The sequence below is a fragment of the Tiliqua scincoides genome, chromosome 8 (genome assembly GCF_035046505.1).
Source record: "Tiliqua scincoides isolate rTilSci1 chromosome 8, rTilSci1.hap2, whole genome shotgun sequence".
In the NCBI taxonomy this organism is placed as follows: domain Eukaryota; kingdom Metazoa; phylum Chordata; class Lepidosauria; order Squamata; family Scincidae; genus Tiliqua; species Tiliqua scincoides.
Window position 1 is genome coordinate 59,362,457 of NC_089828.1, and position 119,178 is coordinate 59,481,634.

At 50.4% G+C, this 119,178-nt stretch overlaps 7 protein-coding genes and 2 pseudogenes across 11 annotated transcripts; 5 read left to right on the forward strand and 4 right to left on the reverse strand.

Moving 5' to 3' along the window:
• Positions 1-7,031: 7,031 nt before the first annotated feature.
• On the reverse strand, positions 7,032-10,926 carry MRPS17 (mitochondrial ribosomal protein S17). Of its 3 annotated transcripts, none has more exons than XM_066635970.1 (3): positions 10,850-10,926; positions 7,939-8,086; positions 7,032-7,447 (listed from the first exon to the last, which is right to left on the reverse strand). In XM_066635970.1, the coding sequence occupies exons 2-3, from the start codon at positions 8,059-8,061 to the stop codon at positions 7,157-7,159; spliced, it is 414 nt and encodes a 137-aa protein (XP_066492067.1). In that variant the 5' UTR covers positions 8,062-8,086; positions 10,850-10,926; the 3' UTR covers positions 7,032-7,156. The 3 variants fall into 3 exon arrangements, with proteins under 3 accessions (XP_066492067.1, XP_066492065.1, XP_066492066.1); XM_066635968.1 differs by having other exon boundaries at positions 10,877-10,908; XM_066635969.1 differs by having other exon boundaries at positions 10,873-10,907.
• Positions 10,927-10,978: 52 nt separating this feature from the next.
• NF2 (NF2, moesin-ezrin-radixin like (MERLIN) tumor suppressor) lies at positions 10,979-33,607 on the forward strand (the record flags this gene model as incomplete). Its single annotated transcript, XM_066636484.1, has 17 exons — positions 10,979-11,012; positions 19,984-20,081; positions 20,721-20,846; positions 21,973-22,095; positions 23,902-23,985; positions 24,641-24,709; positions 25,648-25,730; positions 26,048-26,123; positions 28,199-28,336; positions 29,188-29,262; positions 30,056-30,169; positions 30,724-30,846; positions 30,931-31,148; positions 31,727-31,832; positions 32,568-32,686; positions 33,145-33,304; positions 33,599-33,607. Coding segments are annotated over exons 2-17 (1,713 nt in total), but the record flags the coding sequence as incomplete, so codon positions are not given.
• Positions 33,608-35,373: 1,766 nt separating this feature from the next.
• On the reverse strand, positions 35,374-40,651 carry SBDS (SBDS ribosome maturation factor). Its single transcript, XM_066634901.1, has 5 exons — positions 40,474-40,651; positions 39,958-40,087; positions 38,439-38,639; positions 37,413-37,577; positions 35,374-37,087 (listed from the first exon to the last, which is right to left on the reverse strand). The coding sequence occupies exons 1-5, from the start codon at positions 40,599-40,601 to the stop codon at positions 36,959-36,961; spliced, it is 753 nt and encodes a 250-aa protein (XP_066490998.1). The 5' UTR covers positions 40,602-40,651; the 3' UTR covers positions 35,374-36,958.
• Positions 40,652-40,767: 116 nt separating this feature from the next.
• On the forward strand, positions 40,768-57,385 carry LOC136658539 (S-adenosyl-L-methionine-dependent tRNA 4-demethylwyosine synthase TYW1-like). 3 transcript variants are annotated; one of them, XM_066635213.1, is made up of 17 exons: positions 40,776-40,857; positions 41,241-41,418; positions 42,291-42,430; positions 42,578-42,718; positions 44,077-44,178; positions 44,423-44,617; positions 45,581-45,862; positions 47,219-47,341; positions 48,400-48,517; positions 49,180-49,232; positions 49,493-49,611; positions 50,630-50,739; positions 52,236-52,413; positions 52,813-52,948; positions 53,444-53,554; positions 54,953-55,120; positions 55,631-57,385. In XM_066635213.1, the coding sequence occupies exons 3-17, from the start codon at positions 42,332-42,334 to the stop codon at positions 55,850-55,852; spliced, it is 2,157 nt and encodes a 718-aa protein (XP_066491310.1). In that variant the 5' UTR covers positions 40,776-40,857; positions 41,241-41,418; positions 42,291-42,331; the 3' UTR covers positions 55,853-57,385. The 3 variants fall into 3 exon arrangements, with proteins under 3 accessions (XP_066491309.1, XP_066491311.1, XP_066491310.1); XM_066635212.1 differs by lacking the exon at positions 41,241-41,418 and having other exon boundaries at positions 40,768-40,857; XM_066635214.1 differs by lacking the exons at positions 41,241-41,418; positions 45,581-45,862 and having other exon boundaries at positions 40,768-40,857.
• A 6,505-nt stretch (positions 57,386-63,890) lies between these two features.
• On the forward strand, positions 63,891-71,332 carry PIMREG (PICALM interacting mitotic regulator). Its single transcript, XM_066636357.1, has 5 exons — positions 63,891-63,953; positions 65,900-66,224; positions 66,720-67,031; positions 68,188-68,279; positions 71,000-71,332. The coding sequence occupies exons 2-5, from the start codon at positions 65,943-65,945 to the stop codon at positions 71,157-71,159; spliced, it is 846 nt and encodes a 281-aa protein (XP_066492454.1). The 5' UTR covers positions 63,891-63,953; positions 65,900-65,942; the 3' UTR covers positions 71,160-71,332.
• LOC136659555 (5S ribosomal RNA) lies at positions 70,795-70,911 on the reverse strand (annotated as a pseudogene).
• Positions 71,333-78,735: 7,403 nt separating the features above from the next.
• LOC136659629 (5S ribosomal RNA) lies at positions 78,736-78,862 on the forward strand (annotated as a pseudogene).
• A 3,686-nt stretch (positions 78,863-82,548) lies between these two features.
• Positions 82,549-93,310, forward strand: LOC136659348 (eosinophil peroxidase-like). Its single transcript, XM_066636485.1, has 12 exons — positions 82,549-82,624; positions 83,850-83,946; positions 84,275-84,450; positions 85,888-86,011; positions 86,569-86,698; positions 87,723-87,926; positions 88,519-88,837; positions 89,836-89,996; positions 90,704-90,962; positions 91,846-92,016; positions 92,215-92,452; positions 93,112-93,310. Exons 1-12 carry the CDS (start codon positions 82,549-82,551, stop codon positions 93,308-93,310), a joined length of 2,154 nt encoding a protein of 717 aa, XP_066492582.1.
• Positions 93,311-98,047: 4,737 nt separating this feature from the next.
• Positions 98,048-110,942, reverse strand: LOC136659349 (eosinophil peroxidase-like). The gene is made up of 12 exons (XM_066636486.1): positions 110,876-110,942; positions 110,644-110,737; positions 108,494-108,669; positions 107,539-107,665; positions 106,024-106,153; positions 105,682-105,888; positions 104,102-104,420; positions 103,014-103,174; positions 100,928-101,177; positions 99,530-99,706; positions 98,980-99,217; positions 98,048-98,411 (listed from the first exon to the last, which is right to left on the reverse strand). The coding sequence occupies exons 1-12, from the start codon at positions 110,940-110,942 to the stop codon at positions 98,048-98,050; spliced, it is 2,310 nt and encodes a 769-aa protein (XP_066492583.1).
• Between the last annotated feature and the right edge of the window lie 8,236 nt (positions 110,943-119,178).

Below are 119,178 nucleotides of genomic sequence, written 5' to 3' on the forward strand. Positions count from 1 at the left end.
CGTGGGGGCGGGGGGGAGTGAGCCTCAGCCAGCAGAAGAGCTGGGGGTGCAAAGCACTGTTTCGCACGGCACCTCACTACAGCGTGTGACTGGGGTGCAAAGCACAAGTGTTGCATGGCGCTTCACCATAGCCTGCAACACAGGTGCAAAGCACTGTTTTGCACGGCACCTCACTACAGCGTGTGACTGGGGTGCAAAGCACAAGTGTTGCATGGCGCTTCACCACAGCCTGCAACACGGGTGCAAAGCACTGTTTTGCACGGCACCTCACTACAGCGTGTGACTGGGGTGCAAAGCACAAGTGTTGCATGGCGCTTCACCACAGCCTGCAACACGGGTGCAAAGCACTGTTTTGCACGGCACCTCACTACAGCGTGTGACTGGGGTGCAAAGCACAAGTGTTGCAATCGTGCTTCACCACAGCCTGCAACACAGGTGCAAAGCACTGTTTTGCACGGCACCTCACTACAGCGTGTGACTGGGGTGCAAAGCACAAGTGTTGCAATCGTGCTTCACCACAGCCTGCAACACAGGTGCAAAGCACTGTTTTGCACGGCACCTCACTACAGCGTGTGACTGGGGTGCAAAGCACAAGTGTTGCATGGCGCTTCACCATAGCCTGCAACACAGGTGCAAAGCACTGTTTTGCACGGCACCTCACTACAGCGTGTGACTGGGGTGCAAAGCACAAGTGTTGCATGGCGCTTCACCACAGCCTGCAACACGGGTGCAAAGCACTGTTTTGCACGGCACCTCACTACAGCGTGTGACTGGGGTGCAAAGCACAAGTGTTGCATGGCGCTTCACCACAGCCTGCAACACGGGTGCAAAGCACTGTTTTGCACGGCACCTCACTACAGCGTGTGACTGGGGTGCAAAGCACAAGTGTTGCAATCGTGCTTCACCACAGCCTGCAACACAGGTGCAAAGCACTGTTTTGCACGGCACCTCACTACAGCGTGTGACTGGGGTGCAAAGCACAAGTGTTGCAATCGTGCTTCACCACAGCCTGCAACACAGGTGCAAAGCACTGTTTTGCACGGCACCTCACTACAGCGTGTGACTGGGGTGCAAAGCACAAGTGTTGCATGGCGCTTCACCACAGCCTGCAACACGGGTGCAAAGCACTGTTTTGCACGGCACCTCACTACAGCGTGTGACTGGGGTGCAAAGCACAAGTGTTGCATGGTGCTTCACCACAGCCTGCAACACAGGTGCAAAGCACTGTTTTGCACAGCACCTCAGTACAGCGTGTGACTGGGGTGCAAAGCACAAGTGTTGCATGGCGCTTCACCACAGCCTGCAACACAGGTGCAAAGCACTGTTTTGCACAGCACCTCACTACAGCGTGTGACTGGGGTGCAAAGCACAAGTGTTGCATGGCGCTTCACCACAGCCTGCAACACAGGTGCAAAGCACTGTTTTGCACAGCACCTCACTACAGCGTGTGACTGGGGTGCAAAGCACAAGTGTTGCATGGCGCTTCACCACAGCCTGCAACACAGGTGCAAAGCACTGTTTTGCACGGCACCTCACTACAGCGTGTGACTGGGGTGCCAAGCACAAGTGTTGCATGGTGCTTCACCACAGCCTGCAACACGGGTGCAAAGCACTGTTTCGCACAGCACCTCACTACAGCGTGTGACTGGGGTGCAAAGCACAAGTGTTGCAATGGTGCTTCACCACAGCCTGCAACACAGGTGCAAAGCACTGTTTTGCACGGCACCTCACTACAGCGTGTGACTGGGGTGCAAAGCACAAGTGTTGCATGGTGTTTCACCACAGCCTGCAACACAGGTGCAAAGCACTGTTTTGCACGGCACCTCACTACAGCGTGTGACTGGGGTGCAAAGCACAAGTGTTGCAATGGTGCTTCACCGCAGCATGCAAGCAGCCCTTCCCTTCAGAGCTGTTCTGGGCCACTAAGTGCAGCAGTGAGGCACCACCCTAAACTTAGTGCTTTGAACCCCCTCCAGCTATGCTACTGCCTTGGGGGCCTTGGTAGGGTGGGTGAGGTGCCCTGCAAAACTTCCTGCTTCACCCCCTCTACCTACGCTACTGCTGCCACCCCTTTATTAATTTGTTAGACATACAGGTTGTCTCCCTTTCCTATAGAATATCACCCCCTCAATACGAAATATATCTATTAGGAAGTGAGTCTGAAGAACTCCAAAACCAAATGCGTTTTCTTGCCCGGGGGAGGGGGGGGGTTACAGTTCTTGGTCCTGGGAAGGGGCCAAATGAATGAAATCCTGCCCAGGCCAAGTTGAGTGCAGGCAGTTGGCAGTCCTGTTCTAGAGAAGGGCAGCCAAGGCCCTGCCCATGAAAGTGGCCGCTGGAACTTTTTTCCACACGTGGATCCCATGTGGTCTACAGGCAGCTGTTGTTTTTTTTAAATTATTATTTTATTTTTCCATAAACACACATACAAAACACATACATACAAACACTGAGGTTGCAGAATCCCATATACCAATTAATTAATAATTCATTCTACCAATAATTTCTTATATCTCTTAATATAATCAAAAAAAGAAAAAAGGAAAGAAAAAAACAATTATAAAAAGAAGAAAAAAGATATACAAAAAATACATATCCATTTCTAAAAACCCTGTTTTATATTCTATATACACCATTTCATCATCATAATCATCTCTTCCCTTCTTTTCCCATCATTCTTTATGTTCCTTCTTTCAATAAACTCTTAAACTCTCATTAATACAGCTTATTCTAATACAAATTTAGTACTAAATACTTATCATAAATCTAATTATAAACAAATCTACCAAACCACTCATATATTGTATATCCATTGCTTTCTGAACTTTACTTTCTACCTTCATATCATTTCTCCATCTATAAATTCCAAAACAATATCAAACAAATTTAAATCTAATTAATCAAAATTCATCTAAATCAAAATACATAAAAATTAACCTATAAAATACAAAATCTTAAACTCTTTTATTAATACAACTTATTCTAATACAAAATTACTAGTAAATACTTATCATAAATCTAACTGTAAACAAATCTACCAACCACTCATATATTACATATCCATTACTTTCTAAATTTAAGTTTCTACGTTCATATCATTCCCCCATATATAGATTCCAAAACAATAACAAATTTAAACCTAGTTCATCAAAATTAACCTATAAAATACCTAGATATATTTATTCTTTTCTCAAATCAAAGATTACGCTACTACCAAATCGTGTCATTATCTTGAATAGCAATTCAAATCTTGCATATCATCTCTAAACTTTTTTTCCCTCTCTTTTCCATCTTTTTTTCCTGATAAACTTCACAAGAATGAACTCTTAAGAGTTCGTGCTTTGATATACATCCTCTTCTTAGTCTTCTTATTCCTGCCAATAAATCCAGATCCTGGCAGGTCATCTCCTTCTCTTGGTCAACTATGCTTGTTGGTTGACATGTCTCTTCCCCGTTCTGGTCCAATACCTTTTGGGTACTTATCCTCCAGTCTGCCCCATCTTTCTGTATTTCCATTAAAATTGTCATTTCAACTTGTTGGTCATTATTCTTCATTGTTGTAGCTTTAACTTCCATTTCATTAAGCTTATTTATCTGTTGGCTTAAGGTTTCCACGCTAATTTAGATTTGTAAAATTTGGATCACTTGTTGTCGACTCATATCAAGCAAATATTCCAGGTTTTGTGGTAATAATTTTCCCAATTTGTTCCTGATGAATCAATGATTTTTCCTTTACAGTTTTCTTTTAGTCCACTAGATGTCCTGGGCAATCTCTTTGCTATGGAATGCAAACATTTAGTTTCCCACAAACTCCGACCAAACAATGTTCAACTCACCACTCAGTGATAGGAAATCCTTCACTCAAATAATCCAGAATTCAACATTCAATAAAATTTATGTCTCATACAGGGTTGCAGATTTGTAAACTTGTATTGATAAAGTTATAGTCCATATAGTGCCAAAAACTCAAATGTCTCTTCTCAGATTTAAAAACAACAATGAGGTGCAGGAATCCTCCCCCCTTCTCTTTTTTCCAAAGTCAGTTGTTTAAAGCTGGGATTTACATAACACAAACAGCACTTACTTTGTTCTTCCAAGTATCTTCTTTCAATAGATGAAATCTGTTTCAGTAGATGGTATCTCCACAGGGGTTTTGCAGTTAGTTGTGATTTCACCTTCTCCTCCCCCACTGCCTTGAAAGGCCAACTCCTGAGAAGCAAGCCCCCCCCCCCCAACCTAACTCAGGTATCACCATCAGGATGACTAACTGGACCTGCAGAAATAGAGGTGAGAAACAGGCTGAAATCCGGAGCCCCGGAGATCGTGCCTGTTCAGCTTACTGCGGAGCTGTTGAATGGGGTGACTTCGTTGAAGTCCACTTTGTTATACTCAACACACTCCAAACTTTTTCACAGGCTTACTCAGAAGCAAGTTCCTTGGAGGGTCAACAAGACAATGGCCTCTCTGTTAGGAAGCATAAGAACATAAGAAGAGCCCCACTGGATCAGGCCAAAGGCCCATCTAGTCCAGCTTCCTGTATCTTACCGTGGCCCACAAATGTCCCAGGGGGCACACAAGACAACAGACACAACCTGTGTCCTGGTGCCCTCCCCTGCATCTGGCAATCAGAGGCAGCCTGTCTCTAAAACCAAGAGCTTGCACATACCTACTATCCCACTGAACTCCATGATGCACTACTGTACTTCAGGGTAAGCATGCAAAGGCCAGAGAGAAAAGTCAGGTGGCTGCTTTTCTCACGTACTGGAGCTGTGTCTTGTGTTTACATACATACACATGCAACTGGGTGCCCACAGGAGGCTTGTTCCTCATTAGACTTCTGAAATGCAGGATGTCAAACCTACATCAGAACAGCACTGGCCCAAAAGAAAGAAAACCATCTACAACTGCGCAGGTCTCCACTTGTGTGATTCACACACTACATTTTCCTTGCTGTGTAGTCTCCAGTACAGCTTTTCCTCTGACAAAAATTAAAGGCAACATCTGTAGCAGCTCTGATCTGCCTCTTTTACGAAGTACAATCAAAAACCCTGATGTGGAAACTGTTGCTAAGTTCACTAAAAAGATTGTTGCCCTTTGTTCAGTTTGCCCCATGTTGTTCCTTCCCTGCTATTCTTCTAAATGTGATGGAATGAGTTAAATCCTTCAGCAAACCAATCCAGCTTTTGTTCCAATGGCACTGCAAAGCACCTCCCCAGAGCAGCAACTCACAGGCCATGTGTGTATCCAGATGTTTGGCCTCCGCTTCACTGCCACAAGTGATTCCAAAGCAGCTTGCTTGTGCCAGTCACCAATCGACACTGAGCGCTGACAGCCCAACAGTCTGACTGGTTATAAGACAGCTTCCTATATAACCTACATTGCTGCCAAGGAAAGCTAAAGCATCATGTGTGGACTCCATACATTTGCACTCAAGCCATTACGCTTAATTTCCTCTCCCCATAGATTTCCCAAAAAAACACAGATTACTCAATGATTATTGACAATGTTCTGTACAAATACAAAGGTCAGTTGGACACCACTGAGGGACCATCTGTTCCCTATATGATAGCTAGGTACATAAGCCTGCTTCATACATCTGAAGTGTCTGGGTACATCAATACACTTCTGCAGGATGGATGCACCACAGGCTGGCCACCTGTGAATTAACTTCCGCCCCAAACTGACCCGCCATCTTGAAACATCCAGATATGTTTTGCTTGGGTTTTGAGAAGGGAAGAAATTCCTATGGACCCCTTTTCAATTCCTGCTGCTACTTTTACATTATACTGTAACCGCTCACATTTCAGTCTGCTCTTGTATCATTAATTTTTAACATTTAATTGTTTTATTTTTAATATTTTTTATTCAGTTGTTTTACTCTTTTGTATGTTTTATTTCTATGTTGTACACTGCTTTGAGTAACAAAAATGTGGTACACTGCAGTGGTTCTCACACATTTAGCACCAGGACCCACTTTTTAGAATGAGAATCTGTCAGGAAGTGATGTCATGACCAGCAGTGACATCATCAAGCAGGAAAATTTTTAACAATCTTAGGCTGCAATCCTACACACACACATCTACCAAGGAGCAAGTCCAATTTACTATCATTGTTAAAAGACTATACCTAGTAGTTTGTTAAAAGTACAGGTCTGTAACATTTCCCCAAAGGCAGTCACATATCATGGTAGAATCAAGTCTAGTATACTAAAAATATTGAAATGAATGGGGACCCACCTGAAATTGGTTTACGGCCCACCTAGTGGGTCCCGACCCACAGTTTAAGCAACACTATACTGTATAAATCTTTTAAATAAATATGACATCACGGGCCTGATCTGCTCCCCATTCCATCCTCACCCTTCCCCACTTCTGTTCCACCGTCACCCAGCCCCTGCACCCCTCGGTGGCGTACTCACCTCTACCAGCAGCTGAAGATTCGGATGCAGCGCTCGCAGGCTGGTGCAGGACTTTCCACCAGCGCTGCTTGCTATAGGGTAGTCGCAAACGTGCTTTATGGCATGTTAGCAACATTCTAGGCAGATGCAGTGGCTGCTGTACTGGCAGACTGCTCCATCAGGATTGCACTGTCAGTTACTCTGTGTTTCCAGAACATCTCCATTATGTTTTACTGGCTTCCTCAGAGCAGAGAGCAAAGCTGGTTCTGTGAACTAGGAATATTGTGCACTGTACCATGCAGGATGTATAGTATATCCCTGTCTGAGCTGGCCATTGCTGAGCAATTTCATGGACTGTGACTTTTATATTCCATGACTCCTGACAATTTTATGGTCTGCTTCTGATGTGTCTGTTTTGTTTATGAAATTAGCCAGTTCTGATTATAGCATTTCAGATATTTTACTAAATTCCATTATTGGCTTTAAAGTTTTAAATGTTCTGCATTGCCTCAGATTGCTTCATGTAGATATGTAAATACTATAGATATCATGTAAATACTATAAAAAAATATGGAAACATATATTCTCTGCCATTTACAACATTTTAAAAATAAATTCAATGCATCTATTCATATCACTGTACATACACTTCAACTCCAGTTTATTAGTTGTGACTATTTCAGACATAAACATTGTGTCACACATAACCCCATTCACAGAAACAATGGAAAAGTCCTGGGTAATCAGACTGCCCACTCCTCATTTGTCTGGAGAAGAAACAGTCAGCTCTTGGAGTTTTTCACTAAGATAACTGGTATCTCTGTCAGTGAGGTTTTCTGAGTCCGTGATGCTGTCCAGAAACCTTTGCCCTGCACAGGGTTTCCCTGTCACTGGATCAATGACTTTCCCAACCTTGTACACAATCTCAGCAAGTTCATGCTTCACATGCTTGCTCCTTCTCTCAGGTAAAGCTTTCAGGAGAACGATGTCTCCCTCAATGCACTGCTGCAGGGGATCGTGAGCGAAGTATGTTTTCCGCTTATTAAAGAACTGTAGGAGAAGAAAAAGAAAATAAACCTAAGAATGAGAATTTTGTGGCAAGGCTGGTATTTCGTTAAATAGCAGCTGCTTTCAGTGCCTTTGGAAGAAAAGTGGGATAAAAATTGAAGAGATAAATTCTCTTTAATCTTCCCCTTATTCCCTTGTTGTCTAACAGTTCAAGCACTTCCTTGGCAGGTTTCCTGCTTCTGATGTATTGTCTGCCTTGCTGTTTTAGCCATGTGCTCCTCATAATCTCTTTTGGAATGCTTCACTGTCTGCTTACATTTCTTTTGCCAGAGTGTGTGTTCCTTTTTGTTCTCATATGAGCAAGACTGCCCATTTTCTGAAGGAAGCTTTCTTGCCTTTCATAGCTGCTTTGACTCTACTTGTTAGCCATGGTGGCATCTTCCTACTAACTGGTGGTGCCTTCCCTACTTCCTATGTCCAAGGACCACCATATCACACCACACCACACCACCTCTCACTCCTTGGAAGTTTACCTTTAGTAAGTAAGGGTCCAGCACCAGCCTTGTCACTCTTACTTTTGCAGTCTTATGCATTTTGGTCCCAATGACTTTCCCTATGATCCATTTGGCATGGACAGCTCCGCGCGACACAGACATGGCTCAGTTACAATGATCCAGGGCCCTAGGAAATACACACAAGTGTCATTTTCACAGTAAACGGGTTATCTGTGGTCAAAATCAACATGTCTAAAAAGTATTCAGTTGAAACAATGAAGAGGAACTGTCTCTTCCCACATTTTAGGTACAATTTGGGCAAAAATTAAAAACCTCAGGTAATTGGCCAGACTCCTAAAAGAAACTGTTCCTGGCTATTAGGAAAAGGAAATACTTATCTAGCCCTTATCCAGTTTCTGGGGCACATCAACACAGCTCAAGGCAGCAAACAAAACAGGTGCCATGGAAGTGTCTCCTGTACCAATGGTAAGCATCACTGGTGATGAGAATGGGGAAGATTTGCATTTGCTGACAAAGCTGTCTTCAGTTTCCTGGTGCTGTCAGAGGCTGGGATAACCAAAAGACCCCCCTTCCCTTGATTCTGTATGACTCCAGTAACACTGCAGTGGTGCACTCCCTTCAGAAGGTTCCTTTCTCCACTCAAGAGAGAGTGGTGCTAACCTATCATACCATGGATATTCCTTGTAAGAGCTTCATTAGTTGCTGGGACTTCACCAAGACTCAGGCCCTCTCTCTTAATTATTGTACTATAAAATACTTTACAGTTTCTGTCTTGTATAAAACCACTCAGCTGGCCACCTATAGTAAGGAAGAATTTCCTCCAGGTGACTAGGCAGATAATCTTTGTAAAACTTGGATTTTCTTCTCTTTCAGCCCACTAATAACTAACATGGGCAGGTGTTCACACACATTCCTGCTGGTTAGTATGTTTTTGTGGCTTTCTTGGCAAGACTGCAGCAAATGCAATAACTTATGTGATGAGGATTTCACATTTTCCCCACTGCTCAAAACAGCAACCTATTAGCTGATACAATGGAGAACACTTCTGCTGTGGTAAATTAGTCATAGGAGAGCTCCACCTTTAAATGTGCTGTTCCACTGGAAGAACAAGCTTTCTGGATGCATGCAGAAGATGGAAATGCTTGTCATCCTTATCATTTTCTATCCAATGTCCCCCCAGAAGACAGAGTAAGACACAGCACAAATAATATAACTCTTGTATTTGCAGAAAAACATAATGTTTTGCCCAATAGATTTTGGGCAAAATGGACTTGCCCAAAAGGTCCATCTAATCAAGTATGCTGTTTTGTCTGGGAGCAAAGGCCTCAAGGAAGATCACAAGTACATCAGGAAAGCAACAACCCTTCTCAGTTGCATATACACAGAATCTGTACTCTGAGGCAGTTTGATTCTGAAATGGAGCTTTGCTCACAAACACATAAGAAGAGCTTTGCTGGATCACACCAAAAATTCATCTAGGCCAGCATATCTTTGTCATAGTGGCCAGCCAGATGTTTTAAAGAAGCTCACAAGTGGGCTTGATGGCAAGAACCCTTTCTTCACGTAACTCCCCAGCAACTGGGAATCAGGGCCTACTGCCTTTGAACATGGAGGTACCATACAGCCACCATGACTGATATTGTATATTACAATTTCCAACAGTACTTGGCCTGAATTACTGGGGGTAAGTAAGAATCAAATCCCTTGATGAATAGCACTAACGGCAAGAAGGTTGTTGCTTTGTCATCAACAAGGGAGCAATTAAGGAAGTCCATTCAAATTCACTATGAGTAAAAAAGTCAACATAAATGCCCAACTCTTTTTCTAAAAGTCATAACACCGGTCCTGTACCATAACTGTCATTGACTCCTATCAGCAGTGTGGATGTGATCATGCACAACAACAGGCTACAACACAACTTCTGTCATTAGCTGTTAAGAGAGATCACTACAAAAGGCAGCTTGCTGAACTACCCAGAGTTTTGGCCTGATCTAGCAAGGCTCTTAGAACCGTGACAGCTAAATGGAGCCTCCATGTTCACAGGCAGTCTACCTCTGAGTATGTGCTGATACAGACAAACGTGGAAATGATGCTGTGCTGCTGCTTGTGGGCTTCCTGGAAATATGTGGCTGGCCATCATGGAAACAGGGTGCTGGACTAGCCTGGGATAGCCAACCTCTCAACTTTAGGGCTCCTGGACCTTTAGAAATTGTGTAGAGCAGCGGCGCTCAAACTAGTGATCGCAGTGTGCCTGGGCACCGCACAGGGTCACCCTTGTTTGGAGGACAGGGACACTCTGGGCAGTCGCATCTGCTGCCCAGTGTCCAAGAAGACCATGCATTAGGACGTCTAGTCAGATGCGACTGCCCAGAGCGTCCCTGTCCCCCAATTGAGGAGGGCTTAGCACAGTGCCCGGGCAGAACTGAAAGGTCTGCTCACTGGGTGGACAGAGCAGCCCGAATGCTGGATCCTGTCCCATGGCTGCAGCGTGAACAGCCCTGGTGCAGAGGAGGGAATTTCAGCGGGTGCAGCTTCTCCCCTCACAGGTGGCAGGCTGAAATTCCTTCCTCTCCAGGCCTGAGAAGGTCCAGGAGCCCCGCAGTGGAAAGGCTGCCCCCCCCCCGGCCAGATGGACCCGTTTGGGCCCCATCCAGCAGCCAGGCTCACCCGAGAGCCCTGAGACCCCCACCCTTACAAACGACCCCAGTCCTGGGAGACGCCTTTCAGGAGCTGGATGGGGCCTGCAGGGCGGGGAGGGGGCGCCCCAAGACATCGGGGGAGGGAACTGAGAGTCTGGGGAGAAACGCGAGAGAGGGTGGGGGGCAGGCGCAGCCCCCTGCCCCACACATCCCCCTGGAGGCCGCAGCGGCCCTTCCCAGCCGCCCCTCCAGGGAGGGCCCAGCCCGCCCTGCGCCCCCTCCAAGCCCACCCGGCTTCCTCGGAGGCTCTTACTGACTCTCGGGTCCAGGCTGGGAACCGGGGCGGGGCCAAAGAAGGAAAGGGCGGGGCCGGTAACGGAAGGAACCAAGGGACCAGACGCGAGGGGGCGTGGCTTAGAAGGCCCTGCGGGACTTGCCTGAGTGGCTCAGCGGGTAAGAGCGTAGGCGTGGAGTGCTGAGGCTCGGAGTTCGAGGCTGGGGGTGGGAATGACTGGCTCTGAACAGCAGATGAGTGCGGGCTGGCAGAAATGCGTCCGGTGCATCACCTGCTGCTGCTGACTCGCCTTTGTGGTTGGAAACCTGGGCTGCATGGCTGGAAACAGGCATTCCCTGCGTGCTTGACTGGTTGTATTTCTGCCTGTCCAACTGTTTTAAAGCTCAGAAGATACTCTTCCTAGGGCTCATTTGCCTCAACAGGCAGCTACTCACAGGGTGCAGTGCTGTGTTGGAAAAGGCAGCCTGCCTGCATTTCTGTTTGCTGCCCAGAAATGCAGTGATGGGAGCTGCTGAATTTCTGCCTGTTGTGCAGGTACTGTGGAAAGGAGCTCTTTGAGAAGAACAAGAAGGCAAATTGAAGCAAGATATTCCCCCCTCAAGTAAGTTGGTGGAGAAATGTTTGTGCTCCTGCTCACTTCCCCACTTCCTTTCTTAGAATCAGAGGAATGATGCACTCTTGCTCCAGAAAGGGGAGTACAGTACATGGCTCTTATTGCATTTTTTAAAAAGTAAACCATTGCTGCTGCCATCTGCGCTGCCACTGTCAAAGGTAGTGGTTCTCAAATTTTTTAGGACCTACTTTTTAGAATGACAGTCTGTCGGTAGCTGCAAGAAGTGATGTGATGGCTGGAAATGGGAGGAAAATTTTTGACACCCCCATATGACAAAATCAAATTAAAAGTTTACAACTTTAAAAATTAATTTAAAATAAAGAAAAACCTTCCTAATCCTTTCAAGCTGTTGCTGATCTCTTAAAAAAAAATCCCCAAACATCCCAAAGGCTCCAGTCCTATTCATCAAGTAATTCCCATCAACTATCTTTGTTAAAAGCATATACCATACATGGTAGCTGTTAAAAGTACAGATCTATAACAGTTCCCCAAATGCTGTCACATACCATGGTAGCATTGAGTTTATTTTTTTAAAAGTACACATTAAAATGAATGGGGCCCCATCTGAAATCGGGATCTAGCGGGTCCGATCCACAGTTTGAGAAACATTGGTCCAAGAGATAGGGTTACTGAGTTTCCACAGTTTTTTGTTTGTTTTTTTAAAAAGATTTTCTTGGATGATTTTGCAATTCGGTAATCCAAGAAGGTAGTGCTTGTCCTCTGATGCAGTTGCTTTGAATCTTTAGGGGAAGCTCACTTCCTGCATTGATTTGTTGTATCCTTGATCCACAGTTTGCCCCTGTGTTCTGCAAAGGATTCTGGGAGATGCTTGCAAGGAGAGCTGGTCAGGCCTTTGAGGCATCACTGTTGCCTCACATGAGCTGAGAAGGTGACCAGGTCCAGTGTATACCCGGCGCTCCCCTTAAGGCTGGGTCTTCCTGGATAATTTTGTCCGCCTTTCTCACTGAATTATTTGTGATCAGTTTCCAGGCCTCAGGGTTCCCTTGAAAACCAGTGCTTTGAAGAATTGATAAGGAAGGTGGGGTGGGGAGAGACAAAGCACTTGCTCACATACTTGCTCTTATCTCCCTTCCTTCTCCTCTCCTCCTCTGGCTGTTGGGCTGCCATTCTTGTCCTCTTACCTCACAGTAAACCTTGTTGAACACAGTGGGACCTACTTATATTCTTGGACTTTTTATACTTTTCCCAAATACACAGTGCACTCAAACAAGACAACAAAAGCACTCAATTGAATAAAATCAAAACACAAAAGTGACCAGAGAGTGAGGGCCCAATCCTATCCTATTTTCCAGTGCTGGTGTTGCTCTGCCAATGGGGCAGGCGCTGCATCATGTGGTGAGGAGGCAGTCACAGAGGCCGCCTCAAGGTATGGGAACATTTGTTCCCTTACCTTGGGGCTGCATTGAGGTTGCACCAAGTTGAATAAGATTGGGTCCTGAGAGGGCACAGCTCAAAACTTCCTCTTGTTTGTACTTAGACAGAGAAAACAGTTGTGGAATGAGAGACAAAGATCTTGTGGACTTGCTTTTGAGTAAGCATGCATATGTGCAGTAGCATAGCTAGAGGGGGTGCAAAGCACTAAATTTTGCAGGGAGCCTCAGTGTGGCATGCAAGGGGCCCCTCCCCCTCAGAGCCATTCCAAGCAATAGGAGCAAAATGGAGGCAATGAGGGGAATGCCTCAGTTTGCTCCCCCCCCCATGGCTCCAAAGGGGAGGGGGAGGGACTGCATGTACACTGCAGTGAGGCTTCCTGCAAAACCTAGTGCTTTGCACCCCTCCAGCTATACCACTGCATACGTATGTGCTGCACAACCCTGAATCTTTCTTGCATTACCCTAAAAAGCCTTCTGTGTGTTGCTGACTCCATGTGAATAACAAGCAATAAATTTCTCTGTGTTAATGATGTTTTTAAGAACATAAGAACAGCCCCACTGGATCAGGCCATAGGCCCATCTAGTCCAGCTTCCTGTATCTCGCAGTGGCCCACCAATGCCCCAGGGAGCACACCAGATAACAAGAGACCTCATTCTGGTGCCCTCCCCTGCATCTGGCATTCTGACACAGCCCATTTCTATAATCAGGAGATTGCAGAAACACATCTTGGCTTGTAACCCATAATGGATTTTTCCTCCAGAAACTTGTCCAATCCCCTTTTAAAGTCGTCCAGGCCAGACGCCATCACCACCATCCTGTGGCAAGGAGTTCCACAGACCAACCACACGTTGAGTAAAGAAATATTTTCTTTTGTCTGTCCTAACTCTCCCAACACTCAATTTTAGTGGATGTCCCCTGGTTCTGGTGTTATGTGAGAGTGTAAAGAGCATCTCTCTATCCACTCTGTCCGTCCCCTGCATAATTTTGTATGTCTCAATCATGTCCCCCGAGGCGCCTCCTTTCTAGGCTGAAGAGGCCCAAATGCCGTAGCCTTTCCTCATAAGGAAGGTGCCCCAGCCTAGTAATCATCTTAGTCGCTCTCTTTTTATGACACTTTTTATCTCTTTTTATGACACTGTTCTTCTAAGGAACTCAGGGCTACAAAGATAGTTCTCTGTCTACTTTTTTTCTGCAAGATAGTGAAACCAACAAAGAATCTTATGCATCTTAAAGCCTATTGGGGTCATTTTATTTATTTAAAAGATTTGTAGACTGCTTTTACAGGAGCTGAAAGCTGTGAATAATAAAAATAGCTTAAAGCATATAAACAGACAACAAAATAAGAACAATTAGCTACACAGAAGCAAATAAAGACATCTACTAACAGCAAAAATAAAACCATAAAAACGGCTCAGAGAAACAAAACCCATACACAGATTTTAAAAAGGGGGGGGGTCACCCTGGCTGCCAGCCTGCATCTCTGTGCTGTGCGACATGATTCCTGGCCAACCCTTGTGCTGTTGAGGCCCTCCTTGCAGCTCATCCCAGTCCCTCCCCACAGCAGCAAGTTTCCTTCCAACTGATGAATTCCCCATGCACTGCTGTTAGCTCTTGCAAAAGGAAGGGGTAGCCAGGCAAGCAGTTCGTAGCAGACTGACACTACTAGAGGGTCAGCATGGGGGGTGCAGATAGAGAGACACATGAGACTCGATGTTCAGCATCAGTGTTTTGAGGCATGGGATTCTGCCCCCCCCCATGTTTACCTGTGTTGGACACAATGTTGGGGTGCCTGGGTGGAAGTTCTACGTGGATTTCTCTCTGTCTGTGGCGTCCTCCTGAGGCAGAGTCCCTGCAAGGAGGATTCTGTGAAGATGGGTGTGAGCACTCAGCCTGCCATCCATGCCGTGAGGGCGACAAGCTCGTTCTGCAAAGTGTTGTTTCTCCAGAGTTCCCATTCCCGCAGGTCCTGTGGGCATGTGCTCTGAGTGTGTGCAGCATGAGGCCAGAGAGGTCTAGCACCTTGCCACGCACCCTGTCTTCTGGTCTCCATGGCAGGGGCTGTAGTACTGGGGTTGGTGTGTGGTGATTGGCCTCAAGTATAGTCCTTATCCTCTGCTCTGCAGTAGGGAAGTGCGGGGTGGGGTGGGGTGGCGGCAGTGGCAGGGTTTTGGGTGTTTTCCCCCCATTGTTTCCTGTGGCCTTTTAAACTCTGTGTTCCCAGTTCAGTATTGACATTGCACTTTGCTGATGTTTGGGTCATGTGCACAGGGTGTCCTGTATATTGACGGCTCCTCTTTCCACCCACCATCTTCCCGTTTCCACACTGTCTGGGGATTTGCACCGGCATTACTTGTGCCAGCATTGTGCAGGTCTCTGTAGCAGGACTGGGGCTGTGGGGTTTGTGTGGTCACTGTCCCAATGTCTGAGGGATCTGCCACATCCTCTGCTGCTCAAATTGGTGTTTCAGGAGTATAGCACTGGATCATAACAAATTTATTGTGGCAAAAAACTTTGTGCACTAGAATCCATCCACTCAGTGGACAGGTTTACATCTCATGAGTCCACAGAAATGAATGGCACTCTGGTGGGATGAGGGTCATATATTTACAAACGGCAAGTATGACGCAAGAAACTGCTATGTAGGGCGTACCTGAAAATGAATATTGTTCAAAATACCAGTCAAATTATTGTTATTTCTTTATAGTAATAAATACACCGATTCATTCAGTTCAGTCCCAACACAGAACCCCCTGCACCTTATCTTTGATTGACCTTTATAACTCACACAGTGCTTTACAAACTAATGTAAGAAGGACAGGTGCTATTAATAGTCATCTTGACAATAGTTAATGAGGGAGACGGATTATTCTGTTCATTGCACTGAGATTTTCACCACTGAGAGGATCTTCTGTTTTCTATCCAGTTTCCCCCTGCTCTTTTGAAATCCACAAGGAGGGCAACAGGGGAGGAGTCTCTGGAAAACACCCAGGCAGGAAGCAGTTACTGGTTCTCCCATCACCTGGTAAAGTGAATTCTTTGATCTCTGGGAGGGCAGCTGAGCTGACAGGCTGCCATTTACCAGCAAACAAAGAGAGGGGAGTGCTGCTGCCCAGATTGAGCCCTGGCTGTTATTCCCCCCCCCCACCCCGCATGGTGGTGTGACTGAATGTGGGCTTCGCAGGGCAATTTTTAGGATTCCATGCTTCCTTTTTTCTTACTTACTTCCTTGAGTCAAAGAAAAATTAGGAAGGTAATCAGATTTCTGCTACGGAATTGACGTGTCCAGGAAACCTAGCGGTAAGAAAGCAATTAGATCATGTCCTTCGTTCAAGCTGATTAATTCCTTATACTGTATCCCTGTTATCTTAATTAAAGCAGTTCAAGGTTAAACAAATAATATGATGAAACAAGTAAGGAAAGACCTAGCATTTAGCATGCAGTTTCTGCTCTCTAATTGATTGTGTTACTTCTGAACTGGAACCCAGCAATTCAGGAGACAGAGAAAGCCGGCCAGGATGGTGGATTTGGTTGCAAGATATATTCAGTTGATGCCAGAGCTCCAAACTGCACATTTTCTGTCTTTTTAAAATTTGCTTCATTCTACTCTTGACATGGGGTGTTTGCTGCTGAGGTGAGTCTGTTGCTGTGAGGTTTGGATTTGCTTAGCAGTAGTGTGATGTTGAAACTACCTCTGGAAGATCCGTTCCTGCCATTTTCCCCTGAGATGCTTGAAAGGGATTTTACAGCCAGCTCTGCAGGGACGTGCAATTAATGTGCTAGTACTTCTGACTCCTGGGCAGCAATTTTGGACTGAAGCATCTCCTTAGCAGCCAGCACCCTCCCTTGCTTAGCGCAAAGCAATGCGGGGGAAGCTCTACTTTTTAAGGACACAGCATAAGAGCAAAACCTGCAGGGAGCAGTCAGGCTGGATCAGATCAAAGGTCCGTCTAGAGCACCAGCTTTCTGTTTCCTACAGTGGCTGGAGGTTTTGTCACCAGGAGACCCACAAACAGGACACGGCAGAGCAAGCACTGGCTCTGTTGTTGATCCCCAGGATTGGATATTTCTAGGATATCTGCTGTGGGGGACAGGATGCTAGACTAGCTGGATCTTTTGTTCTGGTCTACCTGGGCTCATTAACCAGGAAGCAAAGAATTGAGCCTCCATTTTCTCAGGCAGTCTACCTTTGAATACAAGTTGGGGTAAACTATGGTGGAGGGCTGTTTCTTTCATGCCCAACTTCTTGTGGTCTTCCTGGAAGTGTCTGGCCGCTGTGAAAAATAGGATCCTGGAGAAGATGGACCCTCAGCTTAGTCTTGCATGGCTCTTCTAGTGTCCATGGAATGCAGCAAAGCCAACTTGATCTCTTTAATTCTGTGTGTTTGATGAACATTGTAATATCTTGAACCATGAAAAAAGGTGTGAGTTTTTTAAGAGGAGGGATTTGATGATGAAATGCTGCCATGAAGTCTGCTGATGCTCCTGTTAGAATAAAATAATATGAATTATTGTAGGGTGGTAAAGAATTTCCTCTGCAAAGAACTAGATAGGTATGGGTGTATTTTGTGGGGATTGGTGTATTCTGTGCTTAAGAGAACAAAACCTGCAGGGAGAGAAGCTGAGTTCCTCAGTCTTGTATAAGTTATGTATATTTGCATGCTTATTTGTTCTGATGGGGAGGGGCAAGGAACTCTGCACAATCTCTCCCGTCTTCTGAAACTGCTGGAAATCTTATTTAATCATTCCTCTGACTTTGGAGATCTTTCCAGATGTTGCCTCTCCCTCCCAAGACTTTTCTGAGTATATAAAAAGATGAAGATAGAAATGCCAAAAGCAAATAACAAAATGAGTTGTTGGAACCCTGAGGGCTAGAAACTTGCTTTTTAAAATATATAAGCATCATCAAGTAATAAAAGGTGTAATTGCATACAGCAAGGTACAACTCACCCCAAATGCACCCATACATATGGGGGGGGGAATCACCATGACACAAGAAGTTTCAAAAGAAACAGTCTTGAGTAAGTACAGAATGGAGACTGTAAACCTGGAACTATCATTGTTGACAGTGTGTTCTTCCAGAATGACTTGTGAAAAAAAAGCGAAGCATATGCCAACTGACCCGCTTTGGCATGGTCAGGATAGAAAGGACAAAATGAAATATTTATTTACTCAGTGTGTAAATAAGAGGTGTAAATAAGAGGTGCTTTTCAACCTCTTCATAAATGACCTGGAGACAGGGTTGAGCAGTGAAGTGGCTAAGTTTGCAGACGACACCAAACTTTTCCAAGTGGTGAAGACCAGAAGTGATTGTGAGGAGCTCCAGAAGGATCTCTCCAGACTGGCAGAATGGGCAGCAAAATGGCAGATGCGCTTCAATGTCAGTAAGTGTAAAGTCATGCACATTGGGGCAAAAAATCAAAACTTTAGATATAGGCTGATGGGTTCTGAGCTGTCTGTGACAGATCAGGAGAGAGATCACCACCATGGGGTGGTGGTGGATAGGTCGATGAAAGTGTCGACCCAATGTGCGGCGGCAGTGAAGAAGGCCAATTCTATGCTTGGGATCATTAGGAAGGGTATTGAGAACAAAACGGCTAGTATTATAATGCCGTTGTACAAATTGATGGTAAGGTCACACCTGGAGTATTGTGTCCAGTTCTGGTCGCCGCATCTCAAAAAAGACATAGTGGAAATGGAAAAGGTGCAAAAGAGAGCGACTAAGATGATTACGGGGCTGGGGCACCTTCCTTATGAGGAAAGGCTACTGTGTTTGGGCCTCTTCAGCCTAGAAAAGAGACGCCTGAGGAGGGACATGATTGAGACATACAAAATTATGCAGGGAATGGACAGAGTGGATAGGGAGATGCTCTTTACACTCTCACATAATACCAGAACCAGGGGACATCCACTAAAATTGAGTGTTGGGCGGGTTAGGACAGACAAAAGAAAATATTTCTTTACTCAGCATGTGGTCGGTCTGTGGAACTCCTTACCACAGGATGTGGTGCTGGCGTCTAGCCTAGACGCCTTTAAAAGGGGATTGGACGAGTTTCTGGAGGAAAAATCCATTATGGGGTACAAGCCATGATGTGTATGCGCAACCTTCTGATTTTAGAAATGGGTTAAGTCAGAATGCCAGATGTAGGGGAGGGCACCAGGATGAGGTCTCTTGTTATCTGGTGTGCTCCCTGGGGCATTTGGTGGGCCGCTGTGAGATACAGGAAGCTGGACTAGATGGGCCTATGGCCTGATCCAGTGGGGCTGTTCTTATGTTCTTATGTGTAATTAATCTGTGGAACTCCTTGCCATAGGATGTTGTGATGGCAGCTGACCTAGATGCCTCTAAAATGGGATTCGGCAGATTTATGAAGGAAAGTATCATAGGTTACAAGCCATGCTGGGTACATGCAAGTTCTCTGTTTTAGAGGTAGCCTATCTCTGAAAGCCAGGTGCAAGGCAGTGGCAAGAGGATGCAGGTATCCTATTGCTCCCTGAGGCATCTGATGGGCCACTGTGAAATGTAGGAAGCTGGACTAGATGGGCCCTTGGCCTGATCCAGCAGAACTCTTCTTATGTTCTTATGAAATGATACAGACTATGTAGAAAGAATCTAATTTTGCCTCCCTCCCAAAGACTGAATTTGTGTGTCCATTTTTCTCAACAGAGCCTGGTTCAAGGTACCAATACTAGACAGAAAAAGTGTTCTGGATGTGCAATTCCCCAGCAAAGCTGCCATATGCCAAGTCAGGCAATTGGTCCAACTAAGTCAGTATGGTCTGCCGGCTGGTGGGGGTGCTCCAGGCTAAGGGTCCTTCCCGGCAGAGATGGCAAGGACTGAAGCTGGGCACTCCTGTGTGCAAAGGGATGCTTTGCCACTGCCCCACAGCCCTTCCCCTAGATACCTCACCACTAGAGATTCCTGGGAAGCTGTTACAGCCAGGACTGTGCCCTGCAGCTCACCTGTGCTTCCAGGACACATCTACAGCCCCAACTGTTCATAGAGGTTGCAGTCCCAAACAGGCTTCCCTGGCAGTTAGTCCCACTGAATGTACCTGCAAGTAAACATGTGCAGGATTGTGCTGTGAATTATGCTGTTTTGTGTTCATGCGGTTGTTGTGCAGGTCAGAACATGTCCATGACCGGTCTGAAGAGGAAGCAGCCAAAAACATTCAAAGTGAAAGTTATAACGATGGATGCTGAAATGGAGTTTAACTGTGAGGTCAGTTTATTTGGGAATCAAAGGGTACAGGTGGTTCCTCCCCCTCCTCCTCTCTGGTTTCAGCCACTGAGGGGGAGAGATGAGAATTGGTGGGCTTGCATATTTCAATATTTCCTCACTCCAAAAGTCTTCTTGCACATAAAAAGCTAGCATATCTGAAGAAGACTGGGGTGAATTCTTCTTCCATATACAATCGAAGAAGCGTTCAGGTGTCTGGTCTCTCCCCTGCCATAGTCTTGTGCGTTACAGTCAAGAGGAACAAAACACCTCAGTTCTGCTGAATATAGTAATTTCCAAGCTGTTTGTTGGAAATTGCTGGTGTGCCATGAGAGGAACAGATAGTGTTTTGTGAGGGGAAGAAAAAGTTAGTAAAATGAGGCTGCAATCCTGTGCATGGATATAAATGTCAATGGGACTTACTTCTGAGTAAACATGCATAGAGGGGGCAGCACAAAAAAGTGAGTATCTGCTCAAAGATGAGGCTGTCATGTCTTGGCTGGGCCATTGCTGGGTCCTGGCCGCCATCAATGAGCCTGTGCACATGTGTGTATTGAGAATTCCTCGTTGGGGGCATCTAGTGAGGGAAGTTCCTTTCTAAAATCAGACCATACAATCCATGTTCTGTCTTGCTATCTGCAGGTGAAGTGGAAAGGAAAAGACCTGTTTGACCAGGTGTGTCGTGCGATCGGTCTGCGGGAAACATGGTTCTTTGGCTTGCAGTACTCAATCAAGGGGATGAGCACCTGGCTGAAGATGGAGAAAAAGGTCTGGATGCTCAAGCTTGCAGAGTTACTTGTTGCATGACAGTCTAAGAGCCCCAAGCACATTTGAAGGCTCATTGGTGAATAGACAAAGAGAGCCCTTGGAATGCCATGTCTGTGACTGTGAACAAAGAAAGGCCAAAAGCACAGCTGCTTTTGTGACCATTTGGTGTCATACCCCTTTAACTGAATGCAAATTGCTACTTCCTTCCACTTAAAATATCCCCACATCCACTAGTGCACCAATGATGCTTCCTTACCTGTCTCCCCTGGATACTGCCCCAAGACTAGACATGGATGCAGTTCTACAGCTATCTTTCTAGCCCACCTGGCCATCATGTCTTTTAATATTCTTCTGGCCAGCGAAACCAATGTGGTCATAAAGCTGCCTGATATATACATATTTACCCCACTTTATCTCCTCCCAGGCATTAGCACATAGATGGCACTGGACAAGGAAAAAAACCAGCATCAGTATCATTGACAAAGGCTTTCCTGTTAAATTGATAAGTACAGATTCAATTTCACAGGCAAGAGGAGATATTTGAGAAAGAAAGGATTTTACTGGTGAAACTGACCAAGTTTTCCTATCAAGGCTACCTACTGGGAGGAGAGGTTAGAAAGTAAAAAAGCCATCCCTCAAACCTGTAAATTTCTGTAGGAAAAATGGTGTCAGGGGGACCAAAAATAGTCTGGTGACACAATGCATCTTTTCACAGGTGACTACTCCTGCATGACTATTAGTCTGTTTTAAATATCGGATACAGAATGCATTTCAGTCTTTCTGACTTTCTCCCATGTACACCAATGCTGAGAGAGAGACTTAAGCTGTCCTTAAGTGGCGTGTGTGAAATCTGTCAACTCCCTAGTTTATGTTTCATCTTGGTGGCTTTACAAAAACCATTTTTCTCTCAGTCCTGACAAAAGCCCTATAAGGTAGGCCAGTGTTGTCCTCATCTTCATATTACAGATGGGGAAACTGAACTTGGGTGGCTTGCTGAAGGTCAACCAATCAGTTAGTGGAGGAGGCAACCCTTGAAGGTGACTTCCCAGCTCACTCCTTTAGGCACACTGGTTCTGAGCCATGAGCAGCGCAAGGATGCTCAACTGACCCCCTTTCTTTCAAACAGGTTCTGGATCAGGAAATTCCCAAAGAAAATCCTGTAAGTTTTTATTTTTTGGCAAAATTTTACCCTGAGAAAGTTGAGGAGGAGCTTCTGCAGGAGATTACCCAGCACCTCTTCTTCCTGCAGGTCAGAAGGTATTCCTTTTCTTTATAAAATGGGTTTTGAGATGTTGTGTTGACCTCTTGCGTATCATCCTTTGCCACGAAGGAGTTCCGACTATGAGGATGTATGTGGGCATCTCCTGTTGTGCAACCAGTTCCCCCCAAAACACCTTGGGTCTAGATGCTGCATCTTCTCCTCCAGCGATTCCCTTACTAGGTGCTGAGGCTCTCTAGTATGCTGTGAAAAATAGTTTTGAAAAAGAAGTAATGCCTCTTGTGAGCTGCTTTAGAGGCTGAGCAGCATCAACATGACAGGAATGAAGCCAGCAGAGAGGTCATCCTGTTTCATTTGCTAGACTCTGAAGAATGGAACTGGCTGGTTCTTGATGGCAGATTTTTACTTTCTGAAATAACCTTGACAATTAATTTTGTCAAGTTGGGAGGAGGAGGGGAGATCAAAGCCACCTCCTTTGCCTCGTGTTCTTTTCATCTGCCAAATTGCGCTCTGCTTTCTCCCCTCTCCGTTGCGCCTGTCTTGGCTTGTTTTGAGTTTGAGGTATGCAATTGGGGGAATTTTTTTCAGTTCCAAGGCAGGAAAGACAAAAGGGGAGTTGAAGCAACACATCTAAACTTGCAGCATTCGCTGGCATTCAGATTCAGAGGTCACACCTGCATTGTGCTGTGGACAAGACATGTGCAGGCATCTTGGGTGCTGAGAGGTTTCAGATTAATGGGCTCTATTAAAGCATTAACGTGAACATCAATCTGCATGTTGTTATGCTCAAGGAAGTTCCACTGATGGCAGTGGGATCTGCGGATGTGAGTTCCAGCCTTTGCTTACTGGAGCAGAACAGACTCTGTTAATGAAGGAGCTGAGCTGTGCACTAGGAGCAGTCACGTGGATCCACTTTGTACCACTTCAGACTGTGGGTGCAGATCCATGTTCTATGCTTCTGCATGTTGGGTGGCTCCACAATGAAACAGGCATGGCAGGAAGAAAGCTAGTTTATTGTTCTTTGGCTTGACAAATGAGGTATCCTAAGGGTGGCTAACAGACATGAGTGGCTGGAAAAGGGTTCTGAGGTTTAGAAGAATCATGACTTTGGGGAGAGATGCAATGCAGGTTTCTGGCATCAGGATTAATGTGGATGAAGAGGGATTTTTTCTTCTTCTGGTATTGCAGAATTTAAGGTCACCTTCCCTGTTTGTGGGCTTCCTAGATGGTTGGCTAGGATGGGAAACAGGATGCTGGGCTGAGGAGACCTTTGCATGGATGCCAGCAATGTTTTTCTTATGTTGTATGTGTTTATGGCAGCTAAAACGGAACCTTCTTGGACAGTGGCAGTCTACCTCAGGATGTTAAAGATGTGTAATTGGGAACAGCCAACAGCAATATGCCCAGTGCCTGTGGGTTTATTAGATGCTCCCAAATGGACACTGCTGGAATCCAGATCCTAATCTAAATGAATCCTGGGTGTGATCCTGCAAGGCAGTTCTGAGGTTCTAATTTTGAAGGGCCTAGAGTTTTAAGCTCACTTGCTTGGGAGTAAGTCCCACTGGACTACATGGGACTTCCTTCTGAGTAAACAAGCATGGGTTTGTGTGCTTTTGGCCATTCTGTGATTACACAGGCTGCTCAGAGTGTTTGTGGGTAACTGTTAATGTCCTTGGGTAGATATCCTGGTTCCCCTGTTGTCAAAGGTTCTTTTCTTTTGGCTTGCAACTTGGCTGACAGTGCCAAGGCGAAGTCTGGGCATGTGTTGTTTTGTCTTCAGGCTTTGGCCAAGTCTTGAAACCTGGCATTTTCCCCCCTCCCACCCTGTGCCTGCAGGTTAAGAAACAAATACTGGATGAAGAAATCTACTGTTCTCCCGAGATGACGGTTTTGCTGGCTTCTTATGCTGTTCAAGCCAAGGTGGGGCTTGACGATTGCAGGGGTGTTGCCTTTGTTGCTTGCTCTCAGAAAAGACCAAAAAGCCTCTCTACATAATGACAAGTGTTAATGAATGCAGAAAAACACTCCTGGAAGTGTTGCTGGGCTGAGCTGTGCAGGGCAAGGAAGCCGGATCTGGAGATTTTTGCATCTGGTGCTGCTTTTCTTCCTATTTGGGGTCTTTGCAAGTCTTTTCATGTGACATAGCTGTGCATGCACCCCTTGTGTGAGGATCCTGGAAGCAACATAAGTGATATGTCGCTTGTGGGCCTGTCCCAGAGGATTTTGGCCCCAACTCACGAGGTGGGACACATAGTGGACCTGATTTTTGCTGCCAGACAAATGGGTGGTGATTTGGATATGGGGGAGATAAAGATCTCTCCATTGTCACAGACACATCACTTCTTGGTAAGGCTTTGGCTGCTCATTCCTGCTTGCCCTCACAGAAGTGCTGTATTTTATGGGGCAATGCTGATCAGAGAAGTGGTGTGGTTGGGGGAAGGGTTTAAAGGCACCAGCACTGCATTTGAAATTAGGCCTCTGTAACTGTTTTAAAGTCAATAAGAACACAGATAGACAAAAGATCATTGGGAGATCTGATGACTACAGTCCTGTGTCTCGTCTCTTTCTCTGACAGTACGGTGACTATGACCCCAGCCTGCACAAGCCAGGCTTCTTGGTTCCAGAAGAGCTCCTGCCAAAGAGAGTAAGTCTTCTCTCCTGAGACTGGGGGCATCACCCTGGACTCAGCTCTCTGGCCACCCCTTCCACAGATTGGCAGGGAGCAGAGACGGACCCTTTTCTGTGACGGACTCTGATTGTGGAAGGCGTGGCTGGAAGAGGGCCTGCAGGTGTCCACGTGTGCTGCCTTGTCTTGCTGCACACTTTTTGACTGATGTTTTATTCAAGGCTGTTGGGGTTTCATTTGTTTTCTTGCTTGCCTGTGGATGTTTGTATGTTTTTTATTCTGTACACCACTCTGTGGAACATTTTGTTTTTAAAAAGGGTTTGTCAAGACATATATTAAGTTGAGTAAATAAGCAGCTCTGTCTCTTAAGTGACTTTTAGAATCCTCTGAGGTGACTTAGGAACTGTCCAGGTCTCTGGTCTGAATCGACCAGGCTGGAGGCCCTTGGCTGGAGGCAAGCATGGCTGGATCTGGCCAGTTATTATTATTATTTATTATTTTATCCATTTATACCCCGCCTTTTTGCCCAACAGGCACACAAGGCGGCTCACAACACTTTAAAAATACAACATTAAAAACAATTATTAAAAACAATTTACAATAATTAAAAAATCTAAAAACAAACAAACAAACCCTGTGGATTTTCATATAAAAAGAAAGAACGCCACCCAGCCTGTCAACAATTAAAAGCTTTTTGAAATAAAAAGGTCTTCAGTCCACGCCGAAACATTGGCAACGAGGGAGCAGTTCGCAGTTCTAAGGGGAGGGTATTCCACAGTTCAGGGGCCACCACCGAGAAGGCCCTGGAAGGGAGCCCATCTGGGCACCCTCTGCTGCTTAAGCTTTGTGGTTTGAAGGAGGGGAGTAGTTTCAGGGTGGGGGGGGACCCAGGTTCAGTTGTGGGCTCCTGCAAAGACTGTTTTGGGGGAAGAAAGACCTCTCCCCTTTCTTTTCAGGTCCTCCGCCAATACCAGATGACCCCGGACATGTGGGAAGAGCAGCTCACCGCTTGGTACTCGGAACACCAGGGCATAGCCAGGTATCGAAGCAGGTTTCGCTGGGATCTTGGAGCAGGAGGTAGTGGGGAGGGGGGAAACTCACACACAAAGTATCTTATATCTCCTTGATTGTTCCATAGACCCTAACAGGAACCACTAAGAACTGTTCCTTAGGTCTGGAGCTCCACCTTTTAGTGGTTTGACAAACAGCCAAGCGCTCAGGAGCTGCTTTATGACTTGATCATAAAAGGGTCATGAAAATGGAACAAAAACTTCTTTTCCCAATGGCACTATGAACTCCTAAGTTGACAGGCCTGGAATATACCTCAAAGTACCAATTCTGTCCTTGTCCTCTTAGGTATGAAGCCGAGATGACCTATCTTAAAATTGCACAAGACTTGGAGATGTATGGGGTCAATTATTTCCCTATTGCTGTAAGTACCATTGGCTTTAAAATGTGTTTATGCCTCTTGGTTACATTAAAAACCTGCCCTGTTACGTGAGAAGGACCACTACTATTCAACATTGAATTGCTTGATGGAAATGCAGTCAGGTGGCAGGTGAAGTTGTTGCCCAATATATTTATTTAAAATATTTTTATTCCTCTTTTCTCCACTACCGTGGCTGACATCAAATGTACATAAGAACAATTTAAAACACTCATACCACATTCTAAAACCAAATCAAGGAACAGCAGATGATATTAAAACAATGCATAAGCATAAAACCCAAAGAGAATATAGCAGAAGTGAACTGCAGCAACAGAGGCAGTGGTAAAAGCAATCAATCAATAAGAAAAGTATGAACATCTCTCCAGAGAACAATGAGAAAGCAGGAAACGCACCATAAGCAGTAAGAACCGCCACACAACAGTGGGAAGCAAAGGACATCGTAATGGAAATGCCACTTGAGAAAGGAAAGTGTCAAGCCAGCCAGAGCAATGGATTGAGAAATCTGTGGATCAGAAAAGGTTTGATGGAGTTTGCATACAGTTTGAAGGGGGGGAAAGTATTTACACAGCCTAGTAGTAGTAGTGAGGCTGCTTTCTTGCTACCTGACATTAGGATTCATCATCCTTGACTGCCTCTCCTCTGTCTAACCTGGTCTAAGAGAAATCTTCTGACCAAGAAGACAGAGTTGCTTCTGTGCTCTATTAGGATCTTGCACAGGTTCTAATTTTTCAGCTGGGTGGGGTGGGGGGGGTTGTAGTAGTAGTAAGTTTATTGTCATTGTGCTACAGCACAACGAAATTTATGCACCTTTGAGATACAAGCATAAATATATACTACAATTCCAACAATCACACTCTACACACTCACCCACACATTCTATACAACATGCATCATAATATAGAAACGGTGTAACAGACCATAATGCCCAGGAGCAGGGTAACAACTATATTGCCTTGTTCAACGTAATTATGGCTGTGGGAGAGAAACTGTTCAGGAGTCGTGTGGTGCTGCTCTAATAGTTCTGTATCGTCTACCCGAAGGCAACAGTTCAAAGGACTTATGAGCTGGATGGAAGGGGTCTCTCAGAATACTATGTGACTTCTGCAGACAGCGAGATGTATAGAGGTCCTCCAAAGCTGGTAGATGAAGGTTGATGATGTGCTGCGCGATCTTAATTCTCTGCAGAGCTTTTTTATCCCCTGCACAGCAATTTCCGTACCACACCAAGATATCATAGGTTAGGACACTCTCAATGGTGCAACAATAGGAAGACACAAGCAGCTGCTGTGACAAATTTAACCTCCAAACTTCCTCAGAAAATAGAACCGCTTTTGTGCCTTTTTTATCAACATGCTGGTGTTACTAGTCCATGAGAGGTCCTCTGTGATGTAAATACCTAGGAATTTGAAACTAGCAACCCTCTCCACCTCCTCACCATTTATATATAATGGTGTGTGTACATCCCTCTTTTTCCAGAAGTCAGTTATAAGTTCTTTAGTTTTTTTATGTTAAGTGAGAGATTATTTTCTTTGCACCACAATAACAACTCCTGTACCTCCTTCCTATAAGCAGACTCATCATTCCCGCTAACAAGCCCCACCACTGTAGTATCGACTGCAAATTTATACAAGGAAGTTTTATACAAGAAAGTAGTTATACAAGGAAGGCCAGTCCAGTTACGTATTTTAGTCGGCTCTTCAGAAGTTGCATTTGGTTGACCTTCAAGGATATACCAGATCATGCAGGGCTGGTCCCTCCATGAGGCCAACTGAGACAGTCGCCTCAGGCGACAGACTGGTGGGGGCATCAATTGGGAAAAGAAGGGGGTTGAGGTGAAAGAGGAAGTGTGGAGGAGAGTGGTGGGTGTCTAGCCTAGTGCTCTCTGCTCCTCCACACTTCCACTCCACCCCCCTTCCCCTTCCCACCTAGGCAGCAGGGGGACCAGAAGCTGTCACGTCACCAGGGAGGGGAGCAACATTGGATATCCCACCTTGGGCTGGCCCTGACATCCTGCCATCAGTTCTCACCCCCAAATTCCACCCCCAACTGTTTTGCAGCAAAAGAAGAACCACACCGACTTCCTGCTGGGGGTGGACGCCAAAGGGATCCATGTCTACAGCATCAACAACCGCTTCTCCCCAAACAAGTCTTTTGAGTGGAGCAGCATCAGGAATATCTCCTACAGTGAGAAGGAGGTAGGCGTGTGTGCCCAGGAGGTCTCGCAATGAGCTTGAAGATCTCCCTGGTCGGATGCTGGTCTCTTCAGTTTGGGATTGCTTGCTCTGGCCGGCAGTGGCTCTCCAGGTTTTCAGACAGAGGCTGTGTCTGAGCCCTGCCTGGAGGTATCTGGGACTGCAGTCAGTCCTTTGGCCTTCAGTCTCCTAGGAATGGTCTGTCTCTGAAGCTCTGCACAAGGCCTGGGAATCTCCTAGCCATTTCCTGATGCAGGAGCAGAGTGGGGGCTCTTTCCAGGACAACAAAGAGAGGAGCTGATGCTCAGGTTGAGGTCCTGTCTCATGGTTGTGGAAAATCTCACATGCAATTTTTTCCCTCTAAAAGTCAAAACCTTTTACTCTGCTCTGTACACAATAGAAAGAAATGTCCATTTAACTCATGACAACATTCATGAGACGGAGGTAGCCCAGGTGTTCAGTTTCCCACCTTGTCAGTGGAACTCAGGCAGCTGCACCTCCAGAGGATTTGACTGCATCAGGGACATGCGGTGGGTGGGGAGGCAGGTGAGGAAGAGCCTCCCCACAAGAGTCCTTCGAAAAGGGCTGCCACCACGTGAGGTGTGCAAGCACACACCACACTTGGGTTGTGAGTGCTTGCACACCTCACATGGTGGTGGCGTTTTTTGAAGGACTCCAGGGGGGAGGCTCTGCCTCACCTGCCTCCCCCCCCCACTGCACATCCCTGGACTGCATACCTGGAGGCAGGCAGTGGCAGCAGCTGGTGCTTTGGTGGGCCCTGATGGATTTGTCTGTGTCTGTGAGTGGTGAGGCTCTCTAACATCTCCCCCCTGCCCACCTCTCTCCCTTTCCAGCTGACAATTAAGCCCATTGACAAGAAGGCCGAAGTCTTCAAGTTCTTCTCCTCGCAACCCAAAGTCAACAAGCTGGTGAGGGCTGTTTCTGCGCTGCTGCTCTGGGGCTTTCTTCTCTTGTGCTGCGGGGAAGGCCAAAGGCAGGCGCCTGGACACAGCTCAGGGTTGAGATCACAAACTGGGATGGGGTGAGGCAGGACTGGTGGCTCTTCCGGGGGGGGGAGGGGGCTGCACGAACATACCTTGTGCACTTAGGAAAGGCACTGACCTCAGCCTCAGTTTCCCTGTCTGTGCCAGGGAGAGGGAAAGCATCACCTCCACCCTAACGCAAGAACAATTGTTGTGATGAAATCTGAATGCTCCCCTCCAGGTGCCCTAAGAGTAAGGAATGAAGCTGCAACACGCTGAGGCAGGACACCTTTATTTTCGTTTTGCTTTTTTATTGGGCTTAATTTAGAGCCCGCTAAGGAGGCTTACATGTGGCTAATGACCACATTCTGGGGTTTTTCCATCAGGGAGGAGGGTGTCCTGGACTGCGTTGCTTTTCCCCCTCACTCTGGAAGGCAAACAGGACATCTTTAGCCCTTCCAGCTAGAGGAGCCCACTCCCATCCGTTCCAGTCCCACTTAGTCCACAGTGGGGGCCCCCTCCCGTCCAGGAATGCCTCCCCCTCCTGACCCTGAAGGAACTAGTTGGGCAAGGAGGAGAACTCGCTCTGCACCTGTAATGGACCGTCCTGTTAGGCTGGTAGGAGCAGCAGCCAAATAGGGCCTGCACCTGGCCGACTGTGCTGGCAGGAAGCCAGAGGATGGGCTGCCAGAGCCTGCCTAGCCCAGTTCAGTCTCCAGCTCTGACCCCCCTCCTGCAGATCATGCAGCTGTTCATTGGGAACCATGATTTGTTCATGAGGAGGAGGCGTGTGGACCCCATCGAGATCCAGCAGATGAAGGCGCAAGCCAGGGAGGAGAAAGCTCGGAAGAAGGTGCCTTTTGGGGGTGGCAGGGGAACAAGCACCTGCTGCACAGCTATTGAAAATGCCTTCAGGCACAGCAGTGGCCAGCTTGCTTGCTTGGCAGGCAAGGAGCAGCGTGTGCAGGGGTGCTTAGAGGGAAGGCAGGCAGGGCCTTCTCCAGGAGGCTGTGAATCGCCCTTCCTGGAGAGAAGCTTTTGGTGCCAGCAAAGAGCTTTTTGCCGTGTGTCCTTGATCAGCACTTGTGGCTGTGCTCTGCTCCTTGTTCTGCTTTGTGAACCCACCCAAGAAACAGCCTTGCACTGAGCAAGACTGGGGTCCCTCTAGTTCAGCACAGCCTGCACTGACAGGCAGCGGCCCTCCCCAAGCCTGCCGGCAGTGCCTCTCATGGGCTGAAGCCAAGACCTTCTGCGTGCCAAGAAAGGGCTCGCCCCCTGACCTCTTCCCCACCCCTTTCTGGGCAGCAGAAACAACTCTGTGCCTTGCCAGTGGTGGCCCATGAGGTGAGCTGCCAGGGAGGGCTCTGCTGCGGGGGCAGGACAGAACGCTCTCCCCGACCCTTGCAGCTGGAGTACCAGCGGCTGGCCAGGGAGAAGCAGCTGCGCGAAGAGGCCGAGCGAGCCAAGCAGGAGCTGGAGAGGCGTCTCTTTGAGGTGGAGGACGAAGCCAGGCAGGCCAGCGAGGCGCTGGTGAGTGGGTTGGGGGGCTGCCAGTCACTGAGCAGCGGCCCCTCCCGTGTCCAGACTGGCCTCTTACACGCAATGTCTCTCCAGCGGCGTTCAGAGGCAGCAGCAGAGATGCTGGCCGAGAAGGCCCAGATCGCTGAGGAGGAGGCCAAGCTCCTGGCCCAGAACGCCGCCGAAGCAGAGCAAGAGTGTCACAGGCTGGAGCTGGCAGCGCTGAAGACCAAGGAGGAGAAGCGCCTGATGGAGCACAAGGTGCGGGAGGCAGAGCTCATTGCCCGGAAGCTGGCTCAGGAGTCGGACCGCAGGTGAGAGGCTGGCTGCGCGTCCCTGCCCCAGAGGCTGCGGTTTCTGCTTCTCAAGCACCGACACTGATGGGGGGGAGTATGTTTGTGTGTGTGCACTGCCCTTCTCAGTAGGGGGGCTGCTTGTTTAAACCAGCAAGTCCAAGGTTAGAAACGGCTGCAGCTTGATCCTCATGATTAATGGCTCGTGTAGTAGCCAGTTCCTGGGTTCTGCCTCTTGCTGTCACACTTCAGTGTGGCCAAGAAAAGGAATCTCAGATGATGCTACCAGGATCAACTCCAACTCCCACCAAGGGGAAAAAAACCCATCTGTTGTAGCTAGATGGTGCCCTCCCTCCCGTCACACGCTCCTCATTCTGACTGCTAGTCTGTGTTTTAAAAACACAATCTCCCCAAGTGGCGGAAGGGGTAATAGAAGAGATTATTTAGCGGTAGAAATAAATATTCGTCTCAGTGAAAGAAGAATTGGGAGTGATCGGAATGCGTGTGAGAGCCCCAGACCTCTCCTCAACCTGCCCTACTGGTGAATTGTTATCGGTGTGGAATTGAGGGTGTTCTTGGTGGTGGGTCTTGTTGGACAGGGCCAAGGAGGCAGAGTTGTTGAAGCAGGACCTGCAGGAGGCCAGAGCGGCTGAGGAAAAAACCAAGCAGAAGCTGCAGGACGTAAACCAGTTGAATCCTCTTCCTGTGAGTTTCCCTTTCCCGTTGGTTAAGCACGCACAGTGGTGGTGCCCCCTGGGAAGCAGCCATTCCCAGGCCCACCACAAGACTTTGCCCCAAGGCAGCCTAGGAAGCAGCCATTCCCAGGACCATCGCAGGACCTCCCACCCCAAGGTAGCTTGCCACATGGTGCCCCCCTTCACCCAGCAGCATGCCAGCCACTGGCTCCACCACCACTTCTCCTCCCTGGCTTTGAGAAAGAAGACGGGGTCAGAGGAGAGGAGGAAGTCTCCGAAGCTCAAGCCCTCCATCTTCCTCTCCTGCTGTGCTCCTTTTCCACACTGTTCCCATCTCCCTTTTCAGGAAGATCCAGGAAACAGCGGGGTGGGGGGCAAATCAACGGTGAGTGGTATAGGGCAGCCGCCGCCCCCCCATCACTCTGCTGCCTGAGGGCACTGCCTCAGGTGCCCCGTGCACAGGGCATCCCTTCCAATCTCCAGGGCAATCTGGTTCCCAAGCAGTCACCACCTCAGACCCGGTTTCAAGTCAGCCTCTGCCTGCCTGCAAGGTCTTGTAGCTCCCCAGTTCTCCAAACCTGGAGTCCATCCCTAAAAAGGAGGACAAGTCACCAAGCCTGAAGCACCCGAAGGCCAGCTCAGATCTCCAAGTCTGAATGGGGCTATCCAGCAGCAGATGGGGGGGGGGTTCCCAGGAAGAAGCGCTCCTTGCCTTAACTGTGTCTCTTTCTAAAAATATGCTCAGCCTGCTGTCAGGTGTTCTCTCTCCCCTCCTGCTGATGGCAGTGCTGACAAAGAATCTGCAAAGCTGGACTTCAGAGACACCGACTTGAAGAGACTCTCCCTGGAGATAGAACGAGAGAGGTAAGCCTTTCCCCACCATAACAGGAGTGGGATAATGCCTGGGGTTGATGTTCCTCCACCCTGGAATTCTTCATCAAACAGAACTGAATTCAGCCTCTCAGTCGTGGTGGGAGACGCAGTGTGCTCGTGACATCTCAGCTGGGCTGCTGCAATGTGCTCCAGGTGGGCTGCCCCTGAAAACTTTGGAAACAGCTACTGTGAATGTCCAGAATGTGGTGGCTGGACTACTGACCTGAGCAGACCATCCCCTCCTCCCACAACTTCACCGGCTTCTTGCCCAGTGCGGATGCTGATCTTTAAAGCACTGGTTTGGGAGGCACCAGTGTCCCCAGGATTCTGTCCCCAGATACCAGTTTCTGTGTGTGCAGCTCAGATGTGGAAAGGCACAATAGCTGTGGCCCTGGCCGTTTTTAATGTGCTCACTCTGTTCCTTGGTTTCTTTTGTGTGTGTCCCGCAGATTAGATTACCTGGATAAGAGCAGGAAGTTTGAAGATCGGCTGAAAGAGCTCAAGTCTGAGTTCCGTGCTCTGCAACTTGAAGAGAAACAGGCTGGGTTCCTGTCGCACTGGAGTGAAGTCCTGGGGGCCCTGGGCGGTTCCCGAGGAAGTACTTGCAAGGTCTGAATGCAGCCAATTAAGAGGTTTCTTCAGCCTTTTTAAGCTACAAGGGCAGTCTATGCTAGATCAGATCAAGGGCCACTCTAGTCTCCAACAACCAGCAGAATGCTGCTTCTTTGACACTTGCCAGGTGATAGGGTAGCCATCCCTTTATCCCCAGCATCTGTCCAGAGACTGCCATATCATCACAAAACTACATTCCCCAGGATTCTTTAAGGATGGCTGAAGCCCTGAAAATTGAACTGGCTTCGGCTGGTTCTCATCTAATTTCTGGCTGTCATGTTCCTTTTCAAGGCTCCGTGGTGGATGAAAGCCTTGGAGGCAGATCTGCTGGAGAGTTTGCAGTGCCCCTTTTTGGCATGTCCACCACATGCGGCTGACGGTTCCCTCTCCAGAAATTCAGAAAACTCTCCTCTTCAGAACAGTCCTGGAAATGGGGGGACAGGAGCCAGGAAGCACATTAAGGTAACTGGGCCCGACAGTCACCTGCACCCCCAGTTTCAAGCCCTTGTCTTGGGCCGTATTTGCAATATCTGGGTGGGAAGATTTGCCTAAGAACTGCTGTCGTGCCCAGAATAGTTGGTGCCCACAATGGGAAGGCAGCAGCCTTCTGAAGCTCTTTGCTGCCAGCGTCCAGAGTGCACTGACTCTTCTGGGCACGACCATCCACAGCTCTGTCCTCCACAAACTTGTGTAAGCCAATCAGAAGCCATTTAGTCACCATCCGCTGGGGAGAGTGCAATGGAAGACCTTTCTGCCTCTCCCCCACGGCTCTCGGATTGTGGGGTGGACGCCTGGGGGTGAGCACTTGCCTGCCCCACCAGTCAAGATCTGGGCAGGTGAGTGCTCTGGCTGTGGATCTGCAGGGATCTGCACTTGATTGGGTGGCATGACTTGCTGCCCCGTTCTCTGGGAATCCAGAAAGACCAACTGCTTGGTCTCTCACAATGTGGCCTGATGAGGGAGTTGGGAGACCTAGTCCTCCTTTCAGGCCAAAGCAGAATTACTCCCAGCATCTACAAACAACCACAGGACCTCAACCCTGTTGCCACTCCTCGCAGGGAAGGTGCTTCAACCTCTTGAAGTTTTCAAGCCAGCCAGTTCTGTTTGTTTGGTTTTGTTTCCTACACAGGTTCAACAGCACAAAACAGACGTGATCTACATCTGAAGCAGCAGCACCTTGTGGCCCTAACCATCTGAACCAACAACAAAGGTTGCTGACAGATTAGAGATTTGCTGCTGCCCCATCTGATTTTGGAACGCTCCTCTCTGGCACCCAGAATGCTCTGCAGCTGCTGCTGACCTACCGCGCTCCACTGTGAACCAACAGTGCTCTTTTGTGATGGAGCCACTTGCAGCATCTCTGGTCTTCGGCTAACTGGAGATTTTGTCATCAAATATGACTCTCTTGTCATGCAATTTTCAAAACCAGTTTTGTGGCACCTGTGAAGAGTAATGGCTGAAGGTGCTGCCATAGAGCAGCAGTCCCTCTCGGAATTACTGGGGAGGGAAGCCTCAAACTGGGGCCCTGATTCAGCCAACCGAAGTTGTGACTGACTCTAGTCCAAGGGTCAGCAGTGGGGCTGAAGTTGCCACTAGTTTGAGAAGCAGCAGGTTGTGCAGCTTCAGGAATGTGACACCCAGACAGAGGCCTGAGCTCTGCCTGGCTCTGGACGGCGAAGTTTGGAAATAAGGCTGCACCCTCAGCAACTGCAACCGTATGTGAAAGCAGCATGTTTGCGACTCACATTCCTCCTCAGGGACAACTTGAAATGCCAAAAAAACAAGGACTAGCGACACCTGTGCTGCAACCATGACCAGCTGCAGCTTTGGGAAGCTCCTGGGCTACGCTTAGATCTTGCACGTGTTTATTCAGAAGTGATTTCCATTGAATTCAATGAGACTCCCTTCAGTGAAAATCAGTCTTATGGAACACAGAAGCAATTACTTTTCAGTAAACACGCAAAGACTTGCACTGCCAGGGAGGAAGTCGTGTCCTGTCCTGTCCTGTCCTGTCCGTTGAGGGTTTGGCAGAGGATGACACCCACAAGCAAAGAGGTTTGCAACCATAGGGTTAGAAGCCGCAGCAGGTTTATTTTGACGCCAGTCCCTCAGTACAAGGCGCTCCCATTTCCCCTCCGGAGACTGAAAAGAACACAGGCTCTTGGCAGGGCTGTTTTGTACCTGTAAATAGTGAAGGCTGGGGGGGGGGGGGAGGAGGGAAGAGATCAGGCACCAAGCATGGAAGGTCCAGCTGGTGCTTCATCCCTCAAGGGCTTGTTATACCTCTCCTTCCGTCTGCCCCGTGGCCATGTTTCCTTGCAGTATTGAGCATACATGGCAAGCAGTGGCCAGGGAGTGCAAATGGCCACCTGAGAGGTGCACCGGCTTGTCCTGCCTGCCAGGCTGGAAACAAAAGCCTGGCTGCCCCAGTCAGCCACACAGCAGATTCCAGGTCTCCAGTGTGCCTTCTGCCACCAGATTTCAGCTAGCAGCATTTGACAGAGGAAGGTTGTTCTGTCCTGCGCTCCAAAGCTTGACTGTTACTGAAAGGGCATCATGTACTGGAATTGCCTCCAACTGTTTCCCGGGCAGCTCCATTTAAGATCTGAGAACTCCAGGCCAGGGAAAAGTCACCCTGCAGTGATTTTTTTTTGCCCTGAGCATCTGTAACTCCTGGCTTTGTGATACCAAGGCAGTCACAATCGGAAGTCACACTCATGGCACCTGGCACAAGGAGGCTTTCTCTTCCTGCTGTTCAGTATGCACAGTAGCAGCAGCCCTTGAAACAGTTGGCGTTTTGCACTCCAGGGTAGTCGGATGAGAAGCGGGACCTTCAGGCAGGCCTGCCAGAAGGAGGCAGTGCTGCTGCTGCTGCTACTGCTGCTCAGTGACCAACTGCTCCTTGTTGTGGGGGGGGGGGGGGTTAATCCTCAAGCCCCACATTTGCAAAACGCAAACAACCTAAGGAAGCCTGGAACATGCCTGGAGCTTAAGGCCACCTGTGTCGTAAATACCAACTTCTATGTTAAACTAGTGTTTGTTTTCCCCACCAAATAAAGTATTCAGGAGACTTTTCCTGTGTCAGGTTAGTGCTTTTGCTCTGGGGTTGGGATTTCTGACACCAGCCCTGGAAGAAAGGGTGTGCAGCTCCTTCCCAGGGCCCTGCAGGCCTCAGTTACATGGTTCTGAAGGGCAGATGCAGCCACAAAAGCCCCAGAGGTTTCCTCTTGAAGGGTGGTACGTATCTGTCAGCACAGCGCACTGTCCTTCACACCAACCAGCGTGAACGCCTGTTGCAGGAGGGAGTGGGTTGCACATGCAGGCTTCTGCCAGGATCTGGGAAGGCCACGCTCCAAGCCAGTGCCTGCCAGTGACTGGTGGCTTACACACCTCACCGACTGCCACAGCCTTTTGTCTGCAGCTTGGCACTTACTGTACGAGTCACACACTGCCACTCAGCCCTGGGCAGCCCCAGCAGGACTCAGTGAGCTGGGAAGGTCTTAAAGCCAAGCAACTGCCTAGAAGCGTTTTAAGGTGCATCCACATTCCCTGTCCCCCCATGAGAGGCACAACACCCAAATAAACTGGAAAGTGGCAAAAGGTTGAGCTGCGCAGAAGCAGCCAGAGGCAGTCTTTAATGCCGTGCGAGGCTCATTCCAGCCGCTCGTCTCCTTCCTCCACGTCTTTCAGGCTCAGCACTTCAAGGGTCCCTCTGCCTCTGGTCTCGCACCGGATCAGCTCGTCAATCTCCCGGAAGCAGCCTGGGTCCACAAGGCACACCTGCAAGGTTTGAACACCTGTCAGACTGCAGAGAACTGCCCTCTTGGCTTCCGCCAAGTGGAGCATCCCAGTCCAGTGGTGAGTGCCTCCCCTGCTCCCTTGGAGGTCTGTTGGCTCTGAAGTGGAGCTTCCATGGTGCCACTACAGCCAGCAGTTCTTGGCAGGCGACCCTCCAGGAGCCAGTTGGATCCTCCTTTCAGAGCCATTCAAGTCACCTTGGTGTAAGCAGCTAGTGCCACCAGTTTGTAATCTGCTAGAGGGCCCAGCAACCCCCCCAAATCTATTGCCCCCCCACGAGATGAACAGTGCCCTCCCAGCTACGCACCATCTCCAACTGCTCGTCAAAGTCTTCGCTCTCCACGACTTTGAGGAGCGGCTTCAGCTTCTCCTTCAGCCGCTTGCCCTCTTTGGGGGGGAGGATGAAGCGCAGCCTCATGTGTGCCCTCTCAATCTGCATTGTCTCCTTCAGCTGCTTGATGACTTCTAGGGCCTGTGGAGGAAGAGAGCCCCAGGAGGCTGGCTGACCCAGCTGCGGAAGCCACCAGCACTCCCCTTCAGAAGCCTTCTCGTCCTCACTTTTTAATCCTGCTCTTCCTTCCAGGACCCCAGCTGGCCCCTTCCCCTTCATTTTGTCACAACATTCTTGCAAGACAGGTCAGGCTGAGAGGAAGGGAGTGGCCTCCCAGTGAGCTGGGCAGATTCCAACCTGGGCCTCTGTGGTCCTATTGCATCCCCACACTGCTCATGCTAAGCTAAATTAATACTCTAATTAGCCCTTGTTTCCAGGAGAGCCACCTGGGCACAGGAATGTCAGAAGAACCCCGCAGGATGAGGTGAAAAAGGTTCCTTCCATCCAGTTCAGCCCTCAACTTCCCACAGTGACCTACCTGTTGCCTCTGGGTAGCCTACAAACAGGAGAAGGCACAACCCCCCTCATCCGCCTTCCCCCCACTGCACACTGCCTCTGATAGCCGTTGAGACTGGTAACCAGCAACAGAGCTATCCTCCATGAATCTGTCAATTCCTTTCAGAGCCAGTGACCACTGCTGCTAGTCTCTACCCTTTTCAGCATACTCAATGACAACCTTCTCAATCTCTGAACTGCCTACACCAGAACGTTCCTGTACGTGCTCTTTGCAACCTAAGAAAAAAAGAAGAGAAGCAGCTCCCTAGTCACCTGGAGACAATTCTTGACTCGCCCCTGGCTGGCAGCTACTGACAAGAGGAGCATTTTGCAAACTACTTAGAACTGAATGAGAGCAACAATAGCAAAAGGAAGCCACAGCAGGGCAAGGAGCATGGCCACAGCACTCCTCCAAGTGCAAGCCAGTCTCCTGTGGCGGGGGTTCACCTGCTGCTTGGTGCTCTTCCCTGGCTTGACTGAGTAGTGAATGTCCTTCATGGCCCTCTCGATGAGGATGACTGTGTACGGCCTCTTCGTTTCCGGGTTGACGCATTTGTCGGCCACGATGGTGGCAATGTCACGGAACATCTGCTCCAGCTGCGACTGGCGCTCCTTGTCCGACACCTGCAACTCCCCCTTTGTGAGGATCTGAAACGTAGGCCAAGGCAGAAGGGCGCTATCAGCATTTGGATCCGTGCATGCCCTCTTATAGCGCAAGGGATGCAGACGTCAGTCTGAGCCTTCAAGGACGTGTGGGTTCGCCCCCCCCAACCTTGTGCATCACTGGAAGAGCGGCAGCCCTCAAACAGCACAGCTTGATTCTCTTGAGCAATAAGGAAAATCTGGATGTTCTGCTACATTGTGTGTGTGTATTTCATTATGACCCACAGTGAAGCCTGTAAACTCTTGATCCAGCCATCAAATCAGAGTTGGATATCATCAGATCAGAGCATCCTAGCCACACAGTCTATATTTACAAAGGGCCAGTCTATATTTACAAATGACCTCTTGAGCTTGAGGAGGCAGGTAAAGTTTACTTGGTGCAGGGAAATGTAGTACTTCATTTTAAAAACAAAATTTTTGGCTCCCAGCATGAACTATAGTCAACTGTTTCCCACAGGCCAATCCTATGCATATCCACTCAGAAATAAGGTCTATTAGCCAAAGGGGCTTATTCTCAAGTAAGGGTGGATAGGACTGCAGCCTAAGTTGTTCAATATATACATTTTAGGCAAAGGGTGACAGAAGGAAAGAAATTCTGCTGGACTAACCCTGGCCTCCAAACAACTTATAAAAAAATACTTTGCTCTGGACACCTTTGCTGGAAGCAGAGCTCTGTATAACTCAAAAGCTGGCATTTAAAAGTGAGTATGATACCTTCTGTGTAAGACACTGAAGAGGAAATGGACACAAAGAAGATATATACACACTTATCCACCACATTTACATGCATGCAAAATTAATACACAGCCAGGCAAATGCAACAGTATTGCTGTCTGCGCTCGGTACAGTTCCTTCTGTCCTAAGCCTCAGTGTGCCAACAGTTCTTTTAAATCTTGCAGCCCTTGAAACGATCCTAACACTCTGGAACCTTTCAGGCACCTATGTCAGTGGCAAGGGAGGGCTCCTTTCAATCCACTGAAGCCAGAGCTCCTCCCAGAAACAGTTACGCACGTTTCAAAGACTGTCTCTGGTATCTCTTCCCCACCCTTCTGTCAAGTTTATTTGAACAGGGGGCATTAAATCAAACCCATTCTTTTTCTATCCTGTGCTACAATCCAGTATCTCATTAGCCTCATGTGCCCAAAAATGATACCCACAACCGGCCTTAACTCTGAAAACGGAGCTATAGATGAGTTTCTATTATCCCTTCTCCCTCATGTACTGCATAGTCAGGGTCGTGGTTATGGAAAAACAAAGGGCATTTTCACAAGAAAAAATCCCAAGAATGCCACCCCCCCCTTACCATTTTGCAGATTTCCGTCTGGTTGTCTGTGCCAAAAGCCTTGACCAGGTCTTCCTTCTTTGCCACCTGGCCTTTAGAGACGTTCACAAATACTGTGTGGGTCTGCAGAACTTCATCCAGGTCCTTCTCACTGGCAAATAAGTACATTGAATTCTGGGTAAGTTCTAGGTGACACTTTTGTTCCTTTACTGAAATAAATATCGCTAATATCTTTAACGTGTAACTATTAAAACGTACAATCGGCATAGAACGTTTTCATTTTTATTATAAAAAAATTAAAAATCATTCCCAGATCTTTATGGGATTTGTTAGAACAGCCTGCACTCTGCGTATGCTCAGAAACACTCTCCCCGGCTGTCGGCTGGGTGCAGCCACTCCCTTCCCCTTCCCGGCTGCACTCTGCGTATGCTCAGAAACACTCTCCCCCAGCTGTCGGTTGGGTGCAGCCGCTCCCCTCCCGGCTGCACTCTGCGTACGCTCAGAAACACTCTCCCCCGTCCGCCGGCTGGCACTCACGCGCCGCTCCGCCAGCCCACGACCTTGTTGCGGTAGCAGGCGATCTCGAAGCGCTTCCCGGCCCGGCGCGCGCGCACCACGGCCACGTTCGTCAGGCGGATCTGGTTCGTCGGCGTGAAGATCGACATGGCGGCGGCGAACTGGCGGCGGGGAGTCCGCGGTGCGTCAAGCGGCTCTGAAGTCTCGCGAGAGCGCCTGTCGCGCAGCCCCTCCCCGGTCCCTCCGGGCGGGAAACGCAGCCGCGCACGAAGGTTCCGGGCTGAAGGCCGGACCGGGTTTCCCAGCGCACCCTGCGCGGCAAGATGGCCGCCCTCGCGTGCGGGGCTGGGGGCAGAGTCGCCCGCGGGTAGCCCTTGTCCAGGCGGCTCGGGCGCGCAGGCATGGGTAAGGGGGCAGGGCCCGGCCCGGCCGCAGGAGGCGGGGCGGCAGCTGGCCTGGGCGCCTTCGGAGGGGGTGAGCGAGGACAGGCCGTCACGGCTGCCAAGCCGGCGTGTCGCTGATCTGTGGAACTCCCTGCCACTGGATGTGGTGGCAGCACTTGGCCCAGGCGCCTTTAAAGGGGCTGGGACAGGCCGAGGGAGGGAAAGGCCATCGCGGGTGACAAGCCGTGGCGGGTGCGTGCAGCCTCCGGGGCCTTGTTGCCCAGCAGTGGCGTAGCCGGAGGGGGGCAGAGCAGCCACTCTGGCGGGGAGGCTGGGCGGGGCGGGCAAGCGGCCCCTCCCTTCGGAGCCATTCCCCCATATGGCTCCATTTTGCTCCCCCCACAGGGAATGACTCCAAAGGGAGGGGCCGCTTGCCCGTCCCGCCCAGCCTCCCCACCAGAGTGGCTGCTCTGTCCCCCTCCGGCTATGCCACCGTTACCCAGAAAGTTGTTGCTCTGTGGAACTCCTTGCCACTAGATGTAGTGATGACGTCTTGGAAAGAGGCTTGGACTGACGGAGGATGGTAAGGTCCATCGCAGGGACAGGCCGTGACAGAAGCAAGGCCTCTGCATGCAGCGGGGCTTTTCCTTTAAGCAGGTCTTCAAAGAATGCCTGCTGGCGAGTTTGCGTTCCTGTAACGTTTTTTGAACAGAGACCTGGAGACCCCTCAGTGTGCAAGGTGACCCTGGTTCCACATTGCATAAGCGCAGGACTTAAAATTCAAGGGCGCGTTGATAGAACCTTTCATCTGGCCGTGGATTTGGTTCTGCCTCTAGAACAGTGTTCCCTTACCAGTGATACTGGAGGTGGCGTCTGGCGGTACTTGTGGAACCCCTGGACACCTGCTGCACAGAAATGCTGTGACACAACAGGCATTGGTAGGAGCTCTGGCTTGTCCACCCTGAGCCTCTTTCTTGTATTTTTCGTGTTGCCTCTGGCCTCTCAACCCAGAAGTAACTGGCAATGACATCATCACCACTTGCTTCCAGTGGTGCTTCCGTTAGGTGGATCATGTGAAGTGGTACGGTGGGGGATAAACATTGAGAAATGCTGCTCCAGACACACGCAGCATCTGATGGACACTCTCCAAGAGTTTTACTATGTTAAAATTTGTGTTTGAGGTGCCATCTCTTTTACTGGCCCTGATCCTGTGTCCAGCAACAGCTTGAGCCAAAGACATTAAGCGGGCAAATCTTGTCCCATCTCTCAGTTGCTCAGTTTTCCTGGTATGAAAAGCTCAGTCTGTGGTTAAAGGAACAGGCCGCTAAACGTTGTTGCCACTCCTGCTTGGACCCCTGTGCATGCTTGTCCAGAAGTAGGAACTACTGAAGCAGAACTGGGGAGGAACTCTTGTTGAGATCTGTAAGGGCTGCTCACAGTTTCACTTTGTTCCAGATGCTCCTGTGGAGACATGGAGCAGCCTCTGCGCTTATGTGATGTCCTTGTGGCTGAACAGGTTCTACATTTACTCCTGTGCCGCTCTTGGTGTTGGCCTTTGGATTTGCATCCAATTCCTCAGTAAAGCCAAGAAGCAGGTACTTTGGGCCATGGCTGGTTTGTTGAGACATGGTTTCTCTCTTACACAGCACCTGGTGCTGGGAGGGCTAAAGGAGGGTTTAGTGACAGCAAGTGAAACTTGATCCTAGGATTACGTAACTTTATGATTATTTTCAACTTTGCAGAATGGAGATCATCTCCCAAAATCAAACCTTCCTCAAATCATGCTGGATGTACCTGCAGGGGAGCATAAAAACTCACAAATCAACAAAGTCCATGTAGTCGGGGTGAAGATTTTCTATGGTTCTCAGACTGGGACAGCAAAGGTGAGCAGTGAGAGCAAAAGTAACTTTCCTTGTGGCCAGGTTGGATGCATGAGTGTGGTTGGCTCTTCTTGTTTAGGGCATGATTCTTTGCAGATGCTCAGGTACACTTTCCTTCATTCATATGTTCATAGTTGAGCTCTGGGAGTGAAGACAAGTTCGGCTACTGGGCCTTGGTAAATCCTGCCCAAATTAAACCCTGTATACATAGTGAGGGATTTCTGAGGAAATTGTTGCATGTGAAACTGCTTTATACTGAGTCTGACCCTTGTTTCACCCAGCCCAGTACTGCCTGCCCTGACAGCTGACAGGTCTTTCCCAGCTTGATGGACTGATGTTTGCCTTCTCAAACAGTCTCCCAGTACAGTCTGTCACATTTCTAAAACAAAGGAGAAAGGCTTGAGCTCTTGGAACAGGTTGTTCTGCAGTTTGAGATCTATTACACAGCTGGGAATGTACTGCTCTCTTAATTTCCTGCATGGAATATCCATTAACCTGCAAGGCTAGTTTTGCATGCTCCAGGTAACCTTGTAGGTGTTGCAGCTCCGAAACTGCAGCTCTCTCGATGGCAGGAGTGTATCGGGAGTACATCGGGTCTCATGCAGTTGTGGACAAATATTCATCAGCCCCACCATAACGTGTAAAAACACAAGGACAGCAGAAGATGAGAGGTGCAACAAACTGAAAAATTGGCCATTGTGGAGCATGTAGTTGAGATAATAATCTCAAGCACATAATGGATTTTAAGTGAATACTGGCACTGTCCACTGCCAGTCATTGTCACTCTCAATTTTGTAGAGAGATCATAGAGATTTATAAACATCAGAACAATCTGAACAGGAGAGAGGAGACGCTGAGTGTGAATGACGCTTGGTTACCAGTGCTCAAAAATACAGGTATCTGGGGCTTGAAGAACTGAGGTAGAACAACAGGTACTTGGGGCTTTGTAATCAGAACATCAGTTACATCAGTTATACTACGTAGTCTGAAGAGCTACTTGCTGTAGCTTCATCCTTTGAAAATGTCTTCCGCAGTAGTAGGCGAAACGTTAGGTGAGAACGGCTATATTCAGCCACGGCCTATTAACCCAAACGTTGTTAATTTCGGTGTCACGAATACTGGCTGTGAAAGCCTTAATATCAATTGAACTGCCTGTTTTGAGGCAGTTGCCGCTTTGGTATTTAGGGGTTCAGGTCCAAGACAATCTGTGGGATCTTAGGTTTGGGTTCAGTTAGTGTATTTGGGTTTCGGTTGTGGGGCTCAGGGCCAGTGTGACTCCCTATTCACAAGGATGATTGCAAGGAACCCAAGCATCTCTCAATGAAGCACTCCTTCGACAATCCTTCCTTCTTTCCTTCCAGCGGTTTGCACAGATTCTTGCCGAAGCTGTTGCCTTTCTTAGTCTGCCAACAGAAGTCATCGACATGAGGGACTATGATCCGGACGACTGCCTTGTAGATGAGGTGGGCTGTTTTCCCCTCTTAGTTCAGACTCCCTTTTTGCACCTTCAAGAGTGCTGAAGGTGATCAACTCCCTTCCTGAGGCTCATTAATAGCAGCACAATGAGGTGGGGACGGGACCTGCACAGTGTGTCGTGTCTTGTGCTAATGATTGTTGGTGACTTTCCAACTCAGGATGGCTTTTGTGAAAGCTCTTTTTGATCAGCTGAAAATGTTTGCATAGTTTTCTCTTTTGGGATCTCTCCAGAGCACCAGCAAGAATGTCTGCGTATTCTTGGTTGCCACGTACACTGATGGGAAGCCACCGGAGAGTGCTGGGTGGTTCTGCAAATGGCTCGAGGAAACAGCCAACGACTTCAGGGTCAGCAAGACGTACCTGAACGGCTTGCGATATGCAGTTTTTGGACTAGGCAACTCATTGTATGCTGATTGCTACAACACCGTAAGTCTCTTTGCTATTTCTCAAGTGGAGCCTGAGAGACGGTTGGAGTCTGACTTGTTGGGTGGGCGACCTAGTCTGACCCTCTTACTAAGAGATTGGAGGACCTTTCCTACAAGAAAAGGCTAAAGTATTTGGGTCTTTTTAGGTTAGGAAAAAAGGCAACTGAGTCTGGGAGGGAAACATGATGAGTATTACAAAATATTATGTGTGGGGAGAGAGAGAGAAGCTTGTCTCTCTGGTAGCACTTGTGTTCACCCAATGACATTGGTTGGCAGTAGGTTTAGAAAGTCCTTCATCCAATGAGTTAGTGAATCTTACTGCCACAAGATGTGATGGCTGCTGTGTTAGTTGCTTTTAAAAGGGAATTAGACAAACCCCTGGACAAGGATGGGGTCTGTCTACAGCTTTTCACTATTAGGGCTGAATGAAACCTGCATGATCAGATGCAGTTTACCTTTGAGTACCAAGTGCTAAACAGGGAAGGGTTGTTGTAGAATTGCTGGAGGTCTCTGGTTGGCCACTGCCAGAGATGTTCATGAAACTGATGGAACTTCAGTCTGATCCTACATACATCTTTTTATGTCCTTACACGAGGAGAGCCTCAGTCTGGAGCATCTCCAACAGATTCCCATCCAGTGTTTCTCAAAACTTGTGGAGAAGTGTGCTTTCCCACCTCATTGGAGCATGTGTGGCCGCCATTGATCAGTCCAGCCCTGCGCTGCCTACTCAACTGGTAGCAACTCTTTCAGGCATCAGAGAGAGAAGGGTCTTTCCCAGGCCTGTTCTGATCTGCGATCCTTGGAAGTGGCTTTTGCCTGAGATCTCCTGCATGCCACTCTTAGGCTCTCCCACTGCACTCCCTTCCTGCTGTCACTGTCCCGTCCCCCCCACGAACTCCCTCACTAGGTCCTCCTGTGGCTTTCCTTCCTCACTGTGAGCGTCCCCCCCTTGTTTGCATCTTAGGTTGGCAGGAACGTGGACAAGTGGCTGTGGCAGTTGGGGGCCTCTCGCATCCTGTCCTGCACCCGGGGGGACAGCAATGTTGTGAAGAGCAGGCACGGCAGCATCGAGGCCGACTTCGAGGCCTGGAAGACCAAGTTCCTGGCCAGGGTGCAAGCCCTCTGCCAAGGGGAAAGCCAGGCCTGCAGTGGCAGGTGCAAGAAGGGGAAGTGCCGAACCAAGGAGAGGAGGAGCCTAGAGGTGTCGGACCCTGAGCAGAAGGCCTTGAAGGAGGAGGAGGAAGAGGTAGGTGGAGGCTGTCTGGAAGGTGGAGGCCTGTTGACCTGACTGTCCGTCTTTTCTGCAGTCCTGAGCCTTGGCTGATGAGGTCAACCCGAGTGTGAATTCCTGATCCCCTCAGCTCCCCACCACCCCCGCCTGCTCCTGCCATGGGTCATGTGTCTTCCCTCCTGGCCTCCACATGTTCTCCACTTTCTTCCTCCAGCCTCTGCCTTTCCCAGAGTTCTGCTTGCTCCTGCAGTGACTTTTTTGCCCCACATTTGCTGGGCTTTCCCTCCTGCTCTCTGGGGCACTCTTCCCTCTTGCCTCCCTTTCCTTCAGTCTCCATTCTTCAGACTCCTTTCTGCAGCCACAGCTGTTGCCAGGCCCTATATTTTCTCCCAGCCAGGCTGGCCATCCACAGGCAGGAAAGGGAAATGGTTCAGTGGTGAGCCCTGCCTCACGTGATTGCAGAAGATTGCAGGTTCGGTCTCTGGCAGCAACCCCAGTAGGGCTGGGAAAGACCCACAAGACCCCCTTGGAGGGCCACTGTGAGGCAGTGTCAGCAGTCCTGAGCCAGTTGGACCAGTGGTCTGACTCAGGACCAGGCAGCTGCCTGCGTCCACTTGGTGGGCAATTCTGCTGTTTGTCCACCTCTCAGTCAGTGGGATGTTTGTGAACATTCTTCACAATCCCAGAGCCTTAGACAGTCAGCAGGGATGATCAGAAGAGTATGAGGCACCCAGAGTTAAGGACAAGCCCTGCTATTGAAACCAAGGGTGTTATTGTGGGCGAACAGTCTGAGGCTAAGAGGCAAAGAAGGAAGGCCCATAGCCAGGGAGACAGGCCAGGGACAGACTGCACTTGCTCCCGGTGTGGAAGGGATTGTCACTCCCGGATTGGCCTTTTCAGCCACACTAGACGCTGTGCCAGAACCACCTTTCAGAGCGCGATACCAGAGTCTTTCGAGACTGAAGGTTGCCAATACAATATTGTGGGTGGCTTGTACCTGAAATAAGTGCAGAAAATACACTGACAGACCCAGCTTCCATCCCTGGCAGTGTCTCTAGTAAAGAATGCATCATGAGAGGCCCTGCTGAACCAGATGTCTCTGGGAAGCTCACCAGCTGCAAGGCAGTCGGTGAACAGCCCTCCCCTGCAACGGGCAAGGAAAAATAGACCACCTCTGAATATGGAGGTTCTGCACAGACGTCATGGCTAAAAGTCATTGGTAGATTTGTCCGTCTCCAAGTACTGTCTTAATCTTCCTTTAAAGCTATCGCCATATCTTGTGGCATGAGTTACACAAGCTGATTCTGCATTGTGTGAATGCCCACACGTTTCATGAACTTCTGAAAGAGCCTCTGTGACTCCTTCATGCAGGAGAAGGAATTGTTTGAAACTACGAGTGAGGAGGAGTCCGGCAGCGAGGAAGGAGGCAATGCAAATGTGGTTGTCGATGTCGAGGACCTGGGGAGAATGATGGACCACATGAAGAAAGCCAAGGTAAGGGTGACTGCTGCAGCCTAAGCCCGCCTCTTTCTGGTTTTTCGTCCTCTCCCTCCTACAATTGCCAGCCGATCTCATCCTACTCCACTCCCTTCGACATGGCTCTGTCCCTTGGGATGAGGCAGGAAGTCCCAACCCCTCTGCAGCAGGCACTAACTCTCCTACAGAGCTCAGCTTGTTTGAACAAACCTCTTGCCGCCCTTTCAGGGCTTTTGCTCTTTCTTCCAAGCCTCCTTCCCTCCAGTTCCCTGGATTCACTCTCTGAGGGCTCTTGTCTCCTCCAGTCCCAAGCCCCCCCCCCCCCCGTTGGCCTTTCTGCCTGCTTTGCCTCTAGAGGCAGCTCAGCCAGTGGCAGCCAGAGACCTCACCCAATCGCTGCTAGGGGCTTCACCGCCACAAAGTCCTTTTGTGTGTCGGACTGTGTGACACTGTTTGCAGATCAGGAGGCAGCCTAATCTCTTTGAGCTCGTATTAATCTGGGAAGTGGTTGCCTGTTGCCTTGTACAGGATGTCCATAATAAGAGGCAAAGTCTTAAAGTGGGGCTCCTCTTGTATTTAGCAGGGGGAGAGCAGCTGCTCCTCTTTACTCTAGCAGGGTGTCCTTTCCAGTGGTCATTTGTTGGTGTCTCTTGAGTATTTTTTAGATTGTAAGCTGTTTTGGGACAGGGAACCTTTTATTTAGCTGTCTACACTGGTTTGTGAACTTTTTTGTTGTTGTTGAAAAGTTATATATAAATTTTCTCAGCAACAATCATAATTATTACATATAATGCCATTGCTGTGTATAGTGCTTCACAAGGTAAGGTCTCTGCCCCAAGGAGGTTACAACCTAAAATTCAACATAGGAGAGAAGGAGGCAAGAAGAGGAGGCACTCATGCCTGTATTGACTGAGGTCAGGTCACCTCCCCCTTTCCCAACGTTCACAATTGGAGCAGAGGGTGGAATTAGCCTTGTGTTCGGTTGTCCTTCCTTGGAGAACTTCCCTTAACAGAAGTGCCTGCCCCTTTGCAGAGCTTGAAATAGCTGGTACTAGATTTGATTTTTCCCCATACAGAGGGAGCGAGAGCTCAGTGAAGAGGCTGCCAAAACAGGCAGCTCACAGCAGATCCCGGAGGAGGACGAGAGGCGGGAGATGATCACCCCAGCTCTTCGCGAAGCACTCACAAAACAAGGTGAGTCCCAGTCAACAGTCCCAGGCTAGGCGGCAGATGAATTGGGGGGGGGGTGGAGCATACGAGGGATGACCACTACTCAAATAAACCTCTGACCTCATAGAATTTCTTCTTCATCAACCACGTGGAATTAGAATTTTGTGTCCAAATTCTGCACCAAGAAGAGCTGAATTTCTTTCGTTCATCCCTTTCCACCGATGGGGCCTAGCAGCTTGGTGACACAAGCACCCTCCCTGGTAGCCTCAGGTTGTCAGAAAAATGGGCCCCATTCTGGAGGGACCAGGTTTTGAGAACAGTCCAAGCATACATGTTCAGTCATTTTTACAAAACTTGTGCCTGCCTGTTTTGAAAAGGCCGCCTCAGAATGGGGTTTTGCTCCCCGAAAATCAGTTCAGGACGAACTACAGTGAGCAAGAATCTTGTTCCAAAGAAGAGTTGGGGAGAGCTGAAGTTGTGAACTCAGGGAATCTGGCTGCTGAGAAATGGTTGTGCAGGCGTCAGCTGGAGGCGTCTCAGCCTTTGGATGCTGCTGCCTTAGCTTGAGGGTTGGGGGTGAGGCTGGAAGAGGCATCCCAGCACGACCAGATACCCTGCTGGTCATGTAGCTCTCCAGTTTCTGCTGCTGGATTCATTCAGACTTGGGATTCGCTCTTCCCATCCAGGCTACAGACTGATTGGGAGCCACTCCGGAGTGAAGCTGTGTCGGTGGACAAAGGTACTCTTTTCCTCTCCTGAGCCATTCTTGCAGCAATGATTCAAATTCTCTGCTGAGTGCTTTTCTGCTTGGATGAGGAGAGAGACTTTCAGGCAGAAAAAAGTCTCCTGCAGTCCAAGGAGGGCGGTTGCACATTCTTGTTTAGATCATTTAGAACTAAGGAAAGCAGGTGAGTTCCAGCATGAAGCCAGGCTACCTGGCAGCTTCTGGAAATGCTGATTGAGACTTGGCATTTCCCTCCCCTTTCCGCTTGCTGCCAGGCGATGCTTCGGGGAAGAGGAGGCTGCTACAAGCACACCTTTTATGGCATTGAGAGCCACCGCTGCATGGAGACCACCCCCAGCCTGGCATGTGCCAACAAATGCATCTTCTGCTGGAGGTAAAGATTGGGGGGGGGGAGCTGCCTTTGAATCTGCCAAGAGCCTTGATTTCTGGGCAGACAAAGTCAGCTGCTGTGGGAGTGATGCTGCCCACCCCAGCTGTGGAGTTCTGAGGTTCTAGGATGGGAATTAGAGAGGAGGGCGGCTGGGGACTTGTGTGTTTCTGAGAAGAGCTGGGTGGGATCAGGCCAAAGGCTTTGAACATGGAGGTTCCTTGTAGCCACTGTGACTGATCCTCTCCAAGAATTTCTCAGGCCCCCTTTCTGAGCTGTCTCAGCCTGTGGCCATCCCTACATCTTGTGGCAGCCAACTCCACTGGCTGATGGTGCATTGTGTGGATGAGGGCTTCCGTTTGTCAGTCCTGAACTTGTCAGTCAGTATTTATATACCTCTTTCCAACAAAAAGCTCACCAAGTGGTTTACAAAGTCAAATAATGGCTCTCTGTCCCAAAAGGGCTCACAATCTAAAAAGATGCAGAAGAAGAACACCAGCAAACAGTCACTAGAAAAAAAAAACCGGGGTGAAGAGGGATAGTTACTGTCCCCTTACTAAATAGAAGAGGAACACCAGTTGAAAAAGTGTCTCTTGCCCAGTTAGCCTGGGATAGTATTCGAGTTTCTTCAGTGACTGATCTGATTTCTAGTGTCCTGGAAGAGGATGACCTAAATCCTCTGCTAGCCCCTGAGCTGACCTCTTGTGAGGAAACATGCAGGAGTGGAGAAGAAGCTCCGGCCTGACTCTGCAGCACTCTTTATGTTCTGGTTAGCCATAATAGTTAGGAAATGAACCTCTGGGCTTAGAGGCAGTCTACCTCTGAGTACCCATTGCTGGGGAGAAATTTGTCTTGTGAGAACCAGAATGCTTGCTAGGAGGGTGGACCTTTGGCCTGATGCTGCAGAGCCCCCCCTCCGAAAAAGGAATGTCCCCTGAAATGCCCCCCTCGAAGTAGCTGGTGATAGCTGTATATACGCGGGTGTGCGGGAGAGAGATTAACGGCACCAAAAATGTGCTTTCAGGCACCACACAAATCCTGTGGGCACGGCGTGGCGGTGGAAGATGGACCAACCAAAGATGATCCTACAGGAGGCTCTTGAGAACCACCAGAGCTTGATCAAACAATGTAGAGGTAACCTGGAACTGCCTGGCATCTGAACCTCTTGAGGCTGGATCCCCTCTGCAGAAGCCTCTGAGTGCCTGTAGTCTCTGCCAGTTCTGCCAGCCACTGCTGCACCTCCCTCTGGAGTCTGCTTCCGTCTTTTGCAGCCAACAGTGGGGCTGCTCGTGGTTTTTTCTGGCAGAATGGATCAAAGAAATTATTGCTCTCACTGTTTTGTGTCCACCCTTCTGTCAGTGGTGGGCTGCTTTTGTCAGTTCTCCCTTCTCAACTCTAGATGACAGCAGCTGTTCTTTAGTTGCTACAAACTACCATAACTTCTCCCCTGGAATGTCTCAATTTTTACAATAACAATAAATGAGGGTTTCCATCTGATGAGATAAATCTTTAAGAATGAAATGATCCTTTTGATAGAAAAAGGATACTTGTTCCAGGTATCCTGGAACCCCTGCAGATACTGTGATCCGTGGATGTCCAAATTCATGAATTCATGAATTTGGACACCCCAAAACTTCTGAACCTGACCGGAGTACCAGTTGGGTCCAGATAGTGATCTGAGGGCCAGGGAGGCCCCCCTGGTCCTCAGAATGCTAGTTTCAGGCCAAAAAAGTGACTTCCAGTTTTCCCCAAGAAACCAGAAGTGATGGTTTTTAAACCCTTATAAGGCATTCTGAGGCCCAAGAAGCACAACTTTGCCAGGCCTCAGAATACCTTATAAGTGCAAAAAAGTCTGGAACTGGACATTGCATATTTTGTGTCCGAAATGGGGATATTGAGGGTCAGGGAGGCCAAATGCTGCCTCTCAGGCCCTTGAATCATGCTCCAGTTGGATTTGGAGGGTCCAGGTGGGCCCAAATCTGCAGGTTCAGAACCCACACGTGATCAGATTGGCAGGCTCCAAATCCGTGGATATTGAGGGTCCGTGTACTTTGTTTGAGAGGCACGTTTTCAAGCGGTGCTCCCCTTAGAGTTAGCAACTGTCCCTCTTTGCCCAGCAGAGTGTCTGTTCTCGCGGCTGTTGCTGGTGTTTCTCCTGCATATTTTTAGGTAGTAAGCCCTTTTGGGTCATGGAGCTATTTGATTCTCCCTGTAAAATGCTTAATGAACATTTTTGCTGAAAAGCGGTATGCATGTATGGCAAATGGTAACAGTGTCCCCTTCTGTCCTGCCTGCGTCCTCTGTCTGACACAAGGCATGCACATTGTGGGGCTTGGGTCTTTCCCCAGGGAAAGGGGACTAAAGGAGACCACTGGCTGCTTCCCAGCCCCCTCTGTATTCAGCAGTAGCCACTTTGGTGTTGCTGTTCGAGCGGGGACCGTGGAGCTCAAGATTGGACTGCAACAGCCCAGCTCAGTGAACCTTTGCTCAGATGTAAGCCCCATTTTAGTCAGTGGGGCTGACTTCCAGTTAAGGGAGGTTTGGATTGTAGCCTGACAAGACACGTTTGTCCTGTCATCCCACCACCCCCTTTCCCAATGCCATGTGTTCTTCTCTCCTCTACTCGTTAGGTGTCCCGGGAGTGAGAGGTGACCGCTTGGAGGAAGGCATGGTTGTGAAGCACTGCGCTTTGTCTCTGGTTGGGGAGCCTATTATGTACCCCGAAATCAACCAGTTCCTGAAGCTACTGCACCATCGTAACATCTCCAGCTTCCTTGTTACAAACGCACAGTTCCCGGAGGAAATCAGGTGAGGCTGTGGAAAGAGTGTGACTTTTTTCTTGGGTGCAAAGCAATGCTGTGCATTCATGCGTCTCAAAGCTAACTGTTGCCACGCTGGAGTCTGAATGATGGGCCCAGGGATGTCCCTGCCAGACATCTCCCCTAGCACAGTAGTGATATGCTGAAGAGAGCCATGTGCACATGTGACAGTGTCAGAGGAGCCCTCGGGACCCAGGCCCCTGGGCAGCATTGGCTATCCAATACTCTACCCCTTGCTAATGCCAATGCCAGCTCTACCCCCTGAGAGTCCCTCGATGAGCCCGGCGTTTTGCACTCAAGCAGTCACGTTGGGTGAGTTGTGTAGATTAGGGACGTGTGTTGCAGCCGACAGACATTCTGAGACTCCCCCCCCCCCGCCTGTGCAAAGGAACCTGGAGCCTGTGACCCAGCTGTATGTCAGTGTGGATGCCAGCACCAGGGACAGCCTGAAGAAGATTGACCGGCCCCTGTTCAAGGACTTCTGGCAGAGATTCCTGGACAGCTTGAAGGCTTTGGCAGAAAAGGTACAGCGGAAACGGTGAAGGGTGTTCCCAAGAGATTGGGGAAGCTGAGTAAAAGATAACAGCTCTGCCCAGAGCATTGGTGCCATCCCAGGCATTCATTGCTCTCCTCCACATCAAGGCTAGAACAGGATGTTGTACTTCTTGGCACCAGCAGAGAGCGTTGCACAGCAACCAGGCACCTTGAATCTTTTTCCAGCCTTGTTCCCATGTTGTGTTGGTCTGTGTGCAAATGTAGTCTTGCTCTCCATGGCTTCCATCACTAGGTTTGCCTTCTTCCACCTGGTGTGGCAGGAAGCCCTTGCCTCTAGTCACATCTGTGCAGTAATGAGGGCTAGTAGCTTGCTGCCACTTGTGCAAATTTAGTCTTTCCTTGAAAAGGGGATGCTCAATTCTGCCTGTGTGACTCAGTTGTGAATATGGGATCTTGAGCATTGCTTTTTATCCCTATTCAGCGTTTAGTAATTTAATGCAAAGCGGCTTCCTTCCTTTGTGCAGCAACAACGTACTGTTTATAGGCTGACTCTGGTGAAAGCTTGGAACGTGGAGGAGCTCAAGTCCTACGCAGAGTTGGTGTCTCTTGGCCAGCCAGATTTCATAGAGGTGAAGGTGAGGTGTTGATTGTGTGGGGCGGCTCCCCCCTCTCAAAACAGACCCTGCCCCAAGCCTTGACTGGCAGAACAATAGAAGTTTGCCACGAGCAAATCCTTCCCAGGACTGTTTAAATAGGTAGTGACGATGGGAGAATTTACACGGGCCCAGATCCAAAGGGTCATGCAACTCATTCTGAACACCTCTGGAGAATTTGTTTGCTCTTCTTTAACTGCCCCACCCCTCTGGGTGTGAGAAACTCAGAGGATGTTGCAAAATGGTCTGTGACTTCATGGGGGGCAAGGGGGGGCCCTACCAGTGGGCTTCCCATTGGGGTGTCTGCTGGCTGCTGTTGGAAACAGGAAGCTGGACTGGATAAGCTCAGTTTGGGAGCCCTCCACAGGGTTGTTCTTGTGACTGCTCTTGGCCCCCAGAGCAAAAAGGGGCTTCTGTGCACAGACCAGGATGTCCCTGAGTGCAGGTGCTGGAAGGGGCTGGGTAATCTTGCCAAAGAGCGGTGCTCTTTTGACTCTACCCAGTGGCTATTTCTAAATGCCGCGCCACAGGGTGAGATGGAGAGGCTGCCCCCAGAATGCCTGCTGCAATTTTCAGTGCTCAGTGCTTGTGGTTTTCTCATCACAGTTTGAGGCAACCTCATGGCTGCTGCCTTCATGCCTTTCAAAGTCCTGTGATCTCTAAGTTTAAAACATATTTTTGATATTATCATCATTACTAATCTATATCTTTATTGCACAGTAAAAAATTGCACGTCACATGTTTTAGAAATCATCATCAGAGCTATAAGAGCACAAGAAGAACCCTGCTGATCTAGTCCAGATTCCTGAATCTCATAGTGGCCCACCAGATGCCTCAGGGAGCACACGAGACAGCAAGAGACCTGCATCCTGGTGCCACTCCCCGGCATCTGGCCTTCTGAGGTAGCCTACTAGAAGGAGGTTGCACGTGCCCATCACAACCTGTGATGGACTTTTCTAGAAATCTGTCCAGTCCCCTTATAAAGGCATCCAGGCACTATCACCACCTCCTGTGGCAAGGATGTCCACATATTAATTATACACTAGGTAGAGAAATATTTTCTTTTGTCTGTTCTAAGTCTCCTGACACTCAATATTAGTGGATGTCCCCTGGTTCTGGTGTTGTAGGAGAGGGAAAAGAACATCCCTCTATCCCCTCTGTCCATCCCCTGCATAATTGTATATGTTTCAGTCATTTCCTCCCTCAGGCACTTTTACCTAGACTGAAGAGCCCCAAACGCTGTAGCCTTTCCTCGTAAGGGATGTGCCCCAGCCCAGTAATCATTTATCCTTGTATATGGTCAAGAGCAGTCGCAAGAAGCCCAGTGTATGTTGCAAGGTGGTGTCTAGGGACTGCAGTGCATCTATGTCTCTTCCACAGGGGGTGACGTACTGTGGGGAAAGCTCGGCCAGCAGCCTTACCATGGCCAACGTCCCATGGCATGAAGAGGTAGTGCACTTCGTTCGCGAGTTGGTGAATCTTCTCCCCGGCTACGAGATTGCCTGTGAACATGAGCACTCCAACTGCCTCCTAGTCGCCCACGAGAAGGTGGGTCTCCCCTTTCCTCAGCTGCACCCTCTGCAGCCTCTTGTGTTTCCATTCCGCAGAGAGAAAGAGAGAGAGAGACTGGATACCACAACTTTGTTTCCTACTTTGTTTACTTTTGTTTCAAGGCCACATGGCAGTGATTTTCAACCAGCGTGCCATAGCACATTGGTGTGCTGTGGGATTGGGGGGCGTCATTTATTAGTAAGAGCATTGGGGGATGTGAGCCCCCCACCAGCAGAATGGTGTGCCTTTGTCAAAAAACGGGTGGTGTGCCTTGACAATTTTTGTGAATTGTCAGCATGCCGTGAGATGAAAAAGGTTGAGAATCGCAGCCCTGCCTTGACCTTTGAAATGCCTCTTTCCAGCCATAGCGGTTCTCATAGTGTCTGTTGTGTCTTTGTTGGTCCTCTTGGGCTCTGCTTCATCTGACTTTATCTTCCTTTTTCTATTTTATGATTTTTAGTTTAATATCTTGCCATTTGCAATCTGTGCATCTGTTTCCCTCTTCAGTTCAAGGTTCGTGGTGAGTGGCACACCTGGATTGACTACGATCGCTTTCATGAGTTGGTTCGCAAATATGAACAGAGTGGGGGAATCCAGACATTCACCTCAGCTGACTACACTGCCCCAACCCCCCAGTGGGCAGTCTTTGGGGCAAGGGAAAGGGGTTTTGACCCAGCGGACACCAGATTTCAACGCAGGAACAGGTCGAAAGACATCTCGGGGTGCTGACGCCTGCAGAGACGGAACTTTCGGACTGGCAGTGGAGAGATGTGGGGACTTCTTTGCTTTGGCATCAGTGCCCAACATCTTTGCATAAATGCATTAGACATTTCATATAATATGAGACTAAACAGAAGGATGCTCTCCTTTTTGATTTTTTTGCGTGTTTCTTTTGGGGAGGGTGACAATTTTTTTTTTTAATTTCCCGAACGGTGGTTGGTAAATACGGTGTTTGCAGAAAGAGGAAGTTGAGGCTGGTTTTGCCACTGTTGGGGAAGGGAGCACTGAGCACACTTGTGCCATCACCTTTTTCTTGCCTTGTTTTTGGTCAAGGGCATTTCTCCCCCACTTCAACTGGTTTTAACTGCCACAGTCTCTCTCACTCTCTCTTGAAGCTGAGGAGTCGCAGTCTTTGTGAAGACAGTCAAGGCTTCTCAGAGATCCTGGGGACTTCATGATGCTGCAGTTCCAAGCATTCCTTGTAGGGAGTTCTTGACCATTTTGCTTTTGGTTTGTATTTCTGACAAATCCTGAGTATCTGTGTCAAAATGACCAAGAGAAGGTGCAACACCTGCCTGTCTTTGTTCTCAGTTGCTGATTTTCCATCACCAGACAGTCAGACCCCTTCGGTCCATGGGATAGATGGCAGACCATGCTTGTGAGCAGAGGCGGCACTTGCAGTTCCTTGCAGGAGAATTCAGTTACACAGGTTGCACAGCCATGTATCATAGTGAAAGAGCCGGTGCCCAGACTTGCACAACTATGTGTGCAGCTGTGGGAGGAGTTTGTGTGAGCCAAAGAGTGCTGAAATGGTTCCTTCAGGTATTCACCTGCCACAGCGGGCAGGTAGGTTTTGAACAGAAGGGTGGCAGACTCCTTCTGCCAGTTGGTTGGCTGCAGTGAAAGCTGTGTGTGCCCTGCATTGCTTTCCTACCCACGCACATGACACTCTCTGTCCCTAATTTTCTCTATCTGGTTGTCTTTTCAGACGGAGCCTTGACTGTTAACTGTGGTGGTTTAAAAAAAAACCCTTTTTGAGAACTCTGACCTGCCGGGGTCTACAAGACTTGATAATCCTTCTTGAGCAACTTGGCCAGTTGCATGGATAGTAGATAGTGATGAGATTACACTGCCCCAGATCCAAAGGGTCATGCAACCCGTTCGGAACATCTCTGGAGAATTTGTCCGCACTTCTCTAACACTCAATTTTAGTGGATTTCCCCTGGTTCTCGTGTCGTGTGAGAGGGGAGACAACATCCCTCTACCCACTCTGTCCATCCCTGGCATAATTTTGTATTTCCTCCTAAGGGAGGTGCCCAACCCAGTAATAGTTTTGGTTCCTGTCTTATATACCTTTTCTAGTTTCACTATATCCTTTTTGAGATGTGGTGACCAGAACTAGATGCAATACTCCAGATGTGGCCTTACCATCAGTTTGTACAATGGCATAATAATATTGGTTGTTTTATTCTCAATCCCCTTAATTTTTTAAAAACTTTATTTTTCATTTATTGAAATATGTGCGACTAATAAACAAAAACATTGAATGCTATAACTCTCAAACTACATACCTATCCCAAAAGAAAACAGAAACAAACAAAAAGGATTATACGTTCATGTTGCTCCCATCAACAATGCTTTATAGAAATTTTAAGTAAGTATTGGTTAGATGTTTAAGCCCAGCAATGGCTTCCCGATGTTCTCATATATGTCTGTCCAAAATGGTCGTCTGTAGGCTGTTTGCTCATAGGTAGATAAAGTCAAGAAGCTTTCAGTCCACTGCATGACAGATGGAGAGCATTTATCCTTCCAGTTTTTCATAATCAACCTTTTAGCCATTGTCAGGACACAGGGAATTCATTTCCTTTGGCTAGCAGTTAATCTCCAGGCACTGGGTAAATACTTAAGAACATAAGAACAGCCCCACTGGATCAGGCCATAGGCCCATCTAGTCTAGCTTCCTGTATCTCACAGTGGCCCACCAAATGCCCCAGCGAGCACACCAGATAACAAGAGACCTCATTCTGGTGCCCTCCCTTGCATCTGGCATTCTGACATAACCCATTTCTAAAATCAGGAGGTTGTGCATACACATCATGGCTTGTAACCTCTAATGGATTTTTCCTCCAGAAACTTGTCCAATCCCCTTTTAAAGGCGTCCAGGCTAGACGCCATCACCACATCCTGTGGCAAGGAGTTCCACAGACCAACCACACGCTGAGTAAAGAAATATTTTATTTTGTCCTAACTCTCCCAACACTCAATTTTAGTGGATGTTCCCTGGTTCTGGTGTTATGTGAGAGTGTAAAGAGCATCTCTCTATCCACTCTTTCCTTCCCGTGCATGATTTTGTATGTCTCTGTCATGCCCCCCCTCAGGCGCCACTTTTCTAGGCTGAAGAGGCCCAAACGCCGTAGCCTTTCCTCATAAGGAAGGTGCCCCAGCCCAGAACTTCAGCCCATACTTCAGAATAACAGATAGAGGTAGAGCCTATTTATCTGCAGGTTTTGTATCTGTGGATCTGGCTCAGTGCAGGTCCTCTGAAGGTGACTAGAGCCTCGCTCCAGCCATGTCCAGAGCTGTTCTGAGGCCTGTATTGATCACATGTGGCCTCTACAGCCCCAGAAAGGCCTCCAGAGGTCCTAGAAGGGCAGTTCTGTTTTTTGTTTATTTGTTTTAATGGAAAAAGCAGAAATGACATTTTAAGGTCTAAAAAGGCCTTTGGAGGACTGGAACCTATCCTCCTGGACACAGGACGGAGTGCCTGAATTTATTACATTTAAAAAATTCCTTTCTCCTATGAAGCTCTGGACAGTGTACCCTGTCGCTTCCCCTCAAACAACCCTATAAGGTAGGTTTGGCTAAGAGAACAGTTAGCCCAAGATCACATACTGAGTATCTTAACTGAATGGGGATTTGAACCTGGATTAAGTCCAAAGCTCTGTTAACTGCGCAAATGCGTAGTGGTTGCATGATCAAAGGGGCCAGTTTGGGTGATACACCTCTGAGCCAGCCCCCTTGTACACTGACTGGGGCCACATGCAGGCCCATCTTAATTCCTTCCCCTCTTGATGCACCTCCCTAGTAGTTATAATCATGGAGGGGGGGGGAGCAGGCTCACCTGCTTTTCCACCTAACATGCAGGCTTAATACTTCATCCCTGGTTTGGGGCAGGGAGCCATTTTTTAATTTTCTCTGTAACCTACTTTGTGTGCTTTTTATTGGAAAGCAGTATATAAATATTATTAATGATAATAACAGTTAACTAGTACCAAAATTGTGTGTGAAGAGAAGGTTCAGATCAACCTCTACATGTGTGCATGCAATTAGAAGTAACCAGGACAGCAAGGCCAGGATGAGGACTCAGGCACACTTTTTGGACAGTATCATCTGAACTACCACATGAGCGCATGATGCTGAAGGACACCTACGCCTGGATTGAGAGCCACTTCCCTTATTTCATGCATGTGGCTAAGCCAGGCTGGAAGGTAACACGTGCTTTGGCATGAAGGAAATGCTTGTTTGTGAAAAAGCACACGTGTGTGACACACAGAGGGGGCTCAGACTGCAATGCATGTGGCTCTCAGCTTCCTTCTTTCAAAGCAAATTTTGGCAGAGTTGCTGGGAATATTCCAGCACCCTGCAGGAAAGCTGCAGTGGAAATGGTTCCATTACATAAAACTTTCTGCAGAAATGAACAAGTACCGTGTTAACCTGTAGCTGGGGAATTGCATCAACGAATGCACTTGGTATGTTTTTTTTTTTAAATCCCTACGCACATAAAATAAGACATCAGGGCTCAGTTGTGTTCCTGATATGTTGTTTTCTATGTGCAGAGAATTTTTTCTTCATGGGGAAGCCATTAGCCACGCAGCTGCAGTCTGAAGTGGCCCAGTCCAGACACAGTTTTACTGTCTCCATCTGCTGATCATGTGAATTGAGCAAAAGGTCTCTGTGAGTTCCTTAGCCTTCACCTGCGTCTAGTAAAGAAAACCACAAAGGTTTCTCCTGTTCTGCATAGAACTTCATGTAGCACCATCTTTCCCTTCACTATATGTTTGTTTGGGAGATATCAGGGCTATTCATCCTGAAGCCAACCGCTGTCTGACATAAGAACATAAGAACAGCCCCACTGGATCAGGCCATAGGCCCATCTAGTCCAGCTTCCTGTATCTCACAGCGGCCCACCAAATGCCCCAGGGAGCACACCAGATAACAAGAGACCTCATCCTGGTGCTCTCCCCTACATCTGGCATTCTGACTTAACCCATTCCTAAAATCAGGAGGTTGCGCATACACATCATGGCTTGTACCCCATAATGGATTTTTCCTCCAGAAACTCGTCCAATCCCCTTTTAAAGGCGTCTAGGCTAGACGCCAGCACCACATCCTGTGGCAAGGAGTTCCACAGACCGACCACGCGCTGAGTAAAGAAATATTTTCTTTTGTCCTAACCCACCCAACACTCAATTTTAGTGGATGTCCCCTGGTTCTGGTATTATGTGAGAGTGTAAAGAGCATCTCCCTATCCACTCTGTCCATCCCCTGCATAATTTTGTATGTCTCAATCATGTCCCCCCTCAAGCGTCTCTTTTCTAGGCTGAAGAGGCCCAAACGCCGTAGCCTTTCCTCATAAGGAAGGTGCCCCAGCCCTGTAATCATCTTAGTCGCTCTCTTTTGCACCTTTTCCATTTCCACTATGTCTTTTTTGAGATGCGGCGACCAGAACTGGACACAATACTCCAGGTGTGGCCTTACCATAGATTTGTACAACGGCATTATAATACTAACCGTTTTGTTCTCAATACCCTTCCTAATGATCCCAAGCATAGAATTGGCCTTCTTCACTGCCGCCGCACATTGGGTCGACACTTTCATCGACCTGTCCACCACCACCCCAAGATCTCTCTCCTGATCTGTCACAGACAGCTCAGAACCCATCAGCCTATATCTAAAGTTTTGATTTTTTGCCCCAATGTGCATGACTTTACACTTACTGACATTGAAGCGCATCTGCCATTTTGCTGCCCATTCTGCCAGTCTGGAGAGATCCTTCTGGAGCTCCTCACAATCACTTCTGGTCTTTACCACTCGGAAAAGTTTGGTGTCGTCTGCAAACTTAGCCACTTCACTGCTCAACCCTGTCTCCAGGTCATTTATGAAGAGGTTGAAAAGCACCGGTCCCAGGACAGATCCTTGGGGCACACCGCTTTTCACCTCTCTCCATTGTGAAAATTGCCCATTGACACCCACTCTCTGCTTCCTGGCCTCCAACCAGTTCTCAATCCACGAGAGGACCTGTCCTCTAATTCCCTGACTGTGGAGTTTTTTCAGTAGCCTTTGGTGAGGGACCGTGTCAAACGCCTTCTGAAAGTCCAGATATATAATGTCCACGGGTTCTCCTGCATCCACATGCCTGTTGACCTTTTCAAAGAATTCTATAAGGTTCGTGAGGCAAGACTTACCCTTACAGAAGCCATGCTGACTCTCCCTCAGCAAGGCCTGTTCGTCTATGTGTTTTGAGATCCTATCTTTGATGAGGCATTCCACCATCTTACCCGGTATGGATGTTAGGCTGACCGGCCTATAGTTTCCCGGGTCCCCCCTCTTTCCCTTTTTAAAAATAGGCGTGACATTTGCTATCCTCCAATCTTCTGGCACCGTGGCCGTTTTGAGGGACAAGTTGCATACCTTAGTCAAGAGATCAGCAACTTCATTCTTCAATTCCTTAATAACCCTTGGGTGTATGCCATCAGGGCCCGGTGACTTATTGATCTTTAATTTATCAATGAGGTCTGAAACATCTTCTCTTTTAACCTCTATCTGACTTAACTCCTCGGTCAGGAGGGGCCGTTCGGGCAGCGGTATCTGCCCGAGGTCTTCTGCCGTGAAGACAGATGCAAAGAACTCATTTAATTTCTCTGCCATCTCTAAGTCTCCTTTTATCTCCCCTTTCCCTCCCTCACCATCCAGAGGGCCAACCGCTTCTCTGGCGGGTTTCCTGCTTCTAACATATTTGAAGAAGCTTTTATTATTCCCCTTAATGTTGCTGGCCATGCGTTCCTCATAGTCTCGCTTGGCCTCCCCTATCACCTTCTTACATTTCTTTTGCCACAGTTTATGTTCCTTTTTATTCTCTTCATTAGGGCAAGACTTCCATTTACGGAAGGAAGCTTCCTTGCCCTTCACAGCCTCTCTAACTTGGCTGGTTAGCCATGCGGGCACTCTCCTGGATTTAGTGGAACCCTTCTTTCTTTGCGGTATACACCTCTGCTGGGCCTCTATTACTGTTGTTTTAAGCAGCCTCCATGCACTCTGGAGAGACTGGACTCTTTTTACCCTCCCTTTCAACCTCCTTCTAACCAGCCTCCTCATTTGAGGGAAGACGGCCCACTGGACCAGGTGTTCAAGGTGGGCACTTTCTGGGCAAGAAAGATCCGCAGTTCTCAGCCTTTGAAGCCCCTGGTGGTTTCCTGCCTGCAGAGTGGGGTGGGGGCAGGCTGGTAGGGACCTTATGCAAGACAAGAGGCAAAATTAATGGTTGTGGCAGCAAACTTGCAGAAAGCAATCGTGTTTTGGGAGAAGTGTTTGTGTGCACTGCAGGTTAGATCACGATGGACCTTGAGTGCCTGCAGCCAGAGATGACAGAGTGTGCTGGCAGGGTGTTTCCCACCGTGCCACCTGTCTGGGGGGGGGGGGGAGAAGCTCTGGGGCTCTCCCTAGCAGGTTTCTTCTCCAATGACTGGTGCAAGAGAGGAATGGGGTGCAGTCCTCTGGAGGTTCAACTTACAGATGACTGTCTGTTGAAAAAGTGATACTGGATTCTGAGCAAGCATGCATAAGGTTGGGCTGTGAAAAGACATACACACACGGGGGGGGGGGAGAACTAGGGTGGAGCCTGAGGGATACCTGGGGGCTCTCTCAGGCCTGGAGCTAGGAGATCTGGTGCGCCACAGTGGGAAAGAGGCTGCTCTTATGTTCATTGCTGCAGGAAGAAAACAGCTCCCTGCAGGCCACTTTAATTGTGCAGTTCTGCAGCACACGGATGTTGTTTTCCCCTGGAAGCTTTGCTTAAACCCCCTGATTATAGACTCACCTGCTTGTAAAAGACTAACTTTACAAGGCAAAGCAGCTGCTGCTCCCAGTGGGACACTTGTCTAAACATTGCTTCCAATGAGCTCCATGGGACATAAGCTGAGGCGCGACAGAGGCCCAGAATGACGGTGCAGATCTTTGGGTTGGAGCACGTGAATTTGCAATAAAGGATGGCTTGTGTGACCACCAGAGCCTCCACTGTTCATTGTTGGTGGCTCTCACGTTAAGGAACTCTGGCCATCGTGGGGTGGGTGCGTGTGAGAAGCAGGAAACCCCACCCATGTGAGCATTTGTGCCGTGGCTGCTCATTTCTGGCACTGTGGGCCTGGATGTGAAATGGCCAGGGTGGTATCTGTGCAGATCAACGGGGGCAGGCCCTGCACACCTGGGCGCTGCCCTCTGCAGTCAGGTTCTCACTCCCTCTAGCTCAGTCCCCTCGACCCTGACTGGCAGCATCTTTCCCAGCCCTGCCTGGACGTGCAGCAGGGATCGAAGCCGGGCCGGCTGTGTGCCAAGCAGGGGCTCTGTCATTGAACCACAGCCTGTCCTTGCTGAGTCCTGGGGTTAAGTCCCAGTGGAAAGGAGAGGCACTCTGCATATGGTCAGAGGCCCTGGCCTCCTTCTAATTCCAGCATTAGCGCAAATAATTGCTGGCAGTGGAGCTCTCTGGCCCACCAAGGAAACCCAAGCGCCCGTGAGCATGTGCAGAGCGCCCCACGGTCCCTGCGGGGAGAAAAGCAACGGGATCCCCTTGCAAGGCACGTGGAAGCGGAGCAGGGCGCCCGGGACGCGGGGCTGGGGTGCGGGGAGGCGGCTCTGCTCCTGGGTCGCCTTTCAGGGTGCCCAAGACGAGGGCGCCTCTGAGCGCGAGCAGAGCGCCACCCACCCCAACCCGCGGCGGGCTCCCCGCCCCGCCCCGCCCCCCGCATTCCGCAGCCAGCGGCCAATCCGGGGGAGGCGCCTGGTTTGAAAATCCTGCCGGGACGAGGCGGGAGCGGCTGCTGGCGCGCCGGAGGTGAGTCCTGCGGGCTCGCGCCCCCGTTCCGCCCGCTGCCTTCCCCGGGCTTCGAGGGAGCTCGGCCCCTTCTTTCCGCGGCGCTGCTCCGGAGCCGGCGAGGCTCTCCAGCGCCCGGCCACTGCCGCTCCTGGGCTGCCCTCCCGGCGTGGAGTACAGAGCCCGGCAGGCTCCTGGCCGGCTCTTCCCTGAAGCAGAGCCGGGGCACGAGTGTGTCCTGCTGGGCCACATCCCTGCGTTAGCTGGCCGAGGAGGAGGATGGAGCCTGCCTTTCAACAGAAGGCCGTTCACGCAGCGGCTGGGTCTCTGCCCCCAAAGGGCCTGCAGTTTGGAAAGAGATGCAGAAGAGAAGCACCAGCCCTGGGAAGGGACTCTTGCAAAAGGGCCCCTAAGCCCAGTGAGCGTAGCAAAGGGGGTTTGCCTGTGGGATTCGACTGTGAGAGGTTTGGGGTTTAGATGCCTCCAAAGTCCAACCTCCTTTTCTGTCTCTTTCTTGCAGCGGCAGGAAATAACTTGGGGCGCAATCCTAACCCCTTATGTCGGAGCTTTCCAGCACTGACTTAAGGGCAATACAGCCCTCGGGGGAACAAACCTTCCCTTACTTTGAGGAGGCCTCTGCAAGTGACACCCAGTGCAGGATGCAGCATATTGGCACCACTATGGCAGTGCTGGAAAGCACTGGCATAAGGGGTTAGGATTGCGCCATTAACCAGACAACCAGCCCCCCCCCCCCCCATTCCTGGCACTGGCTAAGGAGAGCCGTTCCCAGCTTTGTGGAAGCGTTCCTTCCACCAATCAATCGTCTCTAACTCAGTGGTTCTCAAACTGTGGGTTAGGACCGCCACCCAATTTCTGGTGGGTTGTGAAACTGACAAGCTAATATAGCTGATGTGAGCCCCGTGGAAACTGAGGCAGGATAGCAGGTGTCCATTTGCTTTCGAGTAGGTGAATGTGCCTCAGTCCACTTTGAAGAACAGGCTGAGGGGAATACATCAACCCCAGAATGGGCCTCTGTGCGTTGCACTGGAGCCAAATAAACTCAAGAATCAAGTCCTGTCCCATCCCAGCTGACAAGGAAAATGTGTTGAGCCCTATAGAAAGCTAAACTGAACACATTCATGTTTACTCATGAGTATGCAAGCGTCTCAGCCCTTATCAAAGGCAAAGGGGGAATGCAACGCCAGCAGAATGGTCCTGATCTGATGAGCATGAAGCTCAAATGCTTCAGAAAGCCCCCCCCCCAATTATAAAAAGTGCCATTTTAAAAAGTGGATCCCAGAGCTAAAACGTTTGGGAACCACTGCTCTAACTGATGAACATGGACACTGAAGGGATAGCACATATGAGCTCGTCTTGCCCTCTTCATATGTGGTGCTGTTGGATGCCAGTGCTCAGTCACCAGTTGCAGGAGAGACCTTCTCTCCTGTGCAGCAGAGGAGAATCCTTCCTCCTCACTGATTGATCGCATCAGTCTCACCTTTGATTTCTTAAGTCAAGGTGACAACCTAGACGGGCACTTTTGTCGCCCTCCCTAGACTAGCATTTCAGCTCCCCTGGTGAAACCTGCATAAAACCTGGTTGTGGGACTTTCACTTGCTGCTGTTAGGTGATGCTGGTGACACCACAGAAGATGAGTGCCACAGTGCTCTATACCAGCCATTTTCAACCACTGCGCCGTGGCACGAGTGGTCCACAGGTGTGCCATAGGAATTTGGGGGAAGGTCATTTATTAGTAGGGCCAATGGGGATTGTAGGCCCCCATTGGCAGCATGGTGTGCCTTGTCAATTGTCAAAAACCTGATGGTGTGTCTTGACCATTTTAGTGCCTTGTCAGTGTGCCCTGAGATGGAAAAGGTTGAAAATCACTGCTCTATACCCTCTTCCCATTTCCTAGACCTGTGCCATTTTCTGAAATTATGGACCAGCAGCTTGTCTTGTTTGCAAAGGTTTTCTTCTAGAACATTGGGAGACTCCACCCTGGGGGAAGAGATGGCATCTGTGCTCCAAAGCATGGAGTCGGCTGTGGGCTGGAGGAGCCACAAGATACTGTCTGAGCTGGAGGACAGCCCCCTGCCGGACCGATTCAAGAAAAAGTCCTCCTGCAACTTGAGCACTCTCCGAATGTCCCTAAGAAAACGAATGCCCCTGAAGGAAGTGGAGATCAACTTTAACGAGAACCCAACCTGGGAGAGCTTGGAAGCCAAGGAGAAGAGCCAGAGCCTCCAGGCACTGACCAGAATGGCCACAAACGTCTTGGGCACGGTGTCGCAGGTATGGAAACTGCCACAAATTTTAGTTGCAATAAAGTGAGGCTTGTTGCCTGCGTGTTTTATGTTAAGCCTAGTGCAGGATATTTCATCACTTCATTATGCGTTGTCTGTGTCTCTAATGTGCAAAGAGCTCAGTCGTGCAGGAAGGTCTCCTGCGCATGCCCTGCTGGCACTCAGAATGCCTTTCAGAGTGTTCTTTAGCCTAATTTTGGCACCTCTTAAGCTCGGGTGCAGTCCCGAAGGCGTCTTTCCAGTCCCACAACCCATGTGGATCAGGGACAAGCTCGGTCACGCTTCCCTTAGCATGCCTGGCCTCAGAGAAGAGCCCCCAGTGTCAGCCACAGCTTGTGATGTCTGGTCTGAGTGCTTTTTACAAATTGTGAGTCATGGCTGAGTCCGATTTGGTGTAGTACTTGCCTGTTCCTTCCTGCAACGGGAGCTGTGGTGTTTTGAATGGGAATATAGTGTCTGAACCAGGGCCACTCCTGCCTTTCAGAAGATCCAGAAGAGCTGCCACGGCCCCACTCGCTCCCTGATGACCTCTCTCGCTTCCGTGGGCAACACTGGGTGCTCCACCAAAACCAAGGGCTCATCCCCTCGGACCCCTCGGCGGAAGAGCAAGAGGCTCACTGCTGCCTCGACCCCAGTGTCTGCCACCAAAATCCTGACTCCGTCTGGCCAAAGGTCTTCCACACAGCCTGGCTCCCACCGGTTCAAGAGAGAGGCCCTCCAGCTCCGGAGATCAAGGAGGGCCGCGGCCCTGAGAAGCCCCTATGGGTCTCCTGCTTCTGCTGGCCGCCAAAGGCAAGTGAGGCTTCTTGTTGTGTGCTGGGCTCCTTGGCCAGCAAGGGGTTAGCAGCAAAGTGTGGGGGAGGTGGCAGCCCCTTTCTTTGCACAGACAGGAAAGGCGCTTCAAGCTGGTCTGCCTGAGATGTGATGGGGACAGGAGCTCGTGGAATCAGTCATAAGTTTGTGCTCCTTCACGAAGGATGCTTGTGAGATCTGAGCGCTCAGGAGCTCTGTGCGTGGGGGAAAGTCCCAGGTTCAATTCTCAGCACCTCTGGCTGAAAGGTCTCCAGTAGCAGGGCTGGAAATGATCCCAGTCCACAGATGCACCACTGGTGGGATCCAGCAGGTTACCCATTTATAGGCCAGGCCATTTTGTTGGCAGGGCAACCCAGTCCGCTGACCATCCCTCAAGGCTGAGAATAAGCTGTTTGGTTGAAGGCCTTGCCCAGGCGGACTGGTTATGAGGGGAATCCTGCCAGAGCCACCAAGAGTCCCACCTCACCCTGTTTCCCGCAGTGACCAGTCAGAGGCTCCAGTAGGAAGCTCACACGTTTCCCCTGAAGGGCAACAGTCACCTTTCCCCCTGCCTCACTCGCAGCCTCCGGTATGTGGTGCCTCTGAGCACGGAAGTTCCAGCCATTGTTCCTGCCTTGCCTTGTGAGGCTTTTGGCTTCGCAGGCAGAACCTGAATCCTTCACATATAAGTCAGAGGAAGCTGCTGTCATGGTTGTGGGTTTGGGTGGTCCCTCTGTGCTGTGTCCAGCTTCCTTGTTCCCCTGATGGCCAGGCAGATGCCTCCAGGAAACTTGAAGTATGGAGGCAGTGGCCTTCTGCTGCCCCCTATTACCCCCGAATTCACAGGGCTGCTGCCTCTGAACCAGAAATTTGTGTGTTGCCTTTGTGACCAGCAGTCAGTGACAGGCTTCTTTCCCGTGAACGTGCCTTGGCCCCTTTCTGCACCAGTGGCTGTCATTACGTCTTGTGGCAGTGAGTTCCACAAGGGAGAAGGGAGTTCTCTCTTATATTGGATCAGGCCTGGTACCTTCTTCCTCGGAGACTGAACTGCAGCCTACGGAACTGAACAGGAGGCACAGAAAATGATGCTCTGACTGCTGTGCTCAACTCACAGGCTCCACCCCTCCGCCCCGCTTCTCTTCTCTTTCTCTTCCAGCCAGCTTGACTGCGATCTAGAGCTGGTTTCCACTGGCATCCGGCAGCTGAAGCGTCTCTCTCGGGCCTTCAATGACATCATAGTGCAAGAGGAGAGGTGAGTCCACAGCACGGGGGCCATTCTGCTGCCCAGGATGGGTTTTTGCCAGACCATGCCACTTGCTCCAGACTGCATGATGGTTGATCATGCAGATCACCAGATAAAGACCATGGTTGCAGTGTGTACAGGTCCCCACCTCGTGCAGGCCATGCGTCCTGCACATTCGATTGAGCAACATTGTCAGGGTCCGCCCAAGACCGGAGGTGGAAGGCCAGGTGCTGCCCCCTCACCTGACAACTTGCCAGCCTCTGCCCCTCCTACTCTTCAGGGCTCTGTCTTGGCACTCCTCCCCTCCACATTTCCTCTTCCTTTTCCCATCCATGGGGTGGAAGGAGAAGCAGGGGCAGTGGAAGCGAGGAGGAGGCCAGAGATAGGCAGCAGATTGGTAACAGGGTGCTTAAGGCTCCCGCTTCAGCTGGCCTCGTGGTTGGGCTGCCCCAAAAGTTGTATTTGAAAATAAATGTGGTGGTTGTGAGTTGCCACGACACTCTGTTGCTGTTTGGGGTGGGTCTTGTTTGTTCCTTTGCCCAAGTTGTGGGTGTCTTGAAAGACAAGCCAGAAGGGGGCGGCATGGCCTTTTCTCGGGGTCAAGGGCTGGTATCCCCAAGTCTTGGGGAGCAGGTTTCCTGGGCTGAGGTTGCCAGTCCAGAGGTGGAAGAGGACTATGGATGGAGCCTGGTCCTGGCAGTGGGGCCTACTGTCAGTGCCTGAGTTTAGGGCATTGGAAACCCTTCAGTGCCTGGAGGCAGCCCATGGCCAGCCAGGAGTCCAGCAGCACCCGAACAGGGCTCCAGTTGGCCAGTTGAAGCCCGTGGCTGTTAAGCTCTTGTAAAGTTTTCTCCTCCTGTTCTTCCCATCTGCCAGTGACATGACAGTTTCCCTCATTCGTAACTGAAGATAAAACCCACCCAGGTAATGTTGTTTGGTTTGTTCTTTGCTTGAATCCCTTTTTAACAAGCCACGTTTTGCCTGCATGGAGAAACTGGCTGCCTAACAGCAAGATGTGCATGTGAAATCTAAAAACCTTCTGATATTGTACTTCTCTTCTCCCCCCCCCCCCCGGGTTTCCCTGATGGCTCTTGCCAGAAATGATATTTGTGTGTCTGCAGGTGTCCCCGTAGTTGGGCTGAACGAAGTTCCTGGCTCTCAGGCAGAGCCCCTTCCATGCCTGACCGCAGTGGTGTGGCTAGAGGGAGTGCAAAGGGGGCTTTTTAAGTGGGGTGCAAATATTGTAAAAACTCGTCCTAGAGTTTTCTGCTGAGTTGTGAATTTGACGGTGTGTTAACAAATTGAACTCATTTGCCCAAACACACCACTAGCATCCTTCACAGAAGACGTGCTAACAGCATTCTGTTACTGACACAGGTGGCAATCCTGTGCATATTTACCTGGGAGTAAGTTCCACTGAACTCGGGGCCCAATCCTAAACCGGGCCAGCACGGGTGCTGAGCCCTAGTGCTGATGCTGGGTTCCCTAAATGTGCCATACAGCACATTTATAGCACTTGGTGAGGAGGAAGTGCCAGCACCGGGCCTAGTGCCGACAGGAAGCAGATGTGCAACCACCAGGCAGCAGGGTGGGGGGGAGGAACTGCAGCTGGAGGGGGGTGGGGTTGGCGGAGCTCTGCTGTGCTCTATCCTGAACTTCATGTCAGGTTGGAAGGCAAAATAGCCAGTGCAGACTTGAAAAGCCCCATTTCAGGGTTTGGGGTTTTCCCTGGGGGAAGGGGATGAAAATCCCCTTCCCCCCTTGAGGAGACCTCCAGCTGCTTCCCAACGCCTGCTGGATACAGTGGTAGCTGCTTTGGCACCGCTGCTCCAGGGCACCGGGAATCTCAGAACTGGACTGTCAGTCACCTTCTTCTGAGTAAGCAGGCATAGGACTGCACTACCATTCAGCTGGAGCTGCTTGAATATTTGTGAGTGTGCTGTGACATCACAGCAGCTCAGCCACTGGCCAGGGGGGGAGCAGTTGACAGAAAGCAGCCAGGATTAGTCCATTCCCACCTGCCTGCTCTTTTTGCAGAGGTTGAGGCACTCTGGCTATATTCTTCTTTTTCTTCACATGTTCTTCATCCACAGGTGAAACCAAACCCTCCAAGGAAGTTTATTGTTTTGTGGTGGGGACGGGACAACCTCTTGCTCCCCCAATTTTAGAACATTGAGTTCAAACCCAAGTGTGCACTGTGATATGGCAGCATCAGTGACCCTGCATTATCCTTGATTGTCATTTTGATTGCAGACAACATGGGGCAGGGATCTGTTGCTGCTGGTGTTAAGCCGCCGAGCACCACGTGGGTCGATGACTCCAAATGAAATGCCCTCGTTGTCCTTCCATTTGCTCTTCTTTGAATGATCCATGGACACTTCCCAGCTGCTCCATCAGGGGCTGTTCCCTAACTCTGTTGCCTATTAGATAGACTGGTCCTTAGGTATGGTGGGGCGGGGGGGGGGGCTGCCCTCTGTGTAGTACTGTTGGTTGGCAACCTTCAGTCTCGAAAGACTCTGGTATAAGCCTACAGCACCCAGTATTCCCAGGAGGTCTCCCATCCAAGTACTAACCAGGCCTGACCCTGCTTGGCTTCCGAGATCAGACGAGATCGGGCATGTGCAGGGTAACTGTTGCTGTCCTTGCCCAATCCCCTGATGAGCAGCTATCCTCTCTCCAGCCTCCCTCCTGGTCCTCCTCTGAACTCCCTCCTCTGTCTCTCTGTGCAGAGATCAAGCAATCACGAACTATTACCAAGTCATGGCGCGGAACATGCAGTCTGCTCGCCTGCGTTCTCGGAACCTCTCCAGATTTCTGCGCAAGAGGCAGGCGGCGCAGCTGCAGCGGACACTTGGTGGCTGGGCCAAGCACCACTTGAAGCAGTATTAACCTGTGAGCCAGTGAAGGATGGAGAGAGAGAGAGAGAGAGAGAGAGAGAGAGTGTGTGTGTGTGTGTGTGTGTGTATGAGAGAGAGAGAGTGTGTGTGTGCGTGTGTGTGTATCCACATTTAACTGACTACTCTGAATAATCTCATGTTTTAGGAAATAAAAACAAAACTAAAGTCCCATGGAAACCATCTTAATTTGTCTTAAGGAGGCTTCTTTCTGCATGTCAGTTTTATGGAGGACACAGATGGCCTGGAGTAGGTTGAGAGGAGGGCAACCAGGTTGGTGTGAGGGGTCTGGAAACAGAATCCCCTGAAGAGCAGTTGCAGGAGTCAGGTATGTCTTGCCTGGAGAGGAAGAGGTGAAATCCTGAGAGCTGTCTTTGAGTATCTGAAGGGCTGCCACATTGGGGGGGGGGGGGTTTCCACTCTATGGCTCCTGAGGCCAAGAACAGAAGCAATGGCTTGAACACAGGAAAGCAGGCAGCATTTCCTAATGGTCAGAGTGATCCTGCGCTAACAGCCTGCCTCATGCAGTTGTGGGCTCTCCCTTGGAGGTTTCCAGAAGTTGGCACTGGGAGGTGTTCTGGAAACGAGAGAAGAGGTCAAACTGACAAGTGATTTATGCATCATGTGAAGATGTTCTTCTCGTTGGTCTGTCCTGAAACTCCTGGTGTAGATGGCCTGATCCAGCAGGGTCCTTCTGATGCTTACACTGTGCCCTGGAGTTACCAAAGCCTCCCTTTAGGAAGAATCCACTGTTGGCCAAACTAGTTCTGAAAGTGACCTACTTCAGGGCACACTCTGGTTGTCCAAAAGAGCCACTGCTGTTTTTAGCAAGTATTTCCTGCTTTTGTCTCTGGACCTCGTGCCCTGTGAGAATCTTCCGTTGTCTGACAAGAGTCCTCCTTGGCTTGATCAGAAAGGAAGTAGTGTGGTTTTTCTAGAAATGAGCCACTTCCTCCTGGGTGGCCTTGGATCCTGCGTCCACACAGGGGGGTGCCACCCAACAATGACAGGCCATAATTCCCCCCCCCCCCCGTATTAAATGTGGTTAGGTGCCAGACATGATAAGTAGCAAAGATTTCCTGATCAGGTTCAAACAGAGTTGCTTCTGTTTCTGTGGTTTTTTACTGCAAGGAACTGAACACTAAGGGGTTTTTGCTGAGCAAAGGAAAGTGTGTTATGCAAACGACCTCTGGCCCTGATCTCTTCATTTGTCACTCTTGTTAGCTGTGATGTGGGGCAGTAAATGTTCTACTTCTGTATTTTTCCCCCATCTGAAAATGCAGTTTCAGGACCTAATTAGTCCCGGAGTTTAATGAATCCTATGTGTGTCAAATGAGGCCGTTTCAAAGTTGTCATGAACTTCCCCATGTGACTCTCTCTCCTCTCCTGTTCCACCCATATGAATTCATGAGGGACCCCCAACCTCAAGAACCCACTTGCTGGTCTTTTCCCTCCAACCTCCAGCACCAGTGGAAGGTAAGAACATGCCCTCTACACAAAGGGTGGATCAGGGGCATTCCTGCAGGGGGGGTAAACACTAAGGACGCAATCCTAACCAACTTTCCAGCACCAAAATAAGGGCAATGCAGCTCTGTGATGAGGGAAGAAACATTCCTTTACCTTGAGGAGGCCTCCATGACTGCCACCCAACTGCAGAATGCATTGGCACAACTCTGTCAACTGGGACAACTGGGAAAATTGTTAGGTTTTGAGCCTAAATTTTGCAGGCTCTTAATTACCAGTGTAACGCGGCCCCTCCCCCTCGCCTTCAGAGTCAGTCGCAGCTGCGAAAGCTGCTCAAGAGGTCTTGCACTTAAACGCAAGTTCACACTTAAAATAACTGCAAGTGCACTCCTTCCGGCAGGATGTGCAGGTGACTACAGGCACCTGTGTCCCTGTGTGATGCAAAGTGTGATCAGTCTGGTTATGCACACTTCAGCTCAGTTGCAGTGAGACGGCAGGACTGGGCAGTTACGCCAAGTGGAAAAGGGGCTTTGAGGAGGGATTTGCAGGAAGTAAATGAGGGGTCTGTGAAGCTCCAGGCAGGAAGGCCTCTGAGGCAGCAGGAGACCTGCAGAGAGTGCAGCTCTTAGTCTGGTTTTAAGCACCCGCATTCCTCAGCAATGCTTGACTTGAGATACCGAAGGATTGTGTGTTGAACCATCTGCAGTCATGCAATAGGATTTGTCATGCTTAGGGCTGGCCTGTTCATGGGGCCAGCTGAGCTGGTTGCCTGAGGCAGCAGATTTCTTCTGCTCACCCGCCTTCCTTGCCGCTTTTCCTCCTCTCACCCCCTGGATTGGAAAATGAAGGCGGCAGCCTGGAGCATTGGAGCCATTCTCCTCCCCCCCTTTTCCAAGCCAGAGGGTGGGAGGAGCAGGTAATGGGGGGGCAGCGTTTGGCATGTTGCCTCTGGTGATTGCAAGCCTTTGATCAGCCCTGGCCACATGAGGCAGCCTCCATAAAAGCTGCATGGGCACAATTACCTCAGTGTTCATTAGCTGAATCCCAGACCTGAACTAGAAAAGGCCTCCAAGTGGAGCTGGCAGAAACCCACTCTTAGAAGAAGTTGAAGGAGTTTTGGGGGAGATACCTCCAAAGCCCTGGAGAGTCTGTGCTGGCAGGAGCTGAGCCTTCCCAGCAGGAGTGGCCGTGGAGCTCACCTTCCAAGTGGCTGCCCTTCTTTCCTGCGAAGGCCACCCACACCCTGGCCTTCAACGGAGCAGCAGTAAGGTGTGTTTTCCTGCTCCAGTTGCTGGAAAACGGAACCGCGTTCTGATTTCACTTTAGGCTGGTGCAGCTCCAGGTGCCAGCAGGGAGAGGCCTGGTTTACGACAAAAGGCTGGGCCTTATCAGGCTGGGCCTTATCGCAGCTTTGGTGCAATAAATCATATTGGTGTCAGCTTCCTGAAACTTCTCGTCAAAGGCGGCCTTGCCTGAGTGCGGGGAAAAGAAGGCTCCTGTCATCAGTCCGTCATGACACGGCTTAACTTCCTCTTTCTCTCAACAAAAGGGAATGGCTCCTCATGGCTTCCTTCCATCTTTTTAAGAAAACCACCCCCGAGAAAGTTCCAGCACGTTGCTCTTCTTTGCAGACCTTGTTGCTGGGATAGCGGCTTACTCAGGATTCCACCCTCACATATGGGCGGAATAAAGTATCTTTCATTAGCAGTGATAAACGTGATTCCAGGTGAATCCACCTGAAAGCACCCCATGTGCACACCCTCTCCATGGTGTGAGGTTGGGGCTTTATCCAGTGCAGGAGGAGACAGGCAACCAGTCTCTGCACAAATGAAGCAAGCACAAAATGACCTGGAGGAACAGCTGGCCCCGGGACCAGCCTGTGAAATGTGACTGGCAGCTGCTGCTGTCTCCTGGTTGAGGAACACAGCCCTTTACTTGAGCTGTGATGTCCATGCACTTTATTGGTCTATTGGTCCTGCAATTCAACTACAGATTAGATAAATACCATTTAAGTTTGGGTAAGAATTGCGGGGACTGACTATTATCAAAAAATACAATGTCCTCACCTAAACCGAACTGACCTTGTCATCACTGTGACTGACACTGGACCATTTCCATCAGGAGGGGAGCCCATCTTTGACCTTCCTGTACCCCAGAAGGGCAAGCAGGGTCACTCAGCCACTTCCCAGCTTAGTTGTCTGCTGGATGTCACCTCTGAAGACTCTTTTCCAGACTGCTCCCTGGCAGACAGGAATGGGGGGGCTCTGCAATCGCAGATCACCGCAGACCGGCAAAGGGGTTTCTGGAACAGGAAGCATCCTGTGGACAACAGCTTTACATGGAGTCATCTTAGGACCAGGAAGCCCAAAGAGGGCCTCAGTGTGACTTCTGCTAATCTTTTCATCGGTCACTGATGTGGTCAAGAGGGGGAAGCTGTGAGAGGAACCACTGCATGCTAAGAGCAACGAGAGGTCTTTGGTTTAAAAAGATGTGGGAAATGTCAATACAGTCTCTTCTTTGACCACTCTGTGTCCAAGGCAGCTCCTCTGCAATCAGACAGGTCACAGGCAGATCACAGTGACCTTTTGATGCAGGCACACCTCCCATGAGACTGTGGACATGGCTTTGGGGGGCTGCGTGGTAACTAGGATACTATTCCCAATAGTGACGTCTTCACCACTGTAAGGACAGAGCTTGATGCTGAGCCAGGGTGACCAGATACAGTGGAGGACAAAAGGCCTACACCTTTTTCCATTGTATAGCAGAGGGCATTTGGGCTGGTGGAGCTCTTTAAACCCTTCCATGTAGAGCCAAAATTCCTTCTTCTATACAATGGATAAAGGTGTAGGCCCTTTGTCCTCCACTGTATCTGGTCAACCTGTGCTGAGCTGACCAGCGCTGCTGTTGCTCCTTCTACATGGCAGGGGTGGAAGAGGAAAGGAGCTGAGGCCTGGGAGGGTGAGTCAGGCTGTGACTTGTCCGCGGGACCACAGGTGCCTTGGTGGAGGAAGCACTCAGTGGAGATGGTGGCCTTGCCTGCTGCCTCCTCTCCCAAAGCATTTCCTGGCAGCTGCTGTCATTGGCACAGAAAATTTGGGGCAGAACTTGCAGTGCCCATTGGCTAAAAGCAGGGCACAGATAGCTGCGCTTTTCTGCGCCACATTTTGGAATGGTTTTATGGATGCTCACCTTTTTCTTTTTATATAATCGTGCAAAAATCACACCCAGGACAGCGTGTGTTGCAATGAAACAGGATGGTAGGTGTCGGGGACACTCCTGGACTTGCAGGGGACTTCCTGAATGAGCCAGCCCAGCTCAGCCTCCTGGTTCTTATCACTTGAATGAATAGTCTGGGTAGAACATGGGTCATGCTTCTGGTGATTAATCCTGTTTCTGAGATGCAAGACAGCCAAGTGCTTCATGCGCAGCGCTTGCTCAGGGCCAGGGTCACCTGGAATCTTGGGTGTCGCTGGGTGACTTTTACACTGTTTGCTTTGCTGTGGCCAAATATTAACACAATTCTTCCTTTTCATCACTTATATTTTGCTTTCCCCTCGTTATCTATTTAGTCATGCCAATAAAGATTGAACATTGACAGTGAGGATGCCTTTACTGAGCTGGGCAAACATCTTCCTTAGGGCTCTTAGGTAAATGTATGCAAATTAAGCAGTGGGATAGAAAACAATCTCTGATAAAGCGTATTTTAGAGTGCTGGGCTCTGCATGTTTGCTCAGGCGTTAGTTTCACTGTGTTCAGTAGGACTTACTCCCAGGTGAATTTGCTTGTAGCTTTGATCTCGCATGAGCTCTACATTGTCTCGTAGGCAGCCCTTGAGAAAGAAGACAACCCTGATGTTAACACATGCCCCACGCAAATTTCTCAGTTTGCCTCCAGCTGAGCCTGAACTCATGTTGTGTTGGAAGAAAGTTTCAGAGGCAGCACCTGAGCACTCCAGCTGGAGAACAACCCCTGGACTGCCACTCTCACTCAGTGACCCCCTCCCCCCGGGTGTGGCCTAAAACAAGGGCTGCAAAATTCCTTTGGTGAATCAGTCAACTGAAGCCTTCTGCCATTTACTCATTCTTCAATTGAGAAGGGCACATTTTCATCGACTGAGTTGTTCATCCTTGTTTCCTGAAGATGTTTTGCTTCTGGGGTGATGTGGCAACCAGGAATGGAAAACAAATATTTAAAGGTCAAACAGACATTGCTTAGGAACATACCCAGGGCTGGCCCATCATGAGGCCAACTGAAGCAGTTGCCTTGGGCAGCAGATTGGTGTGGGGGTCACCCATTTCTATCCACCTCCTTGCATCCACTTCTCTTCCACATACTCCTTGGGCTGGAAAAAGAGGAGGGGGGAATGTGGAAGGTAGGAGACTTCTGAGCTAAGATGTTGGAGAGTGGGAAGAACAGAGGCTGGCTTGTCTTCAGGTAAGGGGGCAGCTTCTGGCCTACCGCCTCAGGGAGCAGCAGGCCTTGGGCTGGCCCTGCTTACAGTGAGCACATCCAACCCAGTCTTGTCCACTCTGACCAGAAGTGGCATTCTAAGCTTGCTCCTGGCTGCCCTTCCCCAGCTAAAGGTGCTGGGGGTTTGACCGAGGTGTGCCTGTGTGCAAAGGTTGTGCACTGCCACCAGAGTCTGGCCTCTCCCCCACTGCAGCATCCCTCCATTCCACAGAGGTCTCTTCATGGTTCAGTCAGTATCACAACAGAGCCTCTATGAAGGTTTGGGAAACACGGGTAGTGATTGACGTCTGCTCTGATGCAACGTGGGAAGAAGGGCATTGGCTAATCCCCTGCTGTCACCCCAACAAGGCCAGCACATCCATGATGCCAATGGAGATGTGGGCCCACCCCCCACCTCTGCTCCTCCTACCACTCCCTGAATTGGGAAAGGAAGAGAGGGAGGGAATCATGAATTTGCGCTGGAGGGAGATCTACAATATTGTTCCCTGCCAAGGCAGGCAACCTGCACCTACAGTGGCCGCTTTGAGGAAGTGGAGAGGAGGCAAGAACAGTGGGCTAGTGCAGGGGTCTCCAAACCTTTTGGCCAGAGGGCCACATCAAATGTCTGGCACGGTTTTGAAGGACGGAAAAAAAATTTAAATACAAAATTTATATAAATAAATTAGAGATGGAACTTAGATGTGTGAATAAATGAATGAATGGGCTGTTTGTATCTGGCCACGGACCAGATAGAGGCTTGCCGCAGGCCACATCTGGCCCCCGGGCCGGGGTTTGGAGTCCCCTGGGCTAGTGTATCTGACTATCTTCTCTGCCACGTTTCCTCTTTCACTCAGTGCCCTTCTTCTTTTTCCATTCCAGGGAGCAGGGAGAACAGAGAGGAGGCGCATCACCGAGAAAGAAGCGCATAATTTGGGGAGCTGCCTCAGGTGCTGGGTCCTCTTGGGGTGTCCCTGATCCCTGGTGGTCCTTCAAATTCCTCCCTTCCTGCCCCAGGTGAAGAAAAATTGGGAGGGGAAATAATGCCCACCTAATTTTCAAAGTGAACATAACAAACAAAATGCCAATGTTGTGTTTCCTGTTGTGATTTGTGCGCATTTGATCACTGCCCTCATTTTCAGATGTGACTTTCTTTGTTTCGTATTACTCTGAAATTTGTGTCATGTACACTTTCCTCACGGGTTGTGTCCTGGGATCGATACAAGTTCAAACAGCCCTACCTTTGCAGAGGGAAATTCTGGGGAGCAAATGCTTTCTGGAGGCCAGCAGGAAAGAGAAACTGACCGGCTTGGAAAACAGGGAGCTGCCCCAGTGCTTGTGTTGAGTGACAGTGTGGTGAGTTAGAAGAATAAATATTTTCCTGGGCGAGGGAGAAAACTCTGTGTACAAATGGGAGGTTCTGGACCGTGACTTCTGCTGTGAGTCGCCACACCTCTGAGAAAGGCCCGTTTCCTTGTTCTCTGAAAACCCCCGCTGCAAATGGTGGTTTTGGCCAGTTTGGAGCTTTGAAGACAAAGGGTGGGAAGCGGCCCGGCTGAGAGAGACTTTCCCTTCCTGCCTCTTGAGCTCTATGGAGAGGAGAGGCATCTTTGCAAAGGAGGTCAGAAACTGGTCTGGATCCATTTTGTTTTTTTAAATGTTCCCTCAGCATTACTCAACTGTTACCCTGCACATGCCCGATCTCGTCTGATCTTGGAAGCTAAGCAGGGTCAGGCCTGGTTAGTACTTGGTTGGGAGACCGCCTGGGAATACCAGGTGCTGTAGGCTTATACCATAGTCTTTTGAGACTGAAGGTTGCCAACCATCTCCCTATACTGAACACTATCTCTCAATCCTGCCTGATCTTGGAAGCTAAGCAGGGTCAGGCCTGGTTAGTACTTGGATGGGAGACCGCCTGGGAATACCAGGTGCTGTAGGCTTAGACCATGATCTCGGAAGCTAAGCAGGGTAAGGCATGGTTAGCACTTGGATGGTAGACTGCCTGGGAATACCGGGTGCTGTAGGCTTATACCATGATCTCGGAAGCTAAGCAGGGTCAGGCCTGGTTAGCATTTGGATGGGAGACCGCCTGGGAATACCGGGTGCTGTAGGCTTATACCATCGTCTTTCGAGACTGAAGGTTGCCAACCAACCTCAGCAGAGCTCCATGGAATGTCTTCTTACTTGAGAGACTGCCTGGCATCCTTCCAGCCTTCCTGGGAATGCCAGGTGGAAATCCTTTGGTGAAGTGCTGTGAGGAAATCAGGATGTGAGATGTGAGTCTGCTTGGCTCTCAGTTTGCCCTAAGGCTACATCTGGCCAGCAGCTCAGAGTTTTGGAAAAGAGCTAACAGTGGGGTTCCCAGACACAAAGGAGGACAGGGTGCCTCCACATTTAACCATTGTATGTTGGCAACCTTCAGTCTCGAAAGACTATGGTGTCGCGCTCTGAATTATATAGAAGAGGGAATTGTATAGAACTGGGAATTTTGGCAGGTGCAGCTCAACATGGAAGGGTTTGACAAGTTGCCATTTCTATACCATGGTTAGAGATATAGGCACTCTGTCCCCTTTGTATCTGGTAACCCTAGCTAACAACTGCAAATAGTTCAGGCTGTGTTCTTTAATGGGAGATAGCCATGGAACAATGGCATAGCTAGGTCTCTGGCACCTGGGGGCACATAAATTTTTGGCACTCCCCCATTTCCCCCATACACACACACAGGCCTCAGAAAGCCTTCTGGGGGCCACTGAAAGGCACTTCTGGTTTTTCACAGAAAAACTTCCAGAGAAGCTGTGTGCAGCCTCCCCAGGCATTAGAAGGCTTCAGAAAGGAGTCCTGCTTGTTATCTGCCCCTGGGGGTGCAGGGTGACACCCTTTGTGGTACGCAGGGCAATGCACACCCTGCCCGCCTAGCTATGCCACTGCCCTAGAAGGTGACCTGTGGTTTACAGTGTAAGGTGACCTGTTCCTACCACACTTCAGCCCTCAATCAGTGCTCAGTCTGAATATCTGTCATTAAAGCCATATGCTGTCAATGCTGAGTCTCCAAAGGCAGTCAATCTGCGCTCCCCCCCCCCCGGCGCCTCTCCTCCTGTGACTATATGCTCAGTGGGCTGGTGCACTGTTGACGCTCCTTTATTGCATGCATGTTTGAAGACCTGTAAATCTCTGTGTTGAAGGGAAGGCAGTTTAGCGGCTCATTTCCTCCTCAGAGTGGAGACTGACACGTTGGCATGTCAAGGCAGAGCCCCCAGTCTCAGAACAGGGAGGCTGAACTTGGGATAATGTGGTGCTGGCTGAGTGCGCTTATTTTATTATGATGCTCCTTGAAAAGTGTCTACCTGCATTTCCTGCAGTACAAAATAACCTTATAGCAAGTGAAACAGCAAGGCCCAGTGAATAAGAAAAATGACGTGCAACCCGGACAATGCAGGAAACAGCTGAGCTGCCAACAGAACGTCTGCTGTGGGAAAAACACAGGTGAGAGCCGAGGTTGCGCAGTGGCCAAGAGACTGAGCAACAAGGCCGGACTGCCCTGCTTTGAATCTCACCACTGCCATAAAGTCGCTCAGTGGCCTGAAGCAAGGCACTCTTTCTCTCAGCCTTCTCATCTGCTGAATGGGAATAATAAGACTAATTTACCTTGCAGGATGGTTGAAAGCTTGTATAATAATACAGGTGAAGTGTTTTGAACACCCAAAAAGCTCTATGCAAACACTCTGCATTCTTCTGAGTGGTTATGTTCAGACCCACAAAGGCAGACAGTCTGGTAACCATCGTTCCCTTGAGGTTGTGCAGCCACACAGCTCAGAACTCAGCCCAGACAAGATCTGCACGTTCCTGGAACGCCGGTGGTGAGAATGTGTGATGTCGTTGCTGTGCATCAGCGTGCCGCACAGCTGGTGCAGTGGTCTCCTTGGGGGAATCTCGCTTGTGGCCCCTTTCTGGTCAACCCAGTCGGCTTTTAGAGATGACTGGAAGAGGAAGTCTCAGGCTGCTGCTGCAGGCGAGGGTCACATCTGAAGGTCATTCCTTTTAAAGTGCCTGATCTGTATCTACTGAAGAGCATTAGCACAGGTTTTTGGGGTGTGTTTGTGTGTTTTGGTGACAGTGACTGGCAGAAATAGGCTCCGGCTGCCTTCCTGGGTTGCTGGGCCAAGTGGGACTTGCTCTGGAGTGCAAATGCCCAGGCCTGAGCAGTGGAGCAGGAGCCCTTTTGGAAGTGCTGTTCTACCAATCAGTGCTGAACAGTCGAGACCTGAAGCAGCCAGGAGGGCAGGAGGACAAATGCAGAGCCCAGAACAGCCTCCAGTGTTTGAAAAGCGCGCACCACATTTTGCATTTTAATTCAACAAATTTTCTAAACAATTTTTGAAAATTAGTTGAATTAAAATGCAAAATGTGATCCTTTGTGTTTTTATTCACAAGTGCAAATCCTTAACCCTCAGTATCAGGTTTAATATCACCACACTGCAGTCTTCAATGCAAAAACAACAAATGATTCAATTATATCACTTAGGAATACAACAAAATCAAGCAGCTCTATTTGTACGGTCAATCGGAGGGGCACAACATTTGCCCTTCAATACACCCCCAAAACAGAATGCGTTTTTGGTGGCCCAGCAAGTGCTGTGGCTCCTCTTCTTGTGTTGTGAGCCTCCCCATTGTTGCCTCAATGTGGACTGTTGTGCAACAGGGACAGCATTTTCACTGCCAGTGTGTCACAAGAGTGACCTTTCAGCACCAGGAAGTCGGCACTTTCAAGCTGCTCCAGGAAAAAACAGCAAATATTCGCCTTGTCCCAAGTCCTTTTTTCCCCTGCTCTCAGTCCCGCGAAGGACTCACCCACTTCTCTGCTCTGCTTTGAGGCTATAAAAGCCCCGGGCACCTGACCAGTGCCCAGGTCCACCTCCAGGAGCAGAGCAGGTGAGGCTTCTTGGCTCTTGTGTTCAGCAGTGATGGGGGGGTGAACCTGCCCTTGGGAAGCAGATCCACTGTGGCTGCCTTGCCTTTGACACGCGGAAGCTGAGGAGCTGTCCAGCAGGGTCAGCAAGGCTGAGGTGAAGTCAGAGGCTGCTCATGATAGCCGTTGCGCCAGCAGCTGCTAGGCAGCCTCAGGGGCTTGGTGGAGGCTGCCCAGCTGCCCCACCTTGACTGGGTCCTGACCCTGACTGTCCTCAAGGCCAGGATTCCTCCGCTCATGGAGCCCACGCATGCACCTCCCTGACTCAGGAGTGGAACGCAAACCTTCAACCCACATTGCATTGCTTTGCTCTATCCCTTCCCTCCACTAGCCAAGTCCCCTTAAAGCTGCCCTCGGTTGCTCAAGACAGACCCCGGCTGTCCTTTCTCTGAATCCATGCAGGGCCAAATGAACCCATGCAGAGTGGGTTCTGTTAATTTACAGCCCCACCACTTGAAACTGGCTGCCACTTGAGAACTCAGCAACCCTCATTTTTCTTTTTCCAGAGATGAAGCAAACCGTTGCCTTGCTGGGACTCCTGGGGGCTTTTGGCCTCTTGCTGCCGTCCACGTCTTTCTTGGAAGGTAACGTCTCCCATCCCCTTTGTCGTCTTTCTGCATTATGATATCTGGGGTGGGGACCAGGAGGGGAACAGCCAGTGCTATCCCATCCTTGAGAAAGAGTCAACTTCTCAGGAGTTGTCTCAGGTTTTCTCGCAGGCCCTTTGAGATTCTCCAATAGTAGGGAGAATAGTAGGGAGAACAGTTTGGGCATCTTTTCGCTGCAGAGGGAGAATGCCCAGTTGTGCAGAACTCCTCAGGGGAGGAGGCAGTTGCTGAGAACTCCCCCCATGGCCCTCTGCCATCAGAAGTTGGCACCTGGGTGGGTGGAATATACAATTCTGTAGGGCTTCCATAATCAGCACATGCAAACAGACTTGAGTCTTGTTCATGGCAAGACGTTCCCTCCCACCCTTCCATCCCTGCAGGGGCCATCAGGGTGGCCCACAACGAATATCTGAAATCAGACCAAACAATTAACATTGTCATGAAATTAATATTTAGACAGATCTTAACATGTACATCTTAATACCGGCCGCTGAAAAAGACAGAGATGTTTTTCTAAGCAGGACTGGAGCTCGTTCCCTTTTTGCCTTCCTTGCAGGCTCTCAGGGTGTGCCAGAGATGAGTCTTTGTGGGTCAGCGAGGAGAGAACCAACCATGTCTGGCCCAAGAACAGTTCCTGACTAATCCACAAGGCTCTCTTAATATGCATGTGTAACTTGAGTCAGGTCTAGTTTGTGCTCCGCTGCTGTACACCAAAGTGCACCCCAGGGGGCTTATGTAAAGTGACAATACACTTGTGTATAACTGAAAGAGCCTGTACACACACCATCAATGTGCATCTGGTACTTTAGAGTGCAATAAGAAGGCAGGTCCCTGTCCCATAGAGCTTACAATTAAGTTTTAAGGGGAGGTCACAGATTGCAGGGAGGAAGATGGAGACAAGGCTAAAAGGAGAGACTGTGTGTTCAGTCTAGTCCCAAGCCAGTTAGACTGACCTTCCATAGGGCTACCAGATGCGGAGTACCAGAGTCTGGGGATCAGGATGATTGGATGGGTGGGGGTCTTATCATTAACTAACCATGCTGGGTAATAATGGATCCCCCATAAGCAGATGCAGTATACCTTGGAACACTAAGTGGAGGGGGCAACGGATAGGAGAGTGCTGTTATCTTTCTTGGAGGCAGCTGAAGGTCTTACCCAGGGGGGCCCTTTCTGAAGTTTTTGCTCCACTCTCTTTTCGAAGCGGCCGCCCCTCAGAGCTTGGCTGGGCCCTCTCTCATGAGCAGCATCAATGAAGCCAAGCAGCTGGTGAACGAAGCATACACGTACTCACGGAAGAGGTGAGTTTCCTTGGCATAAGCCCGTATTGCAGGAGTGGTGTATTTGTTTCTTTGACTGGCTGCATCTGCAGACTGCCTCCCAGTCACGATGGCTTCCAGGGCAGTTTACGGCACAGCCAAATTCAATGGAAGCAACCTGAGTTTAAAGCTGATACCGGAACAGTGAGAGGCCAGAAGCTGTGCCAGTGAGCAACAGAGGCCTGGCAAAGATGCTTCTCCACATGGCGAGATTCCCAGCTTGTTTTCTCCCATCGTTGCAGAAGGGCTGCTGTGCCCTTCAAAACTCTCTCTGGCTGTCTGATGCCACTGCCTCAATTTCTCACTTCAGAGCAAAGGAGAACTTGATGAAGAGCCATGCCACCCCCTCTGATTTCCTGAAACATTTGAAGGAACCGGTTGCTGGGACCAGGACGGCCATCCGGTTCGCCAGTTACATGGAGGTGGCGATGGAGCTCCTGGAAAAGAAGTTGCAGAAGACTTGGAAGAAGCACTTCAACCTCACAGGCATGACGCTCATTTAGTTGTGCAACGGCTGCTTTCAGTCTTCATTTTCAAGGCATGCCTCTATGGAGGCCTTGAGGACTAGCCTCTTGCTATGTTTTGAAAGGGAACTAAACTTCAGGAAAGTTGTGGCGGTTTAAATACAGGAAACCCAGGCTACATTGATGCGCTGCCAAAAGAGTGGCTGGAAGTACTATGGTGGGACAGGGGCAGGATACCAAGTAGGGCAGGCTCTGCCGATGCTAACACATTAACATTAAAGTATACTTTATGCGAAAGTATAAAGTCTTTTGGGAGGACTGAGGATGGCAGCTCTGTTGTCTCCTGCCTTCATCCCTCATTATTCTCCTTAATTTGTGGTGATTTAAATTAGCAGCTCCCCCATTATTCCCCAGTCCCACACCTTTTGCTTGTGGGGCTGTCTGATGAGATTTTAAGCCTGAAGGTAGGTTTATCCTATCCTTGGACAGAACTTTGGTTTTTGGACATTGGGAAATAATAAGTGCTGCTGATGAATTATGTCGCACCATCAGTGTGGCTGGCGCTTCACAGGCAAGAAGACAAGGTCCCTGTCCTGAGGGGCTTACAATTTAGATGCATGCAAGGGAGGGGAATGGAGGCAGGGAAGCAAATGTGACTATCCCTTCATTTGAAAACATCTTTCCCAGACACACATGCACTGATGTGGGGCTGGTCCTTCTCTATGTTTGGGCCAGCCGGCTGCCAACGGAGACTGGCAGGCATCCACTGACTGAGGAGCCAAAATGGACAGGCTTGAGTGTCAGGGCAAGGAGCTTGTGCTAGATGTGGGGACAAGCAGGAGGCCAGTGGAGGGGCATGAAGTGAGCAAGAGAAATGGCCTCAGCCGTGGAACAGCGTTGGGCGGAGCCGAGGAGTCCTGGGAGAACAGAAGAAGCCCAGCAGGAGATGGCAAAGAGCAACCAGTGTGTGAGTGAGAAGAGCAGGTCCTGGCAATATTATGAAGGGAGAAGTGGGAGGTTAGGAATGGTTGGCAACCTTCAGTCTCGAAAGACTATGGTATAAGCCTACAGCACCCGGTATTCCCAGGCGGTCTCCCATCCAAATGCTAACCAGGCCTGACCCTGCTTAGCTTCCGAGATCATGGTATAAGCCGACAGCACCCGGTATTCCCAGGCGGTCTCCCATCCAAGTACTAACCAGGCCTGACCCTGCTTAGCTTCCGAGATCATGGTATAAGCCGACAGCACCCTGTATTCCCAGGCGGTCTCCCATCCAAGTACTAACCAGGCCTGACCCTGCTTAGCTTCCAAGATCAGACAAGATCAGGGATGTGCAGGGTAACATGATGATGAGGAATTAGGGACCAGAGCAGCCCAGTGGGATCAGGTCCAGCTTCCTGCTTCCCCCCAAACTGTGAATGGAGCGGTGGTGCTGACTTCTGGTGGATGTCTCTTGCAGACGTGCTGACAGGCCCCCAGAAGGAGCTGATATCCCGGGCCACCGGCTGCGATTACGTGGTGCGTCCCATGTCGTGTTCCAAGACGGGGCCTTATCGAACCATCACTGGAGAGTGCAACAACAGGTGGGAGGCCCGGCCTGAAGGTCTGAGTTGCAAGGGGTGTCAAGACAGAGCCATTCTTCAGCATGAGCACAACTGTGCCTGTTGCTGTCTCCTTCCACTGTTTATCACCAGCCATCCTTGTGTGTGCTGCCTCCAGAGTCACTGAAGCACAAGGAAAGGGACAGGTGTCTGCCCCAAGGAACATGCAAATGAGAGTTTGACAGGAGAGAAGAGAGGAAGTGGAATAAGGGACAGGAGGGGCAAACAGGGGCAGTCTTTAAAAGCGCAGGCCGTCAACCTGCTGTGCAATGTCCTTTTCTTGTTAATGGTCTCCACCACTCCATGCCAAAGATCTCTGGGTGGCTTGCAATAAAAGACAAGACTCAGAATGCAAGATCTCACCTAAGGATATCCGGAAATAAGTCCCTTCAGCAAGGAGTCACTCTGCGAATGACGAACATGTTGTAGCTTAGTGGGGGGGGGGCATTTGTGCAAAAGAGCCTCTGTGCACTGGGGGGGTGGAGTTGGCTACTTAAGAGGAGACTAACTTTGATGAATTTCCTCCCTTTGCTCCCTAGAAAGCACCCCCATTATGGGGCATCCAACCATGGCTATGCCCGCTGGCTTCCGGCAGAGTATGAGGACGGCCTGTCTCTCCCCAGGGGCTTCAATGCCAGTCACCTTTATAACGGACATCCTCTACCCTTGGTAAGAGCCAATGAGGGCATTGGAGTCCTGGGAACATTTCTCATCAAAGCTGAGAAAAGTTCTGGGATTAAGGAATGGGGTCCATAGTGGGCGGCCTTGGTGACTGTTGTCCCCACACGATGTCTTGCCTTGGTCAAGAGCTCTTTCCCATGGGAAGCAGGGATGTGCGCTGAGGCTGAGTTGTGCTCAGTGATGGCCTATGGGATGTTGTGATACAGACAGTAAAGAAAGCAGTGCAAGATCTTTGGTCACTGGGAGTCCCTCAGGCAGGGACAGATCAACGCCTGGGCGCCAGGCTCTAAGCACCAGTTGCAGACTCTGGTTGGCGGCAAGACCTGCCGTGGCTTTGAGGACTTTCTCTCTACACCAGAGAAAGGCATGTGCTGATGCGGGCTACTCCTGCCAGCTCTCCGGATCTGCTTTCCTTGGGGAGTCTCCCACCTGTAGGCGGGGGTGCCGAACAGAGCATAAGTATCAGGTGGCAAATGTCCCTCTAGAGGCCATGGCTGGCCACAGACTCCCAGATGTCTTCCACAAAGGTCCTTATTGTTTACCCATTTATCATGGATAAACATATGCACATCATACCCATAGAATGTGTTAGTTAACCCTTGTTAGGCTGTTCTCCTGTAAGACTGTTAGGGCAGCACATCAGAGGAATGGAGAAGCCATCAAAGGAGCAGATACGGAGCTTCAGATGAGGCAGCGGTCATTTGCGGGAAGTCACCAGGGAGAGGAAGGGGGCCACGGTGGGTGGGCAGGGCCTCTGCTCGGTCGCCGGCAGCATCTCCAGGGGCTGGGAAAGACCCTGCTCTGCCTGAAACCCTAGAGAGCGGCTGCCGGTCAGAGTTGCCAGGACTGTGCTGGGTGAGTGAGGGTCAGACTCCAGAGGCAGCTTCCTACATGGACAGCTCTTCAGCCAGCTGACGCTGCGTCCTGCAGCAGGGCAGCCTCTCCTTTCCCTGGATTTCTGGCTGTGCGGGAGGGTTTCTGGTCAACGGCTCTTGGTGCTTCTTCCCGGCAGGTGCGGGAGGTGTCCAACAAGATTATTGCCACCTCCAACAAGGACATCACTGAGGACGAAGGGCGCTCCCTGGCATTCATGCACTGGGGCCAGTGGGTTGACCATGACTTGGACCTGGCGCCCATGACCGAAACCGACATCCACAATAAAGAAGGCGAGTGCGACACCAGCTGCCACTACGCGCCCCCCTGCTTCCCCATTCAGGTAAGTGAAAACCTGGCCCTTGAGATGTCTGGGAGAAAGAAGGCAGGTGTCTGCAGTGAGCCTGTGGAGGCGGTGCCTATTGGCTGGCATTAGTAATGTCACCAACCCACGTCTTCCCTTGAGCCTTGAATCAGTGTTGCAACTTTGGGGGGCTTTTTCCCCTGTATTTTTTCTTCTTTTGAGAAATGATAAGGTGAAGGATGGATGCATCAAGGTTATGTGGGTCAAGGAAGGTACCCTGAGAAGGCAGACTGACTGAGGGGAGCAGTGCCTGCAGCCTAGCTTGCCTGCACCCTGAGGGTGTTTGAGGAAAGAAGCCTCCCAGATATGGTGATGGCTCCTGGTTTGGACCAAATCCTGACAAAGTAGAGGTCTCCCACTGTCCACAGGACCTACACTTACTCAGGAAGGACCAGCTGCTGCTGGGGGCAAGAAGCCGAGGCTGGCCAAGGTGCTCTGCTGGCCACACTGCTTGTCTGGGAGGATCTTTGGCTGAACATGCAGGGCTCTTCTTAGGTCACAAGAGTAGGAGCCACAGCAGCGAAGCCGCCTGCCCACAGTACAGGCTTAGCTGTGCCCTTGTCTTCTGCAGATCCCTCCTGGAGACCCCCGGATCACTAAGGAGGGTGTCTGCATGCCCTTCATCCGCACCGCCCCAGTCTGCAACCCCACCCTGCTGATCCGAGAGCAGATCAATGCCATCACGTCATACCTGGATGCCAGCTTGGTGTACGGGAATGAGGAGGCCCAGGCCAGGGCTCTCCGGAACCAGAGCAACTCCCTGGGCTTGCTGGCACTCAACCAGAACTTCACAGACGCCACGGGGCTGGGGCTGCTGCCCTTCGAGAACAACTCCAAGAGCCTGTGCCTGCTCACCAACAGGAGCGCCAACATTCCCTGTTTCATAGCAGGTACTCTTGGCCTGGGCTGGACACCCAGCAAAGCACACTGGGGAGACATTTTATGCGCATGCGGGACCAGCAGGGGCCCCCACTGCAGCTCACCCCTCTTCCTCACCTATCTGCTCCCATCTCCTGGAATGGGAGTGTGGAGGGCAGGAGGTGGGTGGGCCAGAGAGCCAGAGGCCTCCCCCTCTTCTCCGCATGCCCTCTTCCACTCTGCCCCTCCTTTTTCCAAGCCGCAGAGCAAGAGGAGCAGTGGTTGGCACATCCCCACACAAGAGGGGCAGCTGACACAGCACCAGCTTGGGCTGGACCTCCATGCAAGGCTTGCTCTGAGTTCTGTCCAGGGCACTGCAGCTGGAGAGGTGATAGGTGGGGAGGAGGTGGGAGGCAGTGGAGATGCTGGTTCAAAGCCCTGACAGTCGAAGAAGTTCCCCAGACGTGTGAATCCTGCTGCCAGGACCCCTTTGTGTGAAACGCTGGGGGCAGCCAAAATACCCAGTTGCGAAGGGGGCTGGATTCATTGTGGGAGTGGGCTGCAATCGCTAAATGAATGTAATATATCAGCATTCGAGGAGGAAGAAATGAGAGGAATCCATCCCATTTGGGGGCATTCTGTCTGAAATGTCGCCAGATAACTGTTACGTTTCAGTGTTTCTGGTTACCTGATGCCCAGTTTTGATTTCACCTCTGGTTAGGCAAATCATGATTTGAATGGGCAGGGCATGTCCCCGCTCTGTCTTCCCTGCTTGATACGTGATGTTATGACGGTGAATGCAGTTGAAAGAGAGACAGAGCGGCTTGCTGGGTGACCTCTGGCCAGTTGCACTCTTTCTCTGCCTACCTTACAGGGGTGTTGTGAGGAGAACAGCAGAACACAGAGATAGCCTTTGAGGAAGGGTGGAATCCACATAATTTCTAATGATGGTGGTGTCAACGGTTGAGAGGACACTGAGCTGTGAAGATGGCAATGAGCTCAGCCCCCGTGTGTGTATCCCTCTTTGCAGGAGACAAGCGAGTCACGGAGAATTTGGGCCTGACTGCTCTCCATACCATCTTTGTCCGGGAGCACAACCGCTTGGCCACAGAGCTGAAGAGGCTGAATCCCCACTGGGATGGGGAGAAGCTCTACCAGCAGGCCCGGAAAATCCTCGGAGCCATGCACCAGGTACCCCCCTGGCCCCTTCCTGCTGGCCAAATGTGCTCTTCTGCCTGCGTTGAACGAGAGCCTTCCCTAGTGAGGGAGATTTACAACTTGCCGGGTCTACAGATAGGAGTGTTTGGACGGACACCCAGGTTCTCATGTGCTCGTTTCAAAAGTCATTCTGGGGTCTGACCCTGTCGGAAATGTGGCACACTGGTGGCCTGCACAGTGATCTGAAGGGGTGAATCGCTGAATAGATCCGCAATCATGTGGCACAGAGACAACCACCTGTGAACAGGGCTGGCATTTCAGGTTGTCAATGTGTATTTATGGGAGGGAATTGTAGGGGTGTTTGCTGACGAAGATGACTAACATCTAAATGTTAATGCAGAACAGAGGCAAAAATGCTGAAGAAGAAGCCACCCCCTCATCTTCTGCTGCCTTAATGCTCACTCTGCCACCCCTTCTGCCTGGAATGCCCTCCCAGGCCAGGGGATGCCCCAGATTTCTCTCTCTCTCTTTCGCTGCTTCTTTCAAGTCTCCCCTCTAACTCGCCCTTCCGCAAAGCCCTTAGCCTTTGTCTCCCCCCATCAGCAACAGTTCAGGTTGTCCACTTGCAGGGGCAGGAGTCTCCTCTTCTTCACTTCCTTGCCTGCGCTTCAGAGGTCTCAGTCTGCTGATGAAGCCACGTAATGCTCACAAGCTCATGTGCCATCTCACTTCCTCTGCAGATCATCACCTTCAGAGACTACCTGCCCCTCTTGCTGGGCACGGACTTTAACAAGCAGCTGCCGCTGTACCGGGGCTACGACGACTCTGTGGATCCCACGGTCTCAAACGTGTTCTCCCTGGCCTTCCGGTTTGGGCATGGCTCCATCCCACCTCTGGTGCCACGTCTGGGCCGAGACTTCAAACCTCTTCAAAGCATTCCCAACTCTTCTGTCCCGCTTCACCTGACCTTTTCTGCTTCGTGGAGAGTTGTAGAGGAAGGTAAGACAGCCGTTGTCTCATCCTCAGGTGCGCAGGCCCCTGGACAGACCTCACGAGAAAGCACCAATCAGCAGGCATGAGCTCAGCGGCCCAGCTCTTTTCAGAACCACCCTGAGACAGTGCTGATGCTCTCTGATTATGCAGGAGTTATCTGTGAATAAGCTAATGACCCAATTGTAACAGGAACTAGTGCTCCAGCAGCATAAGGTCTGTGTGCCAGCAGCCTTCCTACAAGCTCTGGTGCAGGGATGTCAGCAGAGGGGGTGGATAGGAGGCAGGGGGCGGGGGGGGTAGGAGAATGGGGCAGGGAGGAGAGAGGCTTAAGGCCGGGAAGGGGTTGGGATTGGCAGCAGCATTTCCGCCAATATCCTGCCCCCCTTCCTGGCCTTGATCTGCCTTCCCAGGTCCACTCAGACCTGCACCAGCTATAGAGCTGGCACAAGAGCAAGCTGACCCGACGGGCGGCAAGGACTTATCCCCGGGCAAGGGAACAAATGTTCCCTGACCTCCAGGAGGCCTTTTCAGTTTGAAACCCCCTCACAGGGCGCAGCGCTTGCCCTGCTGGTGTGGCTGCAGCTGCATGCGAGGAGCTAGTTGGGATTGGGCCGTAAGCCCTTCTGGTCGTCAGATGTGTTGTTATAAAGTCTGCTGATTTGGAAGCTGCCAGCAATACACAAGTTGTCCCCGGTTACAGATGTCCTGACTTACAGACAGCTGTCGGCCTTGTGCTTTTGTGCAATAGCACCACTCTGAATCACATCTGAACAACCTCTGGAAGAGAAGCCGGTCCTAAGTGGGGGACTTGCTGCCTTGGTTTCTGAGGAATAAGGAACGTTGGGTGAAAGGGCCCCTCCGGCGGGCCTGCTGGTTTCCTCCCTTCCAGGAGGCGTGGACCCCCTGCTCCGTGGCATGCTGGCTGACCACTCCAAGCTGATGAAGCCGAACCAGATGATGGTAGAGGAGCTCCAGGAGCGGCTCTTTGAACAACTGGAACTGATTGGCCTGGATCTGGCAGCGCTGAATTTGCAGCGGGGAAGAGACCACGGCTTGCCAGGTGGGGGGGTGATGGACATTTGCGACCGCACTAGCAGCTCCTGTCCATCAGCTGTCAGAGAGGGAGGGGAAGTGGGTCGATATGGTGGACAGAGCAGGCAGGGGGACCCCTCCCAAGGTGTTCAAGGAGTGAGGGCAGGCTCTGAGCATCCCCAGGGAGGCAGAACTGAAAACCTACTTCCTGTCCTCCCTCTGCCAGGATACAACGCCTGGCGACGGTTCTGCGGCCTCTCAGAGCCACGCAGTGAGGCTGAGCTGGCTGCCGTCCTTGGCAATGCTGAGCTGGCAAAGAAGTTCATGGCACTTTATGGGACTCCAGACAACATTGACATCTGGATCGGAGGGATGGCTGAGCCCTTCGTACCCTACGGGAGGGTGGGGCCTCTCCTGTCGTGCCTCATTGGGAAGCAGATGCGGCACGTCCGTGACGGAGACAGGTGAGCCGGCCTCCAGAGCCTCTGATTGGTCGGTGCTTATTTGACAAGCTATTCATGTCATTAGAAAGCATTTATTACTGCTTACTTTGAAAGGGACCCAGTTTCCTCCTTTCCTGGCACGGGGCATTCACTTTCAGAGCTCCACCACAGCACTGCCTCCACGACTTCTGTGGGCAAGTGCGGAATGCCTTTCCTAACCACACCACCCTCCTTTTGGCGTGGCTTTATTTGTAAGAGAACGAGGCTGGCATTCCAATGGTGTTTCCTCCACAAATGCTGGTAGCCTGCCTTGTTCTCCTCCCCACAGCATCCGGTACAAATGAACTTGCAATGCGATGTTATCACTACTTGTGCCTCCCCCCCCATCATTTCTTGCCATGTGGTGAGGTGGGGGCCATGCATGGCTTGTGTTCCACCAGCGGGGTTTGCTTTACCATCATCACCGCAAATGGCCTTATAGAAGCACATGGAGCTGCATGCGGAGAGCTCATTGGCGGGGGCTTATGGAGGGGTAAGGGGGAGGTAATTCCCCTTTCCCCTCCTGATCCCCCCTGCTGGATACAGGGTGCACATTTTGGCATGGCTGCATTGATGGGAGGGATAGGACTGGGCTGTGAGTCAACTAACCTCCCCCTAACCTTCCCACCTCTGCCTTGCAGATTCTGGTGGGAGAACCTGGGTGTTTTCACTGCCCAGCAGCGCATCGCCCTGAGCAGAGCTTCTCTGTCCCGCATCATCTGTGACAACACCCACATCGAGGAGGTGCCCAAGGACGCCTTCAAGATGAACCGCTACCCTGATGGCTTTGTGAACTGCAGAGAAATCCAAGGTGTCAGCTTGTCTGCCTGGAAGGAATAGAGCAGCTGGCCCATTAGATTCTGAGGGGGCAGAGAGGATTCTGGGGGCTTCCTCCCTGTAGAGGTGTAGCTGGAACTTAGTGGGAGCCACCTCTCAGTCAGACACAGCCCCAGAACAGCCCTTCAGTGGCAGGGCCCAGCCTTGGGACTATTCGATGCACTCCCCAAATGCCCAGCATGATTCTCTTCTGTCCTGGAATGACCTGAGTGGAAGGACACCATTTGCTGAGAGTGTGAGCCCCAGTCCTTCTCATTTTGGAAATGTGAAATGTGAGGGCTGCATGGGTTTTTTGGGCCATTGGACTGTTGCTGCTTCTTCCACTCCTGCCCTGGGTAGAAAAAATTGGGCCGGTTGCATAAGATGTTCCAGAACCTGGGAGGGGAAGATCTGAAAGACCGTTGTGTGCCTCTGCTCCATAAAACCTCTACGTCTAAAATTGATGAGCACTGCCCCAGAGAGTAGCATTTCCACCTAGCACCCCTCGGCTGAATTCAGGGCCCATCTTCGACCACGTTTTGACTTGCTCCAAGTAAGGAAAGACACAAGATCAGGCAAGGTGGGCCACCTGGGTTGAACTTAAGGGTGGTGGAGGGGCAGAGAGATTGATCTTCTCCTACCCAGATGATGCAGTGTGGAGAAAGAATGTCCCTCTCCCTCTTGTTCCTGAATGTGGGCTTTATTCGATGATATTAATAAATGGCAAAGTGCTTCACACAACACATTATTTACTTGTGGAACTCCCAGTCACAAGATGTGGTGATGGCCTCTAGCTCAGGGGTGCTCACACTTTTTTGGCTCGAGAGCTACTTTGAAACCCAGCAAGGCCCAGAGATCTACCAGAGTTTTTTTACAATGTTCGCGCCATCATAACATATAACATTTATGTGTACAATGTATGTTGGTGTACCTTGCATAACCGCATGAGCCAATATTGCACAACACAACATAATTAACTATAAACATTATTTGTAATTACTTGAGTTTACTTTGATGACTTGCACTGAAGTGAATCAGCCAAGGATGCATAGTCCGGACAGTAGCTGCTGACAGCCAGCCTCAAGCACACTTCCAAATGTTCATCAGTCATGGTGGAACGGTACTTGGACTTAAAGATCTTCATGTAGGAAAAGGCTGACTCACATAAATAAGTGGAGCCCTTCCTGCCTCAGGAGCTCTTATATACCTGAGGGCCTTATTGCCTTCATGTGGCTGCAGTTGTGCAGCACACTCTGCTGGATGCCCAGGCCTTAACCTTGAAGGGGCCACTGCTGACACCACATCTACCTCCTCACCAAATCTTCTTCGATTCCAATACAAGTGGGGGGGGGAGCAGATCTCTATACATACCAGTGCAAAAGCAGGGGAAAGGTGTGGGGGAGGGAAGATCTCTATATAGACATCACAGCAAGACCAGTGCAAAACCCCTTGCACACAGAACCAACAGATGGAAGTGGGGGGGGGCAGATCTCCATACATACCAGTGCAAAAACAGGGGAAAGGTAAGTCAGCCCCAGTAGAGTCAACGGGGCTCACTCCCAGGGATGCGTGGACGGGAGAGAAGCCTGCGAGCGACTCATTGTGGCTCTATTGAGCACCCCTGCTCTAGCTTGAATGGCTTGAGAAGGGGAGTGGGCAAATTCATGGAGGAGGAGGAGAAAGAGAAGTCTTGCAGATTGGCTGTTTGAAACCCCCACAATCACTGCTGGTCCAGCTGTGAGACAAAGCAAAGCAGATTGCACCCGACTGTGGATTGCAAGAGGGTGGCGGATTGGGGTACGCCTCCCTCCAGGAACCCCCCACTGTTGCAGCTTGCAAGCCGCAGTGATCCGCTTCGTGCTTGCCTGAGTGACAAGCAGTTCGCTCCCTGTGCGGTTTCCTTGCAGCTGGATGCGTGGGGCCTCCTGGCATCCTCCCTTTCAGTAAAACCAGGAGCCTTGCACTGCCTGGTTTCATGCAGGTAGCACAGGAAGCTTTTCCTTTTCTACAGGTAAGAGATGGCAGCCGCCCTGTTTGCTTGGGGTGGCACTCCAGGGTGTGCGGCTCTTGCCCACAGTCCGAGCTGGTCTACCTGTGAACGCCAGTTGTTGGCAAACAAGGGCAAGGGAGGGCTGCTCCCTTCATGCCCTGTTTAAAGGGTTTCCTTTTGGGGAGTCTTCTTGGCAGCTGCTGGAGTGTGGGAGCTAGGCTTTCTGGGTCTGGTTCAGCAAGGCTCTTGCACCCCATGTTACTTGGCGGGTGGCTAGGGCATCCTGTGGGTCTTTATGCAACACAACACCTTTGGTTGGCCTTGAGAAAAGGCCCCCTCATTGGGGTGGTGGTGCTGGAGTATCTGGAGGCTCGAGGTGGAGTGAACTGCCAGATACTGTATTGTGATTTTCTTCCTGCACAGAGCAAGCTGTGTCCGCGTGGTCCTGTATGGATTTCACATAGTGTTGCGCTTGAGGCTGGATGTTGAAATACATAATTTTAAAATTGCATTGTGATTTTGCTTTGGACACAGAGAATCATGTGTCTTGCTTATGTACAGGTATTAAATACATCGCTGTTCAGAATCATTTCCATGAGTGATCTCATGATTGTCATTCCCAATTGTACTTGGGCAAAGTTGTATTTCTTTTTAGTGGAATGTGAAAAGGCTGGTTGCTGTGTCTCGAATGAAAGGAGGATGGATGCTGTAGCCCTTTGTGTGCTCTAGAAACCCCCAAAAGATGGAACTTTTGCCGGCCGAGCAGCCCATCGGCCCCCAAACACCCACAGCTGCCTTCTCTGGAATCAGACCCTTGGCCCATCTAGCCAACTGTTTTTGCTCTCCAAGGACTCAAGCAAACAGAGACAGTTTCTATCCCTTGTGCCTGAAATCCCTCTAAGAATTGATGCTGCTCCTGGGCCCTTCTGCATGCAGAGCATGTGCTCAGCCACCAAGCTAGACCCAAACTTATGACAAACCAAACATCCCCTGTTATTACAGCCACAGAGCTGCAGACTTTGGGGGCCTGTGGGCTGCCCCACTACTCTTGCACACTGGTTTGCTTGCGCATAGAACCAGCTGTTGATGGGGTGAGTTCACCGAGCAATCATGGGTAAAAACCAGAGCATTTTCCAAGCTACTTGTGAAATGCTTTGTGCAGGAAACACTCAGTTTGGAGGCCAAGTCTGCTCCATCCCCAGGGACTTGGGTCTGGTTCATTTTGCTTTTGGTCATGCCTTAGGGAATCATGTTGCACTCTCAGATCATGCACGTGTACTCACATATGTACAGGTGAGCTCTCTTAGACTAAGTTGTATGGTTTCAAAAGCAAAATTTTATCAACAATTAAGGAATGACAATTAAGGAACAATTTGTTCATTCCAAGAACAAAACCTGTCAGATTGAAGAGAAACACTCTGCAAAAGCACGGACCGTTGCAAACCGTTTTTTCCACTCTCACGGACACTACTTTGTTAAACCTGAGTTGCTAGGAAGCTCGGAACTAAGGTCTTGCATAGAGGTTTGTACCAGAGCTGTACTGCTCTGAAGATGTGATTTCTCAACAGCTTTCAGGATAGGGTTGCAGGAGTGAAATCCAAAGCAGTCAACCTTCATTCTTTATTACTGAGGCTTCTTTGCATCTCTTTGCTTGCAAGCAAGTTTGGGGGTGGGGGGGGTGGGGTTACAATATTTCACACATCCACAGAATAGACTAGTTCCCAGTCCAGAATCCTGCTGCCTCCTGGGCAAAAAAGACAGTGATTCCTTTTGCAGCCATTGAAAGGATGGCAGTCAGACATACTGCAGGAGTCTCCATCTGGCCACATGACAGGTACAGGAGCCTTTGCAAGGACTTGGCGGTGGCAGCAGCAGCAGGTCAAAGAACCTCTTTCCAGGCACGTGCGCTCCAGCTGGAGGTTAAGGGCCACCAGCAGCGTCTTCAGGAGCTGCTGGATTTGTCTTCTGCAGATAAGAAAGAAATGTGTGTGTGTGTGAGAGAGAGAGAGAGAGAGAGAGAGAGAGAGAGAGAGAGACAGGTAGAAAGAGGGGATGTCCTATGGGTGCTTTGAACGGGTTGAAGGGAGAAAGCCTGGCAATGGTTTCTAGTCCTGAGTGGTGCAAAGCGTGTCCTGCTGCACCACTGAGGTTGCTTCTTGAGGTTGCTTCTTGAGCTTCTTGAGGTTGCTGTCGTACTTGGAGGGCAGGAGGCCCACCCCATAGATCAGTGTATGTCTGACATGGGTGCCTGTGCCATCAAGGAAAACTAAGTGACATCCTCTTTGTTCTCAGGGTGGACTTATAATAGTTATTCTTTTCCCAGTACATGAAGGAGGGGGAAAAACCCCGCAATCCTCACATATGAGCTTAAAAAAAACAACAGTGGAGGCTCACACAGCCCTTGCTGCCATCCAAACCCTGCCCTCCTTTCCTAAAAGCTACTTTACACAAAGCAGGCTGCACACCTACACCAATAAAGGTCATCTACTCAGCATAGAGGCCAACAACTTCTGGGTTTGATGTCTAGCTGAATGAATCCTCTTTTTTTCTAGAAAAGCCAGATCCCCCCTTTGTCCCCTGCAAGCTCAGATGGTTCCCTTCCACCTGGTCTTCCTTCTGGTCTCAGGAAAAGGCCTAGGAAAAATGGCTAGAGATGAGGGAAGAGTTGTAGGAGAAAAGGACAAAAAGACGAAGCCTCCATCTTTCTTCTCCTTTGAAAATGGCTCCCCATTCCTACCACACCCTTGTCACTGGGTTCCTCAGGCCCTGCCTTACTCTGCTCCAACCCCCTGAGGCTGTTTGGCCAAATCCAGCTGAATACATTTGCCCAGAATAAATTTGGGGTGCCGGTGAAAAAGTTCACACGCAGATTCAGAGGGCTTGGTGAGGCATGTGGGACTCCTCACCACTGCGCCACCTTTCGTCAAGGGACTCGCCCTCACCTTCCAGGGGAAGAGACTGAGCCTTGGAATGGTGTTGCAGCTGATGAAATTCCGGGGGTATCGACTGACGCGGAACACCGAGCGGGGCACTTCCCGAATGTGGGTGTTGTCACAGATGATGCGGGACAAAGAGACCCTGTTGAGGGCCTGGCGCTGCTGGGGTGTGAACACGCCTGGATTCTGCCACCAGAACCTAGAAGGACAAGGGAAAAGAAGCCACACATTTCTGCCACTTGCTGCCAAGGAAGGAAATACCTTTGCAGCGGCCCAGGAGGAATCTCACCTGAAGCTGCCATCACAGAGGCAGACCCCTGCCCCATCCAGCCCAGTGGGCACAGCCCCCCCCCCATCATTCTCAGTCCTTCCCGGAGAGGCCAAGGGCCCACACTGGGATTTTTCTGTTTGCCAAGCAGCTGCTCCACCGCTGAGTGCAGAGCCTAACCAATGTTGGGGGGGGGGGGTCAGCTCCTGTGAATGAGACCTTTCTGGCGGCAGTGCCCTGTCTGTGGAATCCCTTTCTCAGGCAGGTTGGAGAGCAGCTCACTTCATAGCCTAACTCGGACACCAGTGGAAAACCCGCTCATTCACCCAGACTTTGGGCATCGTTTAATTTCAAGGGTTTTCTTTCCCTGCTGATCAGCCGCTTTATTAGCTGTGATTTGGTCTTATCTGGGGCGAACTGCATTCCAGTTCTTTGAGTTCAGCAACTCATCAGAGAAAGAGAAAACAGCGGAGTCTCCAGGCCTCCCATTCTTGCTCACCTGTCTCCATCTCGGAGTTTCTGGAACTGGGTTTTAAAGATGCAGGAGAAGAGTGGCCCCACTCTGCCATTGCGCACCAGGGGCTCCATCAGCCCCCCGATCCAGAGGTCGATGTTGTTGGGGGTCCCGTACAGCTGAATGAACTTCTTGGCCATGGGACGGTTCTGGAGGACAGCAGCGAGTTCGTCCTCATTGCGAGGCTGCGAGAGGCCGCAGAATTGCCTCCAGTCGTTGTACCCTGAGGAGCAAAAACCAAGAGCTGCAGGTGCAGATGCCTCTTTCTGTTCCCTTCAAGGCCTCCAAATACTGTCCTAAAGAGGCCCCCAACAGAGGCCTTGGGAGGCTGTGAAGGATGGGGAGGCTGATCCATGGGGTCTCTTCCAAGACCCTTCTCCAAGCATCATGCCGAGTTCCTCCTAAAGAGAATGGACTTCTCTCCTTAGACAAATTCCCCATGTATGCGTGCAACACACGGTCGCTTCCTCTGCCATCTGGCGCCACCCCCATCGCAGCTGCCTGCTGGCCAGTGGGTGCGACTTGCCATGGTTACCTGGGAGGCCATGGTCCCGGCCACGCTGCATGTTGAGGGAGGGCAAATCCAGGCCGATGTTTCTCTCTGTGACCTGTTCAAAGAGGTGGTCTCGGATCGCTTCCACCACAAGCTGGTTTTGCCTCACCAGTTTGGCAGGTTTTGAAATCATGCCTCGCAGAATTGGGTCAATGCCACCTGTAAGAACACAAGAGCCACTGGCAACATCCTGGTTGACCCTCATCATTGAAGAGTTACCAACACACCCGCAGGTGCTGGGACCAGTACCAAGACAGAAGAAAGTGGCTTCCAGCCTTACAGTCTGCGCAAACAAGAGCAGAATTTGGGAGCAGAGAGACATCGGATATTGCCAGCACCCTGTGCTCCTGTTCGCTCGGAGGGTCCACTGAACTAGCTCCTATAGGCAAAGCCCTTTCCTCTTCCCTGAATTTCCCTAATCCCCCCACAAGCCATTTCTGCCCAATGTTGCATATATGCAAAAGGGATCAAAGGTGTACACCTGTGGGCTGGGCAGAAATGGGTTAAAGCCACCTCAGTCAATGACCATCACTGCAGATGTGTTGGTGAGTTCCAGGGTTCAAATTAATGCTGAATTGTGTGAAGACACAGTCTCTGTTTTGCCTGGCCAAATCAGCCACGCTGCAGGACCCTGAGTTTGAGGGCAGGACAGAAGCTGAGCAAACTGAGGTGTGCAGAGAGAAAGTCTCTGCCACCCCCAGCAATAGATACATATTTTGAAAGAGTGCTGTTGAACATGGATGTTCTATACAGCTATCCTGACGAATGACCTTTGTTAGCCCTCTCCTATGAAATCTTCTGGTCCACTATCAAAGCCAATCACGCAAGTGGTCACTGACACTTCTTGGGGCCATAAACCTGTTGTCTGGTGTGCTCCCTGGGGCATTTGGTGGGCCGCTGTGAGATACAGGAAGCTGGACTAGATGGGCCTCTGGCCAGATCCAGTGGGGCTGTTCTTATGTTCTTAACTACAATTCCCAGGAGGCCTTGCAGGTCTCTTGTTATCTGGTGTGCTCCCTGGGGCATTTGGTGGGCCGCTGTGAGATACAGGAAGCTGGACTAGATGGGCCTCTGGCCAGATCCAGTGGGGCTGTTCTTATGTTCTTAACTACAATTCCCAGGAGGCCTTGCAGGTCTCTTGTTATCTGGTGTGCTCCCTGGGGCATTTGGTGGGCCGCTGTGACATACAGGAAGCTGGACTAGATGGGCCTATGGCCTGATTCATTGGGGCTGTTCTTATGTTAACTCATTAATATTCCCTGGACAGTTTGGAAAGCCTGTGCTTGTGGCCCCCTCAGTGGGATGTAGCCAGCGTCTGCCACAGTCGTTCTGACAAGGAAGGAGCTGAAGTAATGGATCTCGGATCCAGAAGGGATTTACCAGCGTGTACGACTCTCCAGGTGGCAAAAAATTCTTTCTGGAGGGGTGTCTGGCTCTGAAGCTGGTAGCGGCTGTTCAGCCGGAACACGAAGTTCCGGACCTGAGCGTGCCCCATGCGGAAAGCGTTGGTGAAGACGGAGGCGATGCGGGGGTCCACAGAATCGTTGTAGCCCCGGTAGCGATTCCAGCTGCCAAAAGGCGAGGCGGAAGAACCCAGGAGGAGGGGGAGGTAGTCTTTGAAAGTGATTATCTGGAGAACAAGGAAAGAGCAGGCAAGCAGACATTGGTGCTGAGCCCCACCAGAACATCAAGCCAGTCCAACTGAACCTGAGCTGGTTTGGGCTTGAGTGGAGTTTCCCCCCCCCCCCAATCAACTGAACCTGCAGGCGAGAGAGTTCAATGTTATTCTGCAGAAAGTGCATCAAAACTGACTTGGGCAGCGCAACCCACAGCAACTCCCTGTGTGACGATGCAGCTGCGCTAACGCGGCAGCCACTGTATTCCATGGGACAGTTTGGGCATGTTGAGGCCTCCTCAGGGGCAGAGAAGATTTGTTCCCTTCCTCCAGGGTAAGCTCCTCCTGCCACCATGGATCAACTCGGACCTGGGCCAACAGTATTGCTGGCACAAGTTCGCATTGACCCATGAAGGCTGATTAGGCCTGGGATTAGGTCTGGGTAAGGATTTGGTGGATGCCACTGCCACTGAACCCACCCACTTCCTGGGCCCAATCTGGTCTCTGGCCCACCCCATCTCCTCCCCTTTCTGCCCACCCCACCTCCCGACCTCTTGCATGGCCTTAACTGCACCAGTGGGCATCCTTGGTCCCTCCTTACACAGACCCAGCCACTTGCCACATGCGTTGGCAGCCAGGCCACACTTGCTGCCACGGTCACGTTTGTGATGGCCCTAAAGTGGGGTATGTCAGCGGAACACCATCCCACCAGCACAACACATCCGTAGGACTGAGCCGGAAGTAGTGGAGTCTGCAACCCTGCACACACTTTCCTAGGAGTAAGTCCCACTTAACACAACTGGACTTACTTCTGAGCAGACAGGATTGCACTTTGAACTAGTTACTGGTCTGTGCTTGAAAGCTGAGGTCAAAGTAGACATGACCAGGAGTGCTTCCTGAGACACTCCATTTTTTTGGTTAAGAGACTGAAAGCCAATCCTACTCCGGACCCAGCCGGTACACAGAGGAGCTTGTGACAGCAGAATAAAGTCTGCTTTATTACCCTAACCCTAACCAACACAGTGCGTCACCAGCAGCCATTGTACACCACTGCACAAGCACAGGCAACGCAAGACACCCACTGCCAGACCAAGAAACTGAGTCTGATGGCAGAAGGGGTGGGACGGGGTGGGGAGGGGGAGGGTGTTCCCAACCAGGTGGCGAAGGGGGCAGGAGAGGTGGCACTCCCGTTTGCAGACGGCCTGACCCAGTGATTCTCAAACCGTTGAGCACCAGGACCCACTGTTTGAAATGACACTCTATTGGGACACACCCAGCTTTACAAGACTTAAAAAAAAAAGTGATCTAGAAAGAAACAATATTTGTATTTATTTATTTACATTTTATCTATCTATTTATTTGCAAAAAAACCTCAATTTAGCAAGACTTGCACCTACTAAATGGAAGGTGTTGATCTGAGGAGTGGCGCGGTGACGGTGGTGGCTTTTACTGGGGTAAGTGAACAAAAATTCACTTCCCCCAAGGAGACCTGTTCAATTACTGCTCCTCCCTGGAATGCAGCACACACTCCGTTGGTGCAGTTGCATCGGGGGTGGGTGGGGTGGTTTAGATATGATTGATCTGACCCTCTGAGAAGATCTTTGTAATCAAAAGAGCAGAATAAAATTTCATCCGTTCCTTGCACGAATAAGGAATGTACCACCCATGCAAGATAATTTTTTTTCAACCACTTAGCATTATCGCCACTCAACAAATAAGGCTGCATAAACCTTATGCAGAGAAAGAATTCTTAAACAAACACCAAATCTCATCTTTTTTGCACTGTTTCCTAGGAAAAACTTTCCCGCTGCCCTGCCAACACGACCTCTTTCCTCATGACTGACAAGGCACCTGCACTGCAGCTCCCATGATTTTCCGGGCCTCTTGGTAGATGGTCTCTCCATCCAGCTCCGGATTCAGCCTCTTCAGCTCTCTGGCCAGGCGGTTGTGCTCCCTCAGGAAAAGGGTATGCAATGTAATCAAGGCCGGCATCTCGTTGACCCGATTGTCTCCTGGAAAGGCAAGAAGGAAGAGTCATCGTTGCAGCCAGCCGACCGTGACCTAGGCTGACAAGATGACTTGGAAGGGCACCTGCACCCAGAACAAGATCGTCACTCTGTTCATCAGCCAAGGACCAACAGTTTGGGAGGCATCCCCTGAGAAGTGGCCAAGCTGTGCATCCAGGTTCCCTGTCCCAGGGCGACATGTTCCCAGTGGACTCCAGACCTCTGCTGGAACAGGAGGCCAAGCTCCCTGTGTGTCAGTGTTCTTTACTTCCGGTTTAGCCATGTCATCAAATCCAGGGTCAGGGCCAGGCTGTGCCAGCCCTGGGGTACTCCATATTAGGCCCTGCTTGCCCGCCCTCCCCTCTGTCCCACCTGCCCCAAGTTGGCTGGAAGAGGGCTTCTGCCTGGGAGCGCAATGTTCCCAGTGGCCAGTGGGGATGAGGAGGGAAAAAGCCCCTAGCAATCACTTCCTCTTCCTCCTTGTCCCCATTGGGACGACAGGTGGGAAGCTTCTCCCAGGCAGCAAGCAGCCTTTGGCTGGCACTTGGTCAAACACAGTGCCAGCATTTCCTGTTCTTCCTCATCCCACTGACAGAAGAAGGGGAGCATCCAGTGAGGGGTGCCCCAGCAGGCCTGTCTCCTGGCACCATCCCAGACATGCAGTGAGTGGTCTGTGGTCTGATCCAGCTGAGAGTTCCCCGGACTCGTGCCTGTCTTGCCCAGCATGCCACCAAGCTCTGGCCTAGAAGAGGAGACCTGCCTGGGTCTGGGCACACTGGCCCCACTGTCTGGGCTGCCTCTGGGCCCAGGGAGGTCAAAAAGAGTCCCATTTCTCAGTCACCTGGCACTAGGCTGGACCTCTGCTTCCTCCCACTTCCAAAAGCTGACAGCAGACCTGAAGCAAGAAGGTGGCAAATGCTTAGACTGACCTACCAGCAAGAAAACAAGGGGTCCTAAAGTTTGGATTGATTTGTTTGCAGCTGTCATCGAAGCCTTTCGGGGTGCCAAAAGGGAGATAAGCCAGTCCCTTATCGGTGAACATCTGGTTCACAGCCAGCAGGCCCAGGTTGTTGGTGAGATTCCTCAGGTCATTGGCCCAGCTCACTTCGCTGGCATACACCATGCTGGCGTCAATGAAGGGGGTGATGGCGTTGATCTGGTTCCGGATGGCGTAGCCGCCGTTGCAGGCAGGTGCCGCGCGGGTGAAGGGCATGCACTTGGTCTGGTTGAACTTGGAGTCGTCAGGAGGGATCTGGAGCCAGAAATGGGGACAGGATGAGACCTGCCACTTCAGAAAATAGTCAACAAGAGGGACTCAAAACAGTGCATGTCCTGAACCTGGGAGAATGAAAACCCCTTCTGTGGTCAAGGCTCCACTGCAGCTCATGACATTTTCTGGTCCTCCAACAAGAAGTTTGCTGAGGCCTGCTGCACGCAGTGGGCACCTGCAGCTCTCTCCAGGTTGCTCAGCAAAGGAAGCTGTTGAAGAAGCAAGGAAGCTGGGCCGGGTAAAAACCCCAGCTGTTTGCTGCACTGCTGTCACTTTGTCTGGCCTCCGTTGGCAACAGCGGAACATCCCCCCCCCCCAGAAGTGTGTCAGGAGCACTAACACAGGAGGCAAGTGGCCAGAAAGGGTTGGGGCTTCTCACAGGTGGACGCTCTCCATCCCTCTTGGAGCTCTTTGCTCACCCTCTTCCAAGGCCAAGAGGAAGCCTGGTGCTGCCCTAAGCAGCCAACACAGGCGATAAAAACAAGTGGCCTTAAAATCATTGTTGATAAGAACAAATGGCATTAAAAATGAGCCACACAATATAAAAGTGGCAGCTCTGAAAAAGCCACAAGACACCGTTAGACTGACCCAAACAGCAGCACCCAAAGAGCTTGGTGGAATCCGGTCCTTCCACCATCATCTCAAAATGGCAAAAGAGGAGCCTGGTGTGCTTCAGCATTTGCCAGGCACTGGAGGGTGCACTTCTGTCCAGGTCAATTGTCACCCTTTGTAGATCTGATTATTGATCTAGCATCATCATCAGTGCACCCGGCACTTGATGTGAAGCGCAAAGGCAGCTCTCTGCCCCAAAGGGTTTGCAATTGGGATGGCTCCAGGTTAGACCACAGAGGGAAGGAAGGAAGAGAGGTGGCTAAACCTCAGAAGTGGATGCCAGGGTTTCAGGGACTTGTACTTCAGATCGGCTGCATTGAGGTGTGGAGACTTAGGGGTTATCCAAGAGATTTCTGGGCAAAGGCAGACTTTGAGGGAGGATTCCAAGGAAGGAAGGAGAGAAGTGGAATAACGCAAGTGGTCTGGGAGGTGGTTCCAGGCACCAGGGCTGACGAGAGAGAAAGGGCAGAGTCGGTTGAGAGTGGAGGACCAGGAGGAGTGAAGGTTGCGGGTAGGAGAGCCGAGGCAAGGCCATGGGGGAGGGGGAGTCGTGCCCCCAGGAGCTGCCACTTAACACAGCTGCTCCGGCATCTCACAAGGTGTGACTGTGGCTGCCGAGAGATGGACACACCTGGATGGGGAAGCAGGGAGGGGCTTTTACACAGTTCAGGCCACATTGCGTCGTGTTTTGGAAGGTGAGGGTTGCTGTCGTGCCAGGCCCAAAATCCATGTCGTGGTCAATAAACTGTCCCCACTGCATGAACATGACAGAGCGACCCCAGTCCTTGGTGAGTTTCTCGTTGGGGAAGCGGACCAGCTCGTTGGACACCTTCCGGACCTGCAGTGGCGAGACAGAGGTTAGTGAACAGAGTCCCTGCCCCGTCTGCTCCTGCCCTGGGGGCTGCCCCAGTTCCGCCCTTCTGGACACACAACCCAGGGCAGACTTCAACACTGAGAGGTCCCCACTCCTTACCAAGGGCAGAGGGAAGCCAGAGTAGCGCTTGCTTTCCGTCCAACCGCGGGGGAGCGAGACGCCATCCTCATACTGCTGCAGGAGCCACCTGGCGTAGGGCCGGTTGGAGGCCCCCAAGCTGGGAATCTTTCTGCAACAGTCCAGGAAAGCCAAATCTTCATTTGAGGAGTGGCAAAGGGGGCGGGAGAAGAGGAAGAAGCCTTTGCTCCAGTGGCAGCACTCCTGAGGGTCCCCCGGGTCAATCCCCAGGAACCTTTGCTGGGGAAGGGTCTCTCCTGGACAGCTACTTAGGTAGACTCTATGCAAGATAGGCGTGGATTTTGGATGAGACCCAGAGGGGTCCAGCCCCTTTCCCCATTATTGAGAGTAGGCCAAGCCAATGTGCAGCTTTGACAGCCCAGTTCAGCCAGGTGAGCTGGTTGCCCAGGGTCCTTGCACCCCAGAGGACCCCCAGTTCAGGCTGACCTCTGAACCCTTGGGCCCAGGCAGTGGCAGCACCCATCATCATCATCAAGGGGCAGCCTGTGGGCTTTCCCAGGGCCCTGGCAGCCTGGCACCAGCACTGCCCAGGGCCTGGTTATTAGCTGGGGTGCTTTACCTTTGACGTAGGTTAGCTGAAAACAACACAAAGCCAGTTAGGTGTCAGCTTAATTAACTGTATTCTTAACTATAGTTTTGATCAAGATATTGTCCACTTCCCACTAAAGACAACAGCAGGCTCCAGAATGCCTCTATGGGTTTGCCGCTTGGGCTCTTGTGCAAGAGACACAAAATAGCAGCGTCAAGGAGACACAGTTTGACTAGATGGGTTAGATCAGATTCCTGAATGGGGGCTCCATTCCCTAAGATGAAGAGCACCCTGGTCACTGACCCTCTCCTGCTTCCCTTTGCCTCCACCCGCACAGCTCTCTCCCCTGGAGGAGTCAGCATTGACTAGCAAGCTTCGAGCCAAATTCTTGTGCAGTTTTTGCGTAAGGATTCTGGGGCTCCGGTCTGCTTGGGGTAGGCTCAACCCCAGACCCCTAGGGTTTGCAGGGTCCTGCCTTCTTCTTTAGAGGACTCCACCCCTGGTACGAGACCACTTCAAGTCATGATATCACAGCTGACCAAAGGGGACATGAGGAAGGAAGCATTTTCCAGGGTCAAAATGTTAGCGATATTTGAAGAATAATGCATTAGTAAAGAGTATCATAATAGTATTTGTATAATGTTCAAAGCAGGTGTTTTTGAGGGGAAAGCTGAACGCCAGGAGGGAACTTTTACTTTGCCCTTTGTCCTCTTCTCCTTCTCCCTGGCAGCGTCCTCCCAAGTCTCACACCAGGGGTGAGGCCTTTTCCCATTAGGGCTACTTGAGACCCTTTAACTGGAGATAGAACTTGAGACCTTCTGCATTCAAAATAGGGGCTTCACCAATTAGCCCTGCTGCCGGGCTGGGATTTGAACAGATAACTTGCTGGCTCACAACACGTTCTCATCACACTACTACCTCTTGCATCATGAGCTCAAGAACCCTACTTGTTATTGCATTCGCCTGTGATGGTCCGGTAGGGGCTCTCGTCATTGCACTCCATTGTCATCATCTCCTGTTGCCCACAGCCAGTCGCCCGGTAGAGAGTTTGCAGCTGGGCCGAGGTAAGCAGATCTGCCAGAGAAAGGCGAAGGAGTGTCGTCAGTGGCAGGCAGATCGGGGCTAATGCTCTTTAAGAGCGCAGAGACCCAGCAGGTGAAGCTTCTACCACTGTGACATCTCCAGGGGATGAAACCTCCACCTGTTGAATTGTTGACTGCCATGACTGACACCACAATCAGGGGAAAATGGGTCCACGATTTGAAACAGCCCCTTTTGGACCAGAACCTTTGTAACTAATTCATGGATGTCCTTTGGTCAGTGGTGTCACTAGGAGGTGACAAAGCACTAAGTTTTGCAGGGCCCCTCGCCTTCCCCTTTGGAGCCAGGCATAGGCCTCTGCTTTGCTCCCACTGCCCAGAATAGCTCCGAAAGGGGGGGGCTGCTTGCACGCTGCAGTGAGGCTCCCTGCAAAACTTAGTGCTTTGCACTCTCTCTACCTGCGCCGCTGCGTCAGAGGTTTCCTGAAGCTTTGGACCCACAAGACTGAGACCCGCGGAATTCCAGAGTCTGCAGAGACATTTGCAGGAGGAGAACTTCTGAAGCAGCTGCCCTGCTAGTGAGCTTGCTGAGCTCCATGTAAGGGGACAAGTTCAGACCTGGCAAGACATGAAGCACCTTAACCCGTTTCTCAGTTGCGTCTGCTTCCCTGACAGCCACAACTGAACATTAATTTGAAACAACTTCTCTCTCTAGTTTCCTCTTTCCAGCCAAAGCCTCAAGTCTCACTTCTCTAGCAAGCAGGTCTTGTGAACTCCTCCAGCCCAAGACCTGGGACTGACTGTGCCAACTCCTTGAGGTTGTTGAGAAAGATGTGGCTGCAGCCCAGCCTGGCCCACATACTTGTGACGTTGTAGGCTCCGGGGATCTTTTTTTGCAGCTCTTCTTCCAGCAGGGCGAGGGCGACATGCAAGCAGTCAGCAGCTCTGACGGCTTCTCTGGTCTTTCCCACCGGTTGTTTGAAGGACAGCAACAGGTCTCCGGGCCTGACGGGCTCTTGCCTCAGCTTTTCGCTTAAGCTGGAGAGTCAGGAAAGTGAGACAGGACCTTTTGTTAATAAGGGCTCGCTTCCTGTGTTGCTCTACAGTAGTCGTCACAGCCTTGGGTCTGAGCAAGGTCGGACCCAGCCCCTTCGGACGACTCGTGCGTCTCCCGGGCTTTCTGGAACCTGGTCACCTTGCATGTCCCACTACATGCCTGCTGTGACCAGCCTTCCTTCAGCACCTGGAGGTCTCCCAATTCCCCAAATGACTCCCCCTTTCTCCCCTGCTGCCCCAGATGCCTCCCAGGACATCTGCCAGGTGCTTCCTCATGCCCTTCTTCAAATCCCTTCTCCAAATGCGCCGTTTCCAGGAAGTTTTAGGCGCCAGGCTCGGGTCCCTGTTTCCTATTGTAACTAAGCTTAAATATTATTATTATTATTATTATTATTATTATTATTATTATTATTATTATTATTATTATTATTATTATTATTAATTTATACCCCGCCTTTTTGCCCAACGGGCACACAAGGCGGCGTACAATTTAAAAGTGCAACATGAAAAACAATTAAAAACAATTTACAATAATTAAAAAATCTAAAAACAAACAAACCCCGTGGATTTTCATATAAAAAGCAAGAAGCAAGAATGCCAGCCAGCCTGTCAACAATTAAAAGCTTTTTGAAATAAAAAGGTCTTCAGTCCACGTCGAAACGTTAGCAATGAGGGAGCAGTTCTAAGGGGAGGGTATTCCACAGTTCCGGGGCCACCACCGAGAAGGCCCTCTTCCTGGCCACCGCCCCTCTCACATCACTTAGTGGCAGCACAGTCAAAAGGGCCCCTCCAGATGATCTAAGAGCACGGGCAGGATTGTAGGGAAGGAGGCGGTCCCTCAAATACCCCGGACCCGAGCCGTAAAGGGCTTTAAAAGTCAAAACTAGCACCTTGAATTGGGCCCGGAACAGAACCGGCAGCCAGTGTAGCTGCCGGAGCAACGGCTCAGCAGAGTCAAACCGACGTGCCCCAGCAACCACACGAGCAGCTGCGTTCTGTACTAGTTGTAATTTCCGGACCGTCTTCAAAGGCAGCCCCACGTAGAGTGCATTGCAATAATCTAATCTAGATGTCACTAGGGCATGGGTTACTGTGGCCAGGTCTGCGCAGCTCAGGTACGGTCGCAGCTGGCGAATCCGCCGAAGCTGAGCAAAGGCTCCCCTGGCCACCGCCGCCACCTGGGACTCCAGGAGCAGCTGTGGATCCAGGAGAACCCCCAAGCTGCGGACCTGCTCCTTCAGAGGGAGTGTAACCCCATTCAGAGCAGGACGATAGTCCAGCACCCGAGCTGTGGATTTCTGAACCAAGAGCACCTCTGTCTTATCCGGATTTAATTTCAGCTTCCGAATTAAATTTCAGATTTAATAGGCGTCTCTCTCCTCCGTCCCTCCCCTGGTGTTTCCCTTCAGGCAATGTCTAGATTGCAAGCCTTAGGCACTGACCATTTTTTCACTCTGTCTTAAGTGCCACGTGCACTGACAAAAAATAAACACACCAGGCAGAAATTCAAGGGGTGCAGGATCTTCCGACATGTGAAGGGGAAAAGCTGGTTATGCCGTTGCACATGTCTCAAGAACCCTGTTAGAAGACACTGTGGCAACTCACGATGTGCAGATGGAAGAGTGAAGTACTGGTCAGATTGCCAACTGTCTAGAAGATAGTGAGCCTGGCCTGCTCCTCTGCCTTTAACAGCAACTGGATGTGCAGAACTCAGCAGGTAACGCTTCCCATAGCACAAAGATAAGCATTATCGCCTGCATAAGCTTGCACAGCAGGGTGCTGTTCAAAGCACAGGAGCGGGGGAGGGAAAAGAGTTGGCAACCATCACGACCCAGTTTGCCCCACGGCCAAAAGTTTATGTCTCTTGAAAACTCTCTCCCTTTGCATTGTGCAGGTCAGTGCCCTTCTCCAAACCCACGGAGAGAGTTTGCGCAAAGACGTAGCCCGAGCACTCACTGGTCCTGGGTGCGCTGATATGCGGAGTCCACCAGCTGCTTGGCTGTCTCTGAGAACTTCAGAAGGTGTGAGGTTTTCAGCTTCTTCACAGCTGCTACAACACAGAAATATGTCCTCGCTTAGTCTGGACTGTCTTCAAACCCTCTGAAATGCTTTGGAGAGTTTAAGCTCCGAGATACCCCTCCAAAATGCTTGAAAAGCGCAGCTGCAAATCAAGAGGTGGACACCTTACCATGGAACGAGGGGTCCACCGCATGGAGCTGCCCCGTTGGCAGTAGGAGCCCTAGAAAGAGTCCCATCACACGCAGCAGTCTCGGGCCTGGGAGGAAGCACAGAGTTGACTCAGGTGGTTTTCAAACAGTTTATTGAAAGTTCCCTTCAGAACCTCCATCACCCTGATGGGCACCAAGTCAGCAAGTGCTGAATGAAATTCAGAAGTCTGTGGGAGCCTTTTCCAATTGCAGAGTTCAGAGTGAGTTGGTTGCTGAACTCAGTGGGACTCACTTCAGAGCGGACAGGATTGTGCTGTGCAATGTTGGGAGGGAGACCGTCTGACTCAGTCAAAGACATTTTTGAGAAGAACATCTAAATGGCGACTTCCCAATTAAAAGGTAATAGTCAAGAAGTTATGTCTTAGGGAGATGCAGCAGCCCTGGGGTTCAGCCCCTGCTTCGCAAGGAGAAGGTGCTGGGTTCAATGGTGAAAAGAGAGCCCTGCCGAACTCTGGAAAGAGTGGCTGCCAGGTGAGCAAGACTAAGGGTCTGACTTGCTGGAAAGCCCCTTCCCCTGTCTCCCTGAGCAGGGGGAGGAGAGGGGAGGCGGCAGCTTTGTCCCTCTTGAGCTTGCCCAGATTTGACTGATCCCTATTGAGACCATTTGAGAATTGACATCATCATCATCATCATCATCATCAATCATTGCTATTCTGCCTGCTATTCCTCTGGTAAGCTCAAGGCTGTGTGAATCATTTTACTATTACAACCCTGTAAAGTCAATGAGAGCCAGGCTTGCCCACAGAGCTTCTTGAAGGAATGGGCTCTGTCCGCCCAACCAACTTCCACTCTGTTGCCCAAGTAATGGCATCTGAGGGCTGGGTCCAGTCTTGCAGGCACAGGGTCAAACAGCCCAGTCTTGGCCCAGGGCTGTGGGGTAGCCTAGTCTACCCATTAAGAGGCAAGGAGGGGAAGTCAGACAGAAGTTTTGCATATGAAAATCAGAAAATGACCCCCCCCCCCCGTCCAAAGAGCGACGCATCTACCAAATCTGAGAGAGCTGAACTGGATGGCTAATGGCCCTGCACAGTTGATACGTCTTTCACCGGAGCAGCTCAGAGACGCCCAGAGGAACACAACAGAGGATGGAAAAGGAGTGCAATTCCAGGTGCACACAGAGCCTGCAGCCTGGCATCACTGGTTTCACATGATGAAAGAAACAAAGCAGTCCTGCCAGGGGTCAGAAGTGAAGAGAGGAGATCAGGAAGAAGGCACAGCCGTGAGAGTCATCAGAAGGGAAGCTCCCAAGACCCTCCTGGGGCAAGTGGGACCTTCAACGGACTCCTGCATTCCTGCCCAGGATCATGTTTGTCCATCTCTCACCTGCCATCTTCTGTGCGTGGGGCCTTCCTTGTCACCTGGCTTGATTTGGGCAGCTGCAGCTCTTTTATCTCCAGGCGCACCCCTGGAGGGTGGGAAGAGCCACTTCCCAGAACAGGCTGGGCTATGAAAAGACACACCTCTTGATTTGCTCCCTCTTCCTCCTGGCCACTCATTTTGGGCCAGTCCAGAGGTTTTCCTTCCTCCTTCCTTGGCTCCATTTAGCAACCTTCCAACCAACTGACTGTGACTGAACATCACCCCACCCACTCCTGGGTGTTGTCACTTTCCAAATCTCTCCTAGCTGCAGTTTGGGTTTTAGCAGACACTCTTAGGAGGCAGCAGGGACTTTGTGATAACAGACCATAAAAGATCCATCTGAAATGTTGTGGTTCTTGAAAGATAGAACCTTTCTTCAATTGTAAAAATCCCTACTGGGATTTAGAACAGCCTGCCCATGTAAACCGCCTTGAATTAAAGTCTGAGGAGAAATCTGATGACCAAGAAAGGCGGTATATAAATGCCTGTACTATTACTATTACTATTACTATTACTATTACTATTACTATTACTATTTGTCCTGGAAAGGGTGAGGGCAGGCAGTTAAAAATACAAAAATAGCAATTAAAACAATAATTAAAACAGTTGCACATAATTAAAAAACCTAAAACAAACCCTGTGGATTCTAATATAAAAGAGAAAGAAAGTCAGCCAGCCTGTCAGCAATTAAAAGCTTTTTGAAATAAAAAGGTCTTCAGTCCACGCCAAAATATTAAAAAAGAGGGAGCAGTTCTCAATTCTAAGGGAAGGGTATTCCAGAGTTCGGGGGCCACCACCGAGAAGGCCCTCTTCCTGGCCGCCGCCCCTCTCACCTCTCTTGGTGGCGGCACAGTCAAAAGGGCCCCCCCCAGATGATCTAAGAGTACGGGCAGGATTATAAGGAAGGAGGCGGTCCCTCAAATACCCCGGACCCAACCCTGGACCCGAGCCAAATATATTAAAGATGAACTTATATGAATGAATGAAGGTCTTGCAATAGCTCAAGGCCTATAAAAGGTCTTGCACAAAGCAAGGCTGGCCTTTCCTTTGCTGCTGCTACTGCATCACAGACATGAAACAACAAGCAGTGGAGGAAGCCCTCATCCCACAGCTCACGCAAAGAGGTCAAACAGTTGTCTTCATGCTGAGAGCAGTTGTGTCGGGCCAGTGTGGGCTGCAACAAATCTCTGGAGGGCCAGAGGCTCATTGGAGACTAGGGGCTCCCTGAGGGCCGCGTTGAGAGGCCTCGAGGGCCGCATGTGGCCCCAGGGCCGGGGTTTGGGCACCCCTGCTCTAAGGCATGGATATCTAACATAAGGACCATGGCCCAGATATGGCCTGCAGATGCTCTTTTCCCGGCCCCTGTGATAATTAGGCTCTCACTATCATCTGCTCTCAGCCGCGGAGCTGCGAAGTGGCGCATTGGCAGAAGAGGCACCGCTGTCAGGGTGGAGCTGGGACAGCCCAACTGTCATGCAGTCCACCCTTTCAGCAGTGCTGCTTCTGCTGAGATGTCACTTTGCAGAGCACCTCTCAGCTGCTGAGCTGTGGAGTGATGCTGCAGGAAGGGAGGCCCGTGCGATCCTTGGGCTCTCCCATATCTTGAAATTACAATCAGGATTTGCTCATTTTCTTATCTGTACCTAATGAGTTCCTAAGTAGAAAAAAGTGCCTGTTTCTGGTCATTACTTGCTTACTGAATTCACTTCCTGCTTAATGATGTCACTTCCGCCCCTCAGCAGGTGCCATGAATGCTATTCGCCCACTGTCCAAAGCGAGTTTGACACCCCTGCTCTAAGGCCTCACAGATCTGGGTGCTCCACCTCAGTATAACTTGGCTGCAAGCACAAGGCTTATTGCATCATGCGTGAAGTTCTTGTTAGCTCTTAGCTCTGGCACAGTCAGGCCTGGTTGCAAACAGTTGGTTCAGGGCAATTGTAAACTGCTGTGATAGCAAGACCACCTGTGTAGCCACACCCTAATTAACCAGGCAAAACTAGATTGGGTGCTGAATCCCATTTAAGCCTCTCCATGCAGCTCCACCTGGGCAGTGGGTGAACCGAGAAGCTACTGTTGGAGACCTTGTCAGAACAAACACTGTAAATGACCTTGGACTGACTTTGACTGCCTTAAGGAAACTGGACTGTAACTAGGTAACTCTGAACTGCTGCATTGCATGTGTATGACCTGGATTCTCTAACTATTCTGTGTACGGCTCTGTACTCAGAATACAATTGCAGCTGAAGACTCTGCTGTGTCTGCATGTTTGACTGCACCCTGCTCTGAAGTAGGACATACCCAGGTTCTTACCTAACAGTTCTCGCTGCCCAGTGGCTGATGCAAGGTGAGCCTGGTAGTTATGGTATAGAATGCTTACCTGAAATGTAAACAGCATGGTTTTTGATCTCTCTCTCTGAATGTTCAACTTGAGTAAAAAAAAGCACAACACGGTCTGCTGGATTTGGCAGCATGCCGCAGTGTTCTCATTGCAGTAGAACAATGTTGATACATTTGAATGAAGTCTTTGTTTTCAGAGCACAGGAAAAAAAATATATACTCCAGCAGTTTAAAATTCGGCTTGAGTATTGCTTTAAGTTCAGAAACGTCCAGTTTGAAGACTTTCAGAGCACTAGGCTGTGCACGCAAATGCTAGAAAGCAAATTTTCACACCAGCTTTCATAGAAGGATACTAGTCAGCTTCGTTTTCTTATATTACTTGTTCTTCATTTAAAACCAGTTTGGTGCATTAACACATATAACTAACAGCCTAAATGAGCTGTGGTAGTCTAACAGCAGTAAAAGGTTTAAGGTTCACAGCAAAGTCATTTCCAGGTTCAGAGGTCAGATTCCCACAGCAGTTTTTAGATGAACACACACACCTTGACGTCAATGGCAAGTATGTTGCCTTATGAAGGCCACAGTACATCATCCGATGGTTATGGATGAAGTCAGGATTGTGTGCAGTCCCATTTGCTGACTGTTGGGGGTATATTGTATATGATGGACATATAAGATGGCCTATTATAGAACAACGGATGTTTTGACCCCACCAATGAATTGTTTCGAAAGAGAAATGTATGTGTCTCAAGGAGGGAACCCCAGATTGTAATAAAAGTCAGCTGAAGGGGGCGTTACCCGCTTCTCTTCTTCACACTTCCGATGCTCACAGTCTCCTTTGGGGCTTCTCTTCTCCCCACTTCTGGTGCAAGCAGTCTCCTTTGGGGCCGTGGATGGATTTACCTCCTTTTGCTGATGGATTACAATAAAGGCCTGGATTTGATCACTTTTGTCTATTGAGCTTGCTTTGGAACCTGGGATTACCGTGCAATATCTAGGATCTCTTGTAACATCTTGGTTTTTGCACCTTGCAACATGGCCAGGATGCCACAGGATGCCAGTCTCTTCAGACTCCTTCTCCAGGAAGCCTCTCCCACCAGCCGCACCACACCCTGCCATGCCTTTGGTCCCTATACATATAAATCATGAATAAATAGCCTACTATGATATGCATGGGATAATAGGGGAATGCCCGATGAGACATAGTATGTACTAGATCATAGAGGTCCAATCAGGTGCAATCAGGCCTTTGCGCCTTCCTGGAAGGACACGCCCTGACTTTGTCCTGTCCAGGAAATTCCTGGCTGCGCACCCAGGAGAAGCTCCAGGTCCTGCTGTCCACTTGGGGATGCTGTTGGTCCCTTTGTGCAAAACCCCGTTCTTTCCCCTGCTCTGGGAGCAGCTTTGCCGCCATGCAGAGGTGTCCCTGCTGATACGTAGTTGGCGGTCTCTTCCACCGCAGGAACCTCCCCCGTTCTGGGTCGTCTGGCCATCCAGCAAGGTGAAGGTGCCCTGCCTCTTTTTGCAGCCTCTCCCACAGAGGCTCCCTCCACCCTGTGCTGCTTTCTCCCCCACTGAAAGCTCCCATGGGATCCACATTTGGTAAGGCTTACGGTTCCACTTAGAAATCCTCTGGTCTGGGGAGCTGTCCTCACCCTCAGAGGAACTCCTGTCTTTGCCAAGCTCTTCTGGCTGCCTGTTTTCCCTGCTGCTCGGAAGGATCACGGCAGATGATGGAAGGGCAGTTGGTCTCCTCTTCCCCTGATGCTCTGAGCAGACTTTCCCTCCCATCCTCCCACAAGTGTTCTCCTTCTCACTTGTGGGGCCATCGCTGGTTGAGAAGGACCCTCAGTACAGCTGCAGCCTGACTTTGGGGCTCGCTCCTTCTTTCCTTTGACTAACTTGTGCCTGACCCATTTTCAAGTATTTCCTACACCTACAGGTTCTGCATCACTGATCTTTCCCAGCAAGAGAATGTGTCTCCTTCCTGGTTTGCTTTGTTTTGGCCCAAGGCACTCAACCTTCTCTGGAAAACTGCAGTTATCGGCAGCCTAATTCAGAGGCAATGTGTGGTTGTCCGCATTGCTGTCCAAGTCAACGATCTCAAAACTAGCAGACCAGCTACAGCCGACCACTTGCCCCAGCAGTGTTGCTAATTCCCCCAGCTTGAGTCGAATTCCAGACTGGACAGATCTGTGTGTGCCTGACAGGTGTGTGGATGAGCAGGGTGGCCAACAAGGGGGAAGGCTGGCAACACGGGGGTCTGGCCACAGTGTCTCTGGCAAGGGCAGGGCTGACTTGGAAGCATCACAATCTTCCCAAGGCCTCCCCCTCCCCCAATGCCTTGTGCGTTTAGCAGCTCTGAGTTTGTCCCAGTCACACGGAGCATCTCTGGCTCCTCTGGTGGTGACCTGCCGCTCTGCGCTCTTGGTCCTTTCCTGATCCTGACCTTTTCCTGCCCCTCTTTCTCCCTGAGCCGCTCTCCCGCTGGCCTTCAATCTGCCTGTTCCTGTCCCCGGCCCATGGGGCACTTCCTTGCCTCGGCAGTTTGCTGGTGTCCCTTCTTCTTCCCCTGCCCCTCCCAGTCCTCTTTCACCAATTCGCTCCCACCTGGCTTCCCCCTTGCCCGCTTCTTCCCCATCCTTCTTCCCATTTCAGGTTCCTGCCTTTCCTTTCTTGCCCCTCTTGGCATCAACTCTTCCACCCATCTTGCCCCATCCTCCCATCCCCCTCCCTCTTCCTCTCCCCGTCATCCCCCTTCCCTGCTCTGATTCCCATCTGAAATCACCCCCCTGCATACCTCCCCACCTCCCCAGCCCACCCCAGCCCTGTAAGATCTCCTGAGCCCTGCTGCACTGCCTTTACGTGTCTCCTGAGATCTCACCACCTCCGCCCCATTGGATGGCTCTAGACAGCAGGCAAGAGCGCAGTGGTCATGCATACCTTTAACTCCTGCTATGGAGCTTGACCCTGGCCAAATTGTTTACTCTACCAGGATGTTTCTGCTCCTAAGAAATGCTGATCACATAGTTTGGAGGTGGTTCTTGGGAGCCGCCTTCCAGGCCTCAACCTTGCGAATAGCTGGGAAACCTTACGCCAATCCTCTGGGCACACCTGACTGAACACAAGCATTCAGCAGCAGAAGCCAAACACCAGCATGACTCAGCATAATGGGGTTGGCAGCTGGACTGCCAGCTCTGCCCTGTTGCCAGCGGGGGAGGGGATCCGAGACCCTGACTCACCAGACACAGTTGCCAAGTACAGTCAGTGAGGGGGACGTTCAGGGAAATGGGTCTAGACCCACAGGGTCCTCCCCTAATTTCAGCACAGTTATGATGTCCCCCTGCAGCCTCCTGCAAACAGTCACTTCAGGCGATGAAACTCAGGGGCCCACATCTCCCAGTCCCTATCCTCTGAACAGGGTCAGGGAAACTGGGGAAGGTCCTGTGTCGAGTCCTTCTGTGTGGGAAAACATCACCTACCATAGACAGACCTGGGCAAACTCCATCAGATCCCCTTACCTGGAAATCAGGGAACAGAGCATACGTGGCTTCCCTGGCAGCTCTGGGCAAAGAGCTCAACCAGCAGGTCCAACAGGCCAAGGCCCAGCACAGACCGAGAGGCCAAGAACTGGGGATGGCTGTGCAGAACGTTCCCTGCAAAAAGGAGGCGCTTGCACAAGCCCAGGTCAACGTCTTTCCGTGGCCATCTCACGCTGGAGGTTTTGCCCACGTGTCATTTTACAAATGGTGAGACTTGGGACAAAGGCAGGGAAGGAGTCTGGCAGGCAGGGAGTGGCAGAGATCGCAGTGGCTGCCAAGACCTTCTTGTCCCTGGCAAGAAAGGCCCTGCTTGGCATGCAGAAGACCCTGGGTTCTGCTCCTGGCAAGAGGATTCCAAGCAGTCAGACTGGAAAGGAGGAGCAGACAGTCCCCAGCTAGACGGACCAGGGGCCTGACCCAGCCAATGGCAGCTCCTGCTTTCATTCACACACACTGTGCAGGCAGAAGGTACAGTTCAGTGGCAGAGCACAGGTGGAGGGTGTGTCCCCTGGCATCTCCCGGTGAGCAGAGACTTACAGAGCTGCTGCCAGTCCAAGCGGATGGCACTGAGCTAGGGGCAGAAAAAGCCAAACTCGGTATGGAGCCGCTTCGTTGTCGGGCCACGTGCTCAAGTCCTGCAGAAGGCTCCAGACCTGGCATGACCAGTTCAGGAGGGTCGCAGGCAGCACGCCTGGGAAAGACCCCGCGGGCTGGTGCTGGGCAGAAAGGGCAGCTCCTTCCCAGGCTTGAAGTTACCATGTCAGGAGTGCCTGGCAAGACTTGCAACACACAACTGAAGGTGTGAAGAAGGGACGGTTGGAGAAAGGCCCCTTGAGCAACTGCCGCTTCAGTTACAGATGTCACAATGCCATATCTGCTGGCGTGCAGGGCAACCACAGGCCCCAGCACTGTGGGCTCTCCAGGTACCACGGGGCCCTGCTTCCCACTTCCTCCCAGACTGGCGAGGGGCTGCCAACAGGCCAGGCATTCCCAAATGCCACACCAGCTCTGCACGTGTCTGTTTT

Excerpts from the sequence above, each read along its gene's own strand:
- MRPS17 (XM_066635970.1), bottom strand. The coding sequence starts at position 8,061 with ATGTCTGTGTCGCGCGGAGCTGTCCATGCCAAATGGATCATAGGGAAA. Across the intron at positions 7,448-7,938 it reads TGGACCCTTACTTACTAAAG|TTCTTTAATAAGCGGAAAAC; the intron begins GTAAACTTCCAA and ends CTTCTCCTACAG.
- SBDS (XM_066634901.1), bottom strand. The coding sequence starts at position 40,601 with ATGTCGATCTTCACGCCGACGAACCAGATCCGCCTGACGAACGTGGCC. Across the intron at positions 37,578-38,438 it reads GGAAGAGCACCAAGCAGCAG|GCCCTAGAAGTCATCAAGCA; the intron begins GTGAACCCCCGC and ends CTTCCTCCACAG. Across the intron at positions 37,088-37,412 it reads TTGACGAGCAGTTGGAGATG|GTGTGCCTTGTGGACCCAGG; the intron begins GTGCGTAGCTGG and ends CAAACCTTGCAG.
- LOC136658539 (XM_066635212.1), top strand. Across the intron at positions 42,431-42,577 it reads TCAGTAAAGCCAAGAAGCAG|AATGGAGATCATCTCCCAAA; the intron begins GTACTTTGGGCC and ends TCAACTTTGCAG. Across the intron at positions 48,518-49,179 it reads CGAAGCACTCACAAAACAAG|GCTACAGACTGATTGGGAGC; the intron begins GTGAGTCCCAGT and ends CTTCCCATCCAG.
- PIMREG (XM_066636357.1), top strand. The coding sequence starts at position 65,943 with ATGGCATCTGTGCTCCAAAGCATGGAGTCGGCTGTGGGCTGGAGGAGC. Across the intron at positions 66,225-66,719 it reads TCTTGGGCACGGTGTCGCAG|AAGATCCAGAAGAGCTGCCA; the intron begins GTATGGAAACTG and ends CCTGCCTTTCAG. Across the intron at positions 67,032-68,187 it reads CTGCTGGCCGCCAAAGGCAA|CTTGACTGCGATCTAGAGCT; the intron begins GTGAGGCTTCTT and ends TCTTCCAGCCAG.
- LOC136659348 (XM_066636485.1), top strand. The coding sequence starts at position 82,549 with ATGAAGCAAACCGTTGCCTTGCTGGGACTCCTGGGGGCTTTTGGCCTC. Across the intron at positions 89,997-90,703 it reads TCCTCGGAGCCATGCACCAG|ATCATCACCTTCAGAGACTA; the intron begins GTACCCCCCTGG and ends CTTCCTCTGCAG. Across the intron at positions 90,963-91,845 it reads GTGGAGAGTTGTAGAGGAAG|GAGGCGTGGACCCCCTGCTC; the intron begins GTAAGACAGCCG and ends CCTCCCTTCCAG.
- LOC136659349 (XM_066636486.1), bottom strand. The coding sequence starts at position 110,942 with ATGGGACTCTTTCTAGGGCTCCTACTGCCAACGGGGCAGCTCCATGCG. Across the intron at positions 110,738-110,875 it reads GGTGGACCCCTCGTTCCATG|CAGCTGTGAAGAAGCTGAAA; the intron begins GTAAGGTGTCCA and ends TCTGTGTTGTAG. Across the intron at positions 106,154-107,538 it reads ACAGGCGAATGCAATAACAA|AAAGATTCCCAGCTTGGGGG; the intron begins GTAGGGTTCTTG and ends GGACTGTTGCAG.